Source organism: Atractosteus spatula, chromosome 7 (genome assembly GCF_055471065.1).
Source record: "Atractosteus spatula isolate fAtrSpa1 chromosome 7, fAtrSpa1.hap1, whole genome shotgun sequence".
NCBI classification, from domain to species: domain Eukaryota; kingdom Metazoa; phylum Chordata; class Actinopteri; order Semionotiformes; family Lepisosteidae; genus Atractosteus; species Atractosteus spatula.
In genome coordinates this window covers 14,898,170-15,015,134 of record NC_142712.1, presented here as the reverse complement: position 1 = coordinate 15,015,134, position 116,965 = coordinate 14,898,170, and the positions used below count along the sequence as shown (strand labels likewise).

Sequence of the window (116,965 nt, the reverse complement as noted above, 5' to 3'; positions counted from 1 at the left end):
CTGCATAGCTGGGGTTGCTATCTTTGTGAACCAAACTATTTTAGATTGTTTAAATTATCCCCATATAAAAGTAACTTTTTATTTTGGTTATAATAGGTATTAGGTTACAATAGGTATGTTATTTCAAAATAGGCAGTGAGAGGAGCTTACTATTTACTACATCTGTCTTTTGAAACACTTAATAGAATGAAATCACATTTAAGTCCTCTAAATGCTGATATATAAATGATTTTCATAAAGGAAAAAGTCATTCATAACGCTGAAACAGCTATATTATTTTATAGAGGACATGAGAGAGAATCCTCTGATATGAAGTCCCCCACTTCTTATTATAACATTTTTTATCTTTGCAAAGCATGTTCTATCTTTTTTGTGACTTTTACAAAAAGCCAGTGAAAGACATGTGATAAAGGGCCATGGAGGTCAAAACAATTACATAGCTAAAAGCTAGTAGTTACTAACAGAATCCTTATACAGAATTACATAGTGATTTCACTATCCCTAATCGCAGGTCATATCTGTAGCATTCCCAGCATGCCCTCCTGAAATAGTCACCTATTGTAGCCTTACTAGAAAGCCCACCTGTGCAACAGAAAGGGACTCACAGTGCTGCTTGTAATAAAAAAATGCTGATTTGTTCAATTGAACAGCAACTACCTTGTTGACGTGTGCACCTGTAAGTCACACCACTCACCTTGTGACTCAGGTAAGGCTGCCAGAAATGTTGCTTTTCGATAACGCTGCACTATATTTATTCTGCAGCAGCACTCGTGAGGTTTGAACAATTATGTGTTGCTGCAGAGGTTCAGATAAAGCACACAGAAAGGACAAAGTCAGCACGAAACATGATAAAAAATGGAATGGAAAGGGCATACTGGGTCGGAGTAGGATTGAATCTATTATTTTCGGGAAGCTAGTAAGATTACCCCATTGTTTTACATAGAACCAGACATCTCCTCCAGATAACTGACTAAGAATAAAAGGGCTGGAAATTTTTAGTTTTTCTTTACCTTTTGGTTGGTTTAAAGTTATTCTATAAAACAATGATAAAGAACAGTGTGCTACAACTCAACAGTATAGCACAGAACTTGTATTTAGTGTTGAACTAAACTTCTGATGTATTTTCATTATAGCTTTAAAAAGGTTTCACTTTTCTTCCATAACTTCTTTTTATGGAAGACCTAAAGAATAATATTGGATGTTTTAAACCCTGGAAGAATTTTTACATAAGACTGTTTTCTTTCTTTTATTTACATTATACTGTATATGCAGTCATATGACTGTAACCTACTATGAATACTTTTTTCAAGAAGGAGAAGGAACCTTAACAACAGGATAGAATAAGGAAAACAATACAAACATTTCAATAAATTTATCTGGCCTGAAATATTTCCAAAATATGAACATTCAAAACAGAAAGGGGACACCTGCAAGATGTAGATTCTAGGTAAACCCTAAAGATAAATGATCAAGATACTAACAAGTTATAACCCAGAGCCTGAACAGAAGAAGATAGATCAAGCAGTCTATCTGACAGGTCACCTGTACCTCACTTCAGAATAGTGCATTGCTGGAGGAAAAGCAAGAAATGCATAACCTGCTTTTGTACGAGGTTGCAGTTTATGCTTCTGTTACTAGGTTACATTTGCTGTGTTCTGCAGCCTAGGTATGCATTGCCAAGACCAGTGATGTTTTTTTCTCTTGCTTCGTTTCAGTGTTTATTTCCGCACATTGTTTGAGTTTGACCTGACCTGAACTTTTTAGAAATACAAGGTGTGATTGAGATTGTGTGTGGGGACTTCAATACCCTATTGTTCTATTACTTGCATTCCGATCTTCAGGTCCCTAAGCAAACAGAACCTGTCAGATGCTTCTTTTCAATTGTTTAAGTTTCAGTCTTTTTGAAAGACAGGCCAAGGAGGCCAAAAGGCACATTCAAAACACTTACTAAGTGAGCTGTGCTCAATCTGAATTTGCAGAGCCCACAAAATATTACTATGAAATATATATCACCTTAGTAAAAAAAACATTTCATCTCTAATAAAAAAAAACCTTGTAGAGAAGTACACTGCATGTTTATATCAGTTATACAAATTCGCTCAAGGGCTAGTTTCATAAAGAATCTTTAGAAATAAATACCTTATGACCTTATTTTTAATGATTATATAATAACATTATATCTTAAGTATGCGAAGATGCCGTGTACCTTACCCTTCAACTAAAGGATAACTCTGCCAAGTCTATTTTACTGTTTTATTTTATTGCAACACACACGGACATAGCCTTCTGAGCAGTTTCAAACACTGGGCTTTCAATCAAATATAAGGAAATTGCCAATAGAAAGCAAGTATGAAGAGTGTTCTGGTCTGGTCTTCACTTTGCTGCTGTGCATCGTCACTCACACTCTCCTTATCCCAGGGACTTGATGCGTGGACAAGTGGAACATTCTGTACCAGCCGTGATGTTTAGCTGTACAAACAGCCACCACAAGGGAAGAGAGCATTGGTATGATGTCCTTGGTGCTACTTGTTCTGGCTGTGGTGTGTTGACATACGGTGCTGTGCTAAAACGTGTCCTGAAAGTTTGGCGGCAGGATTAGTTACGGCGTACATCTGTTGCTGGCTGTTGAGTCTGATTCGTTGGGATGGAACAGGTCCCACGGGAGACTATTTTTGTCAGGTCCCTGGATCACTTCAGGCTGCCAAATCAACTGCTTTACAAGGCCGTGCTCTTCTCCCCTTGGGCTTCTGTCAGGCTGGCAGCCCATGCCATATGTCTCCTGATTGTGGAATGCTGGGCAGACCCAGGGGCTTCCTACATGGAAGAATTCCTATTTCAGCATGAGGTCTGGAGCAGGTTGTCATAGCTTTAGTTTCAGCCTGAGCATTCAGTCCTTTCAGAGGTGTAACTAAATCCAGAAAAGGCACAAGAAACATGCATATACGTTCCTGGAACTGATGTGCATTTGTCAGCCTTGTTTTCCAAGGAGGTTGCTGGCTTAAGTACTCTTCCCAAAAATATGGTAATGTTATCTTTATGGCAGACTTCTTTAAAGTACAGGCCAAGATGTTTGTTTGTATAATGTATAATGTTTGAGCCAGCACACAAAATTCTCAATTCATGCTTTATTCAGTGTTAACCCCAGTCAAAAGGAGGAAACAGTACTTTGGCAGTACTGCGAAGGACAAAAGAACCCGGGTCTGATGGCTTCTGTCTCCTTTAAGACATTTTCTTAAATGGGCAGCTGCCAGCATGTTAAATGATGATGGCTGTTTATCAGGGAAGTATGACGAGTTTAGTTACATGAAGTGTAGGTGTGTGAGGAAATTAAGCTGGACCACCCAAGTTAAAGGAGCAAGAAACCTGGCTGGATATAAAGAGAAAAACAAACATGAAACAAATAATTGTTTGAAACAGTTTTGGAACACACGGCTTAGAATAACTAACCTAGGTAAATGGTAAAAAGTTATTATCCTTATTTGCCTGTTTAATTTTTGAGTTGTGATTATTTTGTGTTCCACATAGCCCATTCTTGTTGTTTTTTCTGTAAAGAAATTTTAGATTGCTAACTAAATCTGCCAGCAATTATAATTTTAGCAGAGGCCTCTAACAAGTTATTGTCAAGAAGTCTACAAAGGGAAACAAAATGACACTCTATGTTGCCTTTCTTGACTTCTGTAAATGCCTGATGGTGCAAATCCTGATGTGGCTACTCATTTGGCTGTGAGAAATATTCTGAGTTACATATTTGAGGAAAATAACGAGCTAAGGCGGAATGCACAACAGGAAATCAGGCAAATAAGACATTTCAGTAAAAACATGTAACTAACCAGAGCTGCTCCTGTTATCTAGAATGACAATTATGCTGAAAATAATAGTCAAACACTGAATATACTGTAGCAAACAATACTTCACAGGACACACAGTAAATACCAAGGTGATGAAAGAATATGATAGGAAAGAATAGGATCAACCACCCACTTTGCGAAGTGGGAAGGAACTTTACTAAATAGGTCTACACCTCCCCCCCACCCTAAAATAACAAACAAGTCTGTAGCAAAGTCCAGTAACAAAAACAGGAAGAGACTACGAAACACGGAAGGACCCACAAATATGAAGACAGGTTATAGAGAAAATGACTAATGCTTTTTAACTGTGCTTGTCACACTTCAGGTACAAACCAAACAGCATTCTCTGTAACACACAGCACGGGCGGCTTCAGCTCCAGGAAAAGTACTGGTTTAAAATAGAAACACACAACCACGCTTGTTTTGTGAAAACATGCCACTGAGAGACTCTCTATATTGGTGATTTCCTCCCACACCTCCTGTCTGAAATGATCCTGTTCCACCCATGATGTTGTGAAGAGTGATACAGAGAGTACTTTGTTGACTTCCCAGTTGCATGTGAACCTTATTTAAAAGTGGTCTTCAAAGTAAGTAAGTTTATTTTAAAAAGAAGCATAACTGTAAGCAATGAACTGAAGGCAGACAGTGAATTTGGCCTTAAAGCAGATGCCCATTTAGCCTTGTTAAAAGAGCCAAGGATGAAAATGATTTACCACAGTAAAGTGGCACAATCATTTTTCAGTGTTCATGCTGTTTCATGTCTCATTTTACTGCAGCTTTCTGGGCCTTTATGATAATATACCACTATAAACTTTTACGAGAAATCTGATTAAAATGTTATTACATTAAACTCAAGTTAAGAGGCACATCAGCCTGTATTCACTAAACATTTACCACTACTTTAAGCTGGCAGCTGTTTATCAGCTCGTACTTTTCACTTGAGCGACATTTTATCAGTACGGTCTGTAATGAAAAGAAAGACTTCATTTGTTTTGGGACAAGTTTAACTATATCTGCTTACATAGTTCGGTGACTTTGTATAAGACACATTTCTGATTGGATGGAGATAATTATAGCTAATACACAGGAAAAGTGTATTAAAAGGAAAGAAGCTATGTATGGTTACAGAATATCCTCAGATATACTGGTCTTTATATGTGGAACAGGTGAGTCACATTTTTATGTGAATAAAAACTGGATTATTATAAATCTATACAGATATGTAGCAAAAGTGGAAACAGTGTGAACTGTAACAGGCAGAGGCCTACTGTAACCTGAAAAGTAAAAAAAATACAGTTAACATAACTTTAAAGCAGGTGTCTTCTTGGCAGGTGTGTGAGAGTGTCTCACACTATGTGGTATGATAATGAGACACACATTTTTTTAGTTCAGAAAATGCTTCCAGTAAAAGGTATTGAACAAATTTCCAGTTTCAGACTCTGCAATATATGAAAACAGGATATAAGCTCACTCTTTTGTGGTTCAAAATAAGTGATTTTGTTTTACAAACCACAGAAAAGGAAACCTAAATAATTATTTTATTGCCTGGTTTCTGGTTTCTTTTATAGAATACTTTTAGCTTCAGTTCCAAAATAGGAGAAAACAAATGCTTATATGCTGTGGTAATTTCCCTTAGATTAAAAGGCTTTGTCATTCTGACAGTTATGGCACAGAAAGTAGGAAAGGTAGATTTACTGGGATGCCTAACTCTGGTGAAGGTATATTGCAACAACAACAACAAAATCACTGGAAGAAAAACAAGATCAAGGTCCATTAAAAATTCACTACATAATAGCTGCAGTTAAAACTGTTAATGATTAGTTTAGCACATGGTAGCAATTAAAATGTTGGGTTTTATCATTTCAGAACAGCATTACAGTCATCTTTTTTCTCATGGTGATTATTATCTTTTCAGTGACACCATCATGAACCACTGAAATTATAGTGTTGGATTCCTCTACCCATGTCATATGTTATTCAGACCTGCTAACACAGCTGGCGGTTTGTGTACAATACAAATAGAAAACCATAAGCACAAATGCAAAAAAAAAAAATCAGTCGTCCCATTATTGCGCCATGTAATTGTATGGTACCAAATTGCAACACATTTCAGAATTTCACCACGCCATTTATTAAGGGATTTTAATTGACTGCTACAGAGTGGCTTTGTAATGTCCACAATGTACTATATGTACCCCTTTCTTTTCTGTCCTTAGTCTATTTCCATTCAGTTCTCCAACATATTCCATGCGCCTGTTGAATGTAAAAGAGTGATTCTTTTAAAAGGGGCTAATTTATAATTCCTCCTTTACCATTTTTAAAGTTCAATTGCCAAAACCAGTATAAGTGGGGTATAAAATATACTATAAATTTTATTATTTGGTTCCTGGCAGAAAATCAGGATGCTTTTCTCATTCTTGGACCTGCCTGAAATCACCTTGCTGAAATGAAGAGGCAAAAACATTATATTAAGCACAGAAATAATGAAGCAGCAGACTGCTTTTACTAAGGGGAGAGCATCAATCATATAATTTGGATGTAGAACTTTGAAACTTTTTTTCAGAGGAATGAAAATCATTGTACGGCAGACAATTTATTGTCTGAGAGAGTACATTTCCAGTTCAATTGTTCAGAGAGGGATGCTACAGTCTTAGAAGACAACATTTCCACTTCTTAATTTCTAAACATGTCTTGAATGATTTTCAGGACGTGTTCGCCTTGTTAATGAAGAAATTAGCACAATAAATACTAAATCTCAGTCCAGATTTTTCTAACTATCACTTTTTACATAAATATATTTAGTATATTTTGAGGCAGACAAATAAAATATAGTATTACTGATAGAGTGAGTTGATAACTTGATATTTGCATGGTTTGTGAAACTGATTGTCGTTGATTTTTACACTAAGAATTATACTTTCACTGAGGCAACTGTTTTGGCTTAATAACAATAAACATAAAACTCACAATACTGATTAGCTGTTCTTTATTCCTACTAAAGTCTAGACCATGTAAACAGCTGATCAATGTTACTGATTTAAGATGACCCAATTCAAAGTTGGCTAAATAGTCATTTTAACACATATAGCGTCACAGTAATATAATGCAACTAAAAATAAAAAAAAACAATACTTACATTTATGTTCATCAGTATTATTATTATTTCTGAGAGGGATAATTATCCAACATCTTTAAATTTAGCAAAGTGTCAGGCTTACTTTAAGAGCCAGCATTCTATTTCTGGACAATTTTAAAATGGCTTCTTGTCTCAAGGTGTTCGCTAAAGAGTCTTATAGTGACCCCACCCTATACAGTAGGTCAAACTGTTCTTTTCTAAGAGTGCACAAGAATCATACATAATGAGATATACACAGCAGCCAACAAACTCAGACTCAACCAGGAGAACTAAAAAATACAAAAGACCAGCTTTCATTTGAATCTAAGATTGCTGAAAACCATTTAAGTCATGAAAATGATGTAACTCTTCAAGGGTTGTTTGTAAAACAGAGGGTTGTCTTGAAGCTGTCTAATGTTCTGGTAAGACACCACATTCAAGCTGCAAAGAGACTATGTGTCCTATGGAGGAGATGAGGAAAAAGACAGTTTGAGCTTAGATAGATGGTACCTGACTATCAAAAATAGTTAAAAAGGAATTGGGCATTTATTGACTGAAAAGAATTTGACAATATTTTGTAATTATTTTATTTTGGCACAATAACCAAGCTCAATAATGTGAGCCTTGGCCAACCTTAATTTCTTTTGCCAAGCCAAGGTAAAAACTGTTAACAAGCTGTTACACATTTTCAAGTGTAGATTCGTAATTAAACACAAAACCTATCCTGTCAGACGATGTTACATCATCCCAGAACATGACTCATACTTTAACTATTCATATTTGTGTTTATCATAAACTTCCATAGCTTCTCTGGCAGGTGATCTGGCGCTGCATGGGCACCTGGATTAAAGGTCTTATTGTGAGAAGGATATAAAACAGAGGTTGGCTTAGAACACAGCTAATGTTTTTAAAAGTAGGGTTCTCATCATCTCCTGATTTAGAAGTTAATCTGTTTGCAGATATCCAAGCATGATTATCTCACTGTCTGATTTAATTTCTTTAACCTAAAGTAAAAAAAACAGTAATGAGCACTTTGATTCTCTAACACTTAACATGGAATGATGCAGTTGTGAAATAAACCAGATTAACTACTGTATTCTATTTTTGTTAATCTGTTTGGTTTTCCACCAAACATTTTAGACTCTTTGAAACAGAAACAGCTTATTTGCAATGTTAATCATTAATAATGGAATAAGTCCATCAACTGTATTCTAAAGGGAAGGCTGAAAAACTGTTTACAGCCTCATTTAAATTGTTGATAAATGTATTGAGAAAAGCCCCTAAGCGTAGGTATCTTTGATATTCTGATGGGCACTGCAAATACCAGTGCAAGACAAGGACATGTAACTTGAAAAACTCCTTTAGTGACACTTTGAAATCTGTATTTTTTCAGAGTGAAATTAAAACAGATCATCAAAAACGTATGTCGTAGGTTTTGTTACATATATTAACACACACATGTATAAAAAATGTTTTACTAAATTCCACAATTCCCTTCCAAGGCAAATAACTAAAATGCACTGGACTTTTTCACTCAAGAGCAAGTAGTCTCACTGAAAGCAATATGTTCCAGAAACAAGTATGTAAATGCTGCATGAACAAAATAAACTACTACTAATACAAATTAAAACATAGGCCACAGAAAAGAGTACAACAAAAGCAAATGTCACAGATACCAAGATTAACTAAAATAGACACAGGGGAAAGAAAACAGAACACGCATGACATAGAAAATAATTAAGTAAGTGGCTGCTACCTCTCCCGAGTCTCCTACTTCATGACGAACCAAAACTCAAGACAAAGCAGCCTTCACTGTCCATGTTTGCCACTAAAGTACATTGCTGGAATTTGTTAATTAACTATTAAAGGAATGCCTGACGATGATGTTTTTTTAATTTAAAGTTTCTAATTGGGGCATTGAACACACTGTCTACCACTACTAGATTAGCTTTATCCCTTAATTTGAAAACTATTTAACGTTAATCATGTATTTGGGGCAAAAGTAAAACAAAGAAACATCAAACATAACACGCGTTGACATGAAAGTGGTTAAGATGTAAGACTCAACATTGTCCACTTCTTGTATGTTTATAATTAAAAAAAAAGACAAAATAGCAACACCAAATATATTCAGGATCACATGGTCAGTCTGAGCTAGTTTGGACACTGGCACATTGTAAATCGTGTTGAATATGCCTTGTGTACCTCCAACTTCTATTTTTTCTGGCAACGATTACTTTAACACATCACTTCGACGGAAACAAAAACAGCTGGATGCATTCTGAAATTCTGCAGGATTTAACTGTGTGTACATGTAAGAAACCCAAACCATTTTAATAATAAAAAAACTGCAAGAATGGGATTTTAATGTTGGGCTAGGATGCATTTTTGTTTAACAAAGAACATCCATATCTGAGTTTTGTTTCATAGCTTTTCACAGCAAAAAGAGAAAATAAATAGAATGTTACAGCTGCATGTGAGAATGCAAGTTTGAACGATATAGAATAATAGTTCTTATCACACATATTGATTCTGGTTTCTTGGTAAAGTTTTTATTAGCCTTGAAAAAAAAAAGAACACTATATTTTTCGTTTCTTTTACGACAAAATGATAAATCTTCGCTCCCCGCCCCTTCCATCGTTACGAAGGCGCGCAGATTTACATACCAAATGACATAATGGTAGGTCTTTTCCTTTTTTTCAAATTTAACCAAGGTTTACCCGATGATTTTTTTCCTTGAGCCGCCGCCATGTTGGTATGAGGCAGGATGACAGCAGGACGGAGCAGAAGAGGGACACTGATCTGAATTATGAAATAAAAGATACGCAAACACTCTTTTTATAGGGGTATGGAAAAAGGGCTTGAGAACTATCAGTACATGCAACACATTTGAGTGTTTGCTTTCTTTTTGTAAAAAAAAACTTTAAGGATTTAAAAGGACTGTAATTTCCTGGATGTTCAGAAATTCGTTTTCCTATGGCGTAAGAATCCTGTTTTTTTAAATTAAAATATATTTTTGGGGGGTGGGTGGGGGGACCTGCCAGTAAATGTATAAGGATACAATTTTCCATTTTTGGTGGGATTTTAATTTAAAAAAGGAGAACAAATGTATTTTGCAAGGAAACCTTTCTAGCAGTCGTATACTCTACCTCTTCTAGGTGCTGAAGGAGTATCCACCAGAATTATCATTTGGATTTTCTCTTTTTTTTTGTCCGGGATAAGTTATAACTCCGATTGTCAAGTAATTATACAACTGCACTGAAAAATAAAAAAGTGACATTTTCTCCTCGAAGGTCAACCACAAAAAGCATAAACAGTCCAAGATGTCAAGCAATATTCCAACTGATATGGTGAGAAATTAGTCAGTTTGTTTTCATATATTTGCATGACTGTGCTATCTTCTCCGTCGTGTATATATATTAAATATGTACTTTATATGTTGTATTGTACATTAGTTCATTTTCTGTGGTTTGTAATGAGATGTATACCAGTGTCTACTTCGTATCCATTATAAGAAAATATATCGCTTCATTTAAATTAATTGTATGTAAATGACTCTGGCTGTAGAAATGAAATTCTGAGTTTTAACAGTGGATCCAGGACATATCCTAAATATGAATGAACCTGGTTCAATGCAATTATTAATGTGAATTACTGTTTCGACTGTTTGACATTGCCTAATACAGCAATATAGCAGTCCGCTTCTCTGTTTGCTAAATATTTGTTTTCTGACGAGATGAACTCAAGCTAGGTGTGAAATTTATAATTATGGAGGAAATCATTACGGAACGTGTTCTGCATGTTGAGCGACTGTACAGTTCACGTTTGTTTCGAATGAATTGCACTTGTTTTGGAAATATTGCGCCTGCTACAAAGTGAATCTGATAATTTTCCTTCATTTGCGATCAGATTTAGGCTGAGCACTAAATTGAAATGAAGAGTATTGTTGACGCTATAGCTGCCAAATGTCATAGTGGACTTTTGATTTACATTTATAGTTATTCCTCCTGTTATGTAATTCCGAATCACGCCGCTGCTTAGATTTACCAGGCTCTGCTTTGCAGAAGACCTGTGTTCTAAGCATTAAAACCATTCCAACTATAAAGAAACCGTATTTTCATTATTAAAGTTTATATAGTGAAGGTGAGGAATTAAAGTTCCTATTCGGTCGTAAAAGCGACTTTTCGTTTCTGTATTTTTTCACGAAGTCTTGCAGTTTGATCAGCGCCAAAAAAAAAAACATGTTCAAATCGGGTCTTAAAGGCATGAGTATTGGGTTACATTGCTGATGTGCCTACCTGTATTTCACTTGTTGAGATAATATAACTTAGAAAACGTTAGTTGCTTTTAGATGATTAAAATTGATGAAAGGCTGTACACGAAGCGGCTGCTCATCTGTCTTGCGTATATCTATGTGCCCCTTGCTAAGTACTGGAAAGCAGGGTGAATTGAAATTGACAAAACATTGTAAAGAATGGCAGACATTTTAAAAGTGCTGAAACTAATCCACCACAAAGACTGCAGTGTTGACTCAGGGGATGTTTAATGCTTACGCTTATACCCTATAGTATAGTTTGGCTAAATTTCTGAGGTTGCTTTGCATGTAGTCGCTTCATCATTGTAAATGCCTAGATGCGTACTGCGACCATGAAGCAGGATGCCCACAAGCAGTACCCATGGTGTCTCAGGATCAGGAACAACAAGAGATACTGACAGTGAAATGTTGTACCTTGTATGGCTTTTTCTATAATGTAGAGTGAAAGCATAAATACTAGAAACATTTAGGTGCCTGGAGACTGAACTCACTGTTCTTACCAGTGTACCATGAAACTTAAACAAACGATGGCAAAGCATGTTTAAAACCTGGAAATAAGAGCCGCTTCTTTGCACAAAGGGTTGTAGGAGCATGGAAAGAGCCCCCGCAGCCATGTTACTGAAGCTGATACTTTACTCTTTAAAAGAAGCAGCTGGTTGTGACTAACAGCTAAATGAGACAGATACATTGAAAGGCTGCTTTTCCCTTTTTATTTGAGATACGTGTGATGGATTGGCAAGTTTTCATTGCCTGTGTACCAGACTACAGGCGCCGCAACATTGTAAGGTGGTAGTGTTGTGTGTCTTCTGTTGTCGCTTGCTTATTTAAACTGGACTTGTGTTATTTATAGACATTTTCTTGTAAGTAACAAGAGTGAGATTTGTTGTTTTATACAAAAAAGTATACAATAAGTATAAAGCAGTAATTGGTGCAAAGAAAAATCTAAAAGATGTTTACTGCATTTTTGATCAATTAGGCCTTTTTAACAGTTTTAGATGGTTAAAAAATACTTATTGCACAGTGTCACCGAGTGACCAGCTGACAAGCTCTATCTGGTGGTTAGTACTGTAAGTAATGTGCATTTGAAGAACAATATCTATTTTATTCTATGCTGAATTACTAGAGAGAATTATCCGCGCTTTGCATTCAAACTACACAACTTAAATGTCTTGCGTATTACAATAAAAGTCATTGTGGAATCTAGCTACAGGTCTGGCTTCAAATTGAAATCCTAAAGACAAGAAAAAAGACAAAGTTTCCTATTTTAAGTTTCCCTGCCTTTCTGCCTCATTTCTCATGTGTTACTTGGCTCTTACGCAGTAATGTCTAATATGCCTCAAAAGAAAGGTGTACACCAGAAGCCTGTATCACCCCTGTAAGTGCTAGACTCTGGGGTGGAGGAGGTTAATGTCCTACTCTATAGCTAATTAAAATATCACCACTGTCTTTAATAAGGTTTTAAAATATAACCTTTAAACCCAGTGATTACAGTGAGGTGAATGGACAGAACTAGGTATTTGTGATTTTTGAACAGGGCAGCATGGTGGCACAGTGGTTAGCATTGCTGCCTCCAGTTTCCTCCCACAGTGCAAAGACACATCAGTAGGTTAATAAGCTTCTGAAAAAATTGACCCTTGGGTCTGTGTGCCCTGTGATAGACTGGAGTCCCATCCAGGGTGTATCCTGCATTAAGCCTGTTGCCTGATGGGATAGACTCCAGCTCCCCCACAATCCTGTACTAGATAAAGCGGTTAGGAAATTGAAGGATGGATGAAGGAACACTTTTGAAGTAGCCCTGGATTGTCCTTTGATTTCCAAGTTTCTAAAAACAACTAAAAGGCTCTTAAAATAAATCGACCTTTATCCAAAAGTCTGTAGCAAATTGCATAATTTCAGATTAAGTGTTAAAATCAGCACATCTATTAAAGTAAGTCTTTTTTTTAAATTAAAGCTGCTTATTTAACTAGCAGTTAAGTCACTTGTTTAAGACTAGATTTCAGATGTCCTTAATTTGTGCTTTTGTGTCTTCCAGTCATTTGAGACGGCTGAAAAAGCACTAAAGAGGTGGGAAGCAGGAATGAGATAGTCAGCACGTCAGTGTGTGGTCCCTAACAGCTGTGAAGTGCTAGGCTGGGGGGAGGGCTTGTATACAGTATTAGCCTGACAGAAATGCTGTGCAATGTGTGTGCAGGTTTTATAAATAGTATACGTCTTTTTTTTTCCTTTGCAATCTTTTTTTTTTTAAATGCAAGCTGTAAAACACAGGAAGGGCTATGGCAAGAGAAGTTGAACATGTATGATTTGTAAGTAAAAACTAATCCAGTCCCCTTACTTGTTATAAAGTGACCAGTCTTGAAGACATAATCCACATTCTTGTATCTAAGCTTGTGAATAAGACAATTATCTATTTGTTTGTTGTGTGTGCTCTTGCTTTATTAGCATTTGGGTTGTGGGCTGTGTGTAGGTGTACTTATAATATTACCATCAAATTGTCTAAATAAGAATATTGGGGAATTAGTATCTGCTCTGGGACTCAGGCAGAAGCTTTTATGCTTGACTGCATTTATTCTGCTTGGTGAGCTGTTCGTGCTTAATATTAGTATAATTTAGCAAATTAAAGTTAGTTGAACACCAACAAACAAGAAGCAATAATTTCAGTTGTATATATCAGTGCATGCTTATGACAAATCTGTGTTTGATTTACTTTTAGCTAGGCCAGAGAGTGTGCAAACCCAATTTACTTCTTAATTCAGCTGGTGAGTTCTTACTTTTCCATCTGATCTGCTTTGGGACTGCTGACACATATTGACTACAGGGTTCAGTGCAGTGGATGAAGAACCTAACTCCTATCCAAGTGGGAGAAGTTTGTCCCTTTCCTACAGTATCTATGTGAACGACACTTTGGGAGTGTTTGGTCATATGAGTCCATACTTAATCCCAACATGACACGTAGTAGAAAGATTCATGAAATGTCAGAAGACATGGCACTCCTATTCTTCTGTTAATCATAACAATGCATTACTTACAGGTAGTTCCCCCTTCTCTTCTTCACTGTGGAGGTGCCTTTCACATTCCAGCAGATTTTTTTTTTTAATTGAGGATTCATTTTCATGTCTTCACTTGCTCCAGGACCTGGAATCTTAAAATTTTACCCGTCTCCTTTTTCGTGTTTTTACTAATGTGTCCATTGTACAGTGCATGCTGATCACATCCCCTGGGGGACGAGAGCGTGTACACTTCCAATACGTAATTTAAGAGGCAATTCAGAGGGATTGGTATCCTCCAGTTGTTCATACTTGGAAAATGGGTTGGATTTTTTTTTTTGGACAATAAAAAGTGATCAAATCCATCCATCCATCTTTTAACCACTTCACCCAGTTCACAGTCATTGAGGAGCTGAAGCCTATCTTGGCAAGCAAAAAGTACAAGACAGGATCACAGGTCAGAAACACAGTCACCCCCTCACCCGAGCCTATTAATCTACCAGTATGTCTTGCATCTATGGGAGGAAACCAGCAGCAAAGGAAACCAGGCAAACGCAGGGAGAACATACAAACTCCACACAGATAGCACCCCAGATCTGGAATTGAATGCAGGGCACCTGTACTGCAGGGCAGCAGTGATAACCACCATGCTACCGTGCTGATCTTGATATAAAATCAACTTTTAAAAATTCTAATCATACAATGATATACTTCAATTTTCTTTACAGAGTTTACAAGTGTGTATCCCTTGTGTATGTTCTGATTTGTGGGGTGCTATAGCCACCTTCTTGCACGTTTTGGGAGTGTTCAGATGTGGTTAAGTTTTGGAAAAGGCTTTTCTCCTCTTTCTCCACTATTCTAAACCGATACTCCTTGGCTTCCCCTAGTACCCCTGTTAAATGAAAACTGTGGTGTCAGAATCTCACAGCTCTAGAATTAGATACTGTATATGTGCCTAGTCTCAGTGTAGCTTAAAAATGACACTAGTGCTGTGCTAGGAGCTTCTGTATTCCCTCTCCTGGTCCCAATCTCCATATAAATAAGGTCAAGACAGAAACTGTCCTGTCTTGACCTCATTAATATGGAGATCGGGTCTGTGGTGCCAGTGGATCCATGTAGTTGTATTGTGGATGAGGTCAGATTCTCATTGCACTGTACTTTTTCTGTCTGAACTCATGCAATTGGTTTAGAGGCTTTTGGGTAGAGTGTCTTTGTCAAAATCTCAGGGGGGAGTACAGCTAATGACTTTTGAGGTTGAGTTGGGAGGTACGGTAGATATTGTTTGATTCTTGATTTGTTAAGCATTTGAAATTTTTTAAATGACTAAAATTTGGTTCACTGCAACAAAAGCGGTGTGATCTGTGCGATTAGTTAGTGGTAACCTTTTTTGAAAGGTTGGTTTGGAGCTGTAGGCTTTCATCGAAAGAGAGTGTTTTTAAATTACGTGCACGCTCATATTGACAAAATATATGCATGTTCCATTCTGTGCAATTCTGCATATTTACATCATTATATAGTCTACACAATCTGAAGGAAGCACTATGGTTAGGTTGTTTCCCCTTTGAAAGTAAAATAAATAATGAATATGAGCTAAAGTGTCTATTATGTTTAATTTGATTTATGTATACGTGATGAGCAAGAGTGTCATGAATATTCCAAATGCCATTTGTCAAATATTATTTTGGCACCTGAAACCCGACCAATAAGAATGTTTCTGTTAACAGTTCCAGTCAAGGTCATGTAGGGGTTAAGTGTTGGTACAACAGATGCATTATTGCAGTAGTATTGTTCTGCTTTTTGTAAAGGTCATCTCTGGGGAAATCATGCCTACATGGTTCTAGACCTTAACTAGTAATCGCCAGTTTTGTTTAGAGCACAAGAAAGTAGATTTGTTATAGACTTACTCTGGCCTTATTCAACTCCAGACAGTAGGTGATGTGAATAATTCATGCTTTATCAAACTGTCATGATATTTCCATTACAAATAGTGCCAAGCAATGTTCTTTAATTGCTGGTAAATGCAAAAGGGGCAACATGTCTGTATTCTTCTCAAACCTGGTTGCAAACTGGTGTTTTATTTCTTCTTACAGTATTTCTTACAGCTTTCCACAGCAGTCTGCACAGTGCATGTTTTTCTTGAATGTTTGGTGGTTGGGAGCCGTTAAAGCATATTGCTATAGTCTTGCTTTCTGTTTCTGTTTTTTTAAAACCTTTTTTTATCAAAGAGAAACAAGTTTTTTATGATAAGAATGTTACATTGTTTTACCCTCACAGCATCACATGAGCACAAATATGCAAGAATTACATAATTTATCTTTTGTTTTGTTTGTTTCAGATTTTGTCTCTTTCTTTACGGGGAAATTAAGTTTTCTAGCAGCTGTTTCCAGATAAGTAGTATCCACTTCAGACGGGTGAACAGAAAACTGACTGACATTGCATGCAACCCATCTTAAAAATAAGTGGTGAAAATAATTATCTAGAACACTATTTTTTATATGCATCTTTTTGGGAGTCTGGAGTTCCTCGTTACAAAATGCATTTTAAAAAACCACAGCAGAAATGAACTACAAAAGTGGCACTTCTGCTGTTTTAGAAATTGGTCCACAAAGAGTTAATGGTTTGAAAGAGGAAGCAGGGCAGACTTTCAGCCTATAAAGAAGCCTTTCAGCTGAATGGGACAATTTACAAGTTTCTGAAGTCTCTGTGTTTTGTAGAGCTACATGCATTCCAGTCTTACACTTGTGTACACTTACACTTGTGAAAAAAGGAAAGTTTGACACTGTACAATAATTGTAATTATACCACTTTGTTTTATCATTATTATTATTTTAAATTTAGGCTTCAGGCTAAGTTCAAGGGCAGTTCTTTACATATAGTGTCACAAGAGCGTACCTTATTTGAGGCCTTTAGTCTGCCTCTAAATCAAATGACAGAAACTGCATAGCACAGATTAAGTGAACTTCCTTTTTGACATCTAAGCCTGCCTCGAACAAAGAATGATATTCAGTTGACATAGCCTATAGCAAGGCTATATATATTTTTCTAATTACGGGAGAATTGGAAATTGCTAGCAGCCTGACTTGCAGGAATTATCTTCTGAAAGAAGCTTGATGGCTTAAACTAAATTAAAGTCACATGTTGGTACATTTTATAAAAGGGAACACTGAGATAAAAAAAAATGAAATTAGGGTTGCAGAATTCAATGTACCAAAGGTTGGTTGTGATGAGTTTTCAGATTTCTGTGCTGGGCCAAATATAACCAGATTTTCGTTGCTATCCTTGCTTAGGAAGATTTAAATGATGTCTGGTGAAGGCTGTAATGTGATGCAGTTGCAAAACAGCACATGACTGCTTTTTCTCCTAACGTCCTAGAAATATCAACCAATATTGGGATATTAGCCCTTTTATTTATTTTAAGTTTAGAATTGCTGATTACTTTCTCATTATATACCCACACATTTAGAATCAGCAGCTGCTTTCACGTCTCATTTCGCATCAACAACTCCTGTCCTCACATGGACAGACTGAGGATGGCTCCGCAGAACTGAACCCCACCAGCACACAGGGCTGGTCATCTTTTGTCAAGCCTTAAGATCCACAACAAAACGCAGGAGGTGCAGATCTGAGTCTGCAGGAAGTCGCATGAGTCGCTGTTTCATTGGGGACCAGGAGAGGCCTGGCTGACTAATCCCAGTCCGACGACTGTGAGCCAAATGTGCACCACCACTGGGGGTAGAAGCTTTTTTAGGACACAAATATAATTAGTGTTCATCTTATCTTCAGTGCAACTGTATCCTGTTTTTTGGTGTATAGGTTTTATTTTGTTGCCTTATGTGCCATTGTTAGTGAAAGTTGGTATTTTGTTCTGTGCAGGCAACACCGTGGACTAAAATGCACACCTAGGACTAAATTGGCTTTCAAGCCGGGCTTCTAAATGACTGTATTGTGAATCTTTTCTTTATTGCTTCCCAAATGTTCTTGTGGTGGATGGTCTAAGTACATCTGAGTAAGCATTAATTTATGAAACCTAGAATGTATAGATGTGTTGGCAAGTTAATAGGCCTGGGCAGCCTAGCTACCCTAATTTTTTTTTTTACATTTTGTTGGTAATTGCACTAAATCCCATTTGAGAAATACCAGTTGGCATCTTTATGTATTTCACTAGCCATTTTGTTCTCTTAAGATTTATTTGAATCAGTGCTGTATAGTACATTAAGCATACAGTACATCTGGGTTCGGAATCCAGTGAACATAAATTTCTACGTAAATGTTGACATTAACAGGTACCCTTTCCTGGCATAAAGGCAATTGCTTGAATATCTAGGTGAAAAGGATGTTAAAACTATTTTTCAAGTATTTTTTTTTAAACCTGACAATTTTGCAAACAATTTTTTAAACTAAGTAATGGTGTGTAGTTTTACAGACATCTGTTTCTTCTTGACAGCTTGACATTCCAGGTTTACAGCTAGTTAGGTTATGAAGGCAGCCATGTTAGTTTTGTGGTGACAAATTCTAGTTTCAGAACATGCCAGGCACATGGAGAAACAGCCTGTTTGTTGGCCTCTGAAACATTTTTAAGGTTTATTGTAACTGTGCTTATTAATTTTTAGCTGTAAAAGGAACTGAGTTCATAGAGTAATAGAGTTCATAGAGTGTTGACATGCATAAATTAAATGATTGGAGGCAGTAATAATAAAGAAAAAGGAAAAAAAGAGCTCCTTCATAGTTCTGTCTTTGTGTTCTGGCTGCTCTGCCTGTTTTTGTTATGCCAAATGTAGTTCCATGAACATTAACCTGAAACTGCTGTTATTGCACCTCAGGGAGTCTGAAGAAAGCAAAGCAGACTTAGTAACCAATAGAGGCTTACTTTAAATTAAGCTCTTGTATGATTTGCTGAATGGGTGAAGTCAGTTTCTCCTGTTGTAATTACCCAGCTTTTACTGCCATAGTTTTTACAAATGCTGGAGTAGTTTTGGGTGTTGTTTTAGAATTTATAAGTCTGTGTACATTATTTAAGACTTTATTCTATTCTCTGTGTTTGAATAAACTGTGTATTTAAGATTAAAGAGGTATTTTAATGAGATGTCCATATTTTTGGATTAACTTTAGATATTAAACAAAAATACTAACAAAGATTAATGACAACTCGAATGAGTTAAAGTGAGTTCTATGGTTCACAGTGACATAGTATTGACTGTCATGTTTGTAGTGTGTCCACTTTAGGATGCCATACCTAAATTAAATTCTACTTCAGACAGAAAGGAGAAAACAGAATATGAAGCAGAATGACTCTTGATCTCACCCATTCTTGTGATTAAAAAAACAGCTTCAGCTCTTCAGCTGATGTAGTAAGGATTGTGTGAATGCTGATACATATTTTGTTATAATTTTGTTATATTTAGATGTATGCCAGTGTGGTCTTCAGTACCATTTCAGTTAAGAAATGACAGAGACTTCTTTTTATTATTTTTTAATTATTAGATAGATACTTTATTGATCCCGTGAAGGAAATTGCAGTGTAACAGCAGCTTAGCACAGTCAACACAGCACAGTATAATGAAATAATACAATAATACAACAACACAATACATACAATACAGTCAGTACAGTCAGTGAGAGGTGGACTAAAAAAAATGTTGCGCACAGTACAGAATATACAAAAAAAACAGAACAGTACACAAAAGGTGTATTATAAATATAAAAACATATTGAACAAGTCCCTAGCATATATTGCACAAAAAACAGTTGTAAACAGGAAAAAACAGATGTAAGCAGAGAGTTTAATGTTTAGTCCAAAAACAGGTCAATGTCAATGTTGCCCCTGCCCAAACACATAGTAGATGAGTTGTACAGTCTTATGGCAGAAGGCAAGAATGACCTGTCATTACATGACATGTCATTGTTGTTAATTCAGTTTTTGTAAAGTTATTTGGACTGATGGAGTACTCTCTTGTTTCTCCCATTTACCTATTGAAAAAAACATAGTCCTGAAGCATTGACAGTTATAGTTCATGACATTATTGTATTACTAATTAGCTGCTATCATAAATTGCTATGTGTATAAAATTGATTACCAGTTTGTAGGTACAGTATGACAGGTTGAATTTATGTATTAATCAGCTGAACCTTTTTTCTTCCAAACTCCCAATTGTTTCCTTCTTTTAAACAGAAATAAAATGTCTTGCCTTTCTTAAGAAATGAAGATATGACTCAGATGTTATCTTTTCTTCATTGCCATTTTGTAGTCTAGTGAAGATGAATTGACAACAGATTTGGGGTTAAGAGAATGGAAATTGTTTCAAATTAGCAGCAGTGATCTGTCATGGTATAGAAATCTTTAAAGGCCACATAGGTATTGCATTAAAGTACACCAAATCCTACAGTACTTTGCTGTTTAGACTGTTTCATACATTGTATACTTTGTTTTTCATGTGTGGACAGGAGCACATAACAAAAAAGTTTAATCATTTCAAACTCCGAACATGCGTATTGAAGTACTTCAAAAGGCACTGTTAGTAATAGCATAGGGCGTAGTCTAGCGATATTTCTGAGGTGGAAAAAGGATGTTTTGACAATATGCTGCACATATTGAAGGCAACCTCCAATTTTTTATAGATTATAAAAGTAAAACAGTTCTCATTAATCCTGTTATTAATATCAGTTGTAGAACAGAGCTTGGCTGGAACAAAACCTAGCAGGTACGTAGGCCTCCATGACCAGGCTTGGGAACGGAACCCCTCTTATTACTACAAGAACATCAAAACCAGCTGTTTTATGAAACCTCTCAATATTTAAGTAAATATGTGAAGTCTCTTGTTCACATTCTTACTCTACCACACTGAAAATGTATTGGTGAGGTTATGACTCATGTATTAAATTAATCCATCATCCTTCAATTTTCTAATCACTTCATCTGATTCAGAGTCCCAGCAGGGACGGGCAGCGGGCATAAGGCAGGGTACACACTGAACAGGATGCCAGTCCATCGCAGAGCAGACACAGACATGCACACTCTCACACCAGGGCCATTTTAACCAGATGCCAGTTCACCTACCAGCATGTTCTTGTTTGACTGTGTGAGGAAACCCATGTGAACACGGAGAGGACATACAAACTCCACTCAGATAAAGCCCCAGGTCCAGAATCAAACACAGAGCCCTGCCCTGTATCATTGTAACCATACTGCCCTGTATCATTAATGATCTAAATATAATACAAACCTCTATCCTACAGTCCATCTGCAGGTGTCTATATACCCAGTAAACAAGAACAAATGTTGGAATCTGACTTCAGCAACTGCTTGCCTTCAGTACTCCAGCGGTATGCCTAAGAACTGAATTTTATTTGTGTTCTAGATAAGGAAACAGTAAAAATTCTACTAAAATTTGCAGTCTATGCACAAGTCTAAGAGCAAGCTCTTACAGTATTAAACAGCTGTTGTAGGATATCCAGTTCAGTTAAAATTTAATAAGCTTATGTTGTTCTTAATTAAGTGGATGGTTTGCATTACAAATAATATATATTATTTAGCATGCACAACTATAATATTTGCTTCCCTCTAGCCTCCATGAGATGTTTTTCCCTGCGGTGTAGCATAGTTCTTTAAGGCTGTACCAAGCCACATCTTTATACATACTACAAATTGCATGCATACATTATTTCCTTGGCCTAATGATTGCTAGGCCTGACTGACACATGGCTTTGATGGGCATTGTGTTAAGGTCTGAGTAAATTATACCTACTAAAGGAGTTTCTTGTAGTATAACTGGAGTAGAATTCATTTTATTTGAAGGTAACTAGCAATTTTGCACTTTGTCAATTTGCAAAAATAAACTGGGTTAGACAAAACGACTACTAGCGACTACTACTATTACTGCTACTACTACTAGCAAATAATGCAATAGTGGGGGTGTCAAACGGGTCTCTGAAAAAGACAAAAAAAAATATTGTCAAGGCTTTCATTTAGACACGTGTATGCTCCCAACCCTCGTAACATATGATGAACCTAAAAACTCATCGAGCAGAAGGCAGCAGATGAAAGAAATGGTCTTGAGCGTTTCTGCTGCCATCTGTTAATTCTGGGACAGAGTCCATTAGAGTTTGTCGGAGCTCGGCTTTTCCCCCCACAGATGTCTATCTTTCACCAACAGAACGCACGTGGGCAGTGACTTGAGGGCAAGTGGTTTCATCTGTTCTGGGGGGAAAAGGGGCATTTGCATCTTTCTTGATATCTGCAGCGGTGTTTTATTTTGAATTCTTTCTATACTCTAGGAAGAGGTAATGGACTCAGGTGGACTCCTGAATAATATGAGCAGGGCATTTATGTGGGGACCCATTTTTTATCTCCCTTCATGCTATACTAATGTCCTTTCTAATGGGGGTGTAAACCTGCTTGCCACGAGCCTATCGGAATCATCTAGAAGATTTAATTTTCCAGTGCAATGTGTGAGGCAAAGTGGGGTTTTCTGCTGACCTATTATTAGTCAGGGGTGGAATCCCATTCCCCCTGATGCATGACCCCACTGGCCCTCCATTTATCTGCAGCGACAGCCCCCACCCACTCTCTTTTCTTATCTGACTCTCAGATGAGACAGCACAGACCTCTCTGGGGCTTGAATTTGTTTTTGTCCATTAACCGTTTGTGCCATGGGTTAATCCCATTTGAGGGTCATTAATTTAACAATGAAAATGTAGCTCTTTCCTGAATTGCATCTACAGAAGAGTAGATTATTAGAGCTATAGAACATGGCACTTTCATGCTATAATAATGTAGAAGAATAATCTAGAATCTAGTAGAAGGTACGATAAGATATTGTCGTCTTCTGTTAATAGAATGGTCCAAAGAATGGTCCAAACTGTCCTCTGTTAATTATACACTTTTATTTGTTTCAGAGAAAATTTTCCCATCCATAAAAAGGGGTTTTAAAGCTGTAATGATGAGGTGCTCTGCATTGATCGAGGGAACAAAAATGCAAAGCTGCAGACTTCATGGAGGCCTTCCCTTTAAAAAGCAAACTTTCCATGGGAAAGGAAAGTGCTGTAACAGCAAAAGCTGTTTCTTAATTTAGGTTAAATATAGTGTGGTGGCAAGCTGACTGCATTAGAATTTTCTACCGTTTCCTGGGATGTAACACCATTGTTGATACTAGATCCTATTTAAGCTAAAAATACATAACCTATTATAGAAACGACAGTCAGAACAAAAATACAGCATTTACTGGAAAGGTGAATGATTTATAATGTGCACAGAGTCCATTGAGAAAAAAAAATGCAGTTTGGGTTAAAAAGAAATGTTTTTTTGTTTTACTGCTCTGAAAATCATGGTCCTGTTTTCTCACAGACCAGACACAAAAGTAGCTGTAAAAAGAAATTCCCTTCTCTCCCCTCCAGCATGTTAGTATTCCTGCTTCGCAAAGGATAGTCTGTCTCTTAATGCCTGTCCCGTCCTCAGGCTCCTTTAACTGCCTGTAAAATGCTATGCTTCAGCGCACAAGTGCTTGTTTCTTTCATGGTAGAAGCTTAATTTCAGCCTCTTCATCTGGGCCTTCAAATGGAAAGGGCAAATATATAGACCCATTCTCTTGGAAGTTAAGTAAATTATGCAATTTAAGTAATTACAGTAGATTACTTTAAGACGAGTTTACATCATTATTATGTAAGATAGCCTTTGTGCACCCTTGCTGGTGGAACTTTCCATGCTGTCAGATTCTGCAAAATGTTCAGAAAGCAGTGCAGAACTATTTCTAACCTCTGGAGGGCTATGAAATAATGGACTCATTTTCTGAATAAGGTACTGTAATTCCTTCATTGGAGAAAATTTCAGAGATTAAGAATATTAGACTGCAATAAATGAGGGCCTGGGAGTTACAAAAATATCACATTTGTAAAAAGAGCACAGTTCCAATTCTCATCTTGCTTCTAACTGGTGTGCCCTAGAGATCCCAATGTCTTGCTGTAACACTGCTGATAGTGTCTGTGATTCTCGGAGCTCATGGTTTCTGTAGTCTTAATGGATGTCATCCAGGTGGACATTACACAGAAGTCACAGAAAGAGAAACTGAAATATGTGCTAGATAGTTTCCAGTTCAATGATAAATACTCAGTCTTTTTACAGGAGACAAAGCCATTTTAAAAAGTACAGATTTTGACATGACTTCTTTGCAAAGTCATTCGTATCCTAATGTAGTAGTTTTTCTAGTATCAAGCAGACATTTTCAGCTGAACGTACTGTATGACTCTCTGTTAGTATGGCATTTTTTAGTATTGTTCAAACAGTAAATAAGGAGTCTGGCACATAAGAATATGAAAAATGTTACTAGTGTGAAGATGTCATTCAACCTTGTCTTTGTTTGGTATAATTTAGTCAGATCTTCTCACAGTGCCTATCAATACCATGTGGCAGCCAGTCCTAGCAATCATTAGGCCAAGGAGACAATGTATGCATTGAGCTGCAGATTTCATCTGATTGTTACTTGAAAGTAGTTGGGGTATGAACATCAACAACATGGCTATGTAATTTTTTCTACACTCCCATAAGTCTTTATGTAAAGAGGAGCCTCGTGTCCTCAGTTTTAGATGCAGTTTCCCTTAGTTTGCAGTTGTGTCCTCTTGTTTCTATTTCAGTGTTGATTCTGAAGAAGTACAGTACATTGAGTTGACTTTCAGTGTCAGTGCTCATGAGGATTTTAAAGACTTGAATCATATTCCTTTGTAGTCTTCTCTGTTCGAGAGTTCTTTCACCCTGTCTGAACAGTACAGTATGTTTTTTAATTGTATGACCTCACCAATCCAAATTCAGTGCAGCTAGTTGTTATGGCAATGAAGTCTTGAACTTCTCTTTATAGAACATTTCTTTAAAAAAATGTGTTGTACTTGCATATTGTTAATATTCACTCCAAAGCGCTAAGGTTTTTTTACAACGGTGACCACAATTGTACACAATATTCTAAATAAGATTTTAGCGCATTCTGGAGTTTTAACATATCTTGTTTTAAAGTCTACACTTACAACTTCATATCTTCACATAGTCTGCCTGTATGGTGTTTGAAAATGAAGTCATCATAAATCCCTGTTCTATGTCCTGCTTCTATCGAGTTTGCTAATTCTCCTATTTTTATAAAATCTGAGAACCTGATGGGACATCTGTCTATACCAGAATCTAATTACATTATATTTATATTGTCATAGATGGTCCTTCATTGCAATATCTGTTTGAATTACAGTATGTCTCGAGTGTTAAAAAAAGCGTTTGGCTTCTGACTGATGTGAAGAGAAAGACTTCCCATAGAATACAGGCCGAATCCTGTAGCCTTGAAGTTTAGAGTCTGGAGTTTCCAGTGACAGTGTGGAAAGGTCCTGACTTGTTTACATTTTGGGTTTTGGGAAGCCATCATGTTCCTTCACAAGGTTTCCTGTGACTGGTTGGCAGCGGTTAGTGTTTAGTGTGTAAACGTTTCGTACCGTTGGCTCTTAAAAACAGCTGTAGTGTCTGTTAGATCGTGGAGGACACAGTCCTTCTTGGTAGACCTTTCTTTATTTAGCAGAAATGTAATGATATTGATAAGTAGTTCAGGTGGGTAGCTGCGTCAGCATGCGTAGGCTGCAAAGGAACAAGTAATAGGTTTATTCCACGCTGAAAAGAGAAGAAAGAAAACACAACATTTCAACTGTGGAGCCTTCTTCAGGTGTGAGCATAATATTGATGATATGATATTGATAATCTGGAGTAATAACTGAAGTTCTATGACCAATTGAAAGGGTACAAAAATAATTCTCTCAAAAGCAGTCCGAATATGATAAATGTTCCAAAGCTCTGGTGGTGTCTGAGTCAAAAAGGGTGGTGTGGGGGAGATTTTCTCCTGTTACTGTACTCCAGATCGGCCTGTACGTTCCCTATGTGGTGTAGTTATAAATTTCGTTTTTAAGAAGCCAAATTGTTTAATGTCGAATCAAAAGTTTTGTTTCTGCAACAAGCACTTGCCTCTCCCTTTTTTCTTTGTCTGTGGAAATAATCTGAATTAGACTCTCAATGTATTTTGTTTTACTTCTGTTTTTTACTTCTAAATGAATCTTGAGAATGTAGCAGCAACCAGGTAGACCTTCTGTAGAATTCATGGAAAATAAGTACCAACACTGTTGCGTTTCTGGGTAATTGTTACTAAGCTCACATACTAATGCAGCTCCCTGCTTTAACCTTCTATAAAATAGGCAGTATAGTGTGACAAAATATCAATAGAAAACCGATTCTGAATTTAAAATCTTGTAAAGTATTGTTGGCCAATTTTTACATCACAAGGCTCTTTTAGTACAGAACATTGCGTCTTTAAGAAGAATTAGGTTGGAGTTAAACGTGATCTTTAAATGTTCTTTCACTTTAGTGGCACCCATAGTAAATTCTGTTATGTCCCACAGGGAGTTTAGTGTCAGCCCATGTTACATCAGTTACAACAGCCTCAGTACCTGGAAGCCTTGGCATGCATTTGCGTTTATCCAGTAGGAGCAAAACCATCCAAAATGAGTGGCAAGGTACACTTAATTTACTGTAAACACTTCATAAATACAACCATGTTGTGGTAGCCAATTATCCTGATTGCATGTACAGTATTTTAAGAAAGTGAGGTATGGCTTTAAAAAAATATATTTCACATACGGTAGCTTTTCGTTTTGCAATCTCTATTACCTTTCGAAAATGAAGTGACAAAATAACAACAAAGTTTAAGATAGTATAATTGACATTCAGAGACATTCTCTGCAAGCATTTTTCATCTTGTTAGTTAATAAGAATTTTGAAAAAACTGTTGCCAACACCAACACTTTTAACTTTAAAGTTGTCTTGATTTCATTGTGCTTTTGAAACTACAAGGTATTTATCTTGCAAAAATAACATTACTTCACATTTTCTGTTTGTGCTTCCATCTTATTTATTATTATTTCTTAGAACATGCTATGAGAAAAAAAATCACAAACACCTTTTGAAATTATTGTAGCCCATGTGGACGCAGAATGAATCATACATTTCTAAAAAAGAGATCACTGAAACACAGTAATCAAAGATATATTTCACTTGTTATATGTGGAACATCGCAGCTGCAACACACACTTAACCCATTGTTAGGGGTTACTGACTCAACCTTTGTCTTGGTCAGTACTGAAAGTTTTAATAGAATAAAAAACCTCTGCTTGAATTCCCTGAGGCCCTTGACACATGAACACAGGAAGCTTTCATGCCCAGAATCCTGTATGTGGTGCATCTGCATTATTGTAGTGTCCGGTGAGCTACAAAAGGACAGCCTGAGGAAATAGGATATCCTTTCCCATATACTGGAAGTTGAGTCCACAAAAGCAAAGACATTTAACCATAAGTTGACTAAATAGATTATAAATCAAGTGCTATAATCATATCATTCTATCATTCACTTCATTGATTTACTGCATAGCACTGTGACTTTATCTGTGGAAAGGAGCCTGGGATACCTGAAATGCTCACAAACACAAAGCCAGCTTTGGATGGGATAGGTCACCATAAGTAAGCCGCAGAGGGAATCTCCTTTGTTTAAAGTTCTTGCTTTTGGGCTCCTAAGTGGCTTAGTCAGTAAAGACTCGTGCTTTGAGTGCAGACTAAGCTCTCCCATCCTCACATCGATAACCAGCTGTGAGGATGATTTGCACAGTTGGTAAAGTGCTACTGGAAGGGGTCTTGGATCAGTTGGGCACCACTAACCTCTGCCAGGCGCTGAAGAGCTTACAGTGTTTCAGATGCTGATGGCTTCACAGGTGTACACATCTCCCATGCACGTGCCAGAGTTGCAGTGTTGCTGGAGGGCTAAGTCTTAAATGGCAATTCAGATTGTAAAAAATAGTAAAAAAACTGCAAATCCCACATTTACTTACTCCTGTAGATGCATGCGTCTGTCCCACAATAATAAAAAATAATCCGTTCTCAATTTTAATGCTAAAGCATGATGTCTGCAGTATTTGGCCTTTTCTCTTCTTGTACTGTGAGTGAATTGTTTAAATCTGGCTTTTATTGTTTTTATTATTGTCCATTTTGGCTGCTCTCTTGATTGACTGACTGATCTGTGGATGAAGAGGCCATGGCTTTGTGTTTGACATTCGTGGCTGAGGGAGGTGAAAATGCAGTTGCTGAATATTTAAAACGGAGTGCCTCATGAACAAAATTAAGAGTTATAGCACCACGACTAATTGTCAGTTTCTGTGTTTGCCTTTTATCCTAACTGTATTATTAGGTTTGGTTGCAGCTGCAAGGCGTGTTTGACTGTTATTCTTGCATGGTGTGCCATGTGATGGAATAGCAGTGCACTCCATTTGATTTGAGACCTTTTAGACTGCTTAGCCTGTATTTGCTTTCCTTTCCTTTATTGAGTAACTGGCTCGCAGTAACTTCAATGTGAATTCAGCCTTTCCCTGACCTCTGCCTGTTCCCATTTCTTGTTTAGTGTTGCCTGTTTTTAAATGTGTGTGATCTACAAATCTAATTTTGTAACTGTGGTTTTTCTTGCTGCCTTAGCACAGACTTTGTATCTTCATGCTAACATTATGCTGGTATTATAGTGGATGAACTGATGCATCTTAACATGAAATATGACATGCACTTTTCTTCACACACGGGCACTTGCTTTTCATCTTGGTTAGTTTCAGTAATTTGTAAATTGCTCTTTGAGTATAGACAATAGCAAGAATGTCAGACTTTTCCTATTCATTGCATTTCAAATCTGTAAGTAAGTATAGAAACTTGTAACTGCAGAAGGTTCTCCCTATTGATTTTTATACCATTGGTTTACTTATTACAAGAAAATGACAAATCTTCACAAGAGATTGGAAGTTTTCTGATTGGGGAAAAAAGTAAAGGGAAAGGAAGCTCTGTTTTCAAAGTTGTTAAACGGCTTGTTCCAATATTAATGCTTTTAGCTATTCCTTGTGTTTTCTGAAATTTTCCATGTGTAAGAGATTGATGTAAGAACAGAAAAGTCTGCAGTAGTAATTCCAAATTGCTCACAGTCTTGAAGGACTTTATTAAATACTCATGTATTTGCTGGAATTTTGCTGGGGGAAATGGATTTGTCAAAATTGTTTAGAAAATAAGGTAAGTAAATAGACAAAACCTAGCCTTCTACTCTAATATGTGTTTAGACATTTGTTTCAGCTGTGATTTCACGTTTTGAATATATCAGCCTTTTTATCATACAAGATAGATTAAATTTGCTCACTATAAAGATAAGCAGATAGTGAAGGGCTGTATTAGAGTCCTGTGCCATACAATAGCTTTTCCTTTCACAATACTTCACCTTTTAATTTTCCCCTGGCCCTTCAAGGGAGCCAGCTGTGAAAGTGGGAGAGCTCCAGTAATTGAAAATCAATGACAAAGCAGTACATTATGCCACATTTTAGTAAACCTTCAAGGAAGACCATCTGCATTTGACAAATCTGAACTCTTAGGCAATGACAACTCTGTTGTACAAAGTAAAAACAATTAAAATGGCTCAATTACATTTAACTTGTGTTTTAAGAAAGGAATATAACAGAATGTACTTTTGCTAGTGGTATTCAGTGGTGACAAATGACATGAAATGCTTTTGTGAAAAAACTGGTACAATAATTGTTTCCAAAATGGTTAACCTTTCTTTCCCTCTGTGAATTAGAAAATGAATCTAAAATGTGGAAAAAAATAGCCTTCTTAATCGTGAAGCCCTCCTGCGTCATACAGCAGACCATGTGTCTGATTATTTGAAGGCTTTTTCTTTCAGCTCTGCTCAACACAAAGCATCATTCTTTACTGCAGAACTCTGCTATCCAGTGCATTTCTCTCCTGACCCCTTTCATTAGAGTAGTCTTATCTGTTGTGTTATTATAGGGGACCAGACACTGTTAGTGTATAGCTTGTGCTAATTTATCTCTGATTTCTTTACGTCATTTATCAAAAATGAGATAAGAGTTTCAGCAGTTGTCTGCAATATGAGACATGTTCTCCTGTTCCACACAATGGAACCAGTTTAAATGCAACACATGTAACTGAAACAGGAAAATGAATTTTCTGGTTTTTATGGACTTTTAAATCAATGGATTTTTTTAAAGTAATGAGGTGTGTTAAAAAACGAGAAAATTGTTTTTTACTGATTTTGAGAGTATAGATCTAAGATTGTATAGATACCAGAATACTTCTTTTCAACAGTATTGTAGAACTTTTTAGGTGTATGTACTGTCTAAAAAAGTCTACAGATTCAAACAGTGTTGCACTTTTATCCTGTAAATGAATGTGTTGTCTGACTTGCCTGAAAATCTATCCCTAGTTTTTTTTTGCTTTTCATGTTTACAGGTTTAGAATGTACATCCAATTTCAGTTTTTGTGTCACTCAGTGAAGTGCAACATCTTTTTTCTTTCTTATTGCCTTGAACTAGTTTTTCGCTGACACTTTCAGGCTGTGCGCTTGGTTAATCCATGTATGCAGTTCATACATTTATCACATGAGAATTTCAAAAGTGCTTTCAAATAGCGGCAAGTTGTACACAATGTCTTTTATGCACATTCTGCCAGATCACTTAGAATCATGCTGAGAAAATTCTGTCTCCAGACTTCAGCCTAGATGTGAAAGATCTGAACAAAACAAAGTAACTGTCTTAGTTTTTTTTTTAGTCTTGTCCACAGTGGATCAGTACTCAAAATTGTTGTATTATACCATCATTTAAAGTATTCAAAGTGCAGATGACATTTAGATGTTACTTTGGGTGGAATAAAGATTATGGATTATGCAATATTATACCCTATTCTGCTTGTACATGTTAGGTTTAGTTTATTACTTATGTGTCTTATTCTGTCTTTTAAACAGCTACAGAGTATATTCATGTATCTGAATACATGAATACCAAGTATCTGAAGATGTGGACATACAGTTTGGCTGATGGCGAAACAATAACTAAACTGGAAGTGCTATACTACACACCGACAGCTGTAAATTACATCACCACTGACTACCTTATCTCAAGGGGTTTGGTTCTATTACACGTTTGTGCTGTTTCTAAATGGCCTTTATAGACTGGTAGTGTGAATCCCAGTGATTTCGAAACCGACTCGCCCACCACTCTCGAATTATAAACGAAACTCTGCTTTTGAAGTCAGGTTTCCATCCTCTTGAAGCAAGAATTCCCTGGCAACACTACAAATGCCATCAACCCCTGGGTTTTTCATAATAGGATTGGTAGGGAAATTGATATTTTATGCCAAAGTATTATAGTCTTCTTTCATCAGTGTTATTCACACTTAGCTACTCGTGCACAAAAAGTGCTGCTTATTATAGGAAACGCAATGTGCTTTTTCTAATCAAAACGTCTCACGAATCATAACAATAATTACCCAGGTATGAAATTGTTTTTATTTCCGCAGAATTGCTTTGTGTTGCTAGCAGGTTTGTAAATTCAGTGTTTGTATGTTTTCAACAGGATTTCACAATTCAAGAGCAGGGTGTGCAAGATAAGCAATTACAGTGCATATCTGAACAACTGTTTTTTTAATAAAGAGGATGCATGACTGGTTTAAAGAAAGCAATGCCTTAAGCGTTGTTTCTAATATTGCACTTTCATCAATATGCTGTTACATAATGGTCTGTTCGTGTAATTCGATTGAATAAATGTCATGAGAGCGGACTGCTTAAACAGCTGTCAATGGACAGAGATGTGCACTGTATGCCACTAAAACACCTATTCTTGACTTTGTGTTTAACAGCTGCTTTGCCGAACATGGTCATGATATTGAATGCGTTTATGATTCACATTTTAATACTGGTATTTTGGTCAACCTGTGGGCCAAACAAACCTTTTGGCCAAAAGAAAGGGTATTAGTGTTTTATGTTAACAGTTTTATAACCCCCCACCTTCCCTTAAGAGATACAATTAGGTTTTGTGAAAAAAGATACTTTTTCAAAAATCAATTTGCATTCCATAGCCTTTTGCCTTTCACCCCTATATCCAAAGCTTTTACTGCAGGTCACATCAAATACATCAGTGGGTGAGTGCTTCTGCAAATAGGGACTAGTTTTCATGGATTATTTGCTTGTTTAAATAATCAATGGCAATTATATGCCCGCTCATTGTAGCACAATCTGACCTCTAAAGTTTGAGATACAGAATATACCCCATCAACTGAGATAAAGGCATTGAAATGCTGCAAAATGCTGATAAAAGCAAAAGAAATTGCAGCAAAATCTGTGGATATTACGGTTCAGCACATGATTGCATCTCAGTAAATCAAGCTGTTAAAACACCTTTCAGTCATATTTTCCTTGAGGAATAAAATCATTTCTTAAATTCTAAAATTTCCTGAAACAGTCACAAAGTCAGTTCCTATGAAGTTACTTTAGCGTGCAATCTGAAATATGAAACCAGATGCATTTGGTACAAAAATACAAGTGGAAACAGAGACAACAGAGACTACTTTTACATGATGCCAATTTTCAGATCATTAAGGGAGAAGCCTTGTCCCTACAGTATTACCCAAATGAAACTAAATTTCTCTGGGGCTTTGCTTCTGTGCATTGGAGCTGGTCCCTGGTTCAATATACTCAAGTGCAAATTCAGCAGAGGCCAGTTAAGATCTACTTCACTTATTGGGTTCACCACTGTTCACCATACTGTACAGTACATATTCATTTTTATCAGTAGTGTCTCTTATTTCTTTTCCAGAGGAAAATGATGACATCATTAGTTTGCTATTAAGCTTTGTTTTTGTTCCTTTAAAGATAAAGGAAGATGCTAAAAGAGAAAAGAGGGTGGGGGTGTCAAAAAGTACACACTGAGCACATGGTTTGTTGATTTCACACTCTTTTCTGTAATATGCACTGCTTCTAATGTATTTGTTCTGAAAAATGCAGATCGTGGAGTGTTGTTTGGAATTGTGACACCACAGGTGTCTTAATTTTTAGCAGAACAGGATAAATACCAATTAACCAACTTTCAACTAAGAAAGCTAGAACATTCATAGTATTTTACGGCAGGATATACTGTACTATTCCTTGACTTGAACCAAACTGATCAAGGTGCAGAAAAAAAGTTTACATTAAGATCCAGTTTAATTTTTTTTTTCAAAATATTTTAAAGACCTGTTAGCTTTTAACTTAAGTATCAGGAAGCTTTGAAGCCTGTGCTTTTACAGGTCTGCCAGTTCTTCTAAAACAATGTGACTTGTTATTTAGAAGAACTGGCAGACCTGTAAAAGCTTTAAATGCTTTGGAAATGAGAGGCATATTTTGCAAAGATCTGTTGTGACTAATTTATATTCAGTGCAGAAATGCAGTTTGCATTAAAATATTTAGGATGTTTACATATTGAGGCAATTAGGAAAACGGCATAGTAGAGTACTTCCCTATTGTGTTTCATCTGCAGCTGGGGGTGATTTTGTAAGTGACAAATTAAACATTACAAGACAGCATTAACACCAACACTAATGTTATTTTGTTAGAAGAAGTACTGTACCTGATGTTTCACTCACCATCTTTTGAGACAGCCATAGAAGAATTACATTGTTTTACAAAGTTGCTCATTCATTGAATATGCAAAAATAAAAAAAAATCATTTGACTGCCTATTGTCTACAAGTTTTTACTTAAATGTTAAAAATAAAATGAATTTGATGAACCGATTTGTATCCATCTTACATACAGTAGGAACCTGCTGGATTTTAGCACAATTAGAGAAAAATGTTCTAGGTTTTCCATTCATGGCCCATAGATAAGCAGGGAATTCTCAAATTTTGTGATATTACAAATGCAGCATCATGTGTTTTATCTTGTTTTTTCTTTCAGTTTCGACACTTTGTTCAACCTCTTATATATTGTATCTGAGTAGGAAGCTAAATGCTTCAGTTTTCTGGCCTGAAGTACAAAGTTAATATCATTTTCTATCATTCCTCTGATGATTCAGGTCTTTCATGTACATCTGGTGCCTAAAAAAAGGCACATTGTTCTACAGACATGTAGAGGCTGTGGGAGGTAAAAATGGAATAAAAACAATAAAATGAAAAGTTAAAAATGTTTTTTTTTTCACAATTTGCTTTCTGTGAGCAATTTGGAAGAGACTCTTTCCCATTGAAACAGAAGGGTAGGGAGCTGACTGCTGCCTTTTTAGTCACAGAGTAGGTGGACTGAAATCAGATTAGGTGAAGAGTCAAGACGGTGTTTTTGCTGTGAGCTATCAGCTTGCCGGAGGCATTCACGGTAATCTGGTTTGATAAGGTACTTAGGACAATCTCACTTTCAATCTACTGGTTGTTAACACTGTTACATCATATGGCTCAAGTGTATCAGCGTCCTGCATGTGTTCCTCTTCACAGCCTTATGTCAAAGACTTTTTTAGGAACGTACTGTAGGAAGACACAGCATGTCTGTGTTTAGCAAACAAATGCTTACCAGTGCGATTGAAATGATATATCATAAATGGTGCAATCTGTGTGAAGTCAGCTTGGTCTTGGCATGTACATTACACATGTATTCTAAGATTTGGCACATACATAATTTGACATTAATATCTCAAATAGTTTTACTTGGTAATTTAAAGAGGCTGGATTCGGGCCAGGCAATCCTTTTTAAAATGAGGAATTTTTGAAACCTTTTTTGATATGTTCAGTCTGCATTGTACTGACAGTACTGTATAACATGACTGTAAGAAATCCAATAGCATTTTTGCATTTCTGTGCATTTCTATATACATTTAAATATCCACATGCATCTGTGTGCAATTTCTACAGATAAATTTGGTTTACTGTTCAGTAGACTTTTGCAGAGTTTAACTTGCTGGCCACAGTGACATTGACTCCACCATCAACCCTGTCTGTGCCTTGACATAACCAGCCAGTGCTGAACCTGTGGTACCTCAAACATTACTAACATCAGGAGCTGCAGGACCATTTTTACATTTTTATTTACAGATACCCCTCTTGCCAATGGAACTATGTTCCAGTAGACATTAGGATTATTGGTACAATTCATTTTTTATGTTAAAATATTTATTTACTTTTGATTTACTTTAGCTTATTCTTGACCTTCATTAGGTCAAGTTTTAAGACTGACTTTTGCAAACAACAAAGGATGCCTTGATCATGAGTATGCTAACCATTTAGTGTAATTCATAATTTACATTCAGTTGTCTTCAGTACTCACTCTCAGGTAATCGGTTTGCATTTCAGTGTGTCCTTATGGGTTCTGGAGAAGCACATTTCAGCAGAGAACTGCTGCTGCAAATGATGTAAAAAAGCACCTTGAAGACACACCCCTACATAAAAATGCAAGCTGACAAGTTCAGTGAACTTGCACCATGCTTATGCAGCAATTTGAAACCATTGCAAGAACATCACTTAATCATTTAAACACTAGCACACCATTTCTTGGTTCTTAAATAAAATGCACAGCCAGTCTCCTCTTTCCACTGAAATCGACCGTTTTCAAGCCAGAAGGTGAAGAATAGCCATTATTTCTTACATCCTTTTTTCAGTTCTCCAAATGAGACTTTGAACACTTGCAGAATGTTTTTTTCTGTTCTGTTGTCGCAAGGCTGTGGTCAAGCTTATATCAGATCTTCCAAGTCATTTTGCATTTTCCAATTCAGTCTTTAAACTCACACATATATTTGAGGTTTTCATTTTGTTTAATTTCCTATTTTAATTAATATACACTTGTCACTTTGTTTCATTGTACAGCACCTTGAGATGATGTGTCCTAACAGGTGCTATATAAATACTGTAAAGTTGGTGATGATTATTATATTGGCCTACTTACAATGATGACTGACCATTTTTTCTTTCTCTTGTCCAGATCAACTTGCGACTCATCTTGGTGAGCGGAAAAACAAAAGAGTTTTTGTTTTCTCCTAATGATTCAGCTGCTGATATTGCCAAACATGTGTATGACAACTGGCCTATGGGTAAGTTGCTTTAGGTTTATGGTGGTAGTAGGAAGAATTAAGCATGGTGCCTTATCTCTATTAATTAAGATAAAAAAACCTATATCTCTATCCAAACAGCTTTGGCATGTGGGGAGCTGTCTTGAATTTATTATTTTTTTAAATTAATTTATTTCCCAATGAAACTACCAAGCCTTTTCATCTTCTTGGACTAAATACATTAAAATGGTTAAAATAAGACATGGTTCTCTTAAAACAGCTACTTTCAAAAGACTAGAAAGTTTTATGTGCATCAGTTATACAGATATATATCTTGGCCATTGTTATAGTTAATAAAAATGTCATCTGATATTTATAAATCCGATATGCTTTTTCTACATAAAATAACACATAGAAATGGGATTTTATGTCTTTTGGTGAAATATAGAGGATGTAGCATTTCAGCAAAATCTCTGTACTGCATTACTTTGATCTGTGTTACGTAAAACATGATTTTATGTAACAAATAAACCTTCGGTGAAAAGCATTAGGATATTAAAAATGAACAGGCAGATCTGTATTATAGACACCCAGATGGCATGGAGATCATGTGGGTGTGAACCCCGGGCTCTGCTTGTGCTGTTCTGAGTGTTGCTCTAATGGTTCCTATCATTGCCCTGCCTTTGTAAGGTGGCAGGGGGCTGTGGAGTTGGGGTCCTGCACCTCCTGCACCTTGTATATTAGAACAGCTTCACTAGAACTTGCTGTCACACCTACTGTACATTTACATACAGTACATCCTTTCCACAGGTATTACACTCGTATTACACTCGTATTACACTCGTATTACACTGCTCCACAGGAGGAATTTGGCTGGTCTTATACGGTGGCTTCTAAAGTAGCTTTGTTAACTGGATCTAACCAAAAGGGGTTTCATTTTCTTTTCAAAGTCTTCCATTTTGATGTCTGAATGCAACAACTTTGAGAACTCTGCCATTGGATTTGTCATGTTTTTTAAAATTATGATGGATATTTTGGCCTTCTGTGCCACTTTTCTTGGAATTATCTGACAAGCGACATGAATCCTAAGCCTGGAAAATCATAGTTAGAACCCAAATATGGTACTTGCCCAGCTGGTGACCTATTGATTGTGTATATTTTGTTTCAGTGTCAACATCTATATGAGTTGAATAACAATGAGTGATTCCTAATAAGAGTTGGGGAAAAAATATATACTGGAATACAGGGATAAAAACCCAGATCTGTCTGTTTACTGGGTAGTTCTGCTCAGCTCACAGGTTTGTTAGTAGAAAACATAATCACAGAGCTTTCCCAATTATAATATCGACATACTGTCTTGCAGGCTCAGGATTAAAATGGGACTTGGATAAATGGCAGCCATATGAGGCAGTGTAAGCGGGAGTTGATCTACTAGCTAACTGCCCAAGGGGCTTCATAAATTAGAGGAACACTTTCAAAATTAAAGTACAAATGGAGCCAGATTAAGAGCAGGATGTTATGATGCTTCACTCAGACCAAAATAAAATGATCAAGAAGAACTTCATTTAAATGAAAGAAAAAAAATTGGTATCAATTCTTTAAACCTAAAATTTCAATTGACAACAAAAAGTGTGGATATCGTCTGCCTGTTAAATGGAAATGTTATGTGTAAATCAATTTAATAAAGGCATTTTTAAAGATTAAAAAGACTGAAGATGCTGTAAAAGAGGTACAATGCATGTAATATCAATCTTGTGTATTGCAATGCTTTCATACAGTTTTAATGTTTTCTGCAGACTGGGAAGAGGAGCAGGTTAGCAGTCCAAATATTCTACGGCTCATCTACCAGGGAAGGTTTCTGCATGGCAATGTGACACTAGGAGGTATGTAGGCCTGGTTCCATGGATACCAACATTAAAGGTTTCCTGCCGCACTTTTGTTGCAGCATGGATATGATTTACTTGAATCAAATTGGATCAAACACTTCTTAAAGAAGTGAAATGTAACACCAACTGACATCTACTGGAAACTTCCTCCAAGATGGTGTCTCGACTGTGAAATGTCTCGTAGGTTTTGTCTTCATTGTGTTTAAAAAATATGCTGTAGCAGCGCTGTTATTAGGGAAAAGAGATATCTTACACATGGTAGGGAATCTTCTTAAAACTGGAAATCTTAATCTGATCCTAGATCTCACTGTTTGAAGTTTGTACTAGTTTGTAAGTATAGCAAGGGTTCTGACATGTTGTAAGAAACCAGTTTTCCATGGAACTGATTTAAGAGAAGTTAAAAGATAATTGTTATGGCTATGCATAAATATCAGTTTCACATCCAGTTTCACATCCTAAAAGTATTTCATTAAGTACATGATTTTAAAATCAATCCATGATTTTGGTATTAAAAACATAACAATGGTAGACTCTCATTAATTTCTTAAATTGTTCTTTTAATTCGGTTGCAGGAATTAAGTAGCAGTTCAGTTCTAGAGAACACAATTTAGAAGATGTTAGAAGCCGCAATATTGAGACAACCGTAAAAGAACATGTCAGGCTCATTTTGTCTCCTGTGTTATGAATGCAAGTAATTGTGAAACCCAAACCATGTTAGTCTGCACCAGCATTTTGTTATTACATTAGTAAAATGAGATAAAGTAAAATAATCATGCATGTGAACAGTATCTCTTAAACTCAATTTACTTAAATCAGACCAAATAGATAATGCCGCCTTGAGGACACCAGCCATCTAACAAGAAAAAATAAATGTGTGATCAAAAAGCTGTACATGGACTTTGTCTGCATTTGAGTGACATTTATGGTGTCAGGTTGTGTTCAAGAGATTAAGTTTTTAAGCTCTGTCTACAGCTTTGAGCCAAGTGACGGTGAGATTTTAATCCCTTCACAGGCTGCTTCATTACTAACAAAATCTTTGCTTTAATCTAGTCTCTTTGAATGGCCAGTACCAAAAAAGGGTAGTCTAGAACCAACACACGGTTTCCAAACATTTCAGATCAGAAAATGAGCCATTTCAATCCATTTTCAAAGCTAGTGTGTTCGATATCTTTGTGAGGAAAAATTATTTTTTAACAATTCTAAACTAGTCATTAAATAATTGCAAATGCTAGATGTATTACAGTATATGCTGTTAAAAAAGCACAAAATTACCCTTGATTGTTAGTAAAGTAGACATTGCAAAGACAACACAGCTACAGACTGCAGCTGCTTATGCCTCACTGAACAAAAGCTGTAAAAGACATTATTTGATTTACCCCACACAATTGTGGTTCCCTATTGCAAAGCGAACCCGTATACATCCCAGCTATAAAAGGGAGCCTGTGTAGGTGCTGATCTGTTTGTCAGGAGCTTGTGAATCTCATGGAATTGAAGAAACATATTCCTGTATAAGATTCTAAAGATTTTGAAGCATTAAAGAGTCACAAGTTTTGCAGTCATTACATTGCCTGGCTTGAGGTCCTAAGGTCTTTAGATCATTGTGTGAAAAACGTACCTCCTCAGTGTCCATTATCAGTGGAGTAAATAAAATATAATTTCTGTTCCACAACAAAAGTGGTTTTCCGAGTAACCTTAGGCCACGACCATTAATAATATAAATATGGCCTTCTTTCATAGTTGGTCACAGTAGCCAAGATTCTTTACAACTACAAATAAGAATAACAGCATAATAATATATATAATAATTTAAAACATAGTTCACAGTCTTATGGGTCATACTGTAACACATTAGTTTTCCAACAATAAATCATTTCTCATTTTCAAATACTGGAAGATCTACTGTTGGCATTTTCAAAACTACATACCATGCCAAGTGATTTCTGACTCATAGATATGCATATCCTACCAGATGTCTTCCTGACTCAGAACAAGGATTGTAATGACATCTTGCTGCTTACAACTTAGATCAGAGGTATGGCTAGTACTGTGTTATCTTTTAAAATCATTTTTAATCTAACGCACATCTTAGCTTGTTGCTAAATGTAATTCATACACTATGTGAATGTATTCCCTACTAATTACTGGTATTCAATTGTTCAATTGATTCTTTTCTCAAAGAAAACTGTACTTAATACTTATGTTTTAAGAGGTCTTCCCAAAAGAACATAAATATTGTTGAGCTTTCTAAACACATCTGCTAATATAATGAATTGCAGTACAACAGCAATGGATAATGTTTAAGATACATTTTCATAGCTTTAATCTGTTTTAAAATACAGCTTTTGTTTGATTTCAGCATGCATTTTGTGACTGCCACTATTTTAAATAAAGCAATCTTTGTAACTGTCTTGGTTGGTATAGGCTATATCCTCTTTTAGGTCATGAAAACAGACAGATTGTGTTACTGCAGTGTAATGTGCCCTCATCCACTATCTACTATACACGTACTTGTGACAAACTACAAATGCAGTGTCAGCTGACAAAGAATCTAGTAATCGTGAATGGGATACTGTTTGTTTATTGCTCTGTAATAGTAAAATGAGCCTTCCTGTCTTTATTTCTCTTTTTGCAGCATTAAAACTCCCTCTTGGCAAAACCACAGTGATGCATTTAGTTGCCAGAGAGACATTACCAGAGCCAAATTCCCAAGGTAACTTTATTACAGTAGCAATAAAATTCATGTGGACTTATGATATCTATACGTTTGTTGTTTTCTTTGTAAGTCTATGCATTAATTGTAATACTAGTACTACTGTAGGTTTGGATTTGTAGTAGTTATAAACTTGCAAGGACAAACAATTCCTTCATGCATCTTTCTTTGATGTGTGACCAGATGTGAATGATTGTTTATATGAATGAGATGCTAAATATATACAGTAGTCTAGGAATGCTTGAAACATTTATGACTTCAGCTTAGAAGCAGCTGTAACACTCTGTAACTCTGTTCTCTTAAACTTCAGGTCAAAGGAACCGGGAAAAGACTGGAGAAAGCAACTGCTGTGTGATCCTGTAAATACATCCAGTTGTTTCTGCTAACCGTGATGTAATATAGTCTTCGTCTTTCATGCTGCTGAAATAGACACTTAACTTTGCTTCAAGGACCCATAGGAGCAGTCAGATGTAACAAAATCAAAATGAGAGAAGAGACAGATTTTTACCAGAACTGGATGGTTGTGTCAACATCATGCATCTCGTTCTTTGTTTCCTTTAAAACTGGTTTACTCCCAAAAAATCCTGAGAAAATGTTGCATTCTTCTGAGTAAAGTGCTGTCCTCGTAGCGCAGTGTTTGTTTGCACATGAAATGCCATAGTTTCTGCATAGTGCACTCTGGATGATTGGATGACGTCTTGATGATTCGTGACAGGAAAACACGATTCTCTCTTGCTCGAAAAAGCTAGTTTGCACCTGATCGTTTTTATTTCAGTTTTGAGAAATCGAGCTCTTGAATACGGGCGGAAGGAAGGGAAGGAGAGAAAGGAGAGAATATTTGTGGGTGGAAATATCCACTTGTAATGGAAGCCCTTTCACCAGATTTTTTAATGATGCATTACAGGGGTTTTCAAACTGTTTGTGTGGGCAAGGGCATTATATACCTGAATCATTTCGCTGTGTTTCCGTAACCACTGAAAAAATAAACACTTAGGTTCTCTTTAAGGCATACAATTTTGTTTTTGTAACAGAATGAGTATTGATGTGCCTGTAGAACTGAAAAACTGATCTTGTTCTTGAAGATATCCTTATCCTGAATGCATTCTAAAACAGCAAATTATGGTAAAACTTTTCGAAGTACAGTGAGTACATTTCTAAGCCTTAACATAAGAATGGAGGCTTTCATTAAATCATTTATTGTTCAAAACCTTTGAAAAAGCCTACTAAATTATCTAGCTGTTACTTTTTTTCTCATATTTAAATCTGTCTGTGCATTAACATAATGAAATCCTCAGCAATCATATACCTAATTTCATTGTCCAGTGTTGTGTCCATCTGTATGGAGTAGTTTGAAATTACTTTTTAGAACGCATATATCTGTCAGTAAGATTTTTGTCTGTTTTTGCAAGTAGTGTAACTGTATACAGTGCTTGCAGTTGACCAAGAGGTAAACTGGAATGATTATGCAGTGAGATTACTTTTTTCCCTTTTCGTTTTAAAAAAAATATTTTTTTTTTGCTTACAAAGAAGTCAATTTGCACAACACTGAAGCATGAGCTATTTCATCAAAACTTGTAAAAAAAAAGTTTTTTATATTTTTCCAGTGGGAATGATATTCTGAACTGAGGTTACATATATGTAGAATATATTTAATATGAATCTTATATAGAACATGATTATAGATCTTATTGATATACATTGGTGTGTAGTATAGGATAATCTATATAAATAGCTTATTAGTCAAAAGCTGATGGTATGTCTTGGGCCTAATACAGGTAACCCTGATCTTTCCATAATATTAATGTAATACATGTATATTTGTTTCCTTTTAATTTTTTTACTCATCTGCTCTTACTTTAATATAATTTCCCCCCTTCTCTGTGGTAATTGCTTCAATGAAATGCTTTATAATTCAGTACTAGGTCTTATGAAAATATTGTTCATATTGATCAGGATTTAAATCTGTATAGAGCAAAGTTTTCAAACTGATTGTAAATAGCACTAATCATTTTTCTTCAAACTATCAATAGAAACCTTCTGTAAACTAAATAAAGAATATTGAAGTGCATTTCTGTTGCAAGGAGTTATTTTTGTGGTAAAATCTAGAATCAAGCTATTGTTTAAGGAGATCTATTAAAAAAACATTAAGCTGATATAAAGACAAACGTCAAACAAGATGATGTTCTTTACTTAAACATTGCTACAGGTAGTTGGCAAAAGATGGAAACACCAGGGTAAGTAAGAGATACCAAATATACTGAAAGCAAGGGCTTCCACACAGGTGTGGTTCATGAGTTAAAGGAGAACTTCAATGCTTTTTTTATATTTTGGAGTTAGAAAAAATTGGCATTGAGTGTATTTCAAACCACCATGAAAGTAAAATGTACACAGTAATGTGTAAAACTTATAATTTACATCACAAAATAGATTACATTTCCAGGTATGTGCCGTGCCATATTCTGCTATTCGGAATGGGGCAACTAAACATCTGGTGATGTGAAGTGGCTCTATTACATTGTAAACAAGCAGGCTTGTGAATACATCTCTTTTAATCGCTTTAATTGCTCTCAACTTTGAGACGCTTTTGCCAACAAATACAACTTACTTGTTAACTCTGCATGCAGATAAAATTGGAACATTTTTGCTGCTCAACCTGTATTTGCTTGTACATTACACTAGTTATTACATTGACTATTGAGCAGGAAGGGCGGCTTCAGGTCACAATTTTTGCGAACTCTTGCTCGCCCGTGGCAAGGCCAGCAGTTTGCAACATGATTTTTGATTTTTGTTAATGATTTTTTTGCTTAATTCAGAATTTGTAAAATTTTCTGATACCGTCAATTAATTTTTTTTAGAGAGATGTAATAACTGGTTTGAGAAATGAGGACCGCAGTTCCCCTTTAATTAAGCAGGCAACATCCCAGCATGCTAAGGGTCATAGAGCAATTCAGGTACAGTATGTGTTTCTATACGGAACAAATAAACCTATTGCTTATTCCCTGGGATCTTGGGGATACTCCTTAAAAAATAACATACTGGAAGGAGAAAGAGGCTGGTGGTCCGGATTATCCTTCTTAAAATCTGATATGAATAAAACAGCCTGAGAATAGTGAGAAAATACTGTAATACTTTGTTTTTTTTAAAACTTTTTCTTATTTTAGAACAAACTGGAAAAGACAGTAGCACTATGAAAAGGAATCTTCTTTTTTGCACTGAAAGTTCCTAAGGACAAAAATGCTTTTTAAACATAAGCTTTTGATCTACGGAACTCCTTTGTATTTAATTTCCGAAATGTAGGAAGTCTATAAATAACACCTTGGGTCAAAGGAAGCAGAAGTCAATATTGTTGAGCACATGTCAAAGTGGGTAATGTAAATTCCATTCCCCTCAGTTTTAGTTTGATTTGCGAACCAAAGACAAAAAGAGTTCTGGGAAATCCCTGCCATCTAATTCATTCAGGGAATACATGTCTGCCTTGTACAAATTAAGGAAAAAAGGAACACAAGGAAACGTATATAAATACTCTCTGCCTTGAGGACAAATACATAAAATTGAAAACATTGTGTGACAGGAAGCTGAAATTTCCCTGTGCAGAATTTTTATCCAGGGTGTTAAATTTCTGAAAGCAACCTCTGCTTTATTTTCATGGAGTAGAATGGCAGTCTCTGCATGTATAGCTAAGAGCCAGAGGCCTTTTCTGACCTTCTCAATCTTGAACGACGGGATCATAGTCTTGTGCGAGTTAATTTATTTAAAAAATGTTTCTTTTTCGTTTCCTTTTTCAATGCCTGAACCATTGCTCCATATACTATTCCATTTCGTATGTTAGATTATGGTATAACTGCCTTGAGCCCATTACTTGCTGAGACTCTGGCTCCCCCGCAGCTCGTAATTGGATGAAGCGATCAGAAAATGGACAGGTGGATTATGGTGTGTAAATAATTTAATTGGTACCATATTAATGATCACTGTACTCTAAGCTGAAGCTCTTACCATTAGTATCAGTAGTGTCCATTCAAACCATAACCTCAGCCTAACCACATCACTGCTGAATATCTGTCAGTGTTTTATGAACATTCTGTAGAACCTCAATATTAATAAGATTTGATCATTAATTGAATATCTCCTAAATCCATATATTTTTACCACTTAAGCAAGGTATCAACACAAACATCTGTAGCTGGTCTAAATCTGCAATAGGTCCACTGGGTAAATTTTCTCCTCCAGTTCCGATTTTGCCATTCAAAGCCTTTTCCTACTTCTTCAAAAAAAGTATGCTGAATTTGCTTCATCTGCTGCAAGAATCCTATGCGCCAGTCCATTACACCCCCCACATGATCTACATATAAATTGCTGTGTACTGCTTCAAAAAAGACCAAGCACTGGATTTATGTTTACCTGATATATGCAATCAGCACCTGACCGCTGATTCCATTTAAAAATTATTTTGCAAGGCTTTTGTAAGCCATTATGAATATGTTGTCATTACAGGTCAAAAGCAGGGCTCCTAAGGCAGGAACTTTAAAAAAGTGTTGGTGATAACTACAAAGGCCAGACTCTGCCTTTTAATGCTGAGATGGATTTCCAAGGCACATTGCTCATACATGCTGGCTGCACTTTGACAGGTTGTGCTCACAGATGACACTTTTATAACCATGCTTCACAGTGAACCTTGTGTGGCACAGGCATGAGCTCATGAATTCATGGCAGGAGAGTGGCCTTGATATGGATGCCACATTTTTCACTGATAATCCGCATTGATAAACTGAATAAGTGTGATTGGTAATGAAATTGCACAACTCCCTTGACTGTTGAAACTCAGTATTACAAATTCTTACTTCTGCCTTTTCAGGATGCATGCAATGAGTAATTTAATGAGTAGTTGAGCTACTACAGGAGAGAAAAGGTTATCTGTATGATGTCCCAGTACTTACATTGCCTCTGATTTTGAAGTAATGGCAATGCTGTGCTTTGATAGAAATGAGAGAAAAAGTAGCAGATTATCTGAGGTGGTTTCTGAGGGCGTGCTCACCATTGTTCGTTTTACATTTGAAAACTGCTGGATTTTAATGTCAGCTAAGGACAAAAACCGACAAATCCGAACTGCACATCTGTAAAGCTAAAAATGTTGTTTCCTTTTCAAGCTGTGATCAAACGCATCTCGACGTTTATTTATCATCTGTACAACATGCGTGTAAATCTGTGTCTAAAAACAAAAAAAGTTTTTTAAAAAAAGTCTAAAAAAATGATTTTATGACATAAGAAGAACACAAATAAGAGAAAATGATAATGCATGTTTTATTTCGTTAAAGCTGGAATACTAGTAAATAACATACATTATATAGATTAGTTCAAGTGAGGCCAGCTTTCTTGTTTTGAGTTTCAGGGAGCAAAGAATTAGTTCCTTGTTTATCTTTTACCATCATGTCAGTTTACCCTTCCGATAAGTATCACATCAATAAAATTAAGCATCAGCAGAAATCTATCACTGTATTTACTGTATGTGTGTAGGCTTTAAAAAAATAAAGTATATGCCTTTCGATATTAATTATATATTTTATTTTTGATCTATTGATCAAGCATGTGGGCAGCATCGCAGCACAGTGGTTGGCATTGCTGCCTCTCAGTGCTGGGGCCCTGGGTTCCATTCCTAGGATGCTGTCTGTGTGGAGTTTGAATGTTCTCCCCATGTTCTCATGGGTTTCATCTGCAAGCTCTGCTTTCCTACCACAGTATAAATGTATACCTCCTTACTGGGGGAGTTGATGGGACACAGGTGATCAGGTAATTTAACCTGTTGAATGCTCAGCCTGGAGAAGGTTTTGTGACATGTTTTAAGACAAATGTGATGGATGCTAGTGGATGTGACAGAATTATACACTAAATGTTGTGAACAACAGACCAATCGATGGGGAATCGATGGGGAAGTCCATGAAGTGATGATCTGGGCAGGACTGTCTAGTCACCACAAAACTGCACATGTAGTGATTACTTGCTATTTGACTTTATGGTGCTACATTGATCTTATCCTGGCAGATGAGAATATGACAGCTATGCTTTGGATACCCTTCTTGCCCCATTGAACATATATGGATGAGATAGGATGATATCTAGTGCTCTGAGACCTGTTAACAAACAGATGCTTGTCCAGCATCTGCAACCTGGTGTAAAACATAAATTGCAAATCTTGTATTGCTATGACTTTCTTAGTTTACCAAACCTATTGATAGTTTATCATACTCCAATTTATCAACCCTGTTGATGACAACATCAACATGATGAATTTACCTAATTCATGTTGGTTCAATAAAATCTTTATGCTTCTGCTAAATAAGATTTTGCTTCCTTGTGAGGAACTTTGTGAATTAATTGCAGTTATCACTGATTTTCTTTGATACGCAGTAAAGATTATTAAAGTAGTTCAGGTGGGTAGCTGCGTCAGCATGTGTAGGCTGCAAAGGAACAAGTACTGTAATAAGTTTATTCCATGCTGAAAAGAGAAGAAAGAAAACACAACGTTTCGGCAGTGGAGAAGGCTCCGCGTCTGAAACTTTGTGTTTTCTTCTCTTTTCAGCATGGAATAAACCTATTACTTGTTCCTTTATAGATTATTAAAGTAAACTAGATTGCAAAATATCTCAAGGCAGCAAAAAACTATCCTGATTTGTCATGACATCAAAAGCCTATATTCTTATCTAGAAAAAAGATCTCTTGAAATCTATTGAAATTTAAAATGTTTATTTTTTGATAGATCTCTTCAAGTCCCTGTTTTATTTGTAATAAAAACATAAGGAAACGAGTGATTCAAACTGCAATTAGATTTTTAACAGCAAACCTTAGTGAAATAGTGTGTATATGGTTCCACCACATGGTCGGTTATCATTACTACAGTCTATCAAATTCAACATGGAACTCATGTTTCTATTTACACATGCCTTAAGTTAATTACTAACCGTTGTTTTGTGTCATATAGACTGTATGTAAACATTTAGAAAATTTAAAATGTAAGGAATTCAGTTCTTTAGACAGACTTCTTCAACATAAAGGGCATCACTGTTTTGTTAGTGCATCTGCTTCAATAAAAAAATGTAAAGATTAATACAATTTACGACGTTAATGGCTGGATTTACTTTCTTGTTAAAGTTAAAGTACAGCATTAAAAAGACAAATCGAGACCTTATGAAGGTAGTAAAAATATTCAATGTATTATATATAAATATTCAAACTAATATATTATAATTTTGTATTAATTATAGTTACGTGTATAATTAAACGAGTCCTTTCCAAGAAAGTGTTATTAAAGCAATGTCATGCAGAATAGCCATCAGACTCATTAAACCTGTTGGAACTAATTTCTCTTTTATTTTACTCAGATATTTTTTTTCAGAAAATGTTTTTGTTGTCACAACAGACACAAATCTAGAAATTAACCTTTGAATGACATGTCGCAGTTTGTGAAACATTTATTATTATTATAATTAACATAGAAAATAAGTCTCCCTCTAGTGGTCACAATGAAGTATTTTTAGGCATTACTACATATTTTTTAAAACAAAATTGCTTGTAAAAGGACTGTTTTCTGTTTTTAATTCGATTGATCAAGTGGTTTCTACAGAGTGTTTTCACAGTGAGTACCAAAATGAAGGTACTCGCATATGCCTGTTTGAAATGTGTTAATGTTTCTGACCTTAAATCGCAGTTTTCCCCATCTACGTAGGGCTTATAATCAAACTTTCTTTTTTTTCTACTTGCAAAGTATTAGGAGACATTTAAAGAGACCCGAATAAACCCAGCAGATCAGGATTGGTAGTTTTAAGCATGATGGACTTGGCTCCAAAGTAAATGAAGACACCGGATATCTTATATACTGTATCTTACATAGCTTCATGTATAATACGAACTGTATGATGGGATATGACATTCCACTGTAATAATCGACAGTGTTACTGCAAGTTGTCTTTTGTACTAAAGAAACAGGTTTCTAATCACTCAAAACCTTCTACTGTCAACAGACCTTTAAAGGTTATACAGGATATGGCTGGAGTCATAATGCTTTTTGTAAAAGCTCTTCAATACTTTTTTAAAACTCCTAGTGTTAATTCTATAAATATATTTCATTATCCATCCATTTTTAACATACATAACTAACATATGATGCATATATAACATTTATATATACAGTGTATATGGTATACCTTATTTGTTAAACCAAAATACTGAGAAAAGTCTGTTCATCCATCTACCCATTTTCTAACAGCTCCATCCAGTTTAGGGTCACAGAGGAGCCAGAGCCTATCCTGGCAAGGGACAGGCACAAGGCTCGATACACCCTGGAGTGGTCACCAGTCTAACACAGGGCACACACAGACACACACAGTCACACCAGGGCCAATTAACCTACCACTTTGTCTTTAGTATGTGGGAGAAAACTGGAGCACCCATAGGAAACCCATACGAACGGGGGAAGAACATACAAGCTCCACACAGATAGCACCCCAGGTCCAGAATTGATCCCAGGGCTCCCACACTGCAAGACAGCAACATGAACCAGGGTGGCACTGTGCCACCCACCAAAGTCTGTAACAAAGTCAATCTTTATTTGTAAAAACAAACTTTAAAAAGTAATCTCAACTGAAATGATATTCATTATGTACTATATAAAAGTGTGTTACTTATACAGCCACAATGGTTCTACTTAATAAATTATATTAATGAACACATGCACAGAATTTGTTGTGTTATCTGTGCTGCTTTCCACATTATTAGAAATCAGTCTCTGCCAATTTTATTAAAGAATAATCTGATTCTTTAATATAAAATTAGATTAATACATTACATTAGTGAACACTCAGGTGTGATCATGTTGAGACATAAATTATATCTTCTAGACAAAATGCAAACTGAATATTAGGAATTAAAACTATAAAACTGTGAATATATGTAGTTAAACCTGTAGAAGTTTGATTAGTCAATATTAGACTAAAATGCACAATGCACTTGTAATACTACATTACAAAACAAATTTAGTTTTCAGTCATCAAAAGAGAAAAATCAAGGGCACCTCAAGTTATGACTCTCAAGGGCTTTGACAAATTCAACCCACTGACCTGCTTTAGAGCTAACAGTGTAACACAAACCAGAACACAAATGGAAACTATGGAGACATGCAATTAAAACAGACTTTTTGCACACAGGGCTGTGGGAGTCTAGAATAAGGTATGGTACTAGGCGACATGTTTGAACCTGATTGATATCTTGGCTTCTTTCTAGAACAATGTAGTTTAGATCCTCAGATCAATTGGCTACATAGCAACCACATAAACTAGATGGGGGCAAAATGGCCTCCTTTTGTTTGAAACAGTTGTTCTTCAGTTTTATTTCAGTTCTTAGCAGTATATAATACATTTTTTCAAATTATTTGTTGACAGAAAAGATACATCTCACCCGATTTTCAGCAGTTTTAAATCTTAACCTTTTGACCAAGTTCTGCTTGATTTCTTTTGTTTTGAAGCAGTAAATCAGAGGGTTTATCATGGGAGGCACCAGGCTGTAAGTCAGAATCAGGACAATGCGGAAATCAGTGTTTATTGAAATATTCACACTGTTTGCTAGGTAAACAAAACACCTGGGAAGGTAGTAGAGAGCTATGATACACAGCTGAGAAGAGCAGGTGGAAAATGCTTTGTATCTCCCTTCAGAGCTCGCAATCCTCATAATAGAGAGAATGATCTGAACATAAGAAAACATTATAAAGAAAAGGGGCACAAGCAACACAATTATGGCATTAATTAAAGCCACTAAGCTATAGGACCTGATGTCTGCACAAGCTAGCCTGGTTATTCCTATGTGATCACAGTAACAATGTACAATAACATCGGGCCCACAAAAAGGCAAAGTGACTGCCCGAATGGCTGAAATAGCAACAATAAATACTGTTACACCCCAGGAAAAAGCACACATAATGAATACATTGGTGTTTTTAAGCAACGTTGGATACCTGAGAGGGTTACATATTGCAATGTAACGGTCGATTGCCATTATCATTAAAAGAAATGAATTTACTGATCCCAAGTAATGGACAAAAAACATTTGTAGGAAACAAGCAGAAAAAGGGATAGCTTGGGAACCGAACCAGTACCTGGCAATGATTTTGGGCAATGTAGTCGTACTGAAAGCTAAATCTGCCACTGCAAGGTTCCCGAAGATGAGATAGGTGGGTTTCTGCAGGTTTTTCTCAATGATGATGACCACAACAATAAATCCATTCCCAATTAGAATTGCCACGTAAATGAGAAAAAAAAGAGCAGAAACCAGTGAATAATATTGTGGCAGAAGTCCAGGGAAACCCAAGATGAAAAACTCTGTGATTTGGGTTCTGTTTTCCTCAGGCATGGCAAGCTCTTCATGTAGTGTACTCTAAAACACACAGAAAAAAACATGCAAGAACAAATTAGAACATTTCATGCAGTAGAAACACTTTCAAACAACGGATGCAGATTCTTAATGATTTCAGTATAATGAAGAGCTCAGAGTAGGGGACTGCCTGAGAATTTGAGCTGCAAGTAAAATCAAGTGATCTGAGGACTCTTCTTCAGTTGTGTGAAGAACTAATTAGGCCATACAGATGAGTTATATGTAATGGATGGATAAAACAGACTAACACTGAAGAGTTTGTGCAATATTCAAAACAGATTTACCTATTGTTTACAAAAATATTAATGAGGAAAACTATTTTTCTAATAACTGTTTCAATGTAAGCACATATTAGAGATATCGTGTTCTTAAAACTCACTTTATTAAATTACTGTTGAGACATCTGGAATTATATTTCAGACCCTCAATGAGAGAAAGTCTTTGTTTTTCTCTAACCATCCTGTGTCATACTGAGTCAAGTGAGCTGAGCTGTAAGAGAAAGCAGATGAACATTTTGTCCTTACCGTTCAATGTGTAATCACTGAAAACTTCAGTTGTAGACCTACTCTTCCTGTGCCTGACATTATTTAAATACAGTATCTTTCCCCCTTGGACTGCATGTATTATTATGTCTCTCCATAGGGAGGTAAAAACCAGAGTACCTACATTATTATAAAAGATAAAACACTGTGTTTACAAATGACTAAGCAGAAGTCACCAGTGACATTTTATTCCATGATTTCATCATTCAAAACTCATTATCTTTAGCAATTGTAACATATTTAAAAATAATTGATTGTATAAAAAAAAATGCTACACTTTATTTTGTTAGCCTGTATACCCGTCTTTCTTGTTTGACCTGCTAGTAGATTCTACAACCAGGGACACATCATCTTCATGTTTTCTGATCACTTTGTTACTTTTTGCATCTGCACGCCCTTGATACTGCCCTGGTTGTGCATCAGGTCTATCACACTTCCAGTACCAGTGTTATTTAACTTGTTTATTTATAGTCATAATGTCTGTCCAACCTGGATTAAGCAAAATGGATACATGCAGAAGAAAAATGTCAGACACCTACAGTCGTTTATGCAGTGGCTGCAAAGTTTAATCAATTTAATAATAATTAATAATAATAATTGTTTTTGGTGATAACACAAACATGGTTACATATTGCTTAACAAGCCCTTTTTTGGCTCTATTAAATCACATGTATTTTTACAAAAATGTTATGCCACAAGATTTTAAAGCACTTATGAATTAAATGGATAACAAAAGATAAACTAAAAGGCTATGGCCCCCCACTGCAACCCTGTGCTTGATAAAGCAGTTTGGAAATGGATAATAATAATTAATAATTGCTTATACTTATAACGCTTTTCTGGACACTCCACTCAAAGCGCTTTACAGGTGATGGGGACTCCCCTCCACCACCACCAATGTGTAGCCCTCACCTGGATGATACGACGGCAACCAAAATGCGCCAGAACGGTCACCAGACATCAGCTATCAGTGGGGAGGAGAACAGAGCGGTGAAGCCAATAAAGGATGATCATGCATAATTGAGCATGATATTCTTGTACAACTTTGACTTGTGTAAGAACTTAATAACCTCATTAATGGGAGAGTTGATGGGGCACAGGAGATGAGGTGATTTAACCTGTTGAATGTTGATTATCTAGTCACCACAGAACTGCCCTTGTAGTGACTAGTTGGTAACTGACTTTACGGTGCTACATTGACCTCATCCTGCCAGATGAGAATGTGACAGCTATGCTCTGGATAACCCTCTTGCCTCATTGAACATCTGTGGGGTGAGAATGGGATGTGCTTGTCCAGGCTCTGAGGAATGAGGAATGAGACTTTCCTGCTGTTACTATCATAGTTTAGCCATCCTGGTTATAGTTTATAAACCCTCTGCTTATCAATCCTGATGATGACAACCTTTCATAAATATGATGAATTTAACTAATGCATGTTGGTTCAATGAAATGTCTATGCACCTGCTACAAAAGATTTAATGGAGTTTTTTAATGAAAGTTCGGGAGGAATGAAGGCAGCCGCGCTCATTCGACACAGCTGCTGCAATTCTCACTAATCCTGACGTAAGCAACCGGTCTCCATAAATATCAAACGTCACCCTCTCCTCTTCCTCGTTCGTTTTCTACATGGTTTGTTTTCGCCTAGCTCGAATCCGTGCTCCCTTCTCAAATCTACAAATCCGCCGCTCCGACGAAGACTTTTTCTGTAGCCCAGGAGACTCTCCTACCCCTCTCGTCCAGTCCTCCCCCCACTGCTCCCCTCACCTTCGTCTCATCGCCTCCTTCAGCTGCCGTGCCACATCAGCGCCGCTCATCTCCCAGCCAGTCCTCACAAGATACAACTCCTCGCCGAAGACTGCGTTCCGCCGTCGTAGTCCCTCTCTCATCACAAACCCAGCCTTCCCGTTCCTCCACGGCAAAGTCTCCAAATAACCCCCGCTTCTCTCGAGGATGTCCATGCTGCCGCGCTTCACGCACATCGGCTCCCCCTTCTCCTGGATCATCTCTCGCGATTTCCAACTGGACAGTAGCAAGCCTCCAGAGGATACTTCGAAAACATGGCGTCCATTTTAAAAGAAACACTTCCAAAAAAAAAAAAGCTCTGTTTTCCCTGTACTTAACTGCAGTCTACACAAGGAAACATCAGCTCCACAGCTTCCCCCGGCGCCCTCTGATGACATCACCCACGCCGCCGCCACTCATCCCAACGTGAGGACCCCGAGGCCGCCCGCGCCTCCGCTGTCGCGTCTTCGGTCTTGTCTTGTCCTGATATCCGTGTCTGTGTCTCTTCCCCAAGCAATCCATTCCTCTGCTGAACAACTGCACCCAGCCTCTCCCACCCAGCCTCCTCCCCTAAACTCCTTGCTGCCGAGTCTAAGGCCCCAGGCTCACGCCCCTCCCCTTCTCTGCTTAATCTAATTTCTGCACTCTCCTCTGTCTCTACCTCCGGCGTCCAACACGGCTCAAGCTCCGCCAGCTTGGTGCCTTCGGCCCTGGTTTCTTTTCTTTCGGCCCCTGCTGCTGTCTCCACGGCCCGAAGGCCAGCTAGTAAACGACCCCCAGCTCAGCCAGCAGGCAGCCCTTACCCTCCCCCACCCCCTGGCGTCCAAGACGACTCGGCAGCTTCCTCAGTCCTTCACGCAGCCTTCGCACCTGCTTCAATTCCTCAACAGTCTTTGGCTTCCATATGCCAAGCCACCAAGCTTCAGGCCCCAGATCCGTCAAACCCCTCCTACCACAATCTGCTTTCCGCCCTTCTTCCCTCCTCATCTTCCCCCTTCCCCAGTGTCCAACACGGCATCCATCATCCCATGCCTTCAGCCCTGGATTCCAATCTCCCCTTTACTAAGGACTTTCCTCTCCGAACAGCCGTTCCTCTCCCAGCTCCTCCTAACACACTAAAGTTTAGTCCTCCTCCCATTCCCTTTTTACTCCGGCAGCAAATTCTGAGGTGCAGACATCAATCTAGCTCACCTTCTCTCTTCCTCCACTTACAACTCCGATTCTAGAACAGTCGTCTGCGGCTCGATTTCCGTTACTCTCAAATCTTCTGACCCTCACTCTGCTTCAGTCCTTCGAATTTCCGACTTCTGCTTGGCTTTCAGCATTTTCCGTGACATCACATGTTCCGTCTTTCCCCAACGTCGTCAGGAACTCGACGATTACATGCACAGCATCCCCAATCTATCTGTCCTTTTCGAGGGCTCCCTGTTCTACGATTACCATAAGCAGTTCTTGGCCGAGGCCGCTGCCCGCCTACTCCAACAGAACCAGCGCACCTACTGGGGAGCCCTCGACATTGAGCTTTACTGCTGCACTTTCACCGGCGTCCAAGCTCTTTCCTGCGACTTCTGTTACTCTTGGAACATTCATCAAATCTTTGCCCAGATACCGTCCACAAGCCCAACCCTGACTCCGCCCCTTCTCCCCCACTGCATCTATTCTCCCGCCAGGTCTTCTTCAAACCTTCCCGATCCAAAGACGTTCGCAGTCGCCCCGTTGTGATGATCAGAGGCCAACAAATTTCCAACATCTTCAATTCCTCTACACGTACCTCTACGCTTCGTCGCTTTCTTCACATTTGCAGCTTCTGCGGCGAAGCTCATGCTCGCTCTGCCTGCCCCCGCCGGCCCTTCCATGCTCGCTCCACCTTCAGCGTTCCCAAAAGACTACTGGCTTTTCCGTCTACCCCAATCGACATCCCTGCTCTTGCTTCCGGCCTGCTCCGTCACCCCGACCCCTCTTCCACCCACATCTTACTCGACGGCCTTTCCTTCGGATTCTCACCAGGCCCGTGCACACTTCCTTCTTCCTCTGGCTTTTGCAAAAATTTGCAATCTGCCACCGCCGATCCCCAGTCCGTTGATTCCTTGCTAGCATCCAAAGTCGAGAATGGTTTCATGATCGGCCCATTTGACTCTCCCCTATTCCCTGCATACCACATCAATCCCATTGGTATAGTGGTCCGTCCGGGCGCCTGGCTCGCTAAGGCCGACACCTCCAGTGCCGTTAAAGTTATGCCTCCCGACCCAGACCTCTGGCACCTCTTCGGAGTTCATTTGGCGGAACAAGTTCTTCGCAGTCCGCCTTGCCTTCGAACATAGGAGTAGCCCAAAAAAAAAAACTTTCGGTACCTTAGCCGAAGCTCTCGGCTGGATCCCCTCGAATAACTATAAGCTTCCTTTTCTCGTCCACCTTCTCGACGATTTCCTTACCATAGACTTTCCTCACACCCCACCTGCAAGAGCCTCCTCCACACTTATTTCTGTTTCAGGAAAATAGGGGTACCCCTTGCCACGGACAAAACAACTGGCCCCTCTCATATAATCCAATTCCTCGGGATCACCCTCAATTCCATCAATTTCTCCGCTTCCGTGCCTCGCAACAAAATCGACAGGATCCAGATGTATATCTCTACCTATTCTTCAGCCAAATTTTGCACAAAGAGGGAACTTCTCTCTCCGCTCGGCCACCTCAATTACGCCATGCGTATCATTCCTCAAGGAAGGTCTACCTTCTCGACCTCGCCTCTTCCGTGCCCTCTCTTTACCACCATGTAAGCCCTCCAGCCAACTGCAAATCCGAGCTCAGGCTTTGCAGCTTCTCTTGGCCAACTGGAATGGCATATCTCTCTTCTACGATGACCTCCTCTCTGACACCGAGGATATCCAGCTTTTCACAGACGCAGTCCCCTCAGTCGGTTTCGGAGGCTATTACAAAGGCCAATGGTTTGTGGCCCCTTGGCCTCCCGAATTCTCTCCAATCCCTCTCGCCAACCAGTCATCGGCCTTGTTAGAAATATTTCCAATTGTTGTTGCTGCTTCTCTTTGGGGCCACAATTGGAAACAAAAACCGTCCTCGTCCATTCGGCCATCCATGCAGTAGTTCATATAATCAACAAAGGAAGGTCTTCATCCCAATCCATCATGAAATTCCTCTGCCGCCTTAAATGGATTTCTCTCACACATCAATTCATCCGCGTAGCTGCTCACATTCCAGGCCACCTTAATGAGATAGCTGATTCTCTCTCTTGCTTTCAATTCAGGAACTTGGCACCAGATGCAAGACCGAACCCGTGCACAGTACCTCCCTATTCGGAACTCGCGTTCCTCTGAATCATCCTTTCCATCACTATCTCCAGCTGGCCCAGCAAACTATCCTCTTAGGGATCGCCCCTCGAACTCTCAATTCTTACTCCACTGCCTGGAAGGGCTTCCAATCCTTCCACCTCTCTGCGAACATAAAATTCCCTTCTTTCAACATTCTCACCGTATCATCCTTCGTTTGCTATCATAGAAACTCACTCAAGGTACGAGCATCCACCACCAAAGTAAACCTGTGCAGCATCCACTTCTTCCGTAAACTCCTTTTCGGCACAATCTGTCCATCCCTTATCCACCCTCAAATTACTCTCCTTAAAGGCTTTCAGCGGCTTGAAAACCACTTCCGAACCTAAGCGCACCACTTACCTCAGACATCCTTGAATCCTGCATCTACGTTGTCAGGTCGGGTTACCACTCACCCTGGGTCGACCGCCCTCTTGAATCTTTATTCTTGTTAGCCTTCTTTATCTTCCTAAGGTGCTCCGAAATTACCGCTAATTCCACATCCTTCGATCCTTCTTCTCAACCCTGCTTATCTGACATCTCCATCTTATCTTTTGAGACACTGACCTTCTATCTCAAGAAAAGCAAAACCGACCAACTCAGATCCGCCACTCTCATCTATTATTTCAAACTCTGTTCCTACATAAGCCCTTACGACCCTCTATCCCATTACGCACATCTTCGCACCTCTGCCAGAGCTTCGCCTACTGCCCCTCTGTTCGCAAACGAGAAGGGCCGTATCGTGATGCCCTCCTTTAGATCAGGGGCCGCATCCTCCGCCGCTCGCCAAGGCATACCCGAGTATCTCATCAAGCAACTTGGCCGTTGATCCTCCGAGGCTTACCATGCATACATTAAAACTAACCCCGGTATCCTCAAGCAGGCACTTTCTCTCCTCGGCTGAATTGGCCCAATAATCTTTTGTTTTTGTTTTTCTGCACTGGTGACTGGGGGTCCCGCTTGGTTCTTTTGGGGGTCCTATTCTCCCCGTCCAACGGCCGGGAGGTTGGCCCTCAGCCAAGCGGGTTTCGCCAAATCTCCACATCACAATAAACGATTCTAATTTCTCCCAAGCTTTCAACTGCTGTCATTCCTTGTGAAATTGTTTTCTTGTGAGGAACGTACGGTCTATGTAAGTGATTTCCACTGAAGCTCGGTAAGGATTATCAAACAAGTCAAGTAAATAAATATCTATGAATAAATTTAAAATAAATAAAAATGGGTCTATCACAAGGTGGTGCCATACAGCTTTATAAAGCCCTCCTAACCAGTGTAACTTTCTGGATTTGTCATGCCATCAAAAGTCTATATTCTTACTTAAAAAAATGTTTAATTTTGGATAGGTTATAATCTCTTCAAATCCCGATTTCATTTGTAGTAAAAACATATTAAAATAATAAAAACACAAGGAAACCAGTGTATTACAAGGCTTCGAACTGCAGTTACTCATTTTTAACAGCATGCCTAGTAAAATAACGTGTATGTGGTTTCGCCATGTGGTCACTTAGCATTACTGCAGTCTAGTACTGCACACAGTATGTTGCTGTATATCTAATTAGTAATATGATAGCTGTTTTGTGACATATATAAACATTTTGAACATTTTAAATTTAGTTTTTGACACAGACTCAACATAAAGGTAATCGCTAAGTTTTGTTTGTGCATCTGATTCGAGATTAAATTAGAAATTAATATGAAATACAAAATTCAGGGCTGGATTTCTTTTCTAGTCAACGTTTAAAGGACCGGATCAACAGTAACGAGCATCAGATATAAAATACAAATCGAGAATTGTGGAATTTTTCAAGTTATGAAGGCAGTAAGAAATATTTAATGTATAATTAAAACAATTGACAATGATGATAATAAAGAGCTTCCCAAGAAAATCAAAGTATTAAAACAATGACTTCCATATTAGCCATCAACTGTTACAGCACATTCAATTTTTTAATTTTATTTTCAGGTTTAAGTCTAAATGTACTTTAAAGCAGTAGAAGAGGTGAGTTTTGTTTCTCAGAAGTTTTTTTTCTATTGTCCAACATATTGGACACAAATTTAGAATTTACTGTATAACAAATAACTCCAGCTATTTCTGTGTGTTTACTGGTGATAGAAATAAACACTGCATATTTGAAGGCCTGAAAAGGCCTGACCTTTCAGTGTGGAATTATCCTTTTTACTCCTTAGCAGGCCCGCACATTGACTCACCTCCCCACCTGAGTAATTATTATTGACATACTGTAGCAGACAGGTTTATATCTCCCTCTAGTGGTCCCATGCAGTATTTGTTTAGTGATTTAAACTTCTTTTTTTAAATGAAATCGATAGTAAAAAAAAAAATTAGTTTGATCGATCAGGTTTTCCACAATGCATTTTCACAGTGAGCATCAAAGTGTGCAGATATTTTGTACATTAACCAGCCTTTAAATTCCTGATTTTTCACAACAGCAAATACAGCATGTTACATTACAAATCTGTAACATACATTTATGTACTGTACCTATAGTGTAGTGTTTTCAGGTTCTTTTCAGAACAAAGGACCAGTGGAGACGCGATTAATAAACCAAGCGCTAGCTTTATTCATTAACAACCACACAAAACCAAACACAGGATATACACACACATGAGGAGACTGACGGAACACGCACACATGTTTAGGGTGGTAATTACTCAACAACACGCTATACTTTTATAAGAATACACAGGGCACTAGAACTACTAGGACATTATTTACACAGGTAGGGTCAGCCGCTGGTCATCGTGCTGACCCTCAGACTCTCCCCGGCTACCACTCCCAGCATGCCCCGCAGTACTACGAGCGCCTAGGGGCGCTTCCTCCTCACCACCAGGCGAGGGCGTTACACTGCCCCCACCTGAAGCGTCTGGCGTCTCGCCGACGTCGAACACCCCCCTCAGGCTGTACTCGTACTCGGCTAACTGCTGTGGAACCCTGCGTGAGCGGCCGCTGCGCCGCGGTGACGGCTGACGACCCATGGACGTCCCACTATCGGCCGGCTCCAGCACCGGCTGCTCCTCTAGAGCCTCCCCACACGGCTCCTCCTCCCGGGCCCGGTAGGGGGCCAGGCGGTCTCGGTGCAGGACCTCGAAGACCAGGTCCACCGGGGTTTGCATTTCCCGGCCCAGCATGAGCGAGGCCGGGGTGCACCCGGTGGATTCCTGGACCGCGGTCCTATACGCCCAGAGCGCAAGGGGGAGGTGGTGGTCCCAGTCCCGTTGGTGCCGGGACACCAGGGTGGCCAGCTGGGTGGCGAGCGTCCGATTAAACCGCTCCACCAACCCGTCGCTCTGGGGATGCAGCGGTGTGGTCCGCGTCTTAGTGATCCCCAGGCGCTGACACACTCTGGCGAAGACCTGGAACTCGAAGTTACGCCCCTGGTCACTGTGTAACTCCTCCTGCACCCCCAGCCTGGCAAACATCCCCTCCAGCAGTGCATCGGCCACCGTGGGGGCACTCTGGTCCGGGAGGGCGTAGGCCTCCGGCCACTTCGTAAAATAGTCCATGGCCACCAAGACGTAGCAGTTCCCGGCCTCGGTGCGCGGAAACGGGCCCAAAACGTCCACCCCCACCCGCTCCATAGGAGCCCCCACCTGGTGTTGTTGGAGGGGGGCCCGAGAGCGCTCGGGGGGGCCCTTCTGCGCCACACACACCGCACACGTTCGGCAATACCGCTCCACGTCCCGGTGGCAATGACCCCAATAAAAATGGCCTCGGAGACGCTGCAGGGTTTTTTTACCGCCGAAGTGCCCCACGCCCGGCTGGCCGTGCACTGCCCGGAGCACCGCCCCGCGGAGAGACCGTGGCACCACCAGCTGCCACCGTACCTCGCCACTGGAGGGTACCCGCCACCCTCGGCGCAGCACCCCGTCCTTTACCTCCAAGGCCTCCCACAGGGCGCAGAGAGCCTTGACGGACTTTGGGTGCGGGGCGAGCTCCTCTCGCGTAGGCCGCACTCCTGCTGCCCTCCAGCGGAGCACTGGCCCCACGTCAGGATCAGCTGCCTGACGCTGCGCCAGGTCTGACAGGCCCACCCCCAGCGGCCCCTCCAGGGCCGTGGCCGCGGTGCTCGCCTCCACCACGGTGCGGACAGCCTCCTCACGCTGCTCCCGGCGGGCACAGTGGTGGCAGTCCGCGGCCTCGCAGGGGCGCCGCGAGAGAGCGTCGGCATTGAGATGGCGAGACCCCGCACGGTGCACGACAGTGAAGTCGTACTCCTGCAGGATCTCTATCCATCGCGCCATCTGCCCCTCCGGCTCCTTAAAGTGGAGCAGCCAGGTGAGGGACGCATGGTCGGTCCTCAGCCGGAACCGGGTCCCGAACAGGTACGGCCTGAAGTGGTGGACCGCCGCCATCACCGCCAGCAGCTCGCGACGGGTCACGCAGTAGTTCTGTTCAGCCCTAGTCAAAGCCCGACTATAGTAGGCCACTACGCGCTCCCCATCTGGCCCCTCCTGCGCCAACACCGCACCCACCCCCGAGTTACTCGCATCGGTATCGAGAACATACGGTAACCGTGGGTCGGGGTAGGCCAGCACAGGGGCCCCCACCAGAGCTTCACGCAACCGGCCGAAGGCCGTCTCACAGCCCGAGTCCCAGTCGAAACGGAGGCCCTTGTCGGTGAGGCGGTGCAGCGGGGCAGCGATGCTGGCAAAGTCCCGGAAGAACCTCCGGTAGTACGAGGCCAACCCCAGAAAACTGTGCAGCTCCGCGACGGTGCGTGGAGTCGGCCAGCCCCTCACTGCGGCGACCTTTCCTGGGTCCGTAGCCACCCCTCACGGTCCAATAACATGTCCCAGGAAGGTCACCTCCCACCGCAGGAGCTCGCATTTGCGGGGGTTGAGCCTCAGGCCAGCACGGTGGATGCAGGCCAGCACCGCCTGGAGGTTTGTCAGGGCCTGGTCGAAACCCCGGGCATGAACCAGCAGATCGTCCAGATACAGCACACACTGGTTCCGCGGGACCGATGCCAGCACCCTCTCCATCAGCATCTCGAACGTCGCCAGGGCATTGCACAGGCCAAAAGGCATGACAGTAAACTGCCAGAGGCCCTGGCCGATGGAAAAGGCCGTCTTCGGGCGAGCATTGGGAGCAAGCGGTACCTGCCAGTAGCCGCAGCGGAGGTCCAGGGAGCTGAACCAGGTCGACCCGGTGATGTAGTCCAGGGCGTCATCTTTCCTCGGCAGGGGGTAGGAATCTTTCCGGGTGACCTCGTTCAGCTTGCGGTAGTTGACGCAGAACCTCCACGAGTCTTTTTTTTTTACCAGTACAGCTGGCGCCGACCACGGGCTCGCGGAGGGCTCAATCACCCCCGCTGCGGCCATCTCCCCGATCTTTTCCTCGGCGGCGGTCCGCTTGGCGTGAACCATGCGTCCCGGTGGGATGCGGATGGGCCGAGCGTCGCCGGTGTTGATCTCGTGTTGGACCAGGGCAGTGCGGGTGCAGTCCTCATCTCTTGCCGCAAAGAGATCCTCGTTCTGGGTGAGTAGCTCCTGGAGCCGCTGCCGCTGGTCCTGATCGAGGCCCTCGCAGCTCCGCCGCCGCCGCCGCTGCTGCCACTGCCTCTTTTTCTCCCGGCTCCGGCAAGCCCGCGTCCCTCGGCCTTCGCTGGGCCTGCCCTCCACCAGGTGAAGTCGCTCCCTCTGCCACACCAACTCCTGCCGGCTCAAGTCCAAACTGGCCCCCACTCGCTGCAGTAGGTCCAGCCCCAGAATGCAGTCCTCCTGGATGGGTGCGAGGTAGCAGGGGTGGTGCACCGTCGCTGCACCTAGACGGAAGGCAAGCACCTGTTTCCCCCGGACTGCAGCGAGCTGTCCCGTCACGGTCCTCAGCCGCAGGCTGGAGGCCTCCCATCCTGGGGGGTTGGTGCCCTCGGTGTCGGGGAGGACGCCCGGCCGGAGTAGGGTTACCGATGAACCGGTGTCGAGTAGGGCCAGGCAGGGTTGGTCCTCGATTTGGCAGTGGAGGTACAGGCCCCGGCTACAGCCGACTCGCCCCACGGTGGCGTGAGGGGCGCCGGTCTTAACAGCGCTCTCCGGAGCGGGGGTTGAGGTGTTCAAGGGGCAGCCTTCCCCACGCCGAGTCGCCCCGTTCCTGTTTCCCGACGCCGATCGAGGAGTGCGAGGTTCGGGTGCCCGGCAGAACCGGGATCGGTGTCCCCTCTTCCCGCAGCGGTTGCAAATGAGCGTACGGGGCTGTTCCGCGGGGGTCGTTGCACGGGCTGGCTCCTCTTCCCCCTTGCTGGATTCCTCCGTCGTCGCCTCGGTCAGCCGGCAGGGCGCAATGCGTCTGCTGGCGCTTCCAGCCACCCCGAACACGGCCTCAGCCCGTGTAGCAAGGGCCAAGGCCTGTTCGAGCGATGTTGGCGCGGCCAGCTGCACGTGGCGCCGCAGCTCCTCGGGTGAGAGGGCCTTGAGAAAGGCCTGGAGAGCCAGCTCTCGCTGCGCCTCCCGGGGGAAAGTTGGGTATCCTCGGCGGGCGAGGAACGTGACATCAGCGGCAACCGGGCCCAGTCGCTCTCCTGGTCGGCGCCGCCGCAGGGCCAGCCTCTCCCGCATCAAGTCCGGCGCCTCCTCCACACCGAAGCGCAGCTGGAGAGCTGCTGCCAGCGCTGTGTATTCGCCTCTGTCCTCCTCCGGGACGTCCAGGAGCACCTGGCAGGCCGCTCCTTCCAACGCCGCCGCCAGGTGCCCGGCCATCTGCGCCCGGCTCCAGCCATTCGTCCGGGCCGTGAGCTGGAACTGCGCCTCGTGGGTTTCCCAAGGCGCTTCCCCATCGTAGCGACCTGGTCGCACCCGCGCCGATGGGTGTGGGAATCGCTGATTGGCTCCGGCAGGGAGAGTATCCTCTCTCTGGGGCGCCTGCTGACCAGCAGTAGCGGCCAGTTGCCCCAATTCTACCGGCGGGACCACTATTGAATAGCCCTGGTAAGGGCTGTGGTCACCTGTCGCACCCAGGAGTTGCTCAGGCTCCCCATGTGCGCTGCCGATGGGTTCTGTTTCTTTCAGCGTCAGCCGGCGCTTAACAGAATCGGGTAGTGTCTGCCATGATTTGTCCATCCTGCCCGCTTCTGACACCAATGTATCGTTTTCAGGTTCTTTTCAGAACAAAGGACCAGTGGAGACGCGATTAATAAACCAAGCGCTAGCTTTATTCATTAACAACCACACAAAACCAAACACAGGATATACGCACACATGAGGAGACTGACGGAACACGCACACATGTTTAGGGTGGTAATTACTCAACAACACGCTATACTTTTATAAGACTACACAGGGCACTAGAACTACTAGGACATTATTTACACAGGTAGGGTCAGCCGCTGGTCATCGTGCTGACCCTCAGACTCTCCCCGGCTACCACTCCCAGCATGCCCCGCGGTACTACGAGCGCCTAGGGGCGCTTCCTCCTCACCACCAGGCGAGGGCGTTACAATAGTATTTGTCCTCGCTGGTAATTTAATTATTTCTATTTATAGTTAAAGAATACTGGACTTATGATTAGGACAGGAAATCTACCTCTTGATCTATGAAACCAAGATTTATTGATTCAACATTTTAGTTAAAAAAACTCACCCACTCACTCACTTGCTTATCAGGCTGGTAATTAATCTTTTTTTTTAGAAAATATAAACATTAGGAGTACATGATAATGTATTGTGATAATCTACTGAGACAATTCACAGTGACTGAAGTCTGTGTGTTGCAATTTGTTTAACATGTTGAATGCTAGAACAGAGATTTATGCTAAAAACATTCTACTGTCTACCCACTTCTTTGAAGAAGTACAGGAAGTGGATTGTGTCCTTAAATTTGGTTAAAGCTGTTTTTCAATATCCTTTTTATATCTAATGTAAGAGTATTGTTAAAATAAAATACTGACCAAAGTCAGTAATGATTTAAAAGTGTTCATTTTATTAGTAAAAAAAACTGTAAAATACTAATCACATAATGAATATAATTACAAATGAATTATATTTACAATATGTATGCATGTTTCCATAATTACATATGATTATATCCAGGGGAATGACATCTCTTTTTCCTAATGGCCACATTGTATTCTTTCTACTGGAAATAATGTGACAGGAATAAGGAAGGAAGGAAGTCTCCGCTGAACCCTATTTCCATACAGGGTGAGGACATAGAGGGGGTGCAGTCCTACAAGTACTTAGGGGTACACCTGGATGATAAGCTGGAGTGGTGTTGTAACACCGACGCCCTGTACAAGAAAGGTCAGAGCCGACTGCGGCTGTCAGGGTGTATAATGCTGCCCTAGGCTAGAACTGTTAGCCCTTCCTTTGCTCGTCTATGGACAGCATGTTGCTCCATTGTCCTTTTTTTGGGACACTCAATCTGTATATACCTATGCACATTTTGAACATATTTTATTGTTTTTACAGTGACTATGAGCATATTTTGCACCCTACGTATTTATTTTTATTTATTTGAGATTTATTTTGTATTGCTTTATGTATTTTAATTTTTCGTCTATTCTGATGTCTTTTTTTTTGCTCGTCTTGGGCTGGACTGCTGTAACACATCAGTTTCCCTTTGGGATCAATAACGTCTTATCTATCTAGAAATATTAACTTGTTGAATTGAACCTCTGATATAAAAACTGAAAAGGGCAAAATCAAGGGCGTGATACACTTCAACCCTCCATCATTTCTGGGGATGATACATGTATGATTTATTTGCTTGATGGAGGAGAGGAAGATTGGTGGAGGCCTGCCAGTAATGACAGCCATTCAATTCACCCAAGAGTCAAATCTGTGGGAATCAGGATCTTTCTTTAAGAACTGGATTTGGAAGAACAATACTACATACATTTGAGAACCACCTGCTACGTTTGTTACTCATACAGTACATCACAAATTTTGTAATAAAGGATATTGTTAAACATATGCACATAATTGTTTGTTTTTCCTGTAAAACCTGCTTTTCCACATCAGTCAAATCTGTCCCTGGCAACTTCATTGTGTATTAGGCATTCAGTACATAGTTATAATAAAAACATCTTCTAGGCAACATGTACTGTAGTAAAACTTTTAGAATTAGAACTTTTAGAACTTTAGAATATTGTGTACAATATTGGTCACTACTTTATAAAAAAAAGTAGCTGCCCCTGGAATATGTCTAGAGAAGAGTGACCGTATACATTCTGGGTTTAATGCGATGCCTTATATTTACAAAAGAGGTTAAAAACGATGGATTAATTAGCTATTGTTCTTAGAAATTAAATAAGCTAGATAAGCCAAATGCCCTTCTTTCTTTTGATAACTTCCTTCAGTACTTATAATGCAATTTTAAATTATTTTTCTACACAGGAGATACAGCTCACCTGGTTTTCAGCTGTTTTCGATCTTAACCTTTTGACCAAGTTCTGCTTGATTTCTTTTGTTTTGAAGCAGTAAATCAGAGGGTTTATCATGGGAGGCACCAGGCTGTAAGTCAGAATCAGGACAATGCGGAAATCAGTGTTTATCGAAATATTCACACTGTTTGCTAGGTAAACAAAACACCTGGGAAGGTAATAGAGAGCTATGATACACAGCTGAGAAGAGCAGGTGGAGAATGCTTTGTATCTCCCATTAGAGCTTGCAATCCTCATAACAGAGAGAATGATCTGAACATAAGAAAATATTATAAAGAAAAGGGGAACGAGCAACACAATTATGGCACTAATTAAAGCCACTAAGCTATAGGACCTGATGTCTGCACAAGCTAGCCTGGTTATTCCTATGTGATCACAGTAACAATGTACAATAACATCGGGCCCACAAAAAGGCAAAGTGACTGCCCGAATGGTTGAAATAGCAACAATAAATACTGTTACACCCCATGAAAAAGCACACATAATGAATACATTGGTGTTTTTAAGCAAAGTTGGGTATCTGAGAGGGTTACATATTGCAATGTAGCGGTCGATTGCCAATATCATTAAAAGAAATGAATTTACTGATCCCAAGTAATGGACAAAAAACATTTGTAGGAAACAAGCGGAAAAAGGGATAGCTTGGGAACCGAACCAGTACCTGGCAATGATTTTGGGCAATGTAATCGTACTGAAAGCTAAATCTGCCACTGCAAGGTTCCCAAAGATGAGATAGGTGGGTTTCTGCAGGTTTTTGTCAATGATGATGACCACAACAATAAATCCATTCCCAATTAGAATTGCCACGTAAATGAGAAAAAAAAGAGCAGAAACCAGTGAATAATATTGTGGCAGAAGTCCAGGGAAACCCAAGATGAAAAACTCTGTGATTTGGGTTCTGTTTTCCTCAGGCATGGCAAGCTCTTCATGTAGTGTACTCTAAAACACACAGAAAAAACAGACAAGAACAAATTAGAACATCTCATGCAGTAGAAACACTTTCAAACAACTGATGCAGATTCTTAATGATTTCTTACAGAGTAGCACAGGTAATATCATGCTATTATATTCTGTTATGCTGTAATATCTCAAGTGATGCCTCTTGAGTCCCACATAACTCACAATCAAAATATGAAATTCACTCTCTTCATGCAATTTCCCATGACTTGAAGAGACTAGCTTTATCGCTAATGCATTTAAAAGAAACATATTGTGATTTGTCAGAAAACTGCAAGAAGAGATTTTGTCATCCTCACCATGAAGCTCAACATTTATAAACACAAAAAAAAACCACCTGCAGTATAATGAAGAGCTCAGGGTAGGGAACTGCCTGAGAATTTGAGCTGCAAGTAAAACAAAATAAGAAAATATCTTTTGATCTAAGGAGTCTTCTTCAGTTGTGTGAAGAACTAATTAGGCCATAAAGATTAGGTATATGTAATGGATGGATAAAACAGACTAACACTGAAGAGTTTGTGCAATATTCAAAGCAGATTTACCTATTGTTTACAAAAATATTAATGAGGAAAAATATTTTTCTAATAAGTGTTTCAATGTAAGCACGTATTAGAGATATTGTGTTCTTAAAATTCACTTTGTTAAATTACTGTTGAGACATCTGGGATTATATCACAGACCCTCAATGAGAGAAAGTCTTTGTTTTTCTCTAACCATCCTGAGTCATACTGAGTCAAGTGAGCTGAGCTGTAAGAGAAAGCAGATGAACATTTTGTCCTTACCGTTCAATGTGTAATCACTGAAAACTTCAGTTGTAGACCTACTCTTCCTGTGCCTGACATTATTTAAATACAGTATCTTTCCCCCTTGGACTGCATTTATTATTACGTCTCTCCAAAGGGAGGTAAAAACCAGAGTACCTACTGTACATTATTATAAAAGATAAAACACTGTGTTTACGAATGACTAAGCAGAAGTCACCAGTGACATTTTATTCCATAATTTCATCATTGAAAACTCATTATCTTAAGCAATTGTAACATATTTAGAAATAATTTATTGTATAAAAAAAATGCTACACTTTATTTTGTTTGCCTGTATACCCGTCTTTCTTGTTTGACCTGCTAGTAGATTCTACAACCAGGGACACATCATCTTCATGTTTTCTGATCACTTTGTTACTTTTTGCATCTGCACGCCCTTGATACTGCCCTGGTTGTGCATCAGGTCTATCACACTTCCAGTACCAGTGTTATTTAACTTGTTTATTTATAGTCGTAATGTCTGTCCAGCCTGGATTAAGCAAAATGGATACATGCAGAAGAAAAATGTCAGACACCTACAGTCGTTTATACAGTAGCTGCAAAGTTTAATCAATTTAATAATAATTAATAATAATCATTGTTTTTGGTGATAACACAAACATGGTTACATATTGCTTAACTGTTACGATCCCTGCCTCTCGGCAACGGAGGAGGCAGAAGTAGGCGTAGCCCCTATCCATCAGTTCACCTATCAGTTTTCCCATTCACCACCACACCCCCGTCTCATCCTACTTAAACACCTGTCCTTCCCTACCTCGTTGCTCAGTATTGGTTTTCCCTTTCGAGCTTCCTGGTTGCGCTTCATCTACTCTGTGTTTGTCTTGGATTTCGGTTTGCGGTTTTTCCCTTCGGACTTCGGCTTTTCGGATCTCGGCTTGGATTGGTACTTTCGCTCTATTTTGGATCACTGGCTACCTCTGGATTCTCGGATTGCTTTACGGACTACGACTTCGGATCACACTTCGGCTTCGGTACTCGTTCCCTTCGGATATCTTGCTTCCCCTGGACTCTCGGCTTGTTCCTACGATTACGGTTTGCTTTCGGATTACGACTTGGATTTGTTCGCTCCTGCAAGTGGGTTCATTCACTGGTTCGGTCCCTATTACCGAACCCTTAACAGAATACTGAGCCTTTTAACATGGACCCAGCGGAGCAACAGGAGATTCGCTCGGCTTTGGATCAGCACGGACAAGCCTTACTCCAGCTCCAGGCTTTTGTCCAACAGATCTCTGCGCACCTGTCTGCAATGCCGCCCATCGGCAATCTAGGAAGCAACGCTGGAGCTGCCGCTTCAGCTCCACCCCCGCCAGCTGCTACTCCTGCCCCTCGACCTCTTCCACTAACTCCACCTGACAGGTTTGACGGCAATCCTACCAAATGTCGGGGCTTCTTAGCACAGTGTGCGCTGGTTTTCAGGCTCCATCCGGAAACTTTTTTTTCTCCTCAGGACAAGATCGCCTTCATAGTTTCACTGCTAACCGGCCGCGCTTTGGAATGGGCTACTGCTCTGCTTGATTGCGGGGCTCCTGAAAGTCAGGATTATGATCTTTTTTTAGAAAAATTTAAGGGGGTTTTTTGTCGTCCCGTAGTAGGCCAAGACTCTGCCTTCCGCCTCTCCTCCATCCACCAGGGCCGCCGGTCTGTACATGATTATGCTATTGATTTTCGAGTAGCGGCAGCAGAGACTCACTGGGATGATGAGGTCCTTATTTTTCTTTTCCGACAAGGACTCAGTGAAGAAATTAAGGACCATCTGGTAAATATGCCGCAATTGGACAATACCTTGGAGGAAGTTATTTCACAGGTATTGCAATTAGAACTCAGAATTCGTCATAGGAGTGCGGAGAGATCTCGGCCCCCTATTCTAGAGGCTCCTCGGCTATCACCTTTCAGATCTGCCGACTCGGAACAACCTATGGAAATAGCCCGCACCCGGTTAACCCCTGAAGAACGAGAGAGGCGCCAACGAGAGGGTCGCTGCCTGTACTGTGGGAAACTCGGACACTTTAAAGCAGCCTGCCCAGCTGCGTACTCCTCCTTGAGGCGCCGCCCACCTTCTCGGAATCCTAAGGTGAGTGAGAATACTCAATTCCCTCAGTTTACCTCAGGATTTTTTATTTGTTCTACCCTATTCTGGGATAATGAAAGGAGACCTCTTCTTGCTTTTATAGACTCGGGGGCGGCAGGAAACTTTATAGACGCCTCCGTCGCTCGAGCTTGGAAACTACCCTTGACCCTGGTGTCTACCCCTCTTTGTGTCCAGTCCATTGATGGCTCCCCCGTATCTCCAGGGCTTATTAGGTGGCGAACGGAAATTATAAGCCTGCAGATAGGCGCCACCCATGTGGAAGATATCTGGTTTTATCTCCTGGAGACTCCTACACATCCTCTGGTGCTAGGCTTTCCTTGGCTACAGCAGCATGACCCACACATTTCTTGGTCCCGTAAAGAGATTGTAGCTTGGGGACCCAGATGTATTAGAAGATGCTGTCGCCTACCAGAGAAGATTGCACTAATGGCGACGTCCCCTTCAGGGGTTCCTACCATACCCCCTCAATACTCTGATCTACAGGAAGCCTTTAATGAGCAGGAGGCCTTGGCCCTCCCCCCTCATCGACCATACGATTGTGCCATTGACCTTTTGCCCGGTACTATCCCTCCCAAAGGTCGTATTTTTCCACTCTCCAATTCTGAGTCTGAGGCCCTGAAAGTCTATATACAAGATTCTCTGAAGGCTGGGCTTATACGTCCATCCACTTCACCAGCATGTGCCAGTTTTTTTTTTGTGGAAAAGAAGGATGGTGGGCTCTGTCCCTGCATCGACTATCGTGGCCTCAATGAGATCACCATCAAGAATCGGTACCCTTTGCCTCTAATTCCAGCAGCACTTGAGTCTGTGCATAGAGCCAAGATCTTTACAAAACTGGATTTACGAGGGGCCTATAACCTAATCCGCATTCGGGAGGGGGATGAATGGAAGACGGCATTTATGACAACCCATGGACATTACGAATATTTGGTCATGCCCTTTGGTTTGGTTAATGCTCCAGCAGTGTTTCAATCTTTTATTAATGACATCTTTCATGATCTCCTACAAAGATTTATCTTGGTTTATCTAGATGACATATTAATTTTTTCTGATTCCTTCCAGGATCATGTTCTCCATGTCAGAGAAGTACTCTCCCGGCTCATTAAGAATAAACTATATGTCAAACTAGAGAAGTGTACCTTCCATGCTTCGAGGATTCACTTTTTAGGGTACGTCATATCGCCGGAGGGGGTGGAAATGGATTCGAGTAAAGTCTCGGCGATTACTGATTGGCCCACTCCCAAGAATCTCAAGCACATTCAACAATTTCTCGGCTTTGCTAACTTTTACAGGAAGTTTATTCGAAACTTCAGCTCGCTGGTTACTCCCATAACCTCTTTGACCCGTAAAGGCCCTAAACAAGGCAAATGGACCCCTCAAGCCGAAGAAGCATTTCAGTGTCTGAAACATCTGTTCACTACAGCCCCCATCCTAAAACACCCTGATCCAACTTTGCCCTTTGTGGTCGAAGTGGATGCTTCTGGTCATGGGGTGGGTGGTGTTCTCTCCCAACGTCATGGAGAAAAACAGATTCTTCATCCCTGTGCCTTCTTCTCTAAGAAGTTATCCCCTGCCCAAATGAACTACGATGTCGGTAACCGTGAGCTCTTGGCCATTAAGCTGGCATTGGAGGAATGGAGGCACTGGTTAGAGGGTGCTCATCACCCTTTTTTAATTTACACTGATCATAAAAACCTGGAGTATCTGCAGTCGGCCAAACGTCTTTGTCCTCGCCAGGCTAGGTGGTCCCTTTTTTTTTCCAGATTCAATTTCTTGATCACCTACACTCCAGGTTCCAAGAACATCAAGGCAGACGCCCTTTCACGGATCCACGACCCCCCTGAGGCCGAACTGATTCCAGAACCCATCATCCCATCTGGTAAGTTCCTGGCAGCGGTAAGATGGGACATTGAGGTAATTGTCCGACGAGCCTTGGTAGGGCAGACGGTTCCTCCTCAGTGCCCTCAGGACAAGTTATTTGTCTCTAATTCCGTCAGATCGGCAGTTTTACAATGGGGACACGACTCCCGTTTCGCCGGACACCCTGGATTCCACCGTACCTTGGATTTCATCTCCAGGGACTTCTGGTGGCCAACTATGGCCAAGGATGTCAAGGAATATGTCCAGGCCTGCTCTATCTGCTCCCAAATGAAGTCTTCCCGGATGAGGGCAGCGGGCCTTCTTCAACCCTTACCCGTCCCGGACCGTCCTTGGACCCACCTCTCAGTAGATTTTATTACTGACCTTCCACCCAGCCATGGACACACGACTATTATGGTGGTGGTAGACCGTTTTTCCAAATCTGCTCATTTTATTCCCCTACCGTCTTTACCTACAGCTCGAGAACTAGCAGAATTGTTTGTACAGCATATCTTCTGACTGCATGGCATCCCTAAGGATATTGTCTCTGATAGGGGTCCTCAGTTTGTCTCCTGGTTTTGGAGGGCCTTCTGTAAGTCACTGGGCGCCTCAGTCTCACTTACCTCTGCTTATCACCCTCAGGCCAACGGTCAGACAGAACGGATGAATCAGGAACTGCTGACCTATTTACGGACTTATATCTCCTCTACCCATGATAATTGGGTGTCCTTGCTCCCATGGGCAGAGTATGCACACAATTCTTTGTATACCACATCTACTGGCATGTCTCCCTTTAAGTGTGCTTTAGGTTATCAGCCTCCTCTTATCCCTGACTCCCATCCCAACACAGAGGTACCTTCGGTTCAGGACTACATCTCTAACCTGAAGACCTTCTGGAGGAAGGCCAAAGCCACCCTTCTTCGCACCTCCGCTCAGCAGAAGAAGGTGACTGATCGGCGCCGTCGTATCCCACCCAGACTTCGACGTGGTCAGTTTGTATGGTTATCTACTCGTAACCTCCCTCTTAAGCAACCATCTGGCAAGCTTGCTCCCAGGTACATTGGTCCTTTTCGTGTCCTCGCCCAGATCACCCCTGTAACTTACAGACTGGCCTTGCCTCCTACCCTTCGGATCCATCCTACTTTCCATGTTTCCCTCCTTAAACCCTTTCGAAGATCCACCCTGTCTAAACCGCAACAAAAACCCCCACCGCCTCGAGTAATTGATGGACTCCCTGCTTTCACGGTCAATAAAATCCTGGATTCCCGATGGTCTCGTGGAGCCCTACAATATCTCGTCGATTGGGAAGGCTACGGTCCGGAGGAGCGCTCGTGGGTTTCGGAGAAGGATATTCTGGATCCCAACCTCATCCAAGACTTCCACCTTAACTTCCCGGATCGTCCAGTTAGGGCGTCAGGAGCCGCCCATAGAGGGGGGGGTAATGTTATGATCCCTGCCTCTCGGCAACGGAGGAGGCAGAAGTAGGCGTAGCCCCTATCCATCAGTTCACCTATCAGTTTTCCCATTCACCACCACACCCCCGTCTCATCCTACTTAAACACCTGTCCTTCCCTACCTCGTTGCTCAGTATTGGTTTTCCCTTTTGAGCTTCCTGGTTGCGCTTCATCTACTCTGTGTTTGTCTTGGATTTCGGTTTGCGGTTTTTCCCTTCGGACTTCGGCTTTTCGGATCTCGGCTTGGATTGGTACTTTCGCTCTATTTTGGATCACTGGCTACCTCTGGATTCTCGGATTGCTTTACGGACTACGACTTCGGATCACGCTTCGGCTTCAGTACTCGTTCCCTTCGGATATCTTGCTTCCCCTGGACTCTCGGCTTGTTCCTACGATTACGGTTTGCTTTCGGATTACGACTTGGATTTGTTCGCTCCTGCAAGTGGGTTCATTCACTGGTTCGGTCCCTATTACCGAACCCTTAACATTAACAAGCCCTTTTTTGGCTCTATTAAATCACATGTATTTTTACAAAAATGTTATGCCACAAGATTTTAAAGCACTTATGAATTAAATGCATAACAAAAGATAAACTAAAAGGTTATGGCCCCCCACCGCAACCCTGTGCTTGATAAAGCAGTTTGGAAATGGATAATAATAATTAATAATTGCTTATACTTATATAACGCTTTTCTGGACACTCCACTCAAAGCGCTTTACAGGTGATGGGGACTCCCCTCCACCACCACCAATGTGTAGCCCTCACCTGGATGATACGACGGCAACCAAAATGCGCCAGAACGGTCACCAGACATCAGCTATCAGTGGGGAGGAGAACAGAGCAGTGAAGCCAATAAAGGATGATCATGCATAATTGAGCATGATATTCTTGTACAACTTTGACTTGTGTAAGAACTTAATAACCTCATTAATGGGGGAGTTGATGGGGCACAGGAGATGAGGTGATTTAACCTGTTGAATGTTGATTATCTAGTCACCACAGAACTGCCCTTGTAGTGACTAGTTGGTAACTGACTTTACGGTGCTACATTGACCTCAACCTGCCAGATGAGAATGTGACAGCTATGCTCTGGATAACCCTCTTTCCTCATTGAACATCTGTGGGGTGAGAATGGGATGTGCTTGTCCAGGCTCTGAGGAATGAGGAATGAGATTTTCCTGCTGTTACTATCATAGTTTAGCCATCCTGGTTATAGTTTATAAACCCTCTGCTTATCAATCCTGATGATGACAACCTTTCATAAATATGATGAATTTAACTAATGCATGTTGGTTCAATGAAATGTCTACGCACGTGCTACAAAAGATTTAATTGTTTTCTTGTGAGGAACGTACGGTCTACGTAAGTGATTTCCATTGAAGCTCGGTAAGGATTATCAAACAAGTCAAGTAAATAAATATCTATGAATAAATTTAAAATAAATAAATATGGATCTATCACAAGGTGGTGCCATACAGCTTTATAAAGCCCTCCTAACCAGTGTAACTTTCTGGATTTGTCATGCCATCAAAAGTCTATATTCTTACATAAAAAAATGTTTATTTGTGGATAGGTTATAATCTCTTCAAATCCCTATTTCATTTGTAGTAAAAACATATTAAAATAATAAAAACACAAGGAAACCAGTGTGTTACAAGGCTTCGAACTGCAGTTATTCATTTTTAACAGCATGTCTAGTAAAATAACGTGTATGTGGTTCCGCCATGTGGTCACTTAGCATTACTGCAGTCTAGTACTGCACACAGTATATTGCTGTATATCTAATTAGTAATATGATAGCTGTTTTGTGACATATATAAACATTTTGAACATTTTAAATTTAGTTTTTGACACAGACTCAACATCAAGGTAATCGCAAAGTTTTGTTTGTGCATCTGATTCGAGATAAAATTAGAAATTAATATGAAATACGAAACTCAGGGCTGGATTTCTTCTCTAGTCAACGTTTAAAGGACCGGATCAACAGTAATATGCATCAGATATAAAAATACAAATCGAGAATTGTGGAATTTTTCAAGTTATGAAGGCAGTAAGAAATATTTAATGTATAATTAAAACAATTGACAATGATGATAATAAAGAGCTTCCCAAGAAAATCAAAGTATTAAAACAGTGACAGTGACCATATTAGCCATCAACTGTTACAGCACATTCAATTTTTTAATTTTATTTTCAGGTTTAAGTCTAAATGTACTTTAAAGCAGTAGAAGAGGTGAGTTTTGTTTCTCAGAAGTTTGTTTTCTATTGTCCAACATATCGGACACAAATTTAGAATTTACTGTATAACAAATAACTCCAGCTATTTCTGTGTGTTTACTGGTAATAGAAATAAAAAAACAGTGCATATTTGAAGGCCTGAAACGTCATGTATTCCACTCTTTGATCTTCACCTTTCAGTGTGGAATTATCCTTTTTACTCCTTAGCAGGCCCGCACATTGACTCACCTCCCCACCTGAGTAATTACTATTGACATACTGTAGCAGACAGACCATGCAGTATCTGTTTAGTGTTTTCAACTTCACAACAGCAAATACAGCATGTTACATTACAAATCTGTAACATACATTTACATACTGTACCTACAGTATTTTTCCTCGCTGGTAATTTAATTATTTCTATTTATAGTTAAAGAATACTGGACTTATGATTAGGACAGGAAATCTACCTCTTGATCTATGAAACCAAGATTTATTGATTCACATTTTAGTTAAAAAAACTCACCCATGAATAAATTGCTTATCAGGCTGGTAATTAATCTTTTTTTTAGAAAATATAAACATTAGGAGTACATGATAATGTATTGTGATAATCTACAGAGACAATTCACAGTGACTGAAGTCTGTGTGTGTTGCAATTTGTTTAACATGTTGAATGCTAGAAGAACAGAGATTTATGCTAAAAACATTCTACTGTCTACCCACTTCTTTGAAGAAGTACAGGAAGTGGATTGTGTCCTTAAATTTGGTTAAAGCTGTTTTTCAACATTCTTTTTATATCTAATGTAAGAGTATTGTTAAAATAAAATACTGATCAAAGTCAGTAATGATTTAAAAGTGTTCATTTTATTAGTAAAAAAAAACTGTAAAATACTAATCTCATTTGTAACGATATTCATTATGTATTATATTTACAATATGTATTTATGTTTCCATAATTACATATGATTATATCCAGGGGAATGACATTTCTTTTTCTTAATGGCCACAGTGACAGGAATAAGGAAGGAAGGAAGTCTCCGCTGAACCCTATTTCCATACAGGGTGAGGACATAGAGGGGGTGCAGTCCTACAAGTACTTAGGGGTACACCTGGATGATAAGCTGGAGTGCTGTGGTAACACCGACGCCCTGTACAAGAAAGGTCAGAGCCGACTGCGGCTGTCAGGGTGTATAATGCTGCCCTAGGCTAGAACTGTTAGCCCTTCTTTTGCTCGTCTATGGACAGCATGTTGTTCCATTGTACTTTTTTTGGGACACTCAATCTGTATATACCTATGCACATTTTGCACATATTTTATTGTTTTTACAGTGACTATGAGCATATTTTGCACCCTATGTATTTATTTTTATTTATTTGAGATTTATTTTGTATTGCTTTATGTATTTTAATTTTTAGTCTATTCTGATGTCTTTTTTTTTTGCTCGTCTTGGGCTGGACTGCTGTAACACATCAGTTTCCCTTTGGGATCAATAACGTCTTATCTATCTATCTAGAAATATTAACTTGTTGAATTGAACCTCTGATATGAGAACTGAAAAGGGCGTGATACACTTCAACCCTCCATCATTTCTGGGGATGATACATGTATGATTTATTTGCTTGATGGAGGAGAGGAAGATTGGTGGAGGCCTGCCAGTAATGAATGTCATTCAATTAACCCAAGAGTCAGATCTGTGGGAATTGGGATCTTTCTTTAAGAACTGGATTTGGAAGAACAATACTACATACATTTGAGAACCACCTGCTACATTTGTTACTCATACAGTACATCACAAATTTTGTAATAAAGGATATTGTTAAACATATGCACATAATTCTTTGTTTTTCCTGTAAAACCTGCTTTTCCACATCAGTCAAATCTTTCCCTGGCAACTTTATTGCGTATTAGGCATTCAGTACATAGTTATAATAAAAACATCTTCTAGGCAACATGTACTGTAGTAAAACTTTTAGAATTAGAACTTTTAGAACTTTAGGATATTGTGTACAATAGTATAAGGCGATGCCTTATACTTACAAAAGAGGTTTAAAACACTCAACCTATTCTACTTTCTTAGAACCTGCAGTGAAACACAAACCCCAAAACATAATGGAAACTATGGGGAAGTGCATTTAAAAAGGGAATGTTTTATGTACAGAGGATCTTAGGAGTCTGAAAGAAGTTGGCCATGCTGTTTGAAATGACACCCTCACTTCTTTCAAGAATAATCTGGTTAAAAACCATGGATTAGTTAGCTATTGTGCTTAGAAATTAAATAAGCTAGATGAGCCAAATGCCCTTCTTTCTTTTGAAAACTTCCTTAAGTACTATATAATGCATTTTTAAATTATTTTTCTACAAAGGAGATACAGCTCACCTGGTTTTCAGCTGTTTTAGCTCTTAACCTTTTGACCAAGTTCTGCTTGATTTCTTTTGTTTTGAAGCAGTAAATCAGAGGGTTTATCATGGGAGGCACCAGGCTGTAAGTCAGAATCAGGATAATGCGGAAATCAGTGTTTATCGAAATATTCACACTGTTTGCTAGGTAAACAAAACACCTGGGAAGGTAATAGAGAGCTATGATACACAGCTGAGAAGAGCAGGTGGAAAATGCTTTGTATCTCCCTTCAGAGCTCGCAATCCTCATAACAGAGAGAATGATCTGAACATAAGAAAATATTATAAAGAAAAGTGGAACGAGCAACACAAGCATGGCACTAATTAAAGCCACTAAGCTATAGGACCTGATGTCTGCACAAGCTAGCCTGGTTATTCCTATGTGATCACAGTAACAATGTACAATAACATCGGGCCCACAAAAAGGCAAGGTGACTGCCCGAATGGCTAAATTAGCTACTATAAATATTGTTATACCCCATGAAAAAGCACACATAATGAATACATTGGTGTTTTTAAGCAATGTTGAATACCTGAGAGGGTTACATATTGCAATGTAGCGGTCGATTGCCATTATCATTAAAAGAAATGAATTTACTGATCCCAAGTAATGGACAAAAAACATTTGTAGGAAACAAGCAGAAAAAGGGATAGCTTGGGAACCGAACCAGTACCTGGCAATGATTTTGGGCAATGTAGTCGTACTGAAAGCTAAATCTGCCACTGCAAGGTTCCCGAAGATGAGATAGGTGGGTTTCTGCAGGTTTTTCTCAATGATGATGACCACAACAATAAATCCATTCCCAATTAGAATTGCCACGTAAATGAGAAAAAAAAGAGCAGACACCAGTGAATAATATTGTGGCAGAAGTCCAGGGAAACCCAAGATGAAAAACTCTGTGATTTGGGTTCTGTTTTCCTCAGGCATGGCAAGCTCTTCATGTAGTGTACTCTAAAACACACAGAAAAAAACATGCTGAAACATGCTTGAACATTTCATGCAGTGGACACACTTTGAAAAAATGGATGCAGATTTATAGTGATTTCTTACAGTGTAACATAGGAGTTTTGCTGCGATATTTCAAGTAATGCCTCTTGAGTCCTGCAGTACTCACTACCAGCATATTAAATTCAGCCTGTTCATGCAATTTTCCCTGACTTGAAGTGGCATACTGTAGATTTTACCACATATCGTATATTCAGTAGGAACCCATTTAGAGTATATTGCCAATTTTGTTAGTGTTTTACTCGTGTAACTGACTGTATTGGTGTTTCATTTGAAAGACAAATATTGTGATTCGTCCTATGAACCTTTACTCCTCTGACTGGCTTTATCACTATTGCATTTAAAAGAAATATATTGTGATTTGTCACAATATATTTGCAGAAAACTGCAAGTTGAGATTTTGTCACCCCCTTATTGAAGCTCAGCATTTAAAATACAATTTATAATCCACATGCAGTATAATAAAGAGTTCAGAGTGGAGAACTGCCTGAGTATGTGAGCTGCAGAGGTACTAGTTGATGATTCAACATCTTAAAATAAAACAAACAAAGTAAAAATAACTTTTTAGCTGAGGAATCTTCTTCAGCTGTGTGTTTTGGTTTATGTAAAGTAGATTTGTTAATCTTTAAAACCAATTAGTGTCATTTTGTGCCATTTTTTAGAAACAAAACAAAATAATGTAAGTCTTTTTAATGTGGCAATACCATGGTTGTAAAATGAAACTTGAAAATATTTTTTTCCTTCTGCAAAAATGTATTCTGGGATTTTATCATGGACTCTCAATGAAAGAAAGTCTTAGTTAAGTACTAACCATCCTGAGTTATACTGAATCAACTGAGCTGAGCTGTAAGTGAAAGCAGCCGAACGTTTTTTCCTTACCGTTCGATGTGTAACTGCTGAGATTATGCTCTTCAGTTGTAGACTGACTCCTCCTATGCTTGACACTATTTAAATACAGTATCTTTCCCCTTGGACTGCATTTATTATTCATATCAATTCTCTCCAAAGGGAGATAAAAACCAGAGTGTCTATTATAAAGATTTAAACAGTATTTACAAATGACTAAGAAGAAGTCACAAGTGACATTTTCAAACTCATTATCGTTAGCAATTGTAAAATGGAAATATTTTAAAAAATAATTGAATGTATAAAATAAATTAAAGTGCTACACTTTGTTTCAGGAATGGCATTCTTGAGTTTGTATTTATGGAAGTTTTCCTGTATGCCATTCTTTCTTGTTTGGCCTGTTGATACTTGATCCATGGATGCCATAAAGTAGTTGTTAGTTCCATGCAGCCACCATTCTTTTAGTAAATACGTGCATCACATTTCCGGTCTAAATATGCTCTAAATACTAAATACTCTCTAAATATAACAAAAATAAAGTTCCATTTGTTCCTTTTATGGATTTCCTTTCATAAGTTCACCTGAATCAAAACGCCAGAGTGTTTTATGCATTCCACAAAGAAGAATTTGTAATTCTCCTGGTGTAAGACAGGGTTAGGCATTCCTGGACTGCATTACATAGGTTTTCTAGATAATTTCAAAGCAGAGTCACCTCAAGAGCAGGTATAAGTTATTAAATTGGTCCCATTAATTTAGGTTATTAGGAATCACATTTGAATGAAATCCTGTAGATCACTGGCCCTCCCCTGCCCACTCCTGGTGTAAGGCATACTATACAGTACATTCATTTCACAACGCATAAGGGCGTAATCAGGCTTCTTTGGAATATAAAGGCCACACATTGGAGGAGGGATGGTTGGAGTTTTTGGATGCTGGTAGATGCTTAAGTCATGAATGAAGCTTTCTGGTCTTCATGTCTTTTGATCACTTTGTTTCTATGTGTCTGTAGACCCTTGAGACTGCCCTAGTTGAGGGTGGGGTCTGCCACACTTCCAGTATCAGTGTTTTATTTTTTTCTTTTATAGTTTTGTTTGTCTTGCCTGGTTTAAACAAAAAAGGATTGATTTAGAAGAAAATGTCAGACACCTAGTTATCTCACTGCAGAATTTAATCAGTGCAATGAGTAATTGAGTTGCTGCAGAGGAGGAAATGTCTGTTATCTGTATGATGCCCCAGTACCCAGCACCAGTACCTTAATTGTCTTCATTTTTTAATTTATGTCAATGTCAATAGTTTGATACAAATTAGATTAAAATCGCAGATTATCTGAGGTGGTTTCTGAGATAATATGGCTCACCATGCTTGTCAGTGTATTTGAACACTGCTGGATTTTAACATCAGCTAAGGACAATAACGACAAATCTGAATTGGACATCTGTAAAGCTAAAAATGTTGTTTCTGTTTCAAGCTGTGATAAGTGATAAGTAGTAACTCAGTGTTTATCATCTGTACAAAATATGTGTAAATGTGAGTCTAAAAGCATCTGACAGACTCTTATAATAAAAGTACCCATTCTTAAACGAGAAGAATAAAGATAAGAGAAACAAAAGGATAATGTAGAGTATGTTTTATTCTGTTAGATGTGGGCTACTTGAAAATTGATGTAAAATACTTAAGCAGATTAGAATTTCATAATAAATATCACCTTTCTTTTTGCTGAGTTTCAGGCTGCTAAGAATTAGTTCCTTATTTGTTTTTTTATCTTCATATTAGTTTACACTTCTGGTAAACATTACATCAATACATTTGGGACAAAATGCACATCAGGAGAGATCTATCATTGTCTTTATGTGTGCAGGTTTTCAGCAAAATAAAGTATACAATTTTGATTAAATTTTGATATTGGTAAAATATTTTCATGAATTGATCATGAATTAGGGTGGCATGGGCGCACTCTGGTTAGCACTGCTGCCTTGCAGTGTTATGGCCCTGGGTTCCATAACTGGGATGCTATCTGTGTGGAGTATGTTCTCCCATGGGTTTCCACGGAATGCTTCCTCCCACATTCCAGACACACTGGTAGGTTAATAAGCTTATGGGAAACCTGACCCTGGTGTATCTGTGACCGTGTGCACTGCGATGCATTGATGTCCCATTCAGGGTGTATCCAGCCTTGCGCTTGGTGCTTGCTAAGGTAGGCTTAGTTCACTTGTGACCTTGTACTGGATAAAGTGCTTAGAAGACAGATGGATGGATGATCATGGATCATTGACCATGATATACTTGCATGACTTTGACTTGCATAACACTAACTAACCTCATCAGTCGGGGAGTTGATAGGATATAGGCAATTAGCTTATTTAATGAGTGGAATTTCAAGGAGAAGCTTGGTAGCGAGTGTGACAGAATTACACAGAATTATTGTGAACAACAGACCAATCGATGGGGAAGTCCATGAAGTGATGATCTGGGCAGGGCTGTCTAGTCACCACAGAACTGCCCTTGTAATGATTAGTTGCTACAGTATTTGGCTTTATGGTGGTACATTGATCTCATCCTGCCAGATGAGAATGTGACAACTATGCTTTGGATACCCTTCTTGCCCCATTGAACATCAGTGGGATGAGACAGCAACCTGGTACAAAGCCATAATTGCAAATGTATATCTTGTATTATGACTTTCATAGTTTAATAAACCCCTGTTTAGCATCCCTGTTGATGACAACCTTTAGTCAATCTACCTAATTCATGCTGGTTCAAAATGGCTGTGCACCTGCTAAAACAAGATTTTGTTTTCTTGTGGGAAACTTTGTGAATTTATTGCAGGTGTATGTAATTGATTTCCTCTGAAGCCCAGTAAAGTCTATAAAAGAAGGCAAGTATGAAAAACATTACAAAGCAGCACAATACTGCTTTATAGATCCCTCCCAACCTGTGTAATTTTCTGGATTTGTCAATCTATATTCTTACAAAAATGCTTATTAATTGACAGGTTATCATCTCTTCAAATCCCTGTTTGTTTCATTTTTAATAAAAAAACATATGAAAACAATAACAGCACAAGGAAATAAGTGTGATGCAAGGCTTTGAACTGCAGTTACTCATTTTTAACAGCATGCCCTAGTACAATAGTGTGTATGTAGTTCCACCATGTGGTCACTTTGCATTACTGCTGTCTAACTCCTGCACCATGGATGAAGTTTACAATATACTTAATGTACATTCTACACTCACATGCCTTAATAAGTAAATGTTAATGCAACAGTTGTAGTTTTGGGTTATATATCTAAATATTTCTGAATCTACCTAAATATATCTAAATATTTAGAATTTTCTTCAAATAAAAGAATTTAGTCCTTGAAACAGACCTCTTCAACATAATGGGCATCACTTTGTTTTGTTAGTACGTCTTCTTTTGAAATAAAAATGAAAATGAAGTGCGAAGCTGGCTGGACTGGATCAACAGTATTAGGCATCAAATACAAAATGACAAATTGAGACATTAATTGTGAAGCCTTTTTTCAGATTACGAAGGCAGTGCAAAATATTTAATTGAAACAATTGATAATCATATAATTAAAATGTACTGTGAAGTATTAGAACTCTTCAGTTTTTCTTGCTCAGAAATGTTCTTGTATTGTCGCAAGTAACGGTCAAAAATTAAGAATGTGTAATAGTTTACTTTGTGAATGACACTTGCCATGGGTTCTGGATTTTATTTGGTAATAGGAATGTACAGGTGACCAGTAAATAATTATAAGATGTCATGTATTGTATTGTTCTCTCTTCAATTTTTCCTATTCAGCATGGAATGAACATCTTCTTGCTCCAGCTTGAGCAATTATTATAACAGACAAAAACTGGTCACATGTAGTATCCTACCACTGACTACCAAAAGGGAGTGGTATCCAACAACTCCCTTCTTATCAGCAGCAAGGAGCTTTTCACAGTTCCTTCGACTATGACGTCCCTGCAGTGATGACTTCGATTTCCAGAACCAAGCACTCAAAATACACTCAGGAACTCCTGGTCTAACATAGGAATTCCTTTGGTGCTTCCCTTCCACCCTAACACACTTCCTATCCCCAGGACCATTAACGACAACATTTCCATCCTACAGTCTGATCCCTCCACTGGGGCCCTCTTTTCTGACCGCCTCATCATCTCATATCGCCGATCACCTAATCTGCGCAACCTTCTTGTTCACAGCTCCCTTGACCGCCCTCAGCAACCATCCATACCAGTCACTTTCCCTTGCAACAGAGCTCTTTGTATCACCTGCAAGTACACAACTAACACCACACTCATTCATGGCCCCTCAGGACAATTCCGGATAACTCAGGTGACATCTTGTACCTACAGCAACCTTATTTACTGTAACTCTTGCAGGAAATGCCCAGCCATCTACATTGGGGAAACAGGAAGGAGACTCAGAGACCGCTTCAGAGAACATGTTAGGGCTGTGAAGATTAAAGTTAACCATGCACTTCTTGTGTATACTTACAATGACAATGGAAATACTTACGGCCTTAAAACCCTGATTTTCCCCAACAGGAAATACAGTTTGTTACATTACAAATCTTTAACTTACATTTACATACCTTTTGGTCCTCACTGCTGGTTTTGGATTTGGATTTATAATTAAAGAATAGTGAACGTATGATTAGACAGGAAATGTATCTAGTGGTCTCAGAAATAGTAAGTTATAGATTTAACCCTTTTAGTTAAGAAACACTACTCAGCCATGAATAAAGGCTTTGAAATTTAGATTTAAGTTATTGCTATGCATGGCTTCTAATTAAACTTTTTTTAATATAAAATATTAGGAGACACTTGCAGAGACCTGAATACACCCAGCAGGTTAGATTTTAGAATCTGAAGCATGATACACTGGGTTGCAAATAAATCTTATACTCTATGTCTTCCATATCTTCATGTATGATGTAATGATACAAGCTGTGCAGAAACATATGTCTTTAGCGATTCTACTGTCTACCCACATTTAAAAGCTATTTAGGAAATGGATAGTGTCATATTTCTTTAGGTGAAAGCTTGTCTTTAGCACCCTTTATCTGATCTAAGAGTGTTATACCACAATACGTGTTACAATAAAATACTGACCGAAGTCTGTAATGGTATAAAAATGTTCACTTTATTAGTAAAAACAAACTGTAAAAAACTAAAAATCTAATTTGTAAGTATATATATACTATGTAAAGGAACAAGTAATAGGTTTATTCCATACTGAAAAGAGAAGAAAGAAAACACAACGTTTCGGCCGTGGAACGTTCTTCAGGTGTGAGGTGTCAGGTGTTTCTTTCTTCTCTTTTCAGCATGGAATAAACCTATTACTTGTTCCTTTGCAGCCTACGCATGCTGACACAGCTACCAACCTGAACTATTTATTATTGTAATGCTTATGGCCGACATTACAGGTTGTGCAAGCCAGCTTACCAGTGCAGTGACGTCACCGCCCTTCCCTGTTAATAGCAGGGACCGCAGCCATCGGGCTGACGGGAGATCTTCCTTTAGCTCAAGTGGCTGGGTCCCTGTTGAGAAACCCTGGAGGCCCGGGTTTAAGTCCCCAGCGGTGGGGGGGCGACCTGAGGCGGCAGTGGCGTGGGCGCATACCCACATGAACCCGAAAGCGCTGTATTGGTGTCAGGAGCGGGATGGGATAGCCCTTCACCAAGGACGGTGAATTAAGTGGGAGATTCCCCTTCAGCTCAACTGGCTGGGTCCCTGTTGAATGATGCCGGAGGCCTGGGTTTGGGGGGCCGACCTGAGGCGGCAGCGGCGAGGGCGCATACCCATGTGAACCCGAGAGCACTACATTATGTATTACATTCAAATTATGTATGCATGTTTCCATAATTATATATAATTATATTCAGGGGAATTACATCTCTCTTAATGTGTATTTCTTTCTACTGGAAGCTCTTACCAGAGCTAATAGTACCAGAACTAATAACTTGCTGAATCAAACCTCTGATATAAATACTGAAAGAGGCAAAGTCATGGGGATGATACACTTTAACCCTCCATCATTTTTAGGGATTATGGATGCATCATTTATTTAGTGCTTTCATTGAAAGAAGATTGGTGAAGGCCTGCCAGCCATTCAATTCACACATTTGCTGAATATTGCAATATTGCAATCAATAATAACTGATAAATAAAAAAGACAAATAAATAATGTTAAACACATGCACATATTTCTTTGTCTTCTCCTGTTAAAGCTGCTTTTTCACATCAGAATAAATTAGTTTCTGGCAACTTTATTGTTGAATAGACATTCAGCACAAAAGTTAAAATAGTGAACACTTGGTTACTTTATGTTGAAATCTCAGTTTATATTGAAACCATATTGAAACCATACACAAAGTAATGTGCCTGAATCAAGAAAAAGAAAACAGAAAATTAGGAAATGTAGTTAAAACTTGAATTTAAATTTAAATACAAAAATAGTGCTGCCCTGGAATAAGTACAGAGAAGGCTGATCATATACATTCTGGGATAAAGCAGTGTCTTACACTTAAAAAGAAATTTAAGACACTCAACCCAATTCTTTAGATCCAGCAGTGAAACAGAAACCAGAAAACACAGTGGAAACTATGGGAAAGTAAAATGGAATTATGCTCAAAAGGTTGTGGGAATCTGAAATAAACTACTTGGTCATGCTGTTTAAGATAATACAGAGGTTTTTTAAAATAATTATCAGCTACTATAATTAGCATCCAGATGACCTAGATGATCCCAATGGCCTCCTTTCTGTACTACTTATTTTCTAAGTAGCAGTATACAATGCTTTTTTTCCAAATTATTTGTCAACAAATGAGATACCTGTACATCTCACCTGGTTTTCAGCAGTTTTAAATCTTAACCTTTTGACTAGGTTCTGTTTGATTTCTTTTGTCTTGAAGCAGTAAATCAGAGGGTTTATCATGGGAGGCACCAGGCTGTAAGTCAGAATCAGGATAATGCGGAAATCAGTGTTAATCGAAATATTCAAAACATTTGCTAGATAAACGAAGCTCCTGGGAAGGTAGTAGAGAGCTATGATACACAGCTGAGAAGAGCAGGTGGAAAATGCTTTGTATCTCCCTTCAGAGCTCGCAATCCTCATAACAGAGAGAATGATCTGAACATAAGAAAATATTATAAAGAATAGGGGAACGAACAACACAAGCATGGCACTAATTAAAGCCACTAAACTATAGGACCTGATGTCTGCACAAGCTAGCCTGGTTATTCCTATGTGATCACAGTAACAATGTACAATAACATCGGGCCCACAAAAAGGCAAAGTGACTGCCCGAATGGCTAAATTAGCTACTATAAATATTGTTATACCCCATGAAAAAGCACACATAATGAATACATTGGTGTTTTTAAGCAACGTTGGATACCTGAGAGGGTTACATATTGCAATGTAGCGGTCGATTGCCATTATCATTAAAAGAAATGAATTTACTGATCCCAAGTAATGGACAAAAAACATTTGTAGGAAACAAGCAGAAAAAGGGATAGCTTGGGAACCGAACCAGTACCTGGCAATGATTTTGGGCAATGTAGTCGTACTGAAAGCTAAATCTGCCACTGCAAGGTTCCCGAAGATGAGATAGGTGGGTTTCTGCAGGTTTTTGTCAATGATGATGACCACAACAATAAATCCATTCCCAATTAGAATTGCCACGTAAATGAGAAAAAAAAGAGCAGAAACCAGTGAATAATATTGTGGCAGAAGTCCAGGGAAACCCAAGATGAAAAACTCTGTGATTTGGGTTCTGTTTGCTTCAGGCATGGCAAGCTCTTCATGTAGTGTACTCTAAAACACACAGAAAAAACAGGCAGGAACAAATTAGAACATCTCATGCAGTAGAAACACTTTCAAACAACAGATGTAGATTCTTAACGATTTCTTACAGAGTAGCACAGGAGTTATGCTGCAATATCTCAAATAATGCTTCTTGAATCCTGCAGTACATGTTACCAGCACATTAAATTCAGTCTGTTTCCTCAGTTTTTAAGTGGCATAAATTCATAAATTAATATTAGATATGTGTCATATTTTTCAGTGGGAATTCATTGTGAATATGTGGCCAGTATTTCAGAGCTTTACTCATGTGACTGGCTTTATGATTATTGCATTGAAAATAAATATATTGTGATTTGTCAAAATATATTTGCAGAAAACTGCAAGAAGAGATTTTGCTCAGAATTTAAAACACAATATATAATCCACATCCAGTATATTGAAGAGCTTGGAGAAGGGAACTGCCTGAGTGTGAGAGGTGCAGAGGAACAAGTACTAGTTAATTCAAAATTGAAAAGTAAAAAAAAAAAGATATAAAATAATATATAAAGTAAAACAAAATAAGAGAACTTTTGATCTGAGGAGTCTTCTTCAGTTGTGTGAAGAACTGAAGAATACTCCACCATTAAAAGTTGATATTTGTGTTTATGTACTGTATAGTTTTAATGAATTATTTGTCAATCTGTAATACTAATTAGTCACATCCTGTGTCATTTTTTAGAACTATACAGGACATTATGTAAGACTTTTTAATATGTCAATCAATGGTTGTAATGACAGTTGAGTTTTTTCCTTCTGAAAAAAAATATTTTGATTTCCTTTTACCTTGTCTTGAATAGTAACTGTTACTCATTGTGTTTCAATGTACAGTTATTGTGGATGTATGATTCTGACTTTTTACTAATCGTTCAGAAAACAATAGAAATGAGGAAAATATATTTTTCGGTGTATATATTTATTTGAGGTATTTTGTTCACTAAACTCACTTTGTTAAATTACTACTAAGACATCTGGGATTTTATCACATACTGTCAATGAAATAAAGTCTTTGTTTTGCACTAACCACCCTGATCATAAGTGATCTGAGCTGTAAATGAAAGCAGACAAACTTTTGGCCTTACCTTTCACTGTGTAACCACCGAGAGTATGTGCTTCAGTTGTAGACTGACTATTGGCACTATTTAAATACAGTATCTTCCCCCTTGGATTGCATTTACTATTCATATAAATTCCCTCCAAAGGGAGATAAAAACCAGTGTACCTATTATAAAGAAAAAAACAGTGTTTCTAATTGACTAAGTAGAAGCCACAAGTGACATTTTATTTCACAACTTCATTATTATAAAAATATTATCTTTAACAATTGCAAAGTGTAAAATTAAAAAAAAAAATATTGCATAAGAAATAAAAAATGCTTCACTTTGTTTTGTTGTGAAAATGTAATTTTGATTTGTCATTCTTGAGTTTATATTTAAGAAAGTTTGCCTGTATTCCAGTCTTTCTTGTTTGGCCTGTTAGATACTTGATCCAGGGATACCATGAAGTAGTTGTTAGTTCAATGCAGCCACCATTATTTTAGTAAATATGTGCACATTTACTACTTAAATACATTCAAAATACTAAACCCTCTCTTCAAACAATTTAAATTATGTTTCATTAGTTAATTTTATGAATACAGCTCAGAAGAATCTGTTTTCTTCTTCTTCTGACAATAAGAATCTCTTATTGTTTTGGTGTAAGACAGGAGTGGGCAAAAGTCTGCAGTACATAGTCTGTAGCCTGCAGTACAAAAGTCTGCTTCTGGTCTGCAGTACATAGGTTTTCTAGTTCTTTTCAAAGCAACAGGAAGAAGTTATTAAATTGGTTCCATTAAGCCAATAAGAAGATACTGTATACAATACTAGGTTGTAAGAGCCATGTTTGAATGAAATCCTGTAGATCACTCACCCTCCAGGACTAGGATTGCCCAATCCTCGTTTAAACATACTGTACATATATAAAGGGGTTCAATTACAGATGATCTGCCACTAGAGACCACTATAAAGCATGTAGTCATTGTAAATAGCCATAGTGGGTGTTAATTACTTTAATAAATAAATTAGTGGAAAAACTGAGAATTTCAGATTCTTCACAGTGCGTAGCTACAGGGAACAGAAGCTACTTTTTCAGTAGATATAATAGTACATGAGAGTATTACTAGCTATTTTATGAAACCACTATTTGATGATATTTACTAATGTATGGCTAGGAAATGTTATGAATGCTCACAAAAACTATTTTAGTGCAAACATGACTTTCCTCATTGCTAACACACTGTTGCTTTATCCCAGTTGCCAACACAGTAAGAAATCTGCACCAGTCACAAGGAGTCTTAGCCCAACAAACAGAGTTTGAGTTTCTTTTAACACTTGGCCAAGACAAGCAATGTTAATAATGTATGAGAGATTGTGACTAAAAAGTATACTGTCTGCTGAAATGGTACCTTTCAAATAAAATTATCAGGAAACTGTAAATTGTTTTGGTGATCTTTAAATTTTAATTATTTCTGCAAAGCTCTAATGTCAACTGGATCCCTGACAAAAAGTGATGTCATTTTTTGCATAGGACTCCTTGATCTGTGAGCTGAGCTCTTAACCTTAAAGTCAGGTTAAGAGTAGAGGAGCAGATTGAGTAGAGGATATTTTACTATAGTTGCTTAACTAATACAATTCAGTCTTGCTTTGTGCAACTAAAAAAATCCTGACTTTAGTGACCATGTTTACTAAAGTTATTTAGGTAAAGGGAAACTATAGCCCCACTTCGCATACCAGTTGTTAAATTTTGGTAATAAATTAATGGATTGTATTGCAAAACCTCATACATTTTGAATTTAATGTAAACTTGTGAACTTTGTGAAAGTACTGTATGGTTGACATATTGCAGGCAAATGAGAAACTGCTGGCCTCACCAAGGGCGACAGCAAGAGTTTGAGTTAATTATGATGTGAAACCGGCCCTTTCTGCTCTATAGTCACTATAAGCAAATGAGAAACATGGTCTCCTAACAACATTAATTCTTTTTTATCTTGGATAAATATTTTAAACAAATATAAAAACACCAGAAGAAGGCTCCACAGCCAAAACATTGTTTCCTTTCTTCTATTTTCAGCGTGGAATAATCCTTTCACTTGTTCCTTTGCAGCCTACACATGCTGACACAGCTACCTACTTGAACTATTTTAAACAGTGCCTCACTGTCGAGCATTTGGCTGTTCAGAACGGATAGGCAGAAAGTCAAACTTTTACAAGGCCAAGAGATAGGTAATAAACATGGGATGTTGGTCCCATTGACAAGTTTCTCGGTGACATTTAGGGTGATGTACTGTTGCCATTCAGAGCTTGGAGTTTTCTTGACAGCAGTGAAGAGTACTGCTCTGGGCTCTGGACTTGTAACTAGGAGGAGCAGGGTGCCAGGAGGGCACTGCTGTTGTACTCTCAAGCAAGATGTTTCAGTCGGATGACTTAAATGTCCAGCTATATAAATAGTAAAAATGTGAATTTCATTGAATAAAAGCATCAGCTAAGTAATTTAATAACTCTCCTATCTTTTTTGATAATGGTGAGTGCTGCTTCAATGTTCAGTCTAGACATCTCTTAGTTAAGGGTCATTTGTGTACAGCAAACTCATGCTATTCACCTCATTGGTGCTCTCTTTCCATTTGCATGTTCAACACAAGCTGATCTCATTCTCATAGCTTAGTAGTGTATGTGATGCTGCCTGTCCTATGCTGTTATACAGTATATATATAAACATTTTCATGGCTTGTGTTTTGTTGCAAGTGTCTAAACCTTTTGTAAGGTGCTTCTTATTGTATAAGAACCATTTGTGAAAGAGGCCCAATGTCTCTATATAGGGAGTTGGACTGCTGCTGTTTTGCAATTCTGAATAGTAAAAAAAATAATGAGATTCAGTGCAAGAAGGTTACTTCCCTATATTTTACATTAAGTGAATTGGTGAAGCAGTTTCTCATTTCTCATTCTGCTGTGTGGTGGGGCTGCTAGCACATAATAGCAGCACTGTCTCTCATGAGTGGTGGATATATCGGGTTCCCTCTTAGATGTGTCAAGCACTTTGGGATCCTTTGGGATGGCAACTGCTATACAAATGATTAATATTATGAAATGAAGAAGTAACAGTAATTCTTTAATTAACCTGAAGAATGCTCCACGGCCGAAACGTTGTGTTCTCTTTCTTCTTTTTTTCAGCATGGAATAAACCTATTACTTGTTCCTTTGCAGCCTACGCATGCTGACGCAGCTACCCACCTGAACAGTAATTCTTTAGCTGTAGAAATAAACAAGAGACCTTGGCGCTGCCAGTCTGTAAGATTGGTAGAAAAATACATTTTTGGCATTTCTCCTAATAAAGCAGTTTTCATTTCAGTTTTCAGACATTTATTAAAAGCTTTTAGATGTTTGTATATAACTATTATAATTGCATGTGAATGGCTCTGGAAATTTTTTTGTTGGTATTTATGTTTTAAGAGAGAGAGGACTAGCTATAGAAGGCTAGGATGCCTGAAGAAGGCTCCACGGCCGAAACGTCGTGTTTTCTTTCTTCTTTTTTTCAGCATGGAATAAACCTATTACTTTTTCCTTTGCAGCCTATGCATGCTGACGCAGCTACCCACCTGAACTAGCTATAGAAGGTGCAGGTATGTTATTCATAATGCAATACTAGAAAGCAAAAAGATAATTTACATTTTTAAGTAAAACCTAAAAACATTTATTAAGGCAGAACACTCAGTTTTGACAGCGTTGATTTGACATCAGTAAAATCTGTACTTCAAAGAGAAGCATTATTGAGAGGCCAAAAACAAAATCATACTTTGGCTCTTCTCCATTTATCTATAATGTCGGTTAAAAATAACTAAATGTACAGTAGTTATTACATTTACAAAGGGACAGCTGTTTCCTTACTATGAAATTCCTTGAGAAGAACCTTCAGTTTTGTTTTCCTTTTTCAGTTCAAGGAGAATTAAATACATCGGAACACATATTTTCTCTCCTTGTTCTCATAGGAGACTATAAGCAATAGGAGCAAGTTATCATTTCCCATATTTTACAATAATGCACAAGACTACCTCTGCCCCTCTGAGGTTACTAGCATTTACTGGGCAGCTGAGGGTTCTGCAGCTGCTGAGGAGCCTTATCAGGAAATGTAATTAGTGATGTGCTGTTTCCCTTCTGAGAAATAGGGAATTATACCTTTCTATTTCTGATTTCACATGTCAGTCATTGCATTACATATTGTCCAATAGTTGGAATAAACAATTACCTCATCTTCTTTTACAATGAGGGAAAGTACCCCATTTTCCCAGCCTGTTGTTGTTGGCTTTTTTAAGTCTGTTTTTATATTGTGCATGATCAAAAGCTCTTGACGGATAAAACAGAAAAAGAACAGGAATGGGCAACTCCTGTTCTCAAAGATTTAATTGCACATCTGGTCTTCATCACGCACAACAAGATAATTTTCATACCATGAATAGGCAGCCCTGGCACATTTCCCATTGGATTGTACTGCTGGTCACATAATGATTAATTGTATTTTTTTAGGAATATTTATTCCAATGGATCCCAAAGTGCTTTACCTACAGTACAGAAGATTCAAATGTCCACCTGTAAGGTGCGACACCCATCGAGATGACATACTGCAGCCACTCTGAGCCCGCAGGCCAATTTCATAGTTTTTTAAATGAGAAATTGCTTCACCTGTGGAATGAAGAGGGGACTTTAGGAAGGTTAGATTCTTCATGCTTCTCAGGAATGAAGGAAGATCTCTGGGCCTCACTGTTCTGTTCGAGATGCATTCTGTTAAAAACTGCTGGGACATTGTTTGGAAAATATACGTTGTTACATGATGTTTTCGTATTTCCTGCTTCTTATGCATTTATACATATTTGTTTTTATTATCTTGTTAGTTTTAAATCATTTTTTACTTTGCTTTGTTTCAATTGCAAATGGAAGAGATTCAGTTTGGACAGCAATCTTTTTACCTCTGAATCTTTTTGTCAAGCTCTGTTTGATTTCTTTAGTTCTGAAGAAGTATATGAGTGGGTTCACCATGGGAGGGAGCAGGCTATATAAAAGGATTGTGAGGATGCGCCAATCAGCGCTGATTATGACAAGCAGCAAGTTTGCTGTATAAACAGTGCAGCGGGGAATATAATAGAGAGAAATGATACATAACTGTGTGCTACAAGTGGAAAAAGTTTTGTATCGACCTTGGGTGTTTGCAATCCTCAGGACTGAGATAATGATATGACCATATGAAAATATAGTAAAAGAGAGAGGGACCAGTAACACCAACATAGCTAAAACAAATGAAACCACTGTACTCAAGGTACGGTCATCACATGCTAAGTTTGTAATGGAAATAGAATCACAGTAACAATGATTAATTGTGTTGGGCCCACAGTATGATAGTGCTAACTGGTGAATTGTAGTCACAGTGGGGAAGATCCAGGATATCAGCCATAGCATGCCACTAAGGATCAAGATTGTCCTGTTGGTGATCAGCATGTGGTACCTGAGAGGGAAACATATTGCCACATAGCGATCCAAAGCCATCAGCATCATGATGAATGAATTCAGTGTTCCAAAATAATGTACTAACTGCTTCTGGACAAAGCAACCCACAAATGAAATACTCTTCAATTGAAACCAATACCTGACAATGATCTTGGGCAAAGTGACCGTGCTGAAGCATATGTCTGACAAAGCAAGGTTTAAAATGATATAATACATGGGTTTCTGGAGACTTCTTTCTAAGAAAAGCAAAGCAGTTGTCAGGATATTGCCGATCAAAATGGTCACATAGACAAGAAAGAAAACCAGAGCCACAAGTGAATGGTATTGAGGCTGAAGTCCTGGGAAACCAACAATGATGAACTCCTTTATGGAGGACTGGTTTGTGTCTGACATGGTGAACCGATGTCCTCGGAGTGAGAAAGAAATCTGAAACACAAATTGATCTAGCATAAACATACAGCGACTTAGTTAACATTAACACATACAGCATTAATGGTTTATTGATATAATTAGTGGTATTTACTTGTAAACTCAGTAAACTCCCTGTTTCACAACCCTGAAAAATCTAAAAGTCTTTAGAATCCACAGAAAGACAACACCTCATTTGTCTCAACATCTCAATTTCCCAGATAACATCAATTCTAGATGACATCTGACAAAAGCATTCATATCTCTTTCTGCAATGTTTTTTTTTGTCATAGAATGCTTATAATGTTGCTGAAGTTACTGTACCTACTGTATTATTTTACCTTAGTGTCAATGGTTAATTTGAAACAGAATGACTCATAAAGGCTAAATCAAATTTCCAAATAGTGTTTATTCAATATCAATTTAATTCTCAGTGCAGAACAAAACATAACAATTTTAACTACCACAGTGCTTACAATATACTGCAAATATTTTCATATACTGTATAACCAAAGTGTGTATTTTGAGGTTATTATTTAGTTTTCAGCCTTGCATGTTAACAGTGATTAAATAAAACATTACATTATTTAAGTTTTGAAAGCTAAATCTAAACTTGTTATTATAAACATGTTTATTGAAAGAGATTTATAAACATATTACAGTAGCAGATTATACATTATTATGGCTCTGTAAAATAAAATAAAATTATCTTACCTTGATAACACCAAAGAGGAATACTACCATCAACAATTCCTGTTTAATAAATGTACAAACCTTTATATAAATCAGCTTAATTCCACCCACAATTAAAAGGATCTCTTGATAAACATAACCTGTGATTACATTTGACCTGTGTTGGCAAACATGCCACTAGAGACTTTATTTGCTTTTTGTGTTGCTGTTGCTGTGTTTCTTTGGAAATGCTTGTTGGGAATAACTGATTATTGTCACTGAATGACTTGAACAGTGATATTGTTGAGAATATTTTATCAAGTGAATCAGATGAACAGTTTGTTTTAAAGGTAAACTGCAAAGAACACAGTGTGGTAGATATGAATGAAACTCACATTAAATATCTGCTGCAATGCCAAAGGATAGTGTGTGAATAAAGAATTAAAGGCTATGAAGTAATGTTTAAAAAGAATGACTTTACATGTGAGAGGGTGATTTTATAATGTATCAATATGAAGATTAGGCTTCCTGAAAGAAAAACCAATATCCTCACAAATAATGTCCGGGCAGTTATGAATTTATCTGCAAAGAAAAAGTGTGTCCTAGTGTTTCATCTTCATTGACAGAGGAGCACAGCAGAAGCCCTTGTCTTCGACTTTCAAATAACATAGCTAAATAAGAAATAAGAATGGGTGAAAAAATGGAAAGATAAGCATTAAGAATAGGTGCCTGTCTTCCAATTCGTTATTCTTCTATCAGATGGCCATTTACTTCTGATAAGGGTTGCAGTTATTTGGAGCCCATTCTGGAAGCACAGGGCCCAAGGATTTACTAAATCTGTCCCATTGCGAGACATGCACACGGGCACACAGGAACAATTCTGAGACCCTTATTGACCCGGTCAGCATATGTTTGGAGGATGGAGGTACTGTATACTGAGCCATCTAAAAGATACCCACAAGAACATGAGGAGAACATGCACATTCCACAAGAGGGCACCCCAGTACAGAATGGAACTCAGACCTCAGAAGCCAAAAGCTGTAAGCTATACTGTACCTCTGTTCCACCCTCATCTTCCCAGTATTAAAACAAAAACTAAAGAGGTGTTATCTTCCTCTCCTGTAACTTTCATGACTATGTTCTTGCTAATCTATGAAAACTTACAGCAATGTCTATGTTGTGTTCCTTTTATATTCAAGGGAAAGACTTCTAACCCCTTTTAAAATATAAGTTTTAATATGGTTTAATCCTGTGGTTAACTGAACTGCTGAAAATCTTTCTGATTTTGACTTCATGCAGAATTTATAATTTTCAATATAAATTTATAAATTTAATGAAAATATGATTATATTACTTATATTACTAAAGTACAAAAATGTACTTTAGAAATAATTTAGATTTCATATATAATTATTAAGTAATAAATATAGATCACTTTAAGTCATTTGAAACTAGTTATACCCAACTGTGCATATACTGTATACAGTATCAAAATTATACTTATATTTGGTGAAGCTCGAGTACTATATATATAACACTTTATATTAGGGGTGGAGATTTCATTTTAAAATTGTTTATAACTTGTAATGTGTTAGCAGTCTATTAAATGTACCAATACCCTAGTGGTTAGTAATTTAAATTAAGTATTATTTATAATACGTGTATCTAATTTTAAACTTTAAAGTCTAATTTAAAGTTAGAGTATATAGAAATATAAATTCTGTATTCTGTATCTATATAGTCTGACTTCAAGTGTGTGTTAATATATAGTGCGATGCAAAAGTAATCATTCCTTCAATTTATATCCCATTTTTATGAAATGCTAATGATGTATGCATTTCTTAAAGAGAATTATTTTAAGCAAAACTTGATTCTGAAACTCAAACCCTTTATTGGTGAAAGAAGTTAAATGTCACCAAAAACAACAAATAAAAATCAAAAAGGAGAATATGCTGAAATATGCACCCCCTTTTCTATGACACACTTTAGTTCAGGTACACAAAATAGCTTTGACAAGTCATAAAATTATTTGAATGGTCTCTGCATGCAATAACAGTTCACATTATTTCAGAATAAATATGTCTCTGTAAGGCCTTTCAGTTAGGTAGTGAATTTCAGGCAAAGATTCAACCATGAAGTCCAAGGAAGTTTCAAGAATACTGTATATTCCATATTTTAACAGTTTGATTAAATGTATTTGTTACCTGTTAGGTTGAAATGCATGAAACCTGAAAGGGCTAGAACATAAAAGCATAAGTCAACTGCAGTCACTTGTGACCTGTGAGCCCGTGAGTATTACTGGTTTATTGTGTCATGAGAAGTAACATAATTAATATTATCTTTGTTCATGTCAAGAACAATAACAGATTTATGCAATTTAAATCCTGAACCCCTTAGTGTTTTTAATTGAACTAATAGCCAGTTATTTGTTTTCCTTGAAAGACAATTTCAACTCGTAATACTGTTTGTGTTTTCAGTGAAAGATGTGATAACATGTGGCGTTTGGGATTTCAAGTAGTGGCTGAACTAACATTAGAGAAAGAAGGCTGTAAACTCTTCATTAAAGTCCCTTTTGTTATGAATACAGATCAATATTGTTAAAGTCACTTATTTTCTTTATTGTTCATGCATATTTTTCTACACAGCTGTATAATTAGAGCAATTCCATTTGTTCTAGAGACCACAAGGTCATGTTCTATGATGCATGCATCCATTAGGGAGGAAAAAGTAACTATAGCCTCTGAAAAATGACAGACTCATTTTTACAATGATTCATAATACATTTAAAATGGCACTCCAGAATGCAAATTTTTACAAAATGATAGAATCATTTTAAATCACTACAGGATCCTGACAGGTAAATAACAGTATATATGATTAATAGTTATACTAATGTTTTATAGCTGCCCAAAATTAAGTAGTATTGTTCTCCAGGACCAGGGATGATTATTTCTGAAAGAAAGGTTCAGGGAGTAAATAATTTTGACTCCCAATTAAGAGATCAGTTGCATTGAAATTCTAAAGACCACATAACGTAATCCCGTTTCAGCAATGCATAAGAGCTCTTTAGAGCAAGCACACCGTACGCAAATAATTTTTTTGACTTTAAAATTTTAAATTTGTAGTATTTAAGACGTTAATATGTTGAAATTTATTGACAAATTGACATTAAATTTAAATTGGTTTTTACTCTTGTTTTTTAGTTGTTAACAGAAGAGACTTTAGCTTTCTGAAAGTTAACTTTCATACCCCTGAACCTTTTGATGAAGCACTGTTTGATCTCTTTAGTCCTGATGACATATATGAGTGGATTCAACACAGGAGGAAGCAGGCTGTATAACAGGACTAGAAGGATATGGAAATCAATACGGATTATAATGCGCAGTGTGTTTGTTACATACACAAAACAGCGAGGAACATAATACAGAGCAATGATACCCAACTGTGCACTACAGGTAGAAAAGGTTTTATAGCGACTTTGGGAGTTTGCAATCCTCAGGACTGAGATAATGATCTGACTGTAAGAAAATATGGTGAAAGACAGTGGGACCAGCAAAACAAACATAGATAAAGCAAAGGATACCATCATGCTGGACGTGGGGTCATCACATGCTAATTTTGTTATAGAATTAGATTCACAGTAACACTGATTAATTGTGTTGGGCCCACAGTAATACAGTGCTAACTGGTGAATTGTAGTAACAGTGGGGAAGATCCAGGATATCAGCCATAGCATGCCACTAAGGATCAAGATTGTCCTGTTGGTGATCAGCATGTGGTACCTGAGAGGGAAACATATTGCCACATAGCGATCCAAAGCCATTAGCATCATAATGAATGAATTCAGTGTTCCAAAATAATGTACTAACTGCTTCTGGACAAAGCAACCCACAAATGAAATACTCTTCAATTGAAACCAGTACCTGACAATGATCTTGGGCAAAGTGACCGTGCTGAAGCATATGTCTGACAAAGCAAGGTTTAAAATGATATAATACATGGGTTTCTGGAGACTTCTTTCTAAGAAAAGCAAAGCAGTTGTCAGGATATTGCCGATCAAAATGGTCACATAGACAAGAAAGAAAAGCAGAGCCACAAGTGAATGATATTGAGGCTGAAGTCCTGGGAAACCAACAATGATGAACTCCTTTATGGAGGACTGGTTTGTGTCTGACATGGTGAACCGATGTCCTCGGAGTGAGAAAGAAATCTGAAACACGAATTGATCTAGCATAAACATACAGCGACTTAGTTAACATTTAACACATACAGCATTAATGGTTTATTGATTATTTGGTTTATTGAATTAGTCGTATTTACTTGTAAACACATCCACACCAGTGGAGTTAAAAAATCTTTAAAAATGCAAAAGTCTTCAGAATTTTCAGAAAGACAACACCTCATCTGTCTCACTGACTTTAAAAAAAATAATATAAGTCAACACCTCAAGACCCCTATAACATTCATTCTAGATCATAGTGGTCTACCTAAAATAGTGATTGTGATGCTTTTTTTGCAATAAGATCTTTTTATACAATTTTCGTTTTCTTCTTAGGTAGATCATAAGTGGATCTAGATCTAGATGGCATAACTTGATGCTAAAGGTACTGTACTATTTTTTTACTTCAGTGACAATGGTTACTTTGACCTACAGTAAAATTATTCACAAAGGCTAAATCTGATTTCCGAATACTGTTTGTTCATTACCAATTTAAATCTCAGTTCATGAAAAAACAAAAATCTTAAGCACCATAGTGGTTACAATGTATGGCAGATACTTTTTTAGATATAACAAAAGCGTGCATTAGTTCATTGTGCAGGTTTTGCAATTTTAAGATAAGCAGAATAAAAATGGTATTGAGTTATGTTATTATTGAAAAGTAAAAATCCATATTAGGAAAATGTTTACTGCAAGAGAATCATAAACATGTGACAGTACTACAATATATCTCTTTATTCTTTAAGATGAAATTCTCTTACCTTGATAACACCATCAGTAATTTTAATTAAATCAGTATGCAAACCTTTATATAAATGCAGTTTCATTCCCTCTATGCATGAAAGGTTCCCCTGATAAACATAGTGTAACTACGTATGACCTCTGTTGACAAACAAACACACCACTAGAAAATGTATTTACTTTCTCTGCTGCTGTTGCTGTGTTCCTTTGGAAAAGCTTGGGATTAAATGATTTATTATTGTCAGTGAATGACTTGAACAGAAATACTGCTGAGAATTCTTTATCAAGTGAATCAGTTGATCAGGTGTTATTCAAGTATACACTGCAAAGAACACATAGTGTAGTAAATATGAATGGAATTCACTCTGCATGGCTAATTCCTATGATGCTAAAGGGACAGAGTGTGAATAATGGGGTAGCAATAAAAACACAGAGTTATGGCTGAAAAGAGTTATAAGTACAGCAAAGATGAGGAAGAGAGTTTATAATGAATAAGATGGTGATGATGAGGCTTCCTGGTAAACAAAAATGTATCAAAATTCGTAACTTAGTTGGACATAGTATTCTTCCTACAGTACCTTTACAAATCATGAGAAGTAACCTGTAAAATTATCTTTGTTTATATCAAGAAGAATAAAAGATTTTTTGTAAATTTAATTCTGACACCTCCAGAGTTCTTAATTGAACTAAAAGTTGCTTATTTTCCCACTGAAACATAGTTTTTCACTGAGAAATGTGAAGACCTTAGGGTGGGTTGAATGAGGATCTCAGAGTACACTGTTTGAAAAACCAATAAAAGAAAGAAAAACAGAAAACTGGACATAACAGACCCTCTTGTTACGGATACAGATCAGTATTTTTGTTGACGCTTGTTTTCCTTTCTTGTGCATGTAGCAGCAATGCTGATTAATAAGTCAGAATTAAGTGTTGCTGTGCTTTCCTAAATGAGGCCCCATCTCTCTTTCTCAAGCTATTCATGCAGTTTTGATTTAAGGTGTTTTCTCTCAGATAAGGAGCAGCTCCCAAATGGGGATGCGCCCAGCCATGATTGGCTATCACGTTCAATGGCCATTCCTGGCGCCTATCTGTCTGTGAGATTTTTGGGAACAGCTGGATTGCGGTCCTAGATGTCAGAGGTCATTGTTACTCATCTCTCACCTTGACCAACCAATCAGGAACCTGCAGGGCGTGGTAACCCTACGTGGGTCTGAAATGGCCTCTAAACTTTCGAACAATCATCACCTCTCTTGGTTCTGGTTTAAAAGACACTGCACAGCTCAGAAACTTTGCTTCTCCAGCCAATTCTCACACCCTCAGACACAATCACGTGATGGACGATAGTCTGTATAGGGACTAGAACCTTGTTTCAGCAAAGTGTCGGCCTGGAAAATGCCCGTACATAAATCGCTAGCCAACGCCAACGTGGATGCTTTGCTTGATCACCGGAGTATACGTTTAGACTCTTGTTGACAACCTGAATAAGTTTTTATTCAGCAGCGCTACACCGGAAGCAAACCAAGTTTCTTCCCCCTTAAGGGTGAGTTGCTCTGACCCGCGGTCACCCTCTGTGCATAGAGACTTTCTACTAGTCAGCCGGACTACTAGTAGGTCCTCGAGAGATACACTGTCAGGCGTGTCGCCTCAGCAGAAATCTTTCCTCCTAATTCGTCCGACTCCGAGCTGCTCCCTGACTGGTTGGCCTGGAGCAAGAGGACACCAGGATGACGCCTATTGAACGCCGCTCGATTGGATGCAGCTGCTAGCTGGTCTTTGGTGTCTGTGCCGGGAAATATTAATCCATATCTGGATAAGTAAACCCAAGGTTCTACATTGCATCTCGAGAATTCAATTGTTACCTCAACACAAGTTGATATCAATTCAATTCATATAAGTAACTTATTTACTTTTGAGTAGCTAATGTAGAATTTATATTAATGAGAATGATCAATGAAAGTATAGCCGAACGGTATACTGAAGCATATTCTTTGTTGTATCTCTTTGTGTTTTGCATCTCTTCATGATTATATACCTTGCACTTTGATAACCCTCACAGTAAGATCTGCCATCTGCATCCAGGCAGACTGTTATACAGTATGTTTTATATGCACAATTTATGTATTAAGAAATGCATCTCGTGTATTGAAGCCTTGTGTGTACGTCGTTGATCGATTGATTTTCTAGTAGCCATAATGAATTACCTAGTGATTACTGCTACAGTTAAAAATTCTCCCAGTAAATTCACAAAACTCCTACATGCATGTACTGTCCAGTATGTTTTTTTTACACAGCTGTATAGTTAAAGTGTTTGCATCTGTGCTAGAGGTCACAAGGTCATGTTCTATGATGCATGTGGTTCTTCAAAGAAGAAAAAGTGACTAAAACCCTCTAAAATGGCAGGCCCACATTTACAGTGATTCATTACACAATTAAAATAGTGTTCCAGAATGTAAATTTTTACAAAATAATGGAATCATTGTAAAACAGTTTAGAATCCAGACAGCTAAGTTACAGTCTACTTTATGAGTAGGTATATATTAATGTTTCTTCTTAGAGGCATGAAAAATATTCTATTTCTTATCCTTGTCATATGCAGAATTCTATATCTTCTTATGTAAATTTGTGCTCCTAAAACTCATCAACTGCATTGAATTTTGGGTCTTCACCATTGTTATAGGATTGCTGCTGTTGTTAAAGTTTAAAATCATTGAATTCATAGCGCTGGCCAGTCATGTTTCACAGCATTTTGTTTTGACTCATTCCCTGTGCACACTTTGTAGTTCTTCATTTTGGAGTTTTATGTCTTTCTTCTTGAACATCTTTATGATAGCCTCCTTTATTTCCTTTGTCCGTAAGCTATAAATGATTGGATTTACTACGGGTGGGAGTAGACTGTACAAAATGCCAAGAGAGATTCTTATTTCATGATTTAAATTTCCGTCACCGGAAAGATGGTGACGGTTTACAGAAAGCTCTCTCGTTGTGTGACTGTTTTAATGTTTATTTATACGTTAATACTCTTGTTTTGTGATGGACGCTCAATGTCTGTCATTACTTATGATAGACAAATGCTTTTAAACCTGAGGACAGACTCCTTAGTGTCATCAAACAACTTTTTTCACATACCGGACCCCACCTGCTGGATCGGACAAAGATGCGGCGAACAACAACAACAGGTGGGCAGACGCCGGGGGAGACGAGGCGGCATACTAGCGCGACTACGAAGGTGTCCGCACAGACCACCGCTATTTTGTTAGCTAATGTTCAGTCACTGGACAATAAGATAGATGAGCTACATTGTCGGATCAACGTGGAAAGGGACCTGAGGGAATGCTGTGTTTATGCCTTCACTGAAACCTGGCTGAATGCATGCGTTCAGGACACCGCCATCCAGCCAAAGGGGTTCACCGTTTACCGCATGGACAGAAACCACCAAGCAACCGGCAAACACAAAGGAGGAGGCGTTTGCTTCCTGGTCAACAGCAAGTGGTGCACCGACGTGAAGGTAATCTCTAAATCCTGCTCGCCAAATCTAGAACACCTGACCATAAAATGTCGACCCTTTTATTTGCCAAGGGAGTTTTCCACCACTATTATCACAACCGTTTACATTCAACCTCAAGCCTGCGTGGAAGCAGCACATAGCGAACTCCACGACATTATCAACAAGCACGAAAACTCCCACCCAGAAGCCGTCTCAATTGTAGTTGGGGACTTCATCCACTGCAATCTGAGGAAAGTACTGCAAAAATACATTCAGCATGTCACTGTACCGACAAGAGGAGGCAATATTTTGGATCACTGCTACACAACAATAAAAGGAGCATACAAAGCGCTTCCCAAACCGAGTTTCGGTAAGTCGGACAACATCACTCTCCTGTTGCTTCCTGAGTACAAACAGAAGCTGAAGACCTCCCCCATTGCGAACAGGTCAGTGCGTTGTTGGTCTGAGGAGGCAGAAAGCAAGTTAATAGACTGCTTTGATAGTACAGACTGGGACGCATTCAGAGCTCCTGGAAAGATTTAAATGAGTATAGGGACGCGGTCACCAGCTATATTAAATACTGCACCGACATTTGTGTACCAGAAATGAAAATCAGGTCATTTCCCAATCAGAAACTGTGGTTCAACAACGACATTCGCAACAAAATAAAAGATAGATCCACCGCGCTCAAATCGGGGGACAAAGAGCTGTACAAGAAATCACGGTAGAGGAAGCCATAAAACGCGCCAAACGGAGCTACAGAGTGCGGCCTGAAACGCAGTGCGCTGACACCCGGAGGCTGTGGCAGGGATTACAGTCAATCACAGGCTACAAGGGCTGCAGCCAGGAGATTGACACGAACAACGCATCCCTGCCTGACGAGCTGAACCATTTCTATGCCCGCTTTGATGCTCTGAACACGGGCAATGCTGAGAAGACCCCAAGTGTGCAGGGCGAGTTTGTTCTGAAACTCTCAGAGCAGGACGTGCAGAAAACTCTGAGCAGGGTGAAAATCCGTAAGGCTGCAGGGCCTGATGGGATACCACCTCGCATCCTGAGGACATGTGCAGCCCAGCTGACCACAGTGTTTACAGACATCTTTAACTCCTCCCTGTCACAGTCCATGGTCCCCACCTGCTTTAAAAAAAACACTATTGTTCCAACGCCCAAAAAGGCAAAAGTGACATGCCTGAATGATTACCGCCCAGTAGCATTAACATCTGTGGTGATGAAATGCCTGGAGAAGCTGGTGTTGTCACACATCAACTCCTCCATCACAGAGTCCCTGGACCCCTTGCAGTTCGCCTACCAGAACAACAGATCAGTGGATGATGTTGTCTCCCTGGCTCTGCATACAGCCTTGGAACACCTGGACACTAAGAACTCGTATGTGAGAATGCTGTTTGTGGACTACAGTTCAGCATTCAATTCCATCATACCCAGTCAACTGGTGACAAAGCTCAGGGGATTAGGTCTGTGCAACTCTGTCTGCAACTGGCTGCTGGACTTTCTTATCGAGAGACCACAGGTGGTGCGAATAGGCAATAAAACATCAACACCACTCACCCTGAGCACTGGAACCCCACAAGGCTGCTGTCTGAGTCCAAGGTTGTACTCCCTATTTACTCACGACTGCACAGCAAGACACAGCAACAACCGCATCATTAAGTTTGCAGATGACACCACTATAATAGGACTGATCAGTGATGATGACGAGTCCATTTACAGGGATGAAGTCGTACAGCTGCTTAGGTGGTGTCATAGCAATAACCTGGACTTGAACATAAAGAAAACGAAAGAGCTAATAGTGGACTTTCGGAGACACAGGCCATACACTCACAGCCAACTCAGTATTGATGGAACGGAAGTGGAAACAGTCACCAGCTTTAGGTTTTTGGGAATTCACATCTCTAAAGATCTAACCTGGACTGTGAACACTGACTCTATCATGAAGAAGGCTCAGCAGCGCCTTTATTTCTTGAGGTGCCTCAAGCGATGGGGGATGCCAATACATGTGTTGGTGAACTTCTACCGCTGTACCATCGAGAGCATCCTCACCAACGGGATCACCGTGTGGTATGGCAACACCTCTTCGCGAGAAAGAAAGGCACAGCAGAGAATGGTCAATATGGCCCAGAAGATCATCGGCTGCGGTCTCACCGAGATTAAACAGCTCTATGAGGACCGCTGCCGTGGTAGAATTCTCGCCATCACAGAGGACAGTCACCACCCCGGGCATGAGCTCTTCACCCCACTGCCCTCAGGCAAGAGATGTAAGAACATACGGACACTTACCACTAGATTCTTCAATAGCTTCTATCCACAAGCAGTGAGATTGGCAAACACATTTAGCCATCCCCCTCGGACCACACCTACACCATCACCATCTACCTCTTTATGATTTCTTATCTATTGCACATCTCCAGTCATTGTTTACATGTCTGTATTGTTTACATTCAAACTGTCTACATGTTTACTTGCACATTGTCTATTGTTTGTTTGTATATTGTCTTGATGCACTGTTTGCACTTTGTTTTGTTTTTTACACTTGTTTTACAATCCAGAGACTTTCTGTAAGTAAGAATTCCATTGTACCAGTACCAGTTACATATGGCAATAAAGTTCAAGTTCAAGTTCAAGTTCAAATACAGGCCTGCCACATAAGGAAAATACACAAATAACCTGGGAAGAAAAAAGATGGAAATAACTAGGAGTTGCGTGCTACAAGTGTAAAAAGCCTTTTGACGCCCATGGGCTGTCTTAATCTGCACGACAGTGATAATGATGCTCAGGTACAACAGCGTAATCACCAAGAATGGGATGATCATTATAACCGCTGCCACCACAACTCCTGGGTGGATGTTAATAGAAGTGTCGGCACACGTCAACATTATAACCCATTTATGTTCACAAAAAAATGAAGGACTTCATTAGGACCACAGAATTGTACCCGGGGGGCATATACGAATACTGTGATAGGCCCCAGCATTCCCAAAAAACCATGGTGCAGCAGCACTGAATGGCCCTTGTATTGGTCATAAACGAGGGGTATCTCAGTGGGTAACAGACTGCAAGGTAGCAATTTATCGCCATCAGCATTAAGATAAATGCATCTGCACTCCCGAGAGCATGTGCAAAATACATTTGAACCAAACACATTTGGAACGGAATTGCTCTGTTATTCACCATGTATCTTGAAATGATTTTTGGGGTCACAGATGTGGTAAATATGATGTTGGACACAGCCAGGGTGAAAATGATGAAGAACATTGGGGTGTGTGTCTTTGGCTGCTTTTTGATGATATAAAGAATTGTGAAAGTAATCAGCGTGAGAATTTATGAGATAAGGAAAACCATGGATAAGAAAATATCCAGATGCTTCACTCCAGGAAAACCAATGATGTAAAACTCAGAAATGGTGAAGTTAAAGACCTCCATGCTGTCTGTAAAGTTATCTGGTCAGTTATGCAATATATGACTTAAATTAGCAAAATAACAAAAAAAAAATAACAATGAACTCCGGTAACTCATGGATGAAGAAAGATGAGGTTTCTTAAATCTGTACAAAGGTTTCATATTTCCCATGCCTTGCTTCATGAAAATAAAGGCATGTCAGATACTTTTTATTTCAATTTGTAACCAATAACTGTGAACAAATAATTTTAATAACACCATAATTTCAATTAATTTCACAAACAGGTCTCAGGAGATTTAAAAAAATGAATTTTGAATTGTGACTGAAATTTTTAATTTTGGATATGAAACAAAAAAGAATATTTAGACATTTAATCATATTTTATCGATAAAATCAAGGTATTGTGCAAGAAATTACTTACTAAAGAATTCCATACTAAATTAGAAATTAGAAAAGGTATTATTGATATAAGTTAAATAAAAAGACCATAATTAGTTAAAAGTTAGTTATAAAAGGAAGTCTTTAGCTGAGTTTTAAAAATATCTCCAATTAGCATAGTAAATAAAATAATACTGATGTCTCAGTACCTGAGTTAGAAGATAGCTTAAATTAAATATAACCAGCATAGAAATATCATATTTCTTACGTATTACCAATAAGACCATTATAATTAATGAATTGTATCTTTCTAATGTTGATATAATGTCTGGGCTTAACAAAAGAGTGATATGAAATTACATTGGATAATACAGCCTGATACCAGAAAGGTCAAGTGTTGTTACATAACAACCACATCCAGAGTGCCACACCAACATGGTGTGTACACCTCAGCAGTCTGAAATATGAAGAATTCTCTGCCCATCATATAGGAATTTGAGTGTAAATGAATATTAAAATCACATAAAACTGAAAGTCAAAATCATGTCCTAAAAATGAGAAATGTACACGAGATAAAACACAATTACAATATACAGAGGAAACCGTGGATGGTGGTACTAGGAAAAGCAGAGGGGTGAAGAAAGGAACCAGTTAAGTAAAGGCTCTTCTAAAGAAGAAGGTTTTGAGTCTGGATTTGAAGGAGTTTAGAGAAGGTGACTCTCTGATATCCTTGGGCAGAGAGTTCCAGAGCTTGGGGGCATAACAGGAGAAGGCCCTGTCACTCATACAATGTAGACAGGCTTGGGAGACAGTTAGGAGACCAGAATTAGAAGAGTGAGGGTTGCGAGGTGGGGAGTAGGGCGATAATAGTTCAGATAGGTACTGAGGTGCCAAGCCATGCAGAGCCTTATACAGTAGGTGAGCATGAAGATTTTAAAGTCCAGACAGAATTTGACAGCAAGCCAGTGCAAGGACTCCAGGATAGGAGTAATGTGATCACTTGCACTAGACCTGGTCAGAATCCTGGCTGCTGAATTTTGGACATACTGCAGTTTGTTCAAAGTAGATTAAGATACCCCAGAGAGTAGAGCATTACAGTAGTCAATTTGAGAGAACACAAATGTGTTGATCAGCTTTTCAGCCACAGTTAGTGATAGCATAGGGTGCAGTCTAGCTATATTTCTGAGGTGAAAAAAAATTGTTTTGACAATGTGCTGCACATGTGGGTTGAATGTTAAGCCAGAATTGAATATCACCCCAAGGTTTTTCAATGTAGACTTTAATATAAGAGCACAGAAGAGGAAGAAAGAAGAAGCAGGGAAGAAGAGGAGGAGAGACAAGAGTCTGCAGGATTTGGGACTTGAAGCTTGCGTCAGACAAGAGCCCCTACTTCATGATTAACCAAACAAAACTCGACTGGAGCTAAATATTTGAACCTTGTTAGAAAGAGCGTGCTATTCTGTCTTATTAGGGATCTTAGGTTTCCTGAGTAAAAGATAACTCAGTTGGAAACATCTTTCCTGCTTAGGGTTAATTTTTATTTTTATGGATAGGGATATACAGTAGGCTCCCATTTATTCCCTTATTGGCATACGGGGTGCAGAGAGAGAGATTTAACTGCAGGTTGCATTTTATTTAGTTAGAAGGCAGCTTATCTCCTATGTGGCCTCTGTAGGCATTAAGAGTTTAATTAATTATTGTCTTGTTTCATTGTAATAAATATTGGTTTAACCAAGTGTGCCTGAATTATTACTCTTCTCAACAAAGCTGTGCCAGAGAACAAAGAATTAATGTGCCTCTACAGTAGTTATACCAGCCACTTGGGTATATTGCTAGAAAACACTTACAAGTTGGGGGTTATGAATAATTATTTAACTTATTGACTAAACCTCTCAGTCAAATCCTAATTTTCACAATTTTTGTAACCCCCCATTTGTAACAATATTATATTGGTAAATATATGAATATATATATAGTATTTATATATAAATATATAAAATACAAATCAAAACAGTCATGTATTAAAAATACAATAGTGTGTAAAACCCTTTACCTTTCCATATCTCAATTAAAGCAAGTCTCCTGTTTAAGCTTATATATAGTTTGTACCTGTGGTTTCTTACAGTATGGGGCTTATTGACATTCTAGAGCAGGGGTGCTCAACCTTATTTAATGTAAGATCTACTTTTTCATTTGCTAGTCCAGCGCGATTTACCAGTGTGAATTTGAAGCTCTGATATAGGGAAAACAGACTGTGGACACATCAGTACAATAATGATACCCATCACTAAAATGACAGCAAATAAAAGCAAGTGACTCATGCTACAGTGAACAAGTAATGTTCCCCATTTTATAAAAAAAGAATATCCTACCTTAATGTGAGCACTTTGTTAACGTGTTGTCACTGCTGATCATGTCGATAACATTTTTATTGTGTCCCTGCAGCTCGAATTTCAGCTCATTCAGCAGTTCAGTCAAGTCTGTAAGGAATGCTAAATCCAGAAGCCACTGGTCATCCTCCAATTGGGCATTTTCACCATGTTTAGACGACTTGAGAAACTCAGACAGCTGTCTGAACCTTGCCAAAAATGTTTGTTTTGGAAATCTCCACACAGCAAGTCAGCAGCCTCAGCAATTGCTTTTTTTATTACTTTTCGATCCCTGAATGACTTTTTGTGTTTAGCCAGGATGTGGCCCACATGGAACGATGCGATGATTGCCACTTTCCCTCTTGTATTAGGCCTCGTGAAAACCAACTGCTACTAGTTTAGATTGAAATGTTTCCACTTTTCGTTTCCATAACTCACTTTTAGCAGCAAAGTCCACATCATACGTTTTGTGTGCAGTTTTGAAATGTTCTATATTTCCCTTTTTCACGTAAATGCTAGCATTGCAGATTTGAATGCGAAAGTACAAAAAATAATCATGCTCCCATTCCTTGTGGTAACGATAAGTTTTCGGTCTCTTTGTTTAATCATTTTCGGTCATACACTACCAAACCAAGCTTATCAAACTGTTGGCAAATTGGTCACTTCCAGTCTGTTCCGCTCCACTATGCATTGTAGTGAATGTGGGGTTCGTGTGGTATATAACCAAGAGAATTCTTGGGTAGCATACACAACACTATTTACGGAGCTCCTATAGCCTTTTTTTCCAGTGTCAGCCAGCACTCAGGGAAAAGACTTTTACAACCCATTCGACAAGGGTTAAACTCACACAAGGGCAGTAAAATGTATGACTTTACATGCACTGATCTGAATAAATTTTTAGGCTATCGAAAAAAGTAAATAGTCAAATAGCCCATTTTAAAATTTATTTCTTGCGATCGACAAGTGGCAAGCACTCCACGATCAACTGGTAGATTGCGATCGACTGGTTGGGCACCCCTGTTCTAGAGCACCTGTGGCAAACTTCGGCTGGATCGGGCCCGCCAGCCAGTTTTAACCGGATTAAATAAATTCGTCAATATTCACCATTTTTCACTTTGTTTGGTGCCGTTTTTTCTTACATTTCATTATTCGTGCCGTTAGATGGCGCACAAACATTATACCACAGTGATTCCAAAATGTGCATCACGCCACCTAGGGGACGCGCCATTGTCTGTCAGGGGCCAGTCAAAAATTTTATTACAAGCAAAACCAGCTGTTCGTGCACACAGAATGTATGAGTCGCGCGCTAACTAGCTAAATTGTGTTACATGTGTAGTGTTTCATAGCCGTTCAGGGACGCCAAATATGTAATCATAGTGGCTCTCTGAAGGCACCAGTTCTGTAGGGTTTGGGCATTTACTGAGACAATTTTCAATTGTAGCAGTAAATCACAAAGTTGATTCTTTTGATGGCTTTAGAATCCAACCATGCGACATAACTCAAACAACGCGCATACACAGGTACTAATACACGAGGATACATTTATTAATACATAGAATATGCATATAAACCTAACAGATCTTATCGAGAGGGTTATCAGAATACAAAAGATATATATTCAATCAGTTACGAAGTGTTACACATCAAGAGGACATACGTTCAGTATATCATTCATTAAGACCGTTTCGTGGTTGAACTTGGTTATAACTTCTACATTAGATACTTGAAACAAGTACATAACTCTTAGGAATTAAATTGATATCAACTGGTTTGGATAACAATTGAATTCTCGAGCTGTAATGCATTGAAGTTGAATACTCATCCAATTTCTGGGGATTCAGATCTCCTGCAGGCACAAACAATCAGCTGCAGGCTTGTTGCTGTCCAATCCGCGCTCTCTGGCTCCGTGCCAGGCTGTGCTGTGCGGCTTGCGACGGTGCGCTGCTGATGCTCACTGACCGGCTAGTTAGTGTTGGCTTTAACTAGCAAAGTTTGTGCACAGGAGAAAAGATGACTGTGGATCCCAGCAAGTCAGGAAGAGGGCCGGTTCGTTCCTGATGAAGAGCTAGTTCTGAATAGTGATTCAGCTGTCCACAGTTCTGACCTGTCCACGAGGCCTGCTGCTGGTTACTCTCTGGCAACCTCCACTCTAGACTCTTAGAACAAAGGAAAGTTCTGGCACTCGGACACACTGGCCGTTCCGTGGTTGTCCGGGCTGAGTCTCAGGATGGTCAGGAGGCGCGCTGCGAGAATGTCCTGCCCTTGGGAGCCTTCTGATCCTGGGCCGTCCTGCCCTGGAATTCTCCTTTGAATTCCCTTTAGAACAGTCCACAGAATCCTCTCCAGAATCTTACTGAATCTCCCGAATCTTACTTGTTGAATCTTAATCTTGTTGAATCTCTGAATCTTGTTGAATCTGAATCTCCAGGCCTGTGTTGCCTGTTTTTACCTGGAGGAACTTCAGCTTGTTGATTGGCTGAAAGTTCCATGGGCATCAGAGTCCCACGTGGGTTACTCAGCCCTACCAGTCCCTGATTGGTTGATCAAGGTGAGATATGAGTCACTTAGTCCTGACACTTAGTAATGCAGTCCAGATGTCCATCCGGCACTCCCTAGACTGATAGGCGCCAGTGGATGACCATTGATCATGATAGCCAGACTTAGCTAAGTGCATCCCCCTTTGGGAGCTGTCCTAGGAAACCTTAAATCACCCTGCACTAATGGTCTCTCTGTGGCTGCACCACAGAGATGAACAGAGAAATGGGGCCTCATTTGGGAAGCTCAGAAACACTTAATTCTGCCTTATTATTAAGCCTCGCCGCTACATATCCCCCCTTTTTGAAGGTCACGAGGTCCTGAGGCGTTGTTGCCTTCAAAACAAAACAGAGTTAAGTGATGTCCCTTGCCATTAGAACATTAATCTTAAATGTCTACATTACTCCTCGAGAATTCATACCGGAACCAGCATTGGATACAAACAGGATGAATAACATCTGGAGTATGTATAAACACGGTAGGAGACATTATCTAAGTCTAGGAATTACACATCAGGAAGTTCACTGTCAATATCTGATACCTCTGTGGTAGATATTTGGGGAGAAGTCACTTCCTTTCTTTTGGCATGCTACCTTTGACTCATTCATGCTACCCGGAGTACATCTTGATGTAAGAGTACATCATTCAGAGTACACTGTCAGTCATGATCCAGCTACCCGGCAGCAGTGTTACAATAACACCAGTTCCTGTTCCCAGCCCCCCGATAAACCACAACACCTGTGTTGGGTATCTGCTAGGGTGGTTTGGAGGTTTGTTCCATTAAAGCAAACTAACTACCTGTACCTCTTCAGGACTTACTGTTTCTTGGATTTCTATCCAATTCAATAGTGTGGCACCTGAAGGCATCCATGACCTCAAGTTTGGTCTTATATTGTCTGGTTCCAGACCGTACAGTGTTAAGTTCAAGCTGTACTATGGCCTCCTCGGGAACTTACAGGAACTGTTTGATTAGGTAGCTGCATTGCGGTAGCTGTATCATGCCTGTCACAAGTCATAGTGTCAGTTAAATGTGGTGTGTTGACCAGCCATTTACGTCCCACCTGCTCTTCATGGGGTTCATTAACCTCCCTCTGCCCATTAGTAGCTTTACACCCTTCATTGGTGAATCGTTTAGACACAGCCAATGGATAGCTTTGGTAGCCATACCCATCTCAAGATTTGGAACCGAATTCAATCTTGGATTGCCTTCTGGGTGAGCTATGAGCGATGGGGTTAATGTCACATACTCCTCTACTGAGAAGAGTGGAATCAAGTGGGTTGGGATTTGTGCCGTGGCTAGACTGGCTACAGTGGCACTAAACTCCCTTAACAGGTCTTGTGTCAACATTCTGGCCTGTTGCACACAAGCATAAACCCACTGTATAACACCAACAATCATGTCCACTGGTTGGGGAATAAGGTTTAACCCTGTTGCATAGGAAGTTGCCTGTAGGATTTTCCCTAAGCTTTCCAACTTTTGCTGCTGTCGATACAGTCTGTCACTACCCTCTGGCATCTCTGACACCTGCCTTCTTGGGGCAGTCAGGGTGAGAGTGCCAGTAGCACACAAACCTACCAGAAAAAGCAAACGTGCAACAGTGGCGGCAGCAATCAGTCTTCCCAAAAGTCTTTTCGGGTGGCTGATCCCAGTCATCTCCTTCTGAGTGACTGTTGCCTTTCTAAGCTGGCGCAGCGTGTACATGGTGTCTTTCTCAGTATGCCATGTGGCATCTTGGGCACCAACATCCTGGAAATCTGGGGAGATCTGACGCAGCTGCTGATGCTGCTCCTCCTTTTCCAGGGCATCTGCTTTTTCGATTTGTTCATGCCTGTGCTCTAGGAACCCTGCAGGGGGCGGTGCAGCGGTGGAGCATGCCTGACCCTCGGCTGAGTGGTCATCTGGAGCACCTGAGTGATCTGGGATTGTTACCCCATTCTCACTGTTCAGGTCCACCCTGCACACTTCCTGATTGAGGAATCCCTCTATCGGCATGTTTACAATCGTTCGCTGGGCGTGGGTGTAGGACACCTGCTCGCTCCCCCCTTCCCTCGCTAGGGGTTCAGGGAGCTGCCCCAGCACTGGGATAGCTAGTTCACTGTCTTTGAACTCGCTATCACCCACCAGGCCCATGTCAGTGCAGGCGGGGATTCTGACACCCCTCTTTGCGATGTCCTGCACTGGCAGGCGGGTGACTTGACCATCCAGCTCCAGTCTGGCTGAACCACTGTTGGTCAGACTCAGACTGACAGACTGAGCTGGTGGCTGTAAGAAAACCGGCTCGGCTTTCATTCCCTGTCCCTTCTGGGGGACTGGGTGTGTTGGCAACCCTGCCGTTGAGGCAGGAACAATCAGGTCAGTCTCACTCACTACCTGGTAGTTGTGAGAAATAATGTTACCTGACTGCAGGTTCCCTGGGTCACAGCAGAGGGAATCGGCATCTGGGATCAGGTGTGTCCACAGCGCAGTAGTCTCAGCGTCCAGCTGGACCTCCTGTCTAACCTGTGAATGTTGCACCAGGGGCACCTGGCGGTGGCCCCGTGACAGCTGCTCAAGCAGATCCTCACTAATAGAGGACCTCTCAGGGCTAAGGGTGAGGGCTACATCACCAACCTGCTCTCCTGCCATCTGGATCCCTTCCACCACTGCAGGGTGGTGGTCCTGACCCCTCTTGGGTGCCAGGGTGCACAGGGAAAGCTCCTTTTCATCGCCAGGTGGGGAGATCTGCTCCTCTTTAGGGATGTAAAAGGTGTGTGCTTTACCTGGTGGATCAGGCGGCTGCTTGGAGCACCGCTCCTGTGGCATGGAGGCTGTTGTGACCTCAGCCGGGACACGACTTCCCTGTATATCCGGGGAACAAGAAAATATTTTTATTTCTTGTCCAGAGGGAACAGAAGGAATCCCCACATAGGCTTCTGTGTTCGGTGGGCACTGTGTGAGCACAGTCTGCCTCTTGGCCCCCCTTTCCTTCTGTACAGAAGGCTTAGGAGCCTTGACCTGTTTCCACACTTTGCCTTTCTGGTGATCCACCAAAGGTTCCACTCTGAGTCGCATGCCCTTTTCTTTTTCTACCCGTTTGAGCTTGCCGTGTGACATCAAACACCTTTCAACCTCAGTGTCAATCAGTGTCTCACTGGGTAAGACATCTCCCATGGCAGCCTTGAGGTAAAAGCTTCCTGCTTTTCCTCTGTGTTTTACTGCCTGCTCTGTGACTTCAGGGGTGGAGTCAGCACTCGCTTGGGAGTGGCCGACCTCATCCAGGCAGGAACCCTTCCGCTCAATCAGATAGACTGAGGGAGTGGGAGGGGGCGGGTCTCCGCCTCCTCCAGTGGAGAGTATCAGCTCATTCACGCTTCCGGCAGCCTTGGGGAGCGGTTGTTCCTGTCCTAATAAAGCTTGTTCAAGCCTGGCCAGGCGGGTGGCTACTGAATCCTTTTGTTCAGCCTTTTCTAGCCCTTTCCCTCCCCCGGTGTTCTCATGGCACTTAGGACGCTGGGTGCGGTCCTGTGTGCCTGCTTTGGAACGGGGCTTAGCCAGCTCAGGAACCTGTGCTCCTTCGAGCAGGAGGGAATTAACCCTGCTGGCTCTGACGGCGAACACGGTCGCTTTAGCAGCTTTTTGCTCAGAGCGACTTTGGACATCATACTCCCAGGCTTTCTGCACTAATCTCTTAATATCAGTCACTTTCATTGTCTGTGCATCTGTATGCATTAAGATCATCTTTCTGACTGATGGGTGGAGATTCGCAATGAATAAACCCTTGAAATGTGTGTTCTCTTCGCAACCCTCATCATTTCGCCCTGCAAAATAAGTTCGTCTAAGTCTCTCGTAATATTCGCGAGGGGACTCTGCTCTCTCGTGCTTAATGTTAAGGGCGGCGGCTATCGCGGCAGTCGGGTCAATAAACGCACTGTATTCTTCGATAAGTGCTTGACATAGCTGCTCAAAGTCATTACAGACTTCTTTCATCTGCCTAGCCATCCACTCATGTACAGCTCTGCTGGTAGTTTTCCTGACCAGAAACACTTTCTCCTGTTCTGTGGCGTTTGGCAGGAACTGCAGGTTATACCTGAGGTCTTGAATATAACTCTCGATATTATTCTCTGACACTGCGGGGTCAAATCTCTCTATGTCCTTCGCTAGCTCTCTCAGAGAATGGAGATTTATTCTTCTAGCTTCTCCGCTGACGGAGATATGGAAGAGATCGTGGTCAGACTTGTTGCTGCTAGAGAGAGTGCTTAATAGCGACTCGAATTCAGACCTTTTAGCAACCATCGTTAAACTTAAAGAGTATTACTTTTAAGTACGAAATCACAGTTTTACCACAGAAAACCACAAGATCAAGTATGCAATCAACCCGGTAGATTGCAAAAGATCACAAAACAATCAAGCACTGCTTAAAGAGCAAGGGGAACTTTTTTCCTTTCGGCTTTCAGCACACTGTATTGTCGTGTATGAAACCCGCGGCGTTTTATATGAATTATTCCGCTTGGTTGACTCATTTCAGTCTTGCCAC

The 116,965-nt window shown here is 39.4% G+C and overlaps 7 protein-coding genes and 1 pseudogene across 8 annotated transcripts; 2 read left to right on the top strand and 6 right to left on the bottom strand.

Annotated features, from left to right (window-relative positions):
* The first annotated feature begins 4,930 nt into the window (after positions 1–4,930).
* On the top strand, positions 4,931–42,807 carry ubl3a (ubiquitin-like 3a). 2 transcript variants are annotated; one of them, XM_088920575.1, is made up of 5 exons: positions 4,931–5,014; positions 36,077–36,185; positions 37,940–38,026; positions 40,662–40,739; positions 41,050–42,807. In XM_088920575.1, exons 1-5 carry the CDS (start codon positions 4,967–4,969, stop codon positions 41,100–41,102), a joined length of 375 nt encoding a protein of 124 aa, XP_088776701.1. In that variant the 5' UTR covers positions 4,931–4,966; the 3' UTR covers positions 41,103–42,807. The 2 variants fall into 2 exon arrangements, with proteins under 2 accessions (XP_088776701.1, XP_088776702.1); XM_088920576.1 differs by lacking the exon at positions 4,931–5,014 and adding an exon at positions 9,693–10,313.
* A 7,346-nt stretch (positions 42,808–50,153) lies between these two features.
* On the bottom strand, positions 50,154–51,879 carry LOC148830615 (olfactory receptor 1E16-like). The gene is made up of 2 exons (XM_088921951.1): positions 51,871–51,879; positions 50,154–51,137 (listed from the first exon to the last, which is right to left on the bottom strand). The coding sequence occupies exons 1-2, from the start codon at positions 51,877–51,879 to the stop codon at positions 50,154–50,156; spliced, it is 993 nt and encodes a 330-aa protein (XP_088778077.1).
* An 8,643-nt stretch (positions 51,880–60,522) lies between these two features.
* LOC148830614 (uncharacterized) lies at positions 60,523–61,329 on the top strand (annotated as a pseudogene).
* A 4,801-nt stretch (positions 61,330–66,130) lies between these two features.
* On the bottom strand, positions 66,131–68,140 carry LOC148830613 (olfactory receptor 1E16-like). Its single transcript, XM_088921961.1, has 2 exons — positions 68,132–68,140; positions 66,131–67,114 (listed from the first exon to the last, which is right to left on the bottom strand). The coding sequence occupies exons 1-2, from the start codon at positions 68,138–68,140 to the stop codon at positions 66,131–66,133; spliced, it is 993 nt and encodes a 330-aa protein (XP_088778087.1).
* Positions 68,141–77,946: 9,806 nt separating this feature from the next.
* On the bottom strand, positions 77,947–80,088 carry LOC148830612 (olfactory receptor 1E16-like). The gene is made up of 2 exons (XM_088921937.1): positions 80,080–80,088; positions 77,947–78,930 (listed from the first exon to the last, which is right to left on the bottom strand). Exons 1-2 carry the CDS (start codon positions 80,086–80,088, stop codon positions 77,947–77,949), a joined length of 993 nt encoding a protein of 330 aa, XP_088778063.1.
* Positions 80,089–85,381: 5,293 nt separating this feature from the next.
* Positions 85,382–88,983, bottom strand: LOC148830611 (olfactory receptor 2AT4-like). The gene is made up of 3 exons (XM_088919958.1): positions 88,975–88,983; positions 86,692–87,658; positions 85,382–85,590 (listed from the first exon to the last, which is right to left on the bottom strand). The coding sequence occupies exons 1-3, from the start codon at positions 88,981–88,983 to the stop codon at positions 85,382–85,384; spliced, it is 1,185 nt and encodes a 394-aa protein (XP_088776084.1).
* A 4,647-nt stretch (positions 88,984–93,630) lies between these two features.
* On the bottom strand, positions 93,631–94,626 carry LOC148830610 (olfactory receptor 1E16-like). The gene has a single exon (XM_088919957.1). It carries the CDS (start codon positions 94,624–94,626, stop codon positions 93,631–93,633), a length of 996 nt encoding a protein of 331 aa, XP_088776083.1.
* A 3,886-nt stretch (positions 94,627–98,512) lies between these two features.
* Positions 98,513–99,490, bottom strand: LOC148830609 (olfactory receptor 1500-like). The gene has a single exon (XM_088919956.1). The coding sequence runs from the start codon at positions 99,488–99,490 to the stop codon at positions 98,513–98,515; it is 978 nt and encodes a 325-aa protein (XP_088776082.1).
* Positions 99,491–116,965: the final 17,475 nt, after the last annotated feature.

Excerpts from the sequence above, each read along its gene's own strand:
- LOC148830611 (XM_088919958.1), bottom strand. Across the intron at positions 85,591-86,691 it reads AAACCAGGTGAGATGTACAG|GGACCCAGCCAGTTGAGCTG; the intron begins GTATCTCATTTG and ends ATCATTCAACAG.
- ubl3a (XM_088920575.1), top strand. The coding sequence starts at position 4,967 with ATGGTTACAGAATATCCTCAGATATACTGGTCTTTATATGTGGAACAG. Across the intron at positions 36,186-37,939 it reads GTATGACAACTGGCCTATGG|ACTGGGAAGAGGAGCAGGTT; the intron begins GTAAGTTGCTTT and ends TGTTTTCTGCAG. Across the intron at positions 38,027-40,661 it reads TGGCAATGTGACACTAGGAG|CATTAAAACTCCCTCTTGGC; the intron begins GTATGTAGGCCT and ends CTCTTTTTGCAG.
- LOC148830610 (XM_088919957.1), bottom strand. The coding sequence starts at position 94,626 with ATGTCAGACACAAACCAGTCCTCCATAAAGGAGTTCATCATTGTTGGT.
- LOC148830609 (XM_088919956.1), bottom strand. The coding sequence starts at position 99,490 with ATGTCAGACACAAACCAGTCCTCCATAAAGGAGTTCATCATTGTTGGT.